This window comes from Beta vulgaris, chromosome 9 (genome assembly GCF_026745355.1).
Source record: "Beta vulgaris subsp. vulgaris cultivar EL10 chromosome 9, EL10.2, whole genome shotgun sequence".
In the NCBI taxonomy this organism is placed as follows: Eukaryota; Viridiplantae; Streptophyta; class Magnoliopsida; order Caryophyllales; family Amaranthaceae; genus Beta; species Beta vulgaris.
Window position 1 is genome coordinate 49,656,530 of NC_079210.1, and position 144,179 is coordinate 49,800,708.

Consider the following 144,179-nt stretch of genomic DNA (forward strand, 5'->3'; position numbering starts at 1 on the left):
ATAGCTAGATTTTACAAAATCCTGGAGAGGCTATTATCCTTTACATCGATAAACTTGAACACCACCACGAACAATATATAGGTTGACACAAAACCAATCCGACCGACCCCAACATACAGCCATCATCAATCCTCAACAAGTATCAATTTAACCTTTTTCCATTTAAACGGCGCAAACACCACCTTAAGAACCACCAAGAATGTCTCATCAACCACAAATATCCCCACAATCACCTAAACCAAAACTCTCAAAATCGAGACCCTTACACCACCTATTAAATTTGATTCATTCAAAACTAACACCATACACCACCACCGGACCATCGCATGACAAATTAAACCCAAAAAGGATAAACTTGTATTACCGTAAAGACCAAACATTATAGCATATTGAAGATCAAGAGGATTAGACTATTATAGAGAGGTGCAAATGACATGAGACAACAACGAAGGAATACCCTTAGCAAAATATCGGCCAAAACCAACGCAATCAACGTTCGAATACTGTTTTCATGACAAGGCACATGAACCCCACCAACCCTCAACATGCATCGTTTGACCTTTCTAACGCACCACTCTACTAGCCACCAATATTACAAGCCCAACCGCCAACAACCCAACAATTACCTAAATGTTCAAACAAGACTTTGAAAACTCAGACCACCTATTACACTTGGACTAAAAGTTATGATCACTCACAACAAGTACCAAAAACCACCAACATCACATGATAGACAGGGGTAAAAGTAATGCTCACCCTATAATACATCAAAGACCAATAAATATAGCATATTAGAGCAAAAGAGAATTTGACTATTACAAAGAGACAGATAATTTGAGATCATAAGTCCATAACTAAGGAGTACCCTAAGTAAAAGAAAATAGCCAAAATGAATGCAATCAATGATCAAATTTCATGTTCATGTCTCATTTCAGCCATCAACACGACACCAAAGATTTTAACTTCAAATCAATCTAAATGAAAGTTTATACGTAGTAAACAACAATTCAGATAATTGGCAAAAAAAAAAAAAAAACAACAATTCAGATAACCCTAATGGGAATATAATAATAAAATTTTCAAATTAGGACAAGAATTGGAAATTATCCATTGCTATCACAATTTTGGAAGGCAGTAAAACGTGGTGACCTATAGAGCCACAAGAAACACAAAGCAGGCAATCAACAACACTCTATTTCATTTCAGTTGTTGTAACTTGCAACACAATCTCTCCATTGAAGAACACTCCATAACTTCTAATGGAGAATCAATAGCTACTATCATTTCACTCTCCCAAAAAAAAAGTACTTGCAGAAAGCTTAAAACCGCGTAAAAATGGAGAGAGCAATGTTACTTCGCTCAATCTCCTCTTCAACTTCCTTAGTCTCAACTCGTCTTCTTCCTCGCTCAATTCGCAGTCGCAGATTCTCTCTCCTCCATCGCCAAAACTTCAGAAACCCTAATTTTTCACTTCTTCGACAACATTCGATATTGCGACCTATCTCCACCTTATCTCTTCCTCTTTCGAATTCTCCTCTTCCTTTTAATGGCCGACGTTCTTTCTCCTCTATCTCTCCACAAGCTATTTCTAGCTCTGCTTCAGGTTTCGTACTATTTTAGTTAAATTTGTTCATTGTGTTTTTGTTTGTGTTGTGAACTTGTGATTAATTTGAGTGATTAATGAGTTTTTGATTTTGTTGCGGTTGTAGAAGTTGGAAAGCATGATAGTGATGTTGCGGAGAAGCTTGGATTTGAGAAAGTATCGGAACAGTTTATCGATGAGTGTAAATCGAAAGCTGTGCTTTATAAGCATAAGAAAACTGGTGCTCAAGTTATGTCTGTTTCTAATGATGATGAGAATAAGGTGTTTGGTATTGTTCTTCGTACTCCGCCGTAAGTTTTACAACACTCTTATATTCATCTTAGCTTGTACGTTAGTTGTTAACTTGATTTATTAGTTTACTTCAATGCTTGTTTCGTGTTTCGTTCTATTGTATGCTGCTGATGTATTATATTGTGAACCTGTGGTGGGGCGGGGCGGGGCGGGGGGTTGGGGTGCAGGTTGTGTAACTCGTGTTCATGGTTCGTCGTGTTTGTGTCTGGTTGAAGGCTATGCTGTTTGCTCATAATTATAGGCTATTAGGCGTTTTGAAGGGCGTTATTTCATTGTTTGTTGACACCTACATTTAACACTACACAGTACACGGCAAGCGTTTGAATTTTACTGACAAATTATAATTAGCATAGAACTTGTATACTAGGGTTTAGGAACGGCGTCAAGCATTTGAAGTTTGAGTCGTGCTTTTCCAGTTCAGCTTGACTGATATTAATTGAAACTCATAGTCCAGAGCTATGACAAGAGACGTACCTTTGGGAGGTTGTGAATTTCAGGCTCCAAACTTGATTGGAAATTCTAGCAAAAAATTAGAAAGTGTTATTTGGGAAATTTGGAGACTTGAAGCTTCGAATTGTATCCCTTTTGGCTTAGTGGCATTTCGTTGACAAGTGACAACTGTAATAAAATTAACTTCAACAACTTGATGCCTAATTCTGATGTACAGTCAGCTGGTGAGTAATAGTTCAGCATGTTCGGGATTTTGCATTGTAATTTCGTGGTCTTCAGCTTACACCTGTTGTCCAGTGTCTCTTTCTGTTAAAATCCCTCCATCTCATCAGAAACGGAGTGAACCCTAAACTTTTGATTTAGCAGATAACAAATTCATTGATTCGAATTTCTACACCTTTGATGTGGGTGCCATTATTGCCGTCACCTTATTCCGATTTCTTTAATATCATTGATCGTTATTGCAGGAATGATTCCACTGGGATTCCACACATTTTAGAACATAGTGTGCTGTGTGGCTCCAGAAAGTACCCTCTGAAGGAACCTTTTGTTGAACTTTTGAAAGGAAGTTTACATACCTTTCTGAATGCTTTTACATATCCTGATAGGACCTGCTATCCTGTTGCATCTACTAATACTAAGGTATGTGCTCTCTTTGGACTTATTTGCTTCGTCATTTGTTATATATATTTGTTTCATTCATATTTGAATTGTGTGTCACACAGGACTTCTATAATTTGGTGGATGTTTACTTGGATGCGGTGTTCTTTCCCAAGTGTGTGGAGGACAAATGGACTTTCCAACAAGAAGGATGGCATTATGAGCTTAATGATCCTTCAGAACCGATTTCTTATAAAGGTTCTTAGTTTATTCATTTAACATCTTAAAGCAGTAACCTTTTTTAGATTATTTTGCTGTCATGGTGAACTATGTATCATGGACCCTATATCTCTGTAACTGCAGGAACATACTGCTATATGATTTATAATTCTCTTCATGTTGATTAATTTTGATTGTGGTTTTCAGGTGTTGTCTTTAATGAGATGAAGGGTGTCTATTCCCAGCCAGATAATGTTTTAGGTCGCGCTGCTCAGCAGGCATGTCTTTACTAATCTCCCCCCCCCCCCAAAAAAAAAAATTTTTTTTTTTAGTAACTTTCTTATTTTCAATGAAAATGTTGTTTCCCCTAATTTTTTTGAGTAAATTTTGGACTTAAAAGAGTATATTAAAACTTATTCATAGTAATTGGTGTCACCTAAGTCATCTAATGTCCGTTCAATTGTAAACAAATGGTTTCTGATGTACAAGTTATCTGGGACATTGTTTTTTGGGAGATGTGGATAGAAAGAATGTAGTGATACTTTCAAGAAGTAGTTCAAAATTTTTGCTTACCTTCATTTGCTAAAATTTCCTATAGAAGTTAAACTTAAGTGTGTTCGCTGGCATATTTTTGTTTGAAAACTCAACACTAACTTGAACCATTCGAGTAAATATGATTTTTTGTTGGCTTGGTTAACTGAACGGGTTGAAAAATCGGAACACTAACCCACTTATTTAGTGCTCAGTTTGTGTTGTCTTATTTGTTGGCTTTAATTTTGCTAGATTGAGATTTACGACTACCACTTTATGTTATGGTTATCCCTTTTAATATGATATTGTTCAAGTACTTTTTGGCGAATTTGTTTGTGGGGAGGTGTTCAGGAGAGTTGGTGTTGAATAGCAATGCTTAAGCATCTTGTAATTGCTTTTCTAAGATTTGTTTATTGAACCATGCTTAATGGGTGTCTATGATTTTTAGGCACTCTTTCCGGACAACACCTATGGTGTAGATAGTGGTGGAGACCCAAATGTGATCCCCAAGCTTACTTTTGAGCAATTCAAGGTATGTGACATTTATAAACGATTTATTGAGCCTCAATACTCCCATTTCTGATGGTTCTGCATTGCTGTTACTGTTCAGTCGTGATCTTGATCTGATGTATTTGCTTGTTTGTGCTCTCTTGGTCTAAAAGACCGTTTGTCAAAGGCATTTATTTAAAACCTAGAAGCTAGAGCGCATCCACTGTTTGTTTATCTGATATAGTATTCAGCATTTCATATGGTGTGGAGATTTTACACTCTATTAATAGAACTAATAGGTCATAATTCATAAGATGCACAGTACTCTAGATTTGAGAAGCCAAGGAGATCCTTGCTAGATTAATTGTAAAGACATCGTAGGCGCACATGAATTTCGTATGAAAGATAAAAACAATTGTTATTACTTTTCCTTGCCTAAGTGTTGGAAATATTTAATCCTGCATTTCAGATGGTTGTGAGTGGGACTTCCATCAACCTTGTGCTTCAAACCACCAGAAATAAAGTTCATAAGGACATAGATGTAGTGGTATTCAGGATCCGTCCTTCTTTATAGAGAAATCACGTAATCTTCCCAACAGTTTATATCTTCAGTAAACATCAAGTGGTATACAATAACATTAGTCATTATCATCTGGACCAGTTTTTCAGGGAAGCCAAAAACTAATAACACCCTCACTGAGATTATTTAAGGGACAGATTCATGTGCTTTTTAAATTTTAATTTAGAAATATGGTCTCTTATTTACTTTTACTAGCTCATGTGTCCAAAAGTTGTCCTATATTATTCTTTCAGCTGTGATGGGTGGCTATCTGATTGATGAGAACATACTGGCTCAGTACTTTGACACCTGTTCAAAATCAGTGTAGGGATAGCTTTATTTTAAGTTGGTAGAGGCTTTATATTAGATAGTGGGTAAAAGTGAAATGCAAAAATTTATTACTGCTATATTTTTGTCTGCTGTTATCACACTGTCAAACTACGCTTCTCCCTCTCTACATTAGATAATTTGCTAATGTGATGTATATAACAGGACTTTCACCGAAAATTTTACCACCCTAGCAATGCTAGGATATGGTTTTATGGAGATGATGATCCGAATGAGCGTCTTCGCCTCTTGAGTGGTATGCTTTGCTGGACTTGGCTCTCAAAATATCATAGACTCCAGAATAATTTGTCATTTAGGGAATTTCAATTGGTGATTTTGTCATCTACTACCTTTTGAAAAAGAAGTGGTAAATTAAGACCCAAAAGGAAACTTGTAGACCTTTTGTACTTTATTGAATATTGATGACTTTTTTGGCTTAACTCATTTACTTAATGAAAAGAATGGGAACAAGTGGTGTAAGTTGATTTACTGGCTACAATTGATGGCTGAGTCCATCGGAAATCGAGAAAAGGTATAAAAAATTAAATATGATTTATTTGTGGGTCTTCATGACAACCTTCTTGTTCAAAAGGCTGTAATGGACAAAGTCACATACTGAAAGGCTGTGGGACAGATTTTCATAGATATTAACACTCAATCCAAAGCGTTATATCTGATGGATCTCTCTTCCCATCCATTTTACTTGATATGACATTCACTGTATAAAATTTTATTGCAGAATACCTAGACATGTTTGAGGCGAGCTCAGCTCCTAATGAATCAAAGATTCAACCTCAAAGATTATTCTCAAAACCTGTCAGGATTGTAGAAAAGTATCCTGCTGGTGATGGTGATGACTTAAAGAAAAAGCATATGGTTTGTCTTAATTGGTTACTGTCTGAGAAGCCTCTGGATTTGGAGACTGAGCTTGCAATCGCGTTTATGGATCACCTTTTGTTGGGAACCCCAGCTTCTCCTTTAAGGAAAATCTTGCTGGAGAGTGGCCTAGGAGAAGCGATAATTGGAGGTGGCGTCGACGATGACCTTTTGCAGCCTCAATTTAGCATTGGATTGAAGGGTGTTCTTGAGGATGACATTCAAAAAGTAGAAGAAGTAGTGATAGCAACACTTAAGAAACTGATGGAAGAAGGTTTTGATTCAGACGCTATAGAGGCATCCATGAATACTATTGAGTTCTCTCTAAGGGAAAATAACACTGGCTCCTTTCCACGTGGCCTGTCCTTAATGCTTCGGTCTATGGTAAAAAAATATGACTTTTCTGAGTGTTTATGAACTGTAACCACCCTTGACCCCCATGACTCACTCTTGTTACCTTTTGTTTCTTTATTCGTGGTGCAGGGTAAATGGATTTATGATATGGATCCCTTCCAGCCATTAAGGTGGGAGAAGCCACTGATGAAGCTTAAGGAAAGAATAGCAGAGGAAGGCTCCAAGGCTGTGTTCTCTCCTTTAATGGAAAAGTATATCCTTAACAATTCACATTGTGTAACAGTTGAAATGCAGGTGAGGATTTCAAGTCCTTTCTCTCTGTCTTTATGGTAAGTACATTGTTCTGTCAGATGTTCATATGACTTTGACATTGTTGCTATCCAGCCTGATCCGGAGAAGGCTGCTCGTGATGAGGCTGCTGAAATAGAATCTTTGGAGAAGCTCAAGGCAAGCATGACAGAGGAAGATTTGGCAGAGCTGGTTCGTGCTACTCAAGAATTGCGCTTAAAGCAGGAAACTCCAGATCCACCTGAAGCTTTACGGAGCGTTCCAAGTCTTTCTTTGCATGACATCCCGAAAAAGCCTATTCAAATTCCCACTGAGGTTGCAACACCCTTCTTTCTCTTTCTTTGTTTTTTTTAGGGGAGTGGGGGCTGGGTGGGGTAATTGAAAGTTTGATGAGTCTACAGAGTGGAGGGAGGGAATTTATAAGATGTCTCTACTTGACTCAATTTTTGCTCCTTTATTTTTTCCCTTTTACTTTTCTTCTTGTGTTCTGCAAACTTTTCTCCCTAAAACAGTTTTTTATTTATTCTGCCTTTAAGGTTATTCTCAATCCTTCCCATTTGTTTTTCTTGAATTTCTCTCTGTCTCTCTCAACCTTCTTTTGTAAAGAACTTTCTCAGATTTTGCTTTTATCCTCATATTTTGGTTTTCTCCTGTCTTACTTCCATCACTTTTGCCTTTTCATTTTCTTTGTTTACCCTCCCTAACTTATTTCTTCACTTTTATTGTTCATTTGTCATGGACCAGATTTCTTATGACAATTCATGTTAGCCTACCCCAAATCATTTTCGGGATAAGGTTTTGTTGTTGTTGGGGTGGGCGGTTTGTCATATTTTTGTATGGGGAAAACATATCTAATTTTTTTTTTTTTTTGCAGATTGGGGATATCAACGGTGTCACTGTTCTACAGCATGACTTATTCACAAATGATGTCATTTACGCTGAAGTTGTTTTTGATATGAGTTTCCTAAGACAAGAGCTTCTTCCCTTGGTACCTTTATTCTGGTAAGATCTATTTATGTGGTGATAAATTGGCAATCTTGCTGGAATTTTCTGCCGCCTCTTGTCAAATTCTTTGTTCAATTGTCAGTTTTTTTTTATCCACTGCTTGTGCACAAGGTTGTTGGTTCAGCAGTCCTGATTCTTAATTCTTTCCATACTCTCTGCAGTCAATCATTATTGGAGATGGGTACCAAAGATATGGATTTTGTGCAACTCAATCAATTAATAGGGAGGAGAACAGGAGGAATATCTGTTTATCCTTTTACATCATCTTTGAGGGACAGTCAGGACCCGTGTGCTCGGCTAATTGTCCGAGGCAAAGCAATGGCTGAACGTGTTGAAGACCTTTTCAATCTGGTATGATATCCTTTAGAGACTGTGTCACCCATAATCTCTATTCTATAAGGGAACACCTAAGAATTTTGGTGCCCCCTGAAATGCCTAAAATACCCCTATCTAATTAATATCTTAATTGTTAAAAGAATGTCATTGTTTGGTGATGAAATAAATTTTGGAAGCTATTTTTTCTACCAATTATGTTTGTTCCAGTACATTAATGCACGCAATGCGTGCGTATATGACTAGTTTAGAAATGTATGGCAAGATTTATATACTGCCCAACTTGTGAAATTCTGTAACTCTATTTTTTATTATGTTGACTAGGATCAGTTCTTCACTTTGTACTATTTTTTTGTTATTATTTGGGCAGAGTAGGAGCTTGTAATCTTTAAATTTCACCATCAAGCTTATATTTATGAAGTTTTTTTTCTTTTTCGAAAATTTTACTAACTTGGTTACATGTATTTTCTAGATGAATTGTGTTCTGCAGGAGGTGCAATTCACTGATCAACAGCGGTTCAAGCAATTTGTTTCTCAGAGTAAAGCAAGAATGGAGGTATCTGCTACAAATCTTTTGATTATTTGCTTACATAGTGGTCAGTTGATCTTTATAAAAGGTTTAATGATTTTACTCTTTATCATTGCCAAATATTTGTTTTCTAGAATCGATTGAGGGGTAGTGGTCACGGAATTGCAGCTGCAAGGATGGATGCAAAGTTGAATACTGCTGGTTGGATTTCTGAGCAAATGGGTGGTATCAGGTAAAATTGTGTCTTCTTTCACCTCTTGTTGCATTAATTTTTTCTTTACTGTAGATTCATTTCCTCTTATACACATTTAAGTTCTGCTGTTGGGTTGCTGCTTGCCATAAATTTCCTTCTACGCTTTGACATGAAAGTAATAATAATTGAATTCTTGTGGTGTACCTCTAGCTACCTCGAGTTCCTGAGAGATCTGGAGGCGAAAGTTGACCAGGACTGGGAAGGAATCTCTTCCTCTCTGGAGGAAATTCGCAAATCCGTATTTTCAAGGAAACATTGCTTGGTAAATTTGACTGCTGACGGGAAAAATATCACGAACTCAGGAAAGCATATTGGCAAATTTCTTGACTCGCTTCCGGAAGTCTCTTCTACTCCAATTATGTGGAATACTCAACTCTCTTCGCAAAATGAAGCCATTGTGATACCGACTCAGGTAATTTGCATATCTTTCTTCTTCTTCTCCTGTCTTTTGTCTGTGCAACTTATTTTGTAGGTTTTATGTTTTCTCTTCTAGAGCTTTTGATGAACAAATCCTTTGGTCTTCCTTAGGTCAACTATGTTGGAAAAGCAGCTAATGTATATGGAGGTGGTTATAAGCTTAATGGAAGTGCTTATGTCATTTCGAAATATATCAGTAATACATGGTTGTGGGATCGTGTAAGAGTGAGTGGTGGTGCTTATGGAGGCTTTTGTGATTTCGATACTCATTCAGGTGACTAGATATTTTGTAAATATGATACCATTTGTAAGTTGTTGCTTCTTACATTTTTCCCTTATCATGGTGTCATGCTTTTCAGGGGTTTTCACATTTTTGTCTTACCGAGATCCGAATTTGTTAAAAACGCTTGATGTTTATGATGGAACGGGTGAGTTCCTCCGCGGGCTGGAATTGGATAATGATGCTCTTGCCAAAGCAATCATTGGGACCATTGGGGATGTTGACTCATACCAACTGCCTGATGCCAAAGGTTATAGTAGGTAATGGCCAATTCCTGTTCTCTTTTTTTTTTTTTTTTTTTTGCGGGGGGGGGGGGGGGGTGCTTCCTCATTAATTGAGATGAGTGCATGCAGATTCAGCTTGAAGTACATATATAAATGTAAGAGGAATCTTGTATTTTGGTTACGTTCCCATAAGCAGTCAGGATAACAGTTTAAAGTTTCTCGTCAAAATAAAAATAGAAAAGTTTAAATTTGAATATCACATTAAAGCTCCCTGCCCCGCAAAAATTATCTTGAGCATGCTGCTTAGTTGCAACTCTTGTTTTGAACATGAAAAGGAGGGAAAGAAAAAGAATACGATTCATCTATAGAAATGTATTACGAGGAATGCGGCAATAGTTCAAGCTGCTGAAATCTCCATATTATCTTTTTATTTTGATCTCCTTTTCTTTGGTTTTCCTGATTTCTTAAAGAGGTTTGTTATTTGTGGTATTTATGCCGTTTATTGATCAGTCTTGGGATACGCTATACATGCTCTGTCACTATTAAAGACAAGTTGTCTTTGGGTCTGACGTTTCTTTTGAGATGTTTCATCTTATTAATCGTAGCCAGTAATGATCAATTGCGGTGTATTGTTTCAGTTTGTTGCGTTACTTGTTGGGAGTCACAGATGAAGAACGAGCAATTAGACGCGAGCAGATATTATCAACAAGGTAATTTTGGTAATATAGTCAGTAGGTTTTATATCTGATTTGTTTCTATTCAAATTATTAAGTAGTAGAAGACCACAATGACCTAGTGCGGATTGCATATGGGAAGAGGTCTGGATGTATATGGCTTTACCCTTGAGTATTATTAGGATCAGCAGGGGAACTTATCTCAATTGTTTTGCAGTTAAAGTTACTGTTGATTCATTTTCTTTGCAGTTGTGCTAGATTCTTTTTGTTGCAGTTGATTAACTTTTGGGCAATGTAGTCATATACTTCCTCTTTTTTTTCAGTTGAACACCTCTCTTATTTTAGATGTTTTGAGTTGGTTGCAACATCCCTTATACCATCACTCTTTCTCACACTCCCTCTCCTCGTGACATTAGTCTCCTAAACTCTGTGCTTCCCACCTCCCTTTTTGCAACTAAATTAGACAGAGGAAGTTTATATTGTTGAGGTTGATGTTGGTATATAGTTTCCGCCTATTGCTCTTGATCTCTCTCTCAATTGCCTCCTCCCCTTTGTGTGTGTGTTTGCACTTTTTTTTTTGGGTGGGTGGTTGGGGGGAGTCACAGATCTGCAAGTTGCAACAATTTGATAAAGGGGGAATCTTATGAAAGCTCTTAACTTGTGCAGTTTCAAGGACTTCAAAGAATTTGCAGAGGCAGTTGATGTAGTCAAAGATAGAGGAATTGTGGTTGCTGTGGCATCTCCAGAAGATGTTGATGCTGCAAAGAAGATAATTCCAGACTTTTTCCAAGTGAAGAAATTGTTGTAGGGTATGGCTGGTGTTCAGGGAGAAATAGATCAAAAGCAGTAGGCAAACTCGCAACAGAGTTCTTATGCCCTGATTTTTCTTGTGGTATGAGATCATTATAACAATGAAGAAGTTGATCATAGAAGAGCATTTATATTGACTAGTCTATATGAACACTGGTGATAATATTTTTGATGCTGATGTGTAAGATTCTATTGTTGTACAGTTACTCAGTTCTTGGCATCGCTGTTATACGTGCTGATTGAAAAAATAATAATGAAAATGCATTTTTTTTATCATGATAATTTGCATCTCCCTTTTGATAACTTGGTGATATGTGTAGCTCGCTCTTTTGGTGTCCAAATTGTGCAAATTTATAAATTCACTTTAAGATGCCTTTTGGTGGAGAATGACTCCTTCAAGTTCAGGATAGAATGTGGTTACTTACAGATCCTTCACTGAAAGGTCACGGCTGAGGAGATCGCAAACTCCATTGCAGTCGTCTGGCTTGCTTCAGACAAGTTGCAGAGCCTGCCAGGTAACGGCATGGTGCTGGCCAACATGATTCCTATGAACAGCAAGACATCTGAATGTAAGTACAGTACTTGAGTTATCTAAATGGTTACCTTGGCTTGCCTTTCCATGGTTAATTCTACTTGCATAGTTGCAGCTACAGCATTTACAGCTTTGTTTGGGTAGAAAGTTGAGGTAGCGGAGGGGAGGGAAGAAGAAAAAGTATTCTGCTGTTTGGATAACCCAGAGGAGGAGGGAATGGAAGGGTGTGTGTCGTGGAGAAAGTGTCCAATGAGTTGAAGGGATCAAGTTGATGTATTGCTTAACAGAGTTTGTAGATGGAGGATATATATCCTGTTCATCTGATAATGGCTACCCTGTGGCCTCTACTCTCAGCCGAGTTCAAAGCCCAAAGGCCGTGGAACAAATGGCTTTTATATAAGAGCAAGGGCAATCCTCTTTTTCTGTAACCCGGATTTCTTTGAGGAACTGTAATGCAGAATAGAAGTTATATTGGTGAGGTCCGAGGTCAAGCATTTTACAGGTGCAAGGGGAATACTATTTGAAAACTGTTAGTGTTATACCTATTTTACTAGGATTTCTTTACTTACAACTCGGACGTGGATAGTGTTTGAGCTACTAAACGAGCTACTACACGAGTTATTCATCATGAAATCTTTTCCAGGCACTTGATGAATTGTCCTAAACGATACGTGGATAACCTGATCGACTCGGCGATAGAGCTTGGTAAAATCTTTATTACTAGTTACATGATTTTGCAGGAGTAGCTAAATGTCATCCTAATTTTATACTAGTTATAACCTAGTTCATGATTTTGCAGGAGTAGCTAAATGTCATCCTAATTTTATACTAGTTATAACTAGGTCATGATTTTGCAGGAGTAGCTAAATGTCATCCTAATTTTATACTAGTTACTAAATGTCATCCTAATTTTATACTAGTTATTTTTCCTTTAAAATTCAAAAAATGCACTTAGTACTAAAGGCAGGAGTAGCTATACAAAGATTTTCTCCTCCACCTAAGCACCAGTTGTGCTTGCGAACAACTCTCTTCCACATAGCCACCAACAAGGAAGTTAAAACACCACTATAATCGATCGACCTTCACCATCATTACGACCGGTCTACCTCAAGCCACAATCACAAACAAGCAACATTAGACCATAGCCATATGATGGTTGTGTTTGTTTTTAAAGAAAGGAATACATGAATAGATCGGTAGTGAGGAGAATAGTTAGATGTGCGAGCACTTTATATTTTCTGGCAGATTGGTTGTGTTAACGACAACGGACAATCATGAACGTGAAAGAGGACTAAGGGTATTATTGACGATTTTTGATGCATTTACTAATTCATATCATATTAAGGGTCTGTTTTTTTCGGCATAAAACAATTGAACCGAATTGCACTGAATTTAAATGAATTAACTAAGCTTGTGTATAAGAGAGGTTGTACTTGTGTAAAAGGGGACTCATTGTACCAGAAAAAGTCATTGCTTTGTTGACTTGCTTTATACCGTTATTAGTGAACTGACAAAGTAAGCTAAAAAGGGGCCTTTTCGTCTTTCTAGGAAAATTTAACCAATAGAGCTAGTTTCAGTCTCACGTAGCTCACTTAACAGTGTGTTTGGTTCATTTTTAGTAAAGGAAAGAAAGGGAAGAGAAAGGAAGGGAAGAGAAAGGAAAAGAATGGAAGAGAAAGGAAAAAAACCTTAATTTTCTATGTTTGGTATAAATTTTCTCTTTCCTTCCGAATTCCCCCGCTTTTGGGAGGAAATGAAAGTGAAATTTTATTAAAGAGTCTTTCCTTCCAATTCCTCCCATTTCCTTTCACTTAATTTTTTTTTAATGAACCAAACATTGGAAAGTAATAAATTTCCTTCCATTTCCTTTCCTTTCCTTCCAAATTCCTTCTACCAAACAAACTGTAAAACATGTAGGACTTGTCGAGTACGGATTGGCGGAGGGGAGTTCATAATGTACTTGGGTACAAATCAACTAATAAAAAAAACAATTTGAAGCCAATGAATGAGGAGTAGGCAGGGTAAATAGTTCCGATATGATACATAAATGAGGACAGATCACATGCTTTTGTACCAGCCAGCTTTAAACAGCCAAATAACTAGTGCTCTATCTCTTAAAAAAAAGGCTTTTAAAACCTGTCCTATCATATTTGAAAACAAGTATTATCTGACCTACACTCTATAATTGCCTCCTACATCCTTACTTTAGTTAAAAACTCCCTAAAAAAACATACAGAGTAAATAAACACATCAGTAAAAAAAAAGAAAAAAAAGAAAGAAAAGAAAAGGAAGATTCAAATTCAAAAACGTAGAAAGTGGCCGCTCAAAAAGCCACAAACATTCTAGGAAGTCAATTAGTGGATTAGTACTGAACTCAGCAACACCCAAAACAAAACAAAAATCCCCAATTTTCTTTGTCTTTCCATCTTCATCTTCTCTCTCCTACCAACAATGGTGACAACCGCAGCAAATTATGAAGAAAAAAGAAAGCAAAGATTGGAAGAAAACAAAAAAAGGATGGAACAACTCAACCTCCATAAACTTTCTCAAGCTCTCAAACCTTCCCCTACCAAAAACATCAAACAATCTCCTGTATGAATTTGATCAGTTACTAAATTTTCTTCATTTTCTAAGTGTTATATTTTCAACTAACATATCTACATTCTTCAGGCAAAGAAGATAAAATGCAGATTAGATGATCTGGGTGTTCATTTTCCGATTCGAAGATCGTCTCGAATGGCTGATAAACCTCCTCCTAACTACAAAGAGGTCTTTTTATTTTCATTATAATACCCATTTGATTGATTTGTTTCCATGAATCTCAAATTCCCAAATTTTAATTTGGTTCAATTTTTTTCGCCTATTGTATAGAATGCAGTGGAGCCTTTTAGAGAAGGTCGAAGGTTAGTTGGTTAAATTTTTTTCTCCATTTTTTACAATGTGTATTTTTTGGGTTTTTGCTGGATTTGATGTTTGTCTGTTTAACTTGAATTTGAGATGTTACTAGGGTTTTCAGCTACAAAAGAAGGGATCTTTTGAATCGAGTTTATGCCTCAGATGAGCACAGGTTATACGCTATTGATAGAGCTGAAAAGTTGGAATCAAGCTTAGGTTCTGAATTTCCTGCCTTTGTTAAGCCAATGCTTCAATCTCATGTTACTGGAGGGTTTTGGTTGGTTAGTTCTTAAACCCTTTGTTACTTGTTTAAATATGTTATGTTTCTTTGCTTGTTTTAGTAATGTTAATGACTAAAGTGCCTGTTCGGATTAAGTACCAGTATCATACCCGTGCCTGGTATAGGTACGACTGCCAAAATGAAGTACCCATGCTTTATAAAAAGTTTTCACTTGCATACTAAGCGCAAATAAGTACATGCATCCAAGTGTATATAAATGGTGTGTTCTTTTTTAAAGTAGAAAATTTGTCAAAAAAGTTTGTGTTCTTTTATATAAATGGTATATTTTTTTTGGGTGAACAATGAGCATTGTGCACCCTAGTGTATAATCCACACTTTGCAATTTGCATACTAAGGCCAAAGTTCTTTAGGTAATTTTTTAAGAGAAGCTTTTTAGAAAAGCAAGCTTTGGTTTTTTCTGAACTACTAGAAGTTACTAAATAGAGAAGTCAAGTTTGCCATATGCCTTTGAACAACTAACTTTTTCAGCTCAAGAAGAAGATAATTTTGGGAAAAATTAATGTACTTATTTTCTTGCACCTTGCTATGGTTTCTCCTACAGAGTTTTCCTCTCCCATTTTGCAAGACTTACCTTCCAGACGAAGATGAAATGTTCACTCTTATTGATGAAAGTGGAGATGAATGGCAGAGCAAGTATCTTGCTAGAAAGAATGGACTTAGTGGTGGGTGGAGAGGATTCTCCATTGATCATGAATTAGTTGATGGGGATGCCCTTGTTTTCCAGCTCATTGAACCAAGTATCTTTAAGGTAACCTTTTTTTTCACTTTGATTCTTGTGACTATTATAGTTTGTATATCATTGTCTAACATAATACCTGAATCATGAGCACACCATACACGGATATGCACACGCACATGCGCCTACACACATACTCGATGTGTATATCCTAGTTTTCCTGCCATCCTGGTGCCAAGAGCTTAAGATAGTTTGAGATTGCACCTTAATAGAAGAACCTCCTTATAGATTTGGTAATTTAAGAAAAACTATTTTGCCATCCTCTTTGATTTGTTTTTCATGATAGTAAGTTTTTAGTAATTGGGAGTCATTTACTATAATCCTTACCAGGATCTCTCATCTTTTCTTCCATCCGATCTCTGCAATTTTGAACAAGCTATTTGGTAGGACGTAATAAATGGTGGTAATGGTGATAAGCTTGTACCATGGACATGATCATGAGAGATCCACTGCAAAATTACATATAAACTCATTCCGTTACCTAATGTATACCAAATGGCTTGATCATTAGCTAATTTTTACATCAGGGAGGCACACTCACCTACTATAAGCTTTGCAATCTGATTTGCTCACTTGATAAAAGTAAGACAGCTTACAAAGGGTAAGTCTCGGACCTTCTCATACAGTTAATGAGGCTTCGTATTTTTTGTCCAATAACTTCCATTCAATCCTGCTTCTGCACAATGCAGTCTATTTAACAAGCTTGATCAGATTAGCTGATTGTTAAGGACTTTTCGCTCTTGTTTGTCCTACAGCTGATGGAGATTGATCAGTTCATCTGTCCTGAGAATAACATTCTTTGTAACACATTTAACTTTACATCATTTCTTAGGTCTACATTATTCGCGTAAATTCCTTGGAAGAAGATGAAGAGGAGAGTAGTGATGAGAATGTTAAAGCTGCTGTAAGTGAGGGAAAGAAAGACAGCAGAAAAAAATAGTAGCAGGTAATTCTTACATTGATCATAGATAATTATTGCTTTATGAAAAATTTGTATGTCCAAAAGTTGTTTCTGAAGTTCGAGTGTTGTTGACAGGCAAAAGATTGCTGATGATGCTGTGGCTACTTCAAATTCTTTTTGTTGAGTGCATGAGGTCATGGGTATATAAGGCTGTGAAGAGTATTTATCTTCCATTTTGAGTTTAGAAAGTCTGTAACTCATGTTGTAGCTGAGCGTAAGACTGATAATTTTGACTTGTGAATATGACACCATTTAACCTACATATATTCTACTTACTATTGTTGCAAAACTGTGGGATAGAATAGAATAACTCAAGATAAAAAAGAAAAGGTAGCGAAATTTGTTAAAATCATTTAAACGGTTCTCCAAACATAAACAATAGCGAAATTTATTAAAAAACATCTTTTGGATGTAGTTTTTATGAGGAATCATCTTATAAATTATTTTTTGGCATGAAATCACTTTTTATGAACTATCTTTTTGCCAGATGAAACTTTTTTCAGAAATTGATCATTAACTTGCATATTTTAGGCAATGAACTGACACTATACATTACACGATCCACTTAACCTCCCTAATTTGTTTCCTTTCCTCTCATAATTCTCCTAATTTCATTCTCTCATCTCTTTTGTATCTTTGAACCTCTTCCTCAAGAAAAATAGGGTGAGAGATGAAAGAAATCGAAGACTTAAGTGATCGCATGAGGTATATATGCGAATCAACGCTTGAAAATAGAAGGTAATAGTCGAAATCTAATGACAAGTTTTATCTCGCAAAAAAAGCAATAATTCATAAAAGGTGGTTTCCCACCAAGTTTTTTATAAGGTGATTTCTCACAAATTTTTTTGACGATTTTCCTAAAAAATACCTTTCGGAGTATTGAAAAGTGATTTTGTAACTCATTTCCAATAAATTAATTTTAAAGGACTGAAATCATTTTAAAGGACTGACAACTATGAGATCTTAGCTGAACTAGGTACTTCTCGCATTTCCAATAAATTAATTTGCTTTTACACAATTTTCAACATAATCTCAGTACAATGAAATCATGAAAGTATACATTGATCTAGAATCAACAAGATCTCATGTGATTATGATTGATAATTAAATACATAAAACTTGACCTTCAAAAAGCAAATGTTGCTACTATAAAAACATGGAAAAAGTTGCACGAATTGTCGAACAAACTGATTGATTAGTTAAAAGATAGAAGAAATGAGAAGCTAGTAGGTGAGTACCATGTGTTCTTTGGAAAACACCGACCACTATATATTGTCAATTCACAAAAGCTATCTTCAATTTTGGAATATTACAAATTAATAACATTGTGGTATTACCTTTGTCTCCAATTGTTTATTTCATTGTATTATTTTGGGTCACATTATCATGTGATATCTTAGATTCATCTCGATATACCATTATATTAACTTTCAATGATTTAGTAACACATTAGTTAAGGATATTAGGAAAAAATGTTCTCAAAATTTATCAAAAACCAACGGAAACAAACAGTTTGAAGATGAAGGAATACTACTCTAATTTCACATTTGAAAATGTAGTTTGGGGAGGACAGATATGGTGACAGTCAATGTAAAGAGAAATTTATAGCTAAAGACTAGGAAGAAGTAATGCTAACTGATTCCTTTGGGACGATAGTTTAACTACTGTAAAATCAAGGAATGCTCTAATAGCTAAAAGTTGTCGTCAAGGTGAATGTTAGGACTCTTATTCCTATTATATTATGGATAGATATTATTATGCCTAGTTTGCATAGTATCATGACTCCGTCGTCTAGATTGTATAAAACTTTTGATGATGAATGAGACCAGAACACAACTTGACCAAATCTTAACAGTGAACAACTCTTGGACAGCTTTTGCGCGGTTGCACCTACCTTATGAACCAAAGGGGAAGTTTAAAACCATAGTAATAGTATAGAGATTCAGTTTTAAATATCTGCCATAAGTCATTCATGTACCCTGTAAGTCTTTACAAAAGGATAGTAGTTACAAAACAACAATAAAACTAATACATTAGTAGTTCTTTTTTTTTTTCTATAAAGGCCAACAAGAAATTGAGGACCATGTACACCACCTTTACATTGATCCGGATACAAGCGATGAAAAACAGCAGGAAGATAAAGAAGCAATATACATGCACAATGATGTAGAAGAAGCAGAGGAAATTCCAATCCCCTAGCTCTTATTATCTTTTCGGGTAACATTTCCCGTTAAACAGTCAGATTTCACACATATGCGGTCCAATATGAGACGCAAAGGGTAGGCATTATGCACTAGCAGTATGCATTGCAAGAAAATCGCCCTGCTATACACCATCTTCTTCCCTTCAACTACTACCATGAGGATTCTAACCAGGAATCTTTTTTATAATTTCAGTTCTGTGAATGAGCATGATTGCATAAGACCAAAAAATTCATATACCAGTATTCAGGTGCATTATACAACAATCTCATACGTCAGTCAACGAGCCCAGAGTATGTGTATCGTGTATGTGGCTACCAAGTCTCACATTTTTGAAATAGCTTGACTGAAGGTTGGATCAATGCAAACCACCACCTAAAGCATCATTTGAGCAACAGATAAGATTTTAGCATCGGGGCTTTAAGAAGGAAATTTTGTTATATTCTGAGGAAGTGGTGCCAAAGAAGGCACGTACTAAGAGTTCATGCTTTCTCTCCCAGTAAAAAAACATACAAGGGAATCAACATTACAACATGCCAAAAATTCACTATTTAGTATGAGGTATCCTAACAATAAAGCTATATACAGCAGAATACCTACAGCTGGCAGTCTGGCACCTATTAATTAATGATATACACAACACCAACTCTTCAGCCACACTTTTCACAAAATTAGGCCCACATGACCAAGTGGGCAGTCATTTGTTTGTATGATTTAGGATACCTCGTTATAGAAAGAGACACCTGAGGGTATTTCAGCAATAACCCAAACACAAGGTACCTCAAAGTAAAGTCCCAAAAGCATAAGAAACAAGAGATAGAAAAGGTTCACACCTTGCCAATACTTTTACCAGAATGTAAATATTCAACGGCATCAGAGACAGAACGAAGCCCCACAAACCTTCTTGGGTCCATGTTCACCTGCATCACAATAACAATCCAAGAAGTATCTTATGCTTTCTGGATAGGGAGACGGATTAAGAAACTGGAGGCTTCAGTTATGTATCGTGGGATGTGCATGATGGGAAACACAAGAGTTCTCTGAAAATCTAATTTACTTGCTTAGGTTTTCTAATCTGAGAACAGTAACAGGAGAAAACACCTGGAAAGGATCCTAATTGCTTGAAGACAGCCTAAAATTCAAAATCTTCCACTATGCTGAGAAATCAGATACTAAAATTAAATGTAAATTATTCTGAAAGAATATTCGATCTACTATATTTCAGAAAAGAAACAATAGCAGGACAGAACCTGGGAAGAAAACTGAAATAAACAGAGCACATTTGTTGCAAATTTTGAGACAGATTATTTTGATACCTTAAGTTTCCCTGAGGAGTAGAAGTCAAACAGCTTGTCCAGGTGTTGTTGCCATAGATGACTATATTGTACAAGGAAGAAACCAGCCTGAAAAGCATGGTAAAGTACATCAATGCATTGAACTCCGTAAACCTAGGTGTCATGTAACCAAACCAGTTAAATTATAAATGCAAAGTAATCATACATGTATATTGGCAATCTCTTAATGAATAAGATCACTGTTGCAAGAACATGCAAGATATCATGATCTGGAGTATAAAGAATGAGTATGGCAAGACATGGAACATAAATACAACTAGCACTTGCAAAAATGCTTGAGGTTAAGCAACTCAAAAAACCGGTAGCTTAATAGTTCCTCTGATTTTTTTATAGATGCTACATTTTCCTTAAATGGAAATGTCATAATAGATGCTACATACCATAAATGGATTACTTTTCACCATAAAGATTTTAAAATACTATTAAAAAGTTGGTGGTCCCCCACTTTCTCCTTTAAAGTACCCATACTTTTTCCTCAACAAATGTTTTTTCATTCAAAAAGTGGTGGTCTTTCACTTTCTCTCTCTACCTTTCTTAAAAACTCCCCACTTTCTCTATGTAGCATGTACAAAAAAAACGGAGGAAGTACATCTTAAAAATCAAGGTTCGAAGGAAGAGAAAATTAATTTCCTTGGAGAGAATGTTAGTTAAGGACTAAGGAGTTAAGGTCCTTGATTTTTGAATTAAATACAACTAACACCCTAAGCTTGGGGTAGTACTGGGTATGGAGACTGCTTGGGAACTGTTAATAAGTTCTGAAGGAACTATAACCTTTTTGACATTGTTTGTCGCTGGTTTCCAGGTGGGAGCTGATGGGTCTCCATATTCTCTTTAGCATGTGATAGAACTTTATCTCCAAATTCAATAGGAAGAGTTCCCTCTTCTTTTTCTTCTTTTTTTTCCGATAAGTAATATTTGGAAATCCCTATTATGATTGGAGTACATCAAGGTTCCGCACTAAGATAAATGTGGCGGAGATGCGTATGCTACGTCGTGGCCATACAAGAAAAAATCAGTTAACTATAGAAATAATGACGGAAGTAGGGGTTACACTTGCACCTATTGAGAATAAGATGAGGGAGAATTCCCTAAGGTCGTTTGGACATGTAAGACACCAATTAAGACTTAAGAGGCTTGAAGAGTAGCAAAGTGATGAAATTGTGAGTGGTAGCGAAGACCTAAGAAAAATTGGATGATGGTAATTGAGAGTGATATGAGTCTACTTGGGTTTGGAGAAAATATTGCAAAAGATAGGGCAAAGGGTGGGGAGTAAATATATATGTTGTTGAGATGACATGGCTTTATAATTGGTTCTTTTTACTTTACTCCTTGTGTTTTGCAAACTCCTCTCCCTTTAAGCATTCCGTTACTTATTCTCTTTACATCTTTTTTCAAAGTTATTTTGAAAGACTATCTCAAATAATATTTTAATATCCTCACATTATTGATTTTATGCTACACCTCTTTTGTTTTCTTGTTCCTTATGTTTTCATTTCCTTATTTTGTTCACTTTCACAATCTCATTTTTCTTTGTTTAAACTCTTTAATTTCTGCCTTTACTTTTCTTGTTCCATTTGTCATGGATACGATTCCTCATGATCGTTCATATTAGACGACTCCAAATCATTTGAGAATAAGGCTTTGCTTGAGTTCATTAAAGGGCTTCGGATGAGTTTGTACCACTCTGGTGTCATCAGGGATTTGGGAGTTCTACTTGTAAGTTGTCGTAATAATTAAATGGTTCGGAGGCCATCTCCAGATAGCAATCTAGAAGCCTCCAGAATTCAATTAACTCTCTTGGAGCTGTCCATCACCCATCAGGATGTTATGGAGAGTCTTTCAGATTAGCACTCTTGGCTTTGGGTTAAAGAGCAGGCAACTCTGCTGCTTTATACTATGTTGCTGCTTTTGGTGGTCATTAGGAAGCAGCAAATGAATTCTTGAATATGGTAATTATAGTAGACATCATCGATAATTTCCCTTGAAAAGTATGCCAATTTACACGAGATTTTTTGGGCTTAAAGAGAAAATTTCTGTAATTAGTCACCTACCAGCAGAAAAAGGAAAAGAATAAAGATAATATTCCAAGCGTAATAATAATGAAGCATACATACCACAGTTTGACTTTTTGCTAAGAGCTTCTCACAGAGTCCAGGATAATTTGAAGGCTCCCATCCATGTTCTCCTTGATACTAAACAAATCATGAGCGATCTTTCAGTATCTTCTGTATTTATGACGTCAAATTCAATAGTAATTCTAGGATAGCAAGCACATGCAACTAGTGAGGCATAAAAGCAAAAGTTCTGTTATAAACTGCGTATATTCAAAACTTATTGCTGTAGTTAGGTCCAGGCAGCTCCACACTTATTTATCTGCCATCTATGCAGATTATAGGATAATCACTCATGAAGTCATGATCAGAAGTTCATAGCCTTATAAAAATCTTCTTGGCTCTTCTACTAGTAGTGTCGGACTCTATGATGTTAACTGGGTTCGGGGCCTATTTTACAAGATCATGACTATGTGCCTGACTCTATAACTCCAGATGATTTTTTTTTCTGATTTATATATATCAGCCTAGGATATTGATGATATGGAAGTTTTTAATATTAGAACAAGTCTATGGTAACTGGGATAACAATTTAATGCTATAATTGTCTTTTTGATCCCAAAATAAAGGAAAGCCCATAAGGAAGAATAGAGACCAATCTCTTGAACAAGGTTATTTCCAAACAGCTGCTTTAAAAGATAAAAGAGCTACTTGGCTCCATTGAGTTCTTTATGAAGTATGCTATTGTCTTAGAGAGGTTATTCAGAACAATATTCTGTTGGATCTTTTGCCAAAATTCAGTGTGACTAGGAAAAAAAAAAGCAGTCCATAAGTTGTATTCCATCTAAAAAGATCTACCTCTTAATGGTTTTCTCTTAAAACCATATTATTGTAGAATGACGATAATACGATGATGAATTGTTTATCTTATGCTAATGCCCCGAAATTACCCTAATCAATATCTTAATTAAATCCCTAAGTACAGTTACTTTATCAGTTTAAAATTCAACACAACAATATTTGTCTGTTTCAGAAACCTACGCAATTGTGCATAACCTTAAAATCCACTTATCTTGGGATGAAGGGAGTATACTATTGAAATTTCAAATACATCACCAACATAGAATATAAAGTAACATGGGGAGCGCACACACAACACACACACACACACATGCACGCACACACGCACACACGCACCCACACGCACGTACTCCCGTGCGGCGCACGCACACACCCACACACACATACCCAACCCCCCCCCCCCAAAAAAAAAAAAACACAAACACACACACGCGCGTGCACACACACATTCACAGGCCATTTACGAGAAAGCATACCTGAGATATCATTCCAATCACCACAAGCCGACCATAAACTGCCAGGGCATTCAGGCACATATTGAACATTTCACCACCAACGGACTCATAGATAATATCAATTCCTTTTGGAAATTCCTTCTTCAAAACCTGCAATAAGAATATGATTAATGCAGCAGAACAGACAAATTGTATGATTTGGAAGTCCTGTACAGAGCACCATATCTTCACTGATGGGCACAAGGCTACAGCCATAATGCAGATTATGTAAGGTAAAGGATCTTATGCGTAATTACGTTGTAGAACTACACTTTATGTTATGTTTAATAAAAAATAGTCAAATTGACACCAAAACCATGCAACACTTAATTAATGTAGTTTAACTCATAGAAACCCTCACCTAATGCAAGGTAAAAACTGAGCTAGCTTATTACATAAGCAATAAAGATAATTCAAGAGACAGGTGACATTGATTTCACATCAGACACTCAAACACAGCTAACTACATGGGTGTCTGGCCTGTTTCACAGCTATGTTTCAAGTAACACGTGACACACAAAACTATATTTCTCATATTGGAATCCAATAGTATTGATACACATAAAGCAGTAAAAATGGCATATCAATGCTGATGCAGTAAAATAACAGTCTATAACAGATATCACTTCATGCCACTAGTGTAATTTTTGTATGTGTGTTATGAAACATTTACAGAATGGCAACTTTATAATCCAACAGACCTGCCAGAAAACGTCATCCCAATCCATTAGCATACACTTAAATCCATATGCGAACATTTAATCATCAAATCCATGGGGTTGGAACTGAAGCTTAAAATAAGCTGATGAACATATATCAGGAATTAACCCATTCAAAAATGCCAGATATTATGCATATGTTCAAAGCAAAAAAGAAAGAAAAGAAGGACCAGAGCTTACTGTTTTTACGTCTTCTTCCTTGTAATTTATTACTCGGTCGACTCCCAGTTTTTTCAAAAGCATGGCTTTATCAGAACCTCCGCAAGTCGCTACAACTTTGTTTCCAGCCAATTTCGCCAACTGCAGATTACATAATAGATAATAAGCAAATATTAAAGTACAAAGAACATAGAGAAAAAACAGTATTTTCTTAACTTAAACTTTGTTTGAAACTGAAGAATCGCTGTTATAAGATTGTAGAATTAGCAAAAAGAACCTACAAGAGGGGGTCCTATTCTTACAAACAGCTCAAAGTGAAGAACTTACCAACAATACCCTTGACTCTGATTTTATGTTAAATTTGTTACCCAATTCCATCTAGCTTACGCATCATTTATGAGTGATTCATCTATTATAAACTCATACAAGACTTTAAAATATAATATGAACTATAAATCTGCAAATAATTTTTTTTGGTAGTATGAAACTGCACAGTAGTAAACAGCAATCTAGATGATCCTAGGAGATCCTGGAATTCACAATAAGTGGAAGCAATATTACTCATTACAGTAGTAGTCCTTAAAAACAAACGGGAATGTATCAATGTACTGTATGGCATTATAGAGACATTTGTCTGTGTCCAGAAACCTCAAAAAGTTTGAAAATATGCCATACTTGAAGGGGGAATTACTTTCTGAAGTTAAATGGTGCAAACATTTCAGGATACCCCAAAACAAGGGACAATGAAGCGAGATCCAGGCAGTTAAATACTAAGATCTATCCATATGAAGAAACAAAATGCAAACATGTATTGTAAATAAGTTTGAACACACTCAAAGGCTTTAAAGCTTCTATTTCATGATTTCCGGCTCTCGATATATTCATGCAGCATCAAAAGAAGTGATTGTATATTTGGAATGTCCATGAGCAGCATGGATTAGGAAGTAAATGAAGAAAAGGGAACACTCTCCACCCAACAAAAAGAAAGAGGGAAAATACATCATTAACTTCTGAGAGTTCAGGCTGATGTGCTTGAATATGATGCTCAACGAAAATATAATCATGAATTTAACGAAGCAGAAAAGTTGGACACTAAAAAGTTTAACCAATACTAGAGCTATGGGGGCCAGAAAGGAAAGAAAGAAACCTGTACAGCAAACTGTCCTGTCCCCCCTGCAGCGGCAGTGACCAGAACTGTTTTTCCTGAACTCATTTGTGCTGCCTACAATTTTCACAAAGGGAATTACAAAAGGTTATATGCAGTGCAAAATCCAAAGTCATAGGATGTAAAGCTTTAAAAAAGACAACTAAGTATGATTATTGAATGATTGAACCTTTTCAAGAGCTATTGAAGCTGTAAGTCCAGATGTAAGCATAGCTACAACTTCTGGATCAGGTCTAGCCACAGGAAGAATATATTTGGAAGGAACCTAAAGAGAAGAATCAACAGAAAAGAGATCATAGCAACAAACATAAGAAACAGTCTACAGACAAGTACTAAAACAAAGTAAAAATTAGAAAACTAATGAAGAATACTGCATACAGTCATGAATTCAGCATAACTTCCAAAAGTCATCACTGCAACAGGGGTGCCAATTTTCAAGGAGTCCACAGAATCACCAACTGCAGCAATTATACCAACAGCCTGCATAAAAATAATTCAGTCAAGTTATATCCCAAAAGAATACCCAATTCTAGATAGATATGCAACAGAAAGCACTCCTGTAACACGTAAGCTACTTCCTCCACTTTTCTATACTTGCATCATCTAGCTTGCACTATATTTTAGGAGTCCATGTGAAAAGGAGAGAGATGAGAGTGATAAAAAGTGAAAACCATGTGATAGGAGAGAGATATAAAGTGGAAACAATGCGATAGGAGAGAGATACAAAAGTGGAAACAATGTGATAGGAAGTACATAAACATGTGCTAATCACATGTAATTGCTTTTAATCACTCTTATGATGTGTTTGGATGAGGGAATTCGGAGGGAAGGGGAGGGAAACCGAGAAATCTACTTTACCTTTTTGGGATACAGGAAAGGGAAGGGATCTACACAGGAGAGATTGATTTCCTTCCTCTTTCAATAAACCAAATCCTTTTTCACTGGAAGTATTTAATAGGAAATGCAAGTTCATCAGCATTCATGTTCATTGTACATTAGAAATCAGAGTTTGGGAAGCTTCTCTATATGCAACTCTCAATATTCTCTTTTCTAAATAGCTAGAAACTATTACAGAGAAAAATCATGACAAACTATTTGAAAGAGCTGATTCGACTATCAGAACTGCTAGTATTATAACCATTTTTCTTAAAAGAAAAAACACTTAAATTCTTTGTCAAAATCGACAATTGAACAAAATGAAAAATTGAATCTGAAGTCGAACACAGATTGCAATTTAGTTCTAAACAATATTAGAATCCAGATTTGAAAGTCACCTCATACGAAATTTAGGTAGCAAAAGACCAAGGTGACAACCTGTAATGAAGGTCAGCAATGGAGGAGATGGTGATGTGAGAGGAAAATATACAAGAGGAGAAGATTTAGGCACAAGAAGAAACAAGACACGATCGATCATGTTCTGGCCCATTTAGAGCTCACTAATGACCTAAACATGGACAGAAAATTGTGTACGGACACCCACTTGATGTTTTTTCAGCAAAAAGAGCCAACTTCGCACCAAATTGAGCTAGAAATCATATTGCATAACTTGTTTAAGCATAACAGGGAGGAGGGAGCAATCAAGCAAGGGGCAGAAATACAAGGATTCATCAAATTTTCAATTCATTGTCCAGCCATACAACAGTATATCTGATTAGCTATTTAAACTTCAGTAAATGAGAAAGTATTGCAACTAAATTCAGCATTCTTCCACACCTCAAAACCAGCATCGAAGGGGAGGTTTGCAGCAAGGTCGCCACTTTTGGAACTAAAATAACGGCCAGAACTGAAATTTACCTATTCAAAAAAAGTTAGCATAAGTAACACAGCCAAGTAGGAGCAAATGCATAATTTATTTAAGGAAGCATATTGATAACAAAATGCCAATGATTATACTCATAGCAAATATTCAGTCACATAGGTGATTTTTAATTAGAACTAGATTCAGTTAACCTAAAGCTAGCAATTAACTAGAAAGCAACACGAGCTACATGTTATAAAGCGGTAATTCAGGATTTTCCTCCTCAAATTCCCTTTAAGCAAATTCTTTATACTACTTGTGTTTTCTTTAAGTTGTAACATTTTGACTTTTAAACTATTCATATTCTTATGTTGATCGTTTACTAATACTTCCTTGTTATATAATAAATGCAACATGGAGGAGATGCACAATTTTTTGGGAGTCCATGTTATGAGGAGAGAGATAAAAGAGATGAAAAGAAGGAACCCTGTAATAAAGAGAGATAAATAAAGACCTTTACCAAATGTAAAAGTGCTGCATTTAGTTTGCAACTTCCAATTAGAAAAAAGTACTGCATTTATTGTAGAACAAAGGTACTATATAATAACAAAATTCAGTATATAAGATGTTGTTGGGTTCATCTCAATGTATATTTTCACAATAGTAACTTTCTAAATTTTGTATTAATAGATAATTAAAGATATGAATGGTCAAAATTTTGTGTGTTGGCAAGCACAAAAGTCAATTTTGCAACTTCAATAACAGAGGAAGTATATGTCCATACGCTGGTCACCAAAGTGTACGATTGGTCAAATCTCTAACATAACGTCTACATTGGAAAAGTGTTTGTAGTTTATCAATGCCTAACTTTTCATTAGGTTTTCAATACATCCTCAACCAACAACCAGAAGCATCCATCAACACCCACGAGTGACCGATCTTCCAACCCACAAGCCGCCTATCTTCGAAATTCGCCACCAATTCCAACCACCTCCACCAACAACCAACCACCCATCTTCGGCTTCACCTTCACCAAGCACCGCCTTCGCCTTTGCCTTGGACTTCAACCTTCGTCTTCGTCTCATTTTCTTCTTCTTCGCCCGATCTTCTTCTCCTTTTGTGGTTGGTGTTTGGTGGTGATTAAGGAGTGGGTTTGGGTGTGCCACCACCTTCACCCTCGCATTTGTAATCCCCACCAACCTCCGCCAACCTCGAGACTCACCACCAACACCATCATCTCTTTCTTTTTTATTCGTCTTCGCCACCACCTTCACCATTGTGCACAGTGCACCACCTCCAACAAATCGCCAAGTCGATTTTAAAGGTTAGGGGTTTCAAAGCTGGTGATTCAAAGGTTAGGTTTAGAGTTTCGAAGGGGGTGAGTTCGGCTGGGAAAGAGGATGGTGTTGGTTCGGGAAAGGGGGTTTTGTGGTGGTTGGGCTAAGGAAGGGAGGGTGCTGGATTCGGGTGTTAGTTTTCGGAAGGGTGTTGGTTTCGGGGAAGGGGAGGTTGTGCTGGGGAAAGGGAAGGTGTTAGGTTAGAGGCTAGTGGGTCTTCCGGTGGTTGCGCTAGGGAGGGGAGGGTGTTGGATTCGGGAGTTAGTTTCGGGGAAGGGGAGGTTGTTGTGCTGGGGAAAGGGAAGGTGTTAGGTTCGAGGCCAGTGAGGGGGTCTTCCGGTGGTTGTGCTAGGGAGGGGAGGGTATAGTTTCGGGGGCGGGGGAGGTCGGAGGGAAAGGGGGTGGTTATACGGGTGGGCTGGGGTAGGGAAAGGGGGTGGTTTCTAGTGGGTAGGGGTTGGGGATGGGGGGTTTTCAGATAGGCAGGATTGGGGGAGGGGGAAAAGGTTTTTCGTGGTGGTGGCGGTGGTCGGTGGTGGCTCTGTTGTGGTGGACGGCAGGTGGAAAGTGTTGGGGTTATATAATTTTTGGTTAAGTGGTGTAGCTGTTCTAGTTAATTAAGTTTCCTAATTTCTCTTGAAGTGTTGTCCCAACTTTATTTCTTTAAGTGCCTTGGTTTGTGTGTCACTTCTCTAGGATAGTATTTTGTTAAGGCAGAAGTATTCATAATCTTAATAAAGACAGAAATAGATCCACCTCCTCCCACCCCCCTCCACTCAACGAAAATAACAATTTATTTTGTTTCACCTTGCTCCAAAACTTCTTATAAAGACAAAAACAATACCACCTTAAAAGAAGAAACGTCCAGCTTAAAGCTGTTACATACACTACGAGAATCAGAAATAAGTTGATAGGCAAGGAACACTATTCCATAAGACCATGTTCACTGCAACTTAAAAAAAAAAAATCAGTAAAATCAGTTTTAATCAGACAAATCCATTTCAATCAACAAAAATCTGTTTTAATCAGTGAATATCAAAGACCTGCATAAGAGAAAAACAGTATAGAATCATTAAAAATCAGTTTTAATCAGTAAATTTAGTTTTAATCAACAACTACCAGTTGTAATCAGTAAAAAATTAAATTTTAGTCAGTAAAAATCAGTCAAAGTAGTAAAAGTAATTTCATTCTAGTAAAAATCAGGTGAAGTAGACAGGGCCTACCTTATAAATTAAACAAATCCATTATTTCACCTAGGGCAGAACAATTTTGATACAAAGATTCCTTGCAGAGATAGTCTTCAACCATAATGAATGACATTTACCCTGAACTCAAATAACTTGGAGGCATAGATAAACTAAAAGTGTACGTGAGTCGCATTCCAATGTGCCCAAAACAACTTACTGCAGCAGGGAATTTGTATTGAAGATGATATCTATAAGCTGTGAAAAACAAAAGCCAAAAATTAAATCAAAAGAATGTCAAGCTTACATCACTAGCATTAACACCAGCATGCAATATTTTCACGAGAACGTGATTTCGCTTGATAGGCAGGCCCAAAGTGGTGCGCAGTATCCTCGTAGCAGCACGGAAATTGTGATTCAAGGTGTGAACAACTCTGAAATAACGAAACGTTAATCAGGTATTAGAGGAGTATATGTATTCTAGCCAAGGAGTAAATGTATTTCATCAGACAAAAATTCCAAAGCAAGGCCAACACTCTACTGCTCAACCATGCAATCCGTAAGTTACCATCCACATGTTCCTAGTAGACCTAGATGCAATGCCTTTGCAGCTTACACATCTAGTCAGGGTTTTAAAGCCTCGGGGAAGGAGGAGACACTATCAGCGTTACATGGCATGAGGTACAACCTTGAGCTTGCCATAAGAGCTATGGTGACCCTATTTCAGCTACACGGAGGCATGCTGCTAACTCAACAGAAAATTTTGGAACTTCGTGATAAAGATATTAAAGATTGGGAGAAATGCAGTACAGAGTACAAAACGAAATAGAGGATAAGACATCCTCCTTAAAAGTTACAAGAATGTGAGCCAATCACCTCGGCATGACGGCATCAACAACAGTATCAGAGCCTTAGTTGCAATTCTTCCAAAACAACCCGATGCTAAGCATGCATTTACAAAGTGAATCTCCAAAACCTCATAATGTGGAGATGGAAAATCGGAGCTCAATGTCACTTAAAACCGAGTTTGCTCAATTGAAGGAAGCTTCCACTTGCTTCATAGAGAGTTGGAAAAAGAAAGTCTATTATTGAGAGGAACATCTTCTCCACTTTCTCACCTCATTACGAAAGAGCCACCTCAACATCTCTATATCAAGACACAATGACTGAACTCGCAGCATTTATAGCGCCAATCAAGCATGTCTTCCAAATTCTAATACGTAACTAGCCAATACAAATTTTTCTAGGGCAAAAGAAAATTCACAGATGATGATGGTAGAGGCATGGAGCAACATATTAACATCAAAGGGACATTTAGTGGGAGTACTTTATGCCATATCATTGAAGTACGATGTAATGCAATAGAATCTTGTAGAAGATGATGAAGAAATGGATACGGTGATTTTGTACTTGTAATGCTGAAATTATTACAAAAAAGGATAAATATCAAGTTTACGAGTGACTTAGACACAATCCCAAAGTTAACAACTAATATAACTCTCCGACATTTTCATGACGCCTCGTCCTTTTCACTAATCTCCTATATCTATAGAGCTAACCCACTTGCTTTCTCTCCAAGCTAGACTAATTCTATGGTAATTCTAGTATAACCCCTTCGTATATCCAATGCATAACATAAGAGAAGATGGAAGAAAAAGATAATTAATTGTATGATTTGCTAGAAATTGTTATAATGTCCAAAAACTAACATTCATTGTTGATAAAGATATGCATAAATCATAGGCCATCAGAGTTCAGATCATCCAGCAACTTTATAGTTTTAGTTTGTCTCATAAGAGAAATGTGTATGTAATTCTACCAATATGGCAATACATACTATGGCTCCTCTCATCTAGCAAAACCATACCACGCTTAACAATGTATGAACAACTATCTCTGGAGCAAAGGTTTGGGTCCAACTTCAACCTCAATAAATATGGAGCACATACATGGTATTCGACTACTTTATTTTTAGCAGGTAAGCATCTTGCATACCCATTCTGTTCATGACATCATTGGTACCATGTAATATTGCTGACAACCTATGCACGCAACACATATTGTAGCTAGAAGTCACATATTCAATTATCCTAGAAGATTTCACATATTCATTTTGTGTTTGTAGAGTAAAGCTTCACAGAGTACAATAAGTTCCATTTGTGCCACATGTACCATCTTTTAATCTCATCCCCCACAATCTGTCAGCACGGAAACCACCATGGGATCAAACGCCCCATATTGTACACCCTAACTCACTTCTTACCATTTGTTACATCCAAATTTTGCATGTAACCCTAGATCAGAAGGATCTACAAGTGATCATCATGCAAGGCAGTGAAGTGGTGTGCTCGTGGGTGTCTGATAACAGCGAGAAAGTTCAATTGCAGCAAGGATAAATCAAACGCATAGGGTGTGGTTTTTGCAGCATCAATATGGTGTTTAAAACATCTCAGGTCTGCACAAATGGCACCTGTCAAGCATTCTTGGTACTAAAGCATTATATTTTCGAAATGTACCAAAACCCTGGGTAGTAAAAAAAAAAAAGGGATGCTGTATTCCAGGATCCGATTTCGTTAAAGCTGCAGTGCAATTACCTGCACCATTATAAAAAAGGAGCATAAAGGGAAAAGGAGAGATTTGGTGAGCTCACATTTTCTCAAAGCTCTGAGGTAATTTCGGATCCAACGGATAGGTAAGCATTGATCTTTTCTCCAATTTTGGAGAACGAATTCGATATTTTGATTCTTCGACGGGAGTTGGCCAATACTCAAGCCCTCTACGATTTGTTATCCACAAGCAAGATCCAGCTTTTGTCTCATCTGCTATAAGCTCCATAGCACCTAACAGGTATTTAGTGAAATGCATGTCAGCATGCATAAACACATTTAGGACACGTGGCTAAAAAAGAAATCTCAAGATCATTTCTCACACAAAAATTGTTTAACTTTACCTTTAATCACCATTTCCATAGGTATGAAGCCCCCGATCGAGGTTAGAAACTTAAGATCAATATTTGAGTAATTTGACACTAAATCAGTTTCAACAAACTGCACATATATAAGACATTAACACCTGCAATCTCAAAGTTCGGCTGACTGCTTGCATCAAAAACGAAATTCTTTCCGTGTAACAATAAAAGAAAAAGAAAGACTTTCCAAGAATTATATACCTTCATGAGGATGGAATTTCTAGTGATTCATTGTTCCTTTTAAACCACAACATTTCTAGTGATTTATCATTCCTTTTAAACCACAACACCCTCCCCTCATTAAGCATCAGAAATGGATATTTAGTTCTTGTAGTCCAAACGAGGCGACACACACACACAGAGAAAAAGGGTCCCCAATCAAAACCGAAATGTATTGGCATCAAGACCCAATGAACAAAATTCAAACCAGTAACCGACAATTTCCAGAAAAAGAATATAGACTAATCCACATAATATTTATTATTATATAATATGAAGCATTGAAGATAGGCATCTTACTTCGGGGCAGAGTACATTCACACGAATTCCTTGACGTTTGTATGGAAGAAGAGATCTAGTAAAAAGAACTACACCACCTATAAGGATTTTGAAAGGAAAAAGGAAAGAATCAGTCCTCTAGGTTTGACTCAAACATGCAAAGCTACAACGTAAACAAATAATTAACAAGATCAATCACCCATGTCCACTGATAGCACAAATCACCACAATAAAGTAAGAGCCAAAGAATTCAATTATTATTTCCTCTATGTCTATAAGGTAATCCCAGATTCAATTGTTTATAAACTTAAAGACGGCAGCAATCTTCTGCTATGTTTTAGAATAGCTTGGACAGAATAGTGAAAATACCTAAGAAATGAGGATAAGATTTGATGATAAACTAGAAAATTGCATAAGATAAATGGATAAACACAAGCTTTCAAGAGGCTTGCTCTACCAAATACCAAAGAAAACTAAGTGGAACCCCATTCAATATTCAGCATGATCTTCTGTCACCCTATTTCCCTTATTTACAGAATTCTGATTCACTTTTTCCTCTCTCTCCCCTATAACTAACTCACCTTCCTCTTCCTTATGACAAGCTAATAATGCAATACATACAGTACCCCTCCCCAATAGGCCAGTCCATTGCATCTTATACATGAAAACCAAACCTTTGGAGGCAGAGTATGATGGATCTGCAAATAAAGGATACAGCCCAGCAGATGATCCCATATTGATGATTACACCTGATCCTTTGGAAGCTTTCATAACTTGGATCTGAACAGAACAAGAATGCATACAAGAATTCAACATACAGTATAATCAGCAAAGAATAAAGATTTCCAAAAAGAACGACATGAAATCACATCCAGAAATCACGGCAATAAGCTAGGAGCCTAGGAATGCCATGCAAGCCCAGATCATCTATTTGCTTAGAAGCTAGATCACAAGCAGAACATCTGTAGAAGATGCACTCATTTTACTTTCACAATTCCAGAACTCATCCAATATGCCAAGTGGACAAGTTAATTGTCCATAGATAAACACAAAGTGTAACAATAATGATACATAGCCTATAAAAGACATCTGGTCAGACACTATGCATCCTAGGCATTACATTGAATTGACGTAGCACATGACGGATGCCTAAACCAAAAAAAAGGGGGTAGCTAAGCAGAACAGAGTAATAATGTACTGCAATAATCATCAAAGTGAAAAAAAATTCATCAATTGAAAACAAAAAATTAGTTTTGGACGCAAGATGAAAAGCATACCGCTAAAAGAGTGCATTCAATGACAGCAACTAGGTTCACGTTAACAGTACGTCTCCATTGAGCAGAGCCACCAGTTTGGTCCTTGTGCAACGGAATTGGAGTACCAATTCCAGCATTGTTGATGCAGATATCTAGCCCACCATAAGTTGCTAGATGCTTTGCAAAAGCAGAAGACACCTCTCCTTACCAACAACAAGAATTTTTTTAACAATTGTATATAAAAGACAAGAATGACAGAGAATACATCAGTAAATTAGCACCACCTCTATGTCAAACAAATTGTCAAGAAGGGATTATACAATGAATAGACTATAAGAAAGTGCAACAATCAGACATGCATCCCTTTTGAGGCAACAGTAGCCCTTGAGAAGAGGCACAAAATAGCATGCATGTAACACACACCCCCCCCCCGACATGCAAATGTATCCTATTAAAACATCCACGTAAATAAGTACATAACTATATGACAAGTTGACAATATAAGAATCATTAGAATTTCGGAGAATTAAAGTAAAGAACCTTTGACTGTGTACGAAAGTACTAACCCATCCACCAGGGTTAATGCTAAATTTTATAATGGTTGAAGATATCCAACTAAAGATGCCCACATATTCCATAACTAGTAATCCCTCCATCCCAAACTAAAGTTCCTCCTTGACTTTGGTGCGAGTTTCAAGAGTACTAGCTAAATGTAAATAAAATAGAGAGAAAAGGGGCAGATATAATTGAGAGGAAAAAAGAGGGAACGATATTTGGATCATATATTTCATTTCAATAAAAAGGGTTTCTTTTTGGGACGAGTGACAGTAGCAAGAAGGAACTTTATATTGAGACGGGGAGTAATTGAAAGTTACCTGAGTTGGTGACATCACATCTAATGAACGTAGCACAAGGAAATTTCAGATTATTATGAAACTTAGCAATTTGTTTCTCGGCGAGAGCTGCCACCTGCTTCCCCTTTTCCTCGGAGTAGTCAACCACAGTAATAAATATACCTCTCTCCGCCAAAGCTAAGCACAGAGCCTTACCTAGATGACAACAACCCAGATTACTATTAAGAAACCTGTTCAGACTCCACCAACTCAACAGAAGAAAGGAATAATACATAAATCAAGTTCACATCTAACGATTGGAAAGATAAGAATACACCAAATTCATAAGAGAGAAACAAGGGTATAAGTAAGAGCATATTAGTTGAGGGACTCTCCAATTGTTGCCTTTGAACATGAAAAAAAGACTCTCCCTCCGATTAATATTTGTCTTCTAGACTCTAGCCTAAATCCCATTCCATGTTTGAATCTCAAAGATGAGTCCACAACTTCCTTTCTTTTATATAAGAAGCTTCATTAACGAACAGGAAAAAAGGAGACACAAGGCAGGCGGGGAGGAGGGGGAATTCAATGACAAGTTACACCAGAAAACCTCATGAGCATGAGCCACTAGACAATCTTATAATAACAAATCAACTTTCCCAGTTGTCCTACTAAACTGGATCAATTCTCCCTACAATATCCTTGGTTTTATCACCTCCGTTTTTGCATTAAAATCTGTGTGATCAGGGCAAAGCATGGATTATGCACTAGGATGCACAATGCTCATTGTGCATCCCAAAGAACATACCATTCATACAAAAAAAAAACTTTTTCAACAACTTTTCAAGATAAAGAGAACACACAGTTTAAAATTAAAGAACATGTAAATCTCCAATTATAAAGCATGGATTATGCACTAGGATGCACAATGCTCATTGTGCATCCCAAAGAACATACCATTCATACAAAAAAAAAAAAACTTTTTCAACAACTTTTCAAGATAAAGAGAACACACAGTTTAAAATTAAAGAACATGTAAATCTCCAATTATAAAAGAATATATGTCGTAATGAAAAGAACATATCTTAAATGAAGATCTAGTTTAAATTAATAGAACATACCTTTAAAATTCAAATTTGAAAAAGGAATCTCGCCAACAACCTTTTTTTAAAAAAAAAAAAGTAAAACAAATTGCAAGATTTAAGGAAACAAATAACAACATTTTTCTTATAACCATGGACTCTTAAAATATTAAAATTTTAAACTACGTCGTTTAATAGAAAGTGCACCATCCTCGACATGTACTCGGGTGCACGTTCCAATTTGCGATCTATAGGGCGCCCCATGCTAACCAATGTTACTTCAACACCTTCATTTACCGCAAAAATGAGGTGTTGTGTCGTGTCGTGTCCGACACGACACTTTACTTGGATACTTTGTTTTAGACTAAAAACTTGACTTTTTTCTACAAAATAGCCGAGTCGGACACCTGGACACTCGTATCCAAGTAGACACTCAATCCGTGTCTGAGTAACATAGATGCTAACTAACAGATTAAGTTCATAATAACTTATACTTAACTTATTGAAAAACATAAATAACTTACTATCTTTTTGTAATCTCAAGGCATGCTTTTCAGGACGAAGGGGGCGTGAAACTAAAGCATTACTAAAAATTACTTGCTTAACTTTTCACGACTACTTTTAAAGATAGCCTTCTAGTAATCTTGGGAAAAGAGCATCCTTTACCGATTAAGACTGGCCAAGCATAACGTTGCAGTTAAGTAAACCACCCCATACCTCACCATAGTGGGACTAAAGTGTCCTCGCAATAGTTATGTAGTATAAATACATAACAGAGTTGAACCCTCTTTGTACAAGGATTGACACCCTTTATGTGTATTTAGATTAAATTTATATTATCTATCGAGCTTATATAGTAGCATATAAGAAGTTGACAAAATTTTCAAGTTGGTTGTGTTTTACATAGACGGCCAAGGAAAAAGGTACAGTCAGCAAAGAAAAAATGCCTATAAATGTGAACACAAGCTTAATACAAACACACAACTCTCCCAAGCAATTGTGTTCATTTTCACTTATAGGTACTCCAGTAACAGTCACAAATAGCAAAGTTTTACCACAAAACTCAAATGTGTTCTATAATTATAGAACTCGCGGAATATCACACAAAATTAACACATAATGCAAACCTTGTTTCAACTTTCAATAATCACACAGGTCTCAATTCTAACACCAAGCTCTCATCTCAGCGCTTTCGACTTGTACATTGTCCCCAATAGCTCAAATTCTCAAAATCTAATTTCTCAACAACGGCATAAAAAGGAACCATTTCAAAAATTCATAAACAATACAACTCTCATCCTTACAATTTTCTAACTAAAACCCTATCCCATATTCCCATTATCCATGAAATTTAACGAGTACTACCTCCATACGAATTTAATTATCACATTATAATCTCAAATTACAGCAATAATTCAAATATTGAGAGAGTAATTTAATTAACCGAAGATACATGAAAACTATATACTATAAAAAAATGCAGATAACAACGTTTTTTTCTTATATTTATAGTAGCAGTTGATGAATATGGATAAAGTAGATGAGTACCAATTCCAGAAGCTCCGCCGGTGATTAGCGCTGAGAGGCCGGGTTTCAGTTCCATATTTTGTCCGCGGAATTGTTTTTCTCTCTCCTACACCAAGCTTTCCACCGTCGACGAGTTTTCGGCACAATCTGTCAGAGTTGCGGATGGACAAACACCACGTGTTGGAGCATTAATAACATGGATAAACATGGATTGATCTAACAATAATAAGTGTGTCGAAAGCAAAACAATCATTAATTTATCAATAATTAGTATTTTCAATATACAAATAAGGGTTCTTATAGGTAACTAATACTCCCTCCGTCCCAAAATATAGTTCCCATTTCCCTTTTTTCACGGTAATTTATGCAAGTTGGGATAGTAAAGATTTTTTGTTTTGTTTAAATAAATGTTGTATGGGAAAAGATGATTTTAGGAGAGATAATGGAGATAATTGGTGGAAGAACATTAATTGTAACATTTTGGTTGCATAAACAAAGGAAAAAACAAAATTCAAGAAGCAAATAAATGATGGGACACGATTTTTCTAGGCAAAATACGGAAAAATGTAGAACTAAATATGGAAATGGGAACTATAATTTGGGACACCCAAAATGGAAATGGGAACTATATTTTGGGACGGAGGGATTAGTACTTTGGGGACAAGAGTTGAATGAAACACGTAAATCGATGCAAATTTTTTACTTTTTGGCAGAGATCACATGTTTAAGAGGGATAATATGGTCATTTCAACATATCTACATATACAAACAGGGGTTAGTTTAATAATAGCAAATGTATTAAACACATAAATAATGGTTGGTTTATCAATGATCAGTGTTTTGAACACACAAACACAGGTTTTTATATATAAGCAAGTGTACCTTTTTGGGACAAAAGTCGAACAAGAGTACGAGACACACAAATCTATACAACTTTTTACTTTTTGGCATAGATCACATGTTTACTTTTTGACAAAAAGTTGTCATGTTTATTTTTATTTAATTATAAATTTTTTTTTACATAAAGGTAACTTTTTGGGAAAAAAATCATGGGCACTGTTGGCCGCTCGCAATGAGCGTTTTATCATTCTTCCATTGCACAACAATTTAAGTAACGTCGCTTCTAAACTTTTTTTTTAGGGTACTTTTTCACTCTTTCGATATAAAATAATGGATAGCGTGAAAAAGTACTACTTTTTGGTAGAAAAAGAAAAAACAAAAATATATAATAGTATTACTTTATGGTGGGTCAAGTACCCCAAATAAGAAAAGTTTAAACAATGTAGAACATACAAAGAAACAAATAAATAATCACGTACGGGAAATGTAGCAATTTTAAAAAACAAATAAATAGTCATGTACGGGAAATGTAGCAATTTTAAAAAACAAATGGAGTATTGAGGGAAGAGGGAGAACTTGGTGTCCACAACACAAAATTGCAAAAAAAAGAACCTTTAATATGCCATGAAATTTGCAGAATTTATGGAATTGTTTGGAAAATTAAATTTTAGTTCAAAAGGGTTTTGGCATAAACTTTCAATACAATAAGTGGGGGGAATGAAAATGGAAAATGACGTAAACCTTCAAGCTTCAATACAACAAATGGAAGAAGAACAATGTGAGATGAGGAGGGAGAAAAGATAGAGCAAAAGGGGGAAGGGGGTTAAGAAACTAAATACAACCTCCTTAGAGCATCTACAATGGGGTGGGTTTAGCTTGGTCTAGCAAATAGTAAAACTAGTTTTATTTGATTTTGTTGTTGGAACTTGACTCTTTGGCTTAGTTGGTCTGGAAATCCAGACCATATGAGCATGGGATGGTGTGCACAAAAAACATCTATTTTATATAAATAATCTATTTTATATAAAAAAAAATAAACATTGTATATGGTGGGTTTGGTAAAAGTATGAGAGAGAGTATATGGTGGGGTTTGGTAAAAGTAAGAGAGAGAAATAGAAAAACCAAGTAAGACCAACCGCACCATTGTGACAAAAAAAAAATGAGTTGGTGGGAGTTTTAGTGGGATGTGAGATGTAAGAAGGAGGAAAGGAGAGAGAAAAAAAAAACTCCAAGACCAAGTAAGACCAACTCACCCCATTGTAAGATGCTCTTAGCTCCTACACAGTACACACCCAAAGTACCCTTATTTTTTCATGTACCCCTTTTTCTCTTTTTTCCTCTTCCTCTCTTTTATATCCCTCCTCATCTTCCATCTTGGTTCTCCATTTGTTGTACTTCTTTCGTTTCTTTTTACTCACTACACTTTGACTTTTATGTTAGCCGATATACTACTTTGATTATCAATGTCTTTAACTGTGTATTAAAGTAATATAAAAGTTTGATTTTATGAAAAAGTACATTGAGATGAATCTAACAACATATTGCATTATAACATTTCATTTTATCTAATAGTGAATAATGCATGGTCAAACCTCAAAGATGAATATGGAATTTTAAAAGTATAGTGAGTAATTTAAAACGGAGGAAATACTTAAATATTGCAAGAACTTCTTAATTTTTAAGTTTTATATATTTTGTACAATTTTAAGAAGGCAACAACTAAGAAGCACCCATGGGACGACGTTAGATAAGTTAACTAAAAGTGAAAATACTAAACGAATCTAAGTTCCTTTTCAATATAAGTTGATGAAAACTCATAAGATATGAAAGTTGAATTAAAGTTATTTTTCAAGATCAAAAGATTATATCAAAACAAACTTTTAATTTACTAGTTGATCAACATACTACTCAGCTTGTGAAGTCGTGTGCGCCTATATACGAAGTAGCGATATAAAGATAAATTTGTCAAAAACAATCTTTTAAAAGGAAGATTTTGTCAGAAACAACCTTTTAATTTTTTTTTTGCCAAAAACAACCTTAAATAATTTTTTTTTTGTCAAAAGCAACCACATGATGTCATTCCGGTGTTGACTCATGTTTTCCGGCATTGACTTCTTACTTAACCCAATTTACTCTCATTTCCCTCCAATTTTATTCACTTGGAAACCCTTTTCCCTCCCTCATCTTCTACTAGCCTTCATATGCACGCGATGCGTGCGTTAATTTCAAAATTTGTTATTCTATTAGATACTCCATTCGTACTTTATTTATGATTAAACTTAAATGTGAAAAACTCAACAGTTAGATGAATTTAGATATATTAATTTGCTAATGTAAAAAAATAAAAAGGTTGTGAGTGATTGTTAACATTAATTTTTTGTGAATGAATATTGAACAGAAAGAACAAAAATAATGAGTTTGTTTAACTGAATTAAAGAGTATCAAAGGTAGTGAATGTTCAGACTTTTCATCTGCACGTTATGTATGCCATCGTTTTTTTATAAGGTATAAATATTTTGTCCATTTAATTTTCGATTGAAGTATTTGATGCATATACCATTTTTTTTTTTTGAGGGGGATGCATATACCATTTTAAACTTGTTTTAAATGGCAAGTTGGAATGAGAATTTTTAAATGATTTGTTTTTGTAATTTTTTTTTATTCCATTAATTAGATCAATTTTAAACTTGTTTTAAATGGCAAGTTGAAATGAGAATTTTTAAATGATTTGCTTTTGTAATTTTTTTTATTCCATTAATTAGATCATTAAGGTTATTTTGGTCAGTTCAAAAGAGGACACCACACCTCCTCTCTTGGCTTATATAATAGAGATAAACTGATTCCCTCATAAACTTTTTTCTCTCTCTATATATTCACTCAGAAATTCTTATAAATTCGAGAAATTTTGCAAAGATCTGGTTCTTCAAGGTTTGATTCCAGCTATTTTATTTCTCTGTCAATTGTACAATTCATATGTGTAAGTTAGGGTTTCTTTAATCTCTCGCAATTGTGCAATTTTTTTTACCTCTCCAATAATGCATGAATGTTGCAGCAACAATGGTGAATTGTGGGTGCGGAATACTGGTTGCGAGAAGGACTTCATGGACACATGAAAATCATGGAAGAAAGTTCATTGCTTGCAAGTTCTATAACCACGAAATTGGACAAAAGGGCTGCAATACCTTTGAGGGGGTGTTTGGTTCACTAGTTTTAGGTATGAGGTATGGGTTTGGAATGAACAAAACCCATACCTAGTGTTTGTTTAACTTATTTCTAAATTTTAAACCCATACCTCAAACCCATAAGGTATGGGTTTGGAAACCCATGGAGGGAGGTGGGTATGGCTCATACCTTACCTTTAGGTATCAAATAAAAGAAGATTTTTCATTCCTAAATGAAACCAAACACAAGGTATTAAGTATCAAGTTCCAAACCCATACCACCTTGGTTTCATTTCTGATTCCAAACCCACACCAATATATGAACCAAACACCCCTAAATGGGTTGACGAGGAGATACTGGATTGGCAAAAAGATGTCATTAATATTCTTATAGCTGAAAAACACAGGCTTGCTACTGACAATCACATCCTGACAATGAAGCTGAATTATGTTGCACATGAGAAGTGCATGTTAGCTAAGGAGGTGCATAAATTGAAGAAAAAATTAGTTTATGAATTAGAGAGAGAGAAAAAAAATGAGTTTATGAGGTAATCAATTTATAGAAGACGAGGGAGGGAAAAGGGTTTTCAAGTGAATAAAATTGGAGGGAAATGGGAGTAAATTGGGTTAAGTAAGAAGTCAACGTCGGAAAACATGAGTCAACACCGGAATGACATCATGTGGTTGTTTTTGACAAAAAAAATTGTTTTAGGTTGTTCTCGGCAAAAAAATAAAAATAAAAGGTTGTTTTTGACAAAATCTTCCTTTTAAGAGGTTGTTTCTGACAAATTTCTCCGATATAAATAAGAAGTATGAAAAAAATTATTCGATCCACAAGAATGACAATTTTAGTTGCAGAGAAATATAATGGAATTGTATTTGTTAGATTTAATTATTACTGTAGATATTATATGATCTTCAATCAATGAAATATTTTTATAAGTTTAAAACTATACATCAGTTTTATATTGGAAAATATAACAATTTTAACTTTTGTATTATTTACATACGTTACTTTGGTGAAATTTTCAATCAATATTGAATAAATGCTAATAATGCTACATATCATTAGATTTGGTCACTACATATTTTCTTAATATGAAAATCTTAAAAATGAATAGCGAATGAAGAATGTTAAACACTCTTTCAACGACCCTTTAAAAGGTTTTTTTTTAAAAAAAAAAGAAAGTTGGTGTGCCGTGCACGCTATGTATAGTTTTTTAAAAGAAACCTCATAAGTTAAAAACTATACATCAGTTTAACCTTGTACACAACCTTTTGAGTTGGTGTGCCTTACAAGCTAGTAGCCTAGCAAGGGATTCATCTTCAGACCAATTATCTTTCATAATAATAAAAAAATCGAAACCCCAACAACAATGTCCAGAATAGTGTCCATCCAACATCTATAACCAAACTCCTCATGTTGGAGATGGGCAAGCAAGTGAGCCACATTATTACCGGAACGTTTGACAAACGATCGAACTACTATATCAAAATAATTAATAAAATCAAGAATACCCTCAATAATCAGATAAAACTCACCAGAACCAAATAAAAGATGTTATTAGTCTAAGAGCATTAATAACTCGGAGATAATCACTTTCAACAAGAAGCTTTCGAACACCCAATTGCTTTCAACAACTCTTATCTCCCACTTTGACAATAACATTAACCTCAATTGATAAAGTATACTCCATCTGTTTTTTTTTAATCTTTTCTCAATTGAAATTTCAATAGTATTCATCCTTGGAGAGAATCTTCTTGATTTTTCTCAACTTATAAGAAAAAATATAGTCATACGGGATCTTGTTTGATTCGACTCAATTAGCAATTTTTTTTTGAGGAGACTCAATTAGTAATTTATTAATATATAATGAAATATATTTAAATTCAAAGAGATGCATTGAAAGATGCGCATATAAAAATAAGGATGACAAAAAAAAAGAGAGACAGAGTATTATCTATTTCAAAATTATATATTCCCTTCGTCCCAATTTAGTTGCTACATTTGCTTTTTCACAGTTTACTAGATGCAACTTCAAACACCAATATCTTGAGTTACATATATGAAAAAATTATATATTTGGAAAACACAAATTAAGACGAATCAAACAAAATCCAACATGACTATGTTTTTTCTTATGTATATGGAGTAAAAGATAGTCAAAGTTATGACGTGAATAGTGCTTACGGTAAAAATGTAGCAACTAAATTGAGACGGATAGAGTATACAACACATATTTTTTTGTTTTGGATAAAAGTACTTTTTTTTTTTTAATAAACAAAAGAAGGGAAATTCACCCTAACAATCCGAAAAAAGTGGAGAGAGAAATTCCTCCTACAAAGCATACGAAACCGCCAAAAAAAAAAGTCATCTCCTTAACAGTCTGCAGTTTCTACTTTCTATCCTCTGACCTCTAGTAGTAGCCAAAACCCAAAAGAAACAAAAAAGAAAAAAACAGGAAAAATAATAAAGCCGAAAAACAATATTTATATTCGAAATTATCGAGAATCGTGATAAAATTTGGTTTACCTCATTTTCTCTCTCATCGGAGGAGTTGTGGCGGCGTGGCTGTGACCTTGATGGATAATCAAGCTTCCACCAACAATAATCACAATTAACTCCGATTCAAAACCCTAATTTCACTGTAAATACAAAATTTCCCAATGTTTTCGTGGAATTTCGCGAAATCGGCGGAGGCAATTTTGTCTCGTTTCGCCATTAAAAGATTGTGTAAGTTCTTGCTGAAGAAGAAATTAGGACAATTTATACTCGGAGAAATCGATCTTGATCAACTCGATGTTCAACTTTCTGCTGGTATAATTCAGCTTACTGATGTCGCTCTTAATGTTGATTTTCTTAATCAAAAGGTATTCCTTTTATTTCCTACTTTTTTACGTTTTTTTCGGATTTTTTGTAGTGTTTTTGGCCGTTTTTTTGTTGAATTTTTGTTTTGATTGTTTCGTAGCATAAACTATGGTGAAGCTCGGTATTGATTATTAACAATTAGTATAGTTTCTGTTATATTTTTAAGTGTGTCATAATCATAATTGCATAGTTTCATTTGTCTATTTCGTTATAGAATTTATTCTCATACTTTGATTTTCAGATGTTTGAAGTGAAGTTATGGTAGAATATAATTTGGTTTCCGTTTTTGTTAAGCAAATGCATTATTGTAGGGGATGCTTACCCTGTGCCTTCTCTCGCAATTGATAATTTTTTTTTCCCGGATTTTATTGAAGGAATTCACAGTTTTTTTTTGCTAATTCTGTTGAATTATGTTTAGAGTATTTCATAACATAACCTACAGTAAAGCTTGGTACTAGATGATGTTAACAGTTGCAATAGTGTATATTACTTTTTTTTTTGAAGCCCAAATGATTATAATTGTAGAGTTTCTTTCGTCTATTCTGTGATGGAACTTATACTTTGGCTTTCAGATGTTGAATTGAAGTGATGGCTTATGCGAAATTTGGTTTATGGGAAATTTGGTTAAGCATATGCATTATTATAAGAGATGCTTATTCGCTGCATCATCCATGTTTAGTAGAAAAATTTATGGTGAATAATTTGTTATATTATACTTTCTCCGTTTCAAAATAGTCGCACCATTTGGCATTTGGTCACTATTCATGAACCAACTTTGACAAACCTTCCCTTACCATTATATAAGAAAAAACATACTCCCTCTGTCTTTTTTTATTTGCTACAAGCACTTTTTCACAAAGACCAAGGAGGGAGTGGGGACCATTGACATAAATGGAATTAACAAAAAAGCAAATAGGTAAATTGTGGGACCTATGTATTATATATGGAAACATTTACAAAATCAAGAAGGGAGTGATGGCAAATTTGTAAATAAAGTGTGGGACCTATGTACTATATATGGAAATATTTGCAAATGTAGCAAATAAATTGAAACACCCCTAAATGGCAAAATGTAGCAAATAAAAAAAGACGGAGGGAGTAGTCAAGTGGGATCTTTTTAAATTCTTCTCAATACGAGGATTTTAAATATCTAACTTTTTATAATTTTTACTTATATGCAATTAGAGATATTAACGTTCAAAAAGGCGTATTGACAAACGTGAAAAAGCAAACGGTGCAATTATTTTGAAACGGAGGAAGTATATACCACCTTTATAGGCCGTCCTAATCATGAGGCAGGCCTTGGGCTAATTATTAAAATCATTCCTAAAAATCTAAAATTATTATGCACGATTTAAAATTACAAGAACATACTTCATCCATTTCTCAATAAGTGAAACATAGAGAAAGTGGTGAGTTACCAAGGATGTAGAGAGAAAAAGTAGGGACCACAATAAAGTAGAGTGATGAAACAAAAAAGTTGTGGTCCCCTCTTGCTTTTTGGTGGCATATTTGTAATAAGAGTGAACTTCTTTTACCATTTAGAGCTTGTTTGCACTTATTGTGACTATTCAAAATAAGGGAAGTGTTTCACTTATTGAGAAACTGTGGTAGTATCTTAAAATTTTCATATTAATATTAATTTTAACAAATAAAAGTACCTAAATAAGGAAGGTTAGGATAATGTGACTAAAAAAAATAATGAATATTAAAATTTGGGGTCCTCTTAGAATGAGAAGCCCTGTATTATACGTCGCTTTGCACGTGACTCTTTTCGATGAACCTGCCCCTTTATAGAAACTATCTAATGAAGTACCTTTTATTTTCAAACAACTATTACTTTTTTTTAGCAACTCTATTGATTAATGAATCTCTAACTTTCATTATTTTGGGGTGGGCTGTGGACCCAACTCTGCCTTTGCGGCATGAAGTACCACCAATTCGATCACTTCATTACTCTGCTTCTTTGTTTGGTTAAAATAGTACACTGAGTTGATCAAGAACTTTGATTTTACATAGTGCTTTAGATTGAAAATCAGATTTAATCCAGTGATCAAAATATATCATTTATTGCTGAGACCGAAAACACCACAATCACTGCTAATTCCGTTGCCAGCATCCACTTGTTGCATTATTTATAACCCGAGGCAGTGACGGGGCAAAAAGGTGGTGGAGAGAAAGTGGGAAGTGAGAGAATGTGAGGGTGGTGGTGCTGGTAAATTTGCTGGTGGGGCAGTGATGTGAGGGGTTTTACTAGGAGTAGGGAAGGGGCAGAATTTTAGCATTTGTGGGTCGCTTTACTGGTGGAGCCGTGGAGTTTCCATTACTTTTGTTTCATGTGTAGTGTTTTCACACCAAACGATAACAAATAATAGTTGTCTAAAATTATTCATATGTGTCTTTGTACTTACAACCAATTAAGGAGGGGGATGGAGAGTTGTGACTTGTGAGGAGGGAGAATATATTGGTACACTGGTAATTTTCTGCAGAAATTACTTCATATGGCTTGATTGCAAGTATTATGACATTTTCATTTAAGGGAAGTGTTGCAAGTATTCTGAAACGGATGAAGTATTAGGTTATATGGTAGTTTTATCGAAGAATCTGGTATATAATACACTGCTCCATGAAAATTTTCTTTCTATTATGTAAAACTTGGTATATCCTGCTTCTTATCACATGCTATTACATATTTTTTTAGTTATGCAAAAGCTTCTCTGTTCATTTCAGTTGGCGCAAGCATCGATATTTAGATTGAAAGAAGGATCAATCCGCTCGCTGTTAGTAAAAATGCCTTGGAACGGTAAAGGATGTGAAGTTGAGGTGGATGAGCTTGAGCTTGTGATTTTCCCATGCTCCAATGACAGTTCATGCGAGGGCTCTAAAACTCATGACTCGAGTGAAGAGTGCTGTGTAAGTCATGACTCGGGAAAGGGTGAACATGATTTTGTCCACAAGTCCTCTACTGCTTCTGTCAATGTACATGAAGGAGTCAAGATAGTTGCTACAATGGTGAAGTGGTTATTGACAAGCTTCTGTATCAAAATAAAGAGTGTGATTGTTGCATTGGATGTTGGGTTAGAAGGAGATATGGAGAAAGAAAGGCCTCATGACGCATTGGTATTGCGAGTTGCTGAAATTGAATGTGGAGCTTGCATTTCTGAAGAGAGGAACTTAACTGATTGTTCAAATGCTGAAAATTTTCTGGGGATAAGCCACCTGACAAATTTTCTGAAATTCCAAGGAGCTACTGTTGAACTTCTTAACATGAATAGAGGTGACAGTCAAACATATCCTGCTCCTCAAGCTGCAGCCATCGACTCCTGTCTGCCTAATGCTTCAAAACATCTGTTGACTGGGGAAAGAGATGGTTTTGGTGGCTCTATGAAGCTGTCTATTCCTTGGGAGAACGGCTCTTTAGATACTCGCAAAATGGATGCAGATGTTAATTTGGATGCTTTAATATTAAAATTACAACCCGACACCCTAAAGTGGATACTGGGTACCTGGGAATTGCTTGAGAACTATGAGAATAACAAGTTTGATAATATTATTAACGAGCCTTTGGATCCAGCTCTCTCTGATTCAACATCTCAGTGCAATCTACCAGCTTTACCTTCTTCCGCACAGTCTATTGAAAATAGTACACCAGGTTTTATGAGTTCAGTTAATGTCAACATTCCACCGAGAGAAGAAATCGTTACAGATGTTCTTTTGAAAGAATCATGTTTCATTTTGGATTGGGTGCCCTTTTCTACTGGAAACTGTGAGAACAAGGGAATTGAAGAGGCAGATTTAGGAGCCAGGTTCTCTTACTTAACTTTATGCTGATGACATGTATAATGAGTTCTAACATCTAATCAAGGCAAAATCGATATGTTGATGAAACTTATACGTATTTGTTTGTGTCTTTGACTCGTAATTTGAAGATATTTTGCCATCATAAATTAAAGCAGCTCATCTGCTCATCTCATCTTGTCAAGTATATTGGGTAGTTGAATCACAATTTCTTTTACTTGGTTCTCAATCAGTTTGTCCTTTTTTTCCTGTCTGCAGTGTAGATCAATTTTTCGAATGTTTCGATGAGATGAGGAGTTCCCAGTTCGCCTTGGGGAGCAGTGGAATGTGGAATTGGACATGCTCTGTTTTCAGCGCGATATCTGCTGCATCAAATCTTGCTTCTGGATCTTTCTATGTTTCTACTGGTATGTTCAATTTCTTAACCTGGTGATAACTCGTAAGTTGTTTGCCTTGACATACTTTGCATCTATAAAAGTCTATCACACTCTTTCCACCTTTATGCACACAGCTGTAGCCTGTAATAAGCATGTGAATGAACCTGGCATAGACTAGTAAAGTAGAAGGTACTTCCTCTTGTTTGTGCAGAATTCAATGATTACCTGAAACTTTTGAAATAGAGTTCTGTATATCACCTCGGAAAAATTAGCTTTATTCTTTTAAATTTTTTTGACGATGTTGTTTGTACTACGCAGACCTTGTATCCTTATCCTTTTTGTGTAGTGTTTATTTTTTCAGTAAGATCAATAACACCAAATGGATAATTAGAGGTGCGTGAGCCCTATGATGAAATTCATTGGAGAAAAAATTAGCTTGACAGATCATCGTTCCAATCGTTGAATGAGGACTGTGGGGGATATTACAGAAATTTTTTTGCTATTAGAATTTGTGCACTCTAACAATTGTGCTCTTTGTCAGTGATGAAGCTATGAATTTGTTCTGTAAGTTATTATGTGGTGTATAAATATTTTTAGTTGAGTAGAAGAATGAGAACAGAAGAAGCATGCTTTTTTAATGAATGTCCTGTAATGGAATTGACTTTGAAGATCTTTTGCACTATTATGTTGTGTGTTATAATTTATATTTTAAATTACTCATAATTATATGACTAGGGTTTACCATTTCTTGATCTTGAGGTCATTCTGATTTTCTGACTGCACTTCTCAATGGTCTTTTTGAGCTGCTGATTGCCTTTTCTGCTAGGAACTTGAATTTCAGTAGTGATTTTACTGGAAATGTCTCTCTTTCTCAAGTGTTCTGCTAGCAAATTTGCATGCTTTAGTGCTGTAATTTTTTTTTTCCTTCTCTCTGCACAGAGCAGCAGCATGTGGAAACAAATCTCAAGATAAATCTTGTTGGACTGTCAACAAATTTTTCCTTTTCTGATGAAGATCAGTTGGCTCAGCACAAGCCAGCTGATGAGCAAGTTGATACATATTTTGATGTCCATTATCTGGGTTTGAGATGTGAAGACATTCTCATAGGCGTCCTGGTAAATACTTGTGCTTGAAGTTTTAGTGTCTCTTGTTTCTGGTTCCAGGTTTCATGGTCACTAAACTTTGATCATCTGGTAAAGTAAACAGGTACATCCTCAAGAGTGGAAATTGGAAGCTACTGTCAAGCACATCGTGTTAGATGAGTACTTTAGTCGAAATGCAAATTCTGTAGATTTCAATCTGCGTGGTAATGAGGAAAGATTTAGTGGTCAAAATGGTATGATCCGAGCGTTGCAAGATGAGGTTCTAGGTGTTCTTCCTTCAAGGTGCTTCTTTTCTGGGTCATCATTTGATGCATCCAAGATTGGGAATGGTCCCTCTAGTTTATCAAGTACACAAAACTGTGCTTGCGGCAGCAATACAGTGAAGGCTACCCTGTTTGAAACTTCTGGTGTAAATAGTTTTCTTTTTGCTGCAAGTTCAAAATCCTCTGATGATCGGCTTACTAGGCGTGTTTCCTTTTCATTAAAGCTTCCACCTTTCATCTTGTGGTTGAATTTTGACTTAGTGAAAATGGCATTGGATATTTCAAGGGAAGTTGTAAATTGTGACAGACTGGACACATCTGGGGCTGAGTTTTCTTCTGCAGCCTTTGAAGAGAAGCATAGATGTTATCCTCCTCCTAATGTCCCGGTTGCATCTTGGAAGGGAAGCGTGGGAGGAAGCATATTTCTTCCTCAAGCTAGAATTATTTTATGCTTTCCGTTCAAAAATACTGGAGGTTATAGAAGCTACATCTCCTGTAATCAATTTATTGCTGTTGATTTCTCTTCCCCATCTAATTTCGGAGATTTGAAAGGTGAAGAGTCTGTTCTTGTTCGAGAAAGTATATCTTGGAAGAATTATTCTCCATCACCATCTCACTCAGTGCATCTAAATGTTGTTAATTTGGACGTTTACCATATTACTTGTTCTGTGGTTGACCATATAGTTAGGTCTACTGAGTCGGAGAGTAGGCAATTTTATTCGTACAAAATTCTGTCCCTTGGGAATGGGACACATTGGGTTGGCTTGATCAGTATGCTTTGGCGCGAAGATGCAAAAACTGGTGCTTGGATCATGAAGAGTGCAAAGAGTTTAGTAACATCCGATGGGCCAGCAAGTAAAGTGTCATCTGCAACAAGTGATTACGATTTTGCTTCTGTATCAACCAGGGAACATAAGGGGGATTCATCTTCCCAAAAACAGAAGGAGCTGATACTGAGCTCCAAATTCTGTATACATATTTGTGTACCTGCCGTGGTGGTTACTCTCTGCAGGTCTGAGTATTTATCTGTTTTTCACCTTTTGAATCATGCCATGGATGCATTGTCCAGTGCAGGTGGTGACACAGCTTATGACATTAGAGGAACAAGTGTAAACCAATCATCAGTCGTTCTTGAATGTGGTCTGGTGGAAGTTTATATTGAACTGGAGCAAGGGGATGGGCCTAAAAGCTCATTGGAGAGGGAACTTCCTGGGTCATGGCACAAGTTAAGGCTGGAAATCCAGTATTTTCAATTGCTTTCTGTTGCTGATGTTGGGGCTGTCAATGATGCTACCTTTCTCTGGGTATCCCACAGGGAAGGGAAGCTGTGGGGTTCTGTTACTTCGATGGCAGATCAGGATATTCTTCTAATCTCTTGTTTCAATAGTTCAAATGGGCGTGGAGATGGAGAAGGTTCAAATGTTTTATCCTGCAACCATGCTGGCACTGATTTTATGCACTTGTCCGACCCCGAGAGTTTCCATAACTTTATGTCAATTGTTTTGAAATGTGGAACTATTGTTGCGCCAGGAGGACGCTTAGATTGGCTGGATAAGATAATTTGTTTTGTTAGCTTGCCATCTCCTGAAATAGGTGAAACAGCAGACTGCAATGGGAAGAAAGTGGAGCCTCAGAATGTTTCGTTACTTTTGAAATTTACCGATGGGGCATTGAGCTATGAGCCGTACTTTTCGGAGTTAGGAGTCAATGGAGAATGTCTCAATCCTAAGTCTCGTATTTCTATTGGCCTTGATGATAACCGATGTGATCCATATGTTGCTTGTCTACTGGCTGCATCATCTTTAACACTTTCAAGTACAATGGTAGCAGGTAGTCTAGAAAATGATTATCATATCAGACTGCGAGATGTGGGTCTTCTTCTTCATGAAGCCTCAAAGCAGGAAAAGGTCGTTGGTGAATATGGTGTTGGTCATCTACATGAACTTGGCTACGTCAAAATTGCCGGGGAGGCTGTAGTTGACGCAATCTTGAGAATCAATTGTGAAAATGACGTTTACTGGGATTTAACATGTTCTGAATCTCATGTTGTTTTCAGTACCTGTCATGATACAACACTTGGTCTAATACGTTTGGCTTCTCAAATTCAGCAGCTTTTTGCTCCAGACATCGAGGAGTCTCTTGTGCACTTGCAGAACAGGTGGAATTCTTCAAAACAAGTGCAGGGAGAGGAGGATGATATTACAATATCAGAAACCAGCAGCAATTCTTCCCCAAGGATATTGCAGGCGCAGCAACTTGCTCCAGATTCAAAGGTTGAATCTCGGCTGGCTAACTTGATGGGAGAAATATCTGAAGATGCCTTTTTGTTTTGTCAAAAAACCATGAACTCCCTTGACAGGTCAGAATTCGGTGCAGTTGAGGGAATCGATGGAGGTATATGTCATGAGAGGCATAGCGTCACTTATCCGTATCATGAAAATTATATGGAAGATGGTCATTCGCCAATTCTGCAGAAATCGAAGATTATGGAAGGCTATAGCCTGTCAGGTTTAAGATCATTGTCAGAACTAACAGTTAACAGCCATTTTACAGAAGGTAATATTCGGTCAAATTCGGACAGGGGAAATGTTGATGTTCAAAGAGGAAAAAGTGGATGGTATGGGAGTAACTCTTTGAGAATTTTCGAAAATTATGTTCCAGATAGAACAAGTCAATCTCGTTCGAAACAGCTGTTGGAAGGCCATCTTAAGGAAGATAATGTTTGCCAAAGATTTAAAGGACGCTTATCTCTGAGAAATGTTGATATTAAATGGCGTATGTACGCGGGTTCTGACTGGCATGACTTGGGGAAAACCGTCCGGCATTCTGAAGATATCTATGGAAGGGACGGATCTGTATGTCTGGAGCTTGCACTATCTAACATGAATATCCATTGTGACATCTTTCCAGATGGGGACTTGTGTGTATCTAAACTTTGTCTTTCTATCCAAGATCTTCACCTTTATGACAAAAGCAGAAATGCTCCTTGGAAACTGGTATGACCTTTGGCCTCTTTTTAGGTTTTTGTTGTGTGATTCTTTTGAAGAGCATAACTATTGACATTTTTTTTCCTATCCTACAAGATGCTCGGGTATTATAATTCTAAGGAACGGCCTAGACAATCGTTTTCGAAGGCATTCAAACTTGACTTGGAAGCTGTCAGACCAGATCCCATGACTCCTCTTGAGGAATACCGGTATGCAACTCTTTTGTGGTCTATGGGACTCTTCTATGCTTTCAGTAGAGCAGCGACACTTTTCATCTAACATTATCTTTTTTGTTTTTTTGTTGATTCTTGTACTTTATTATTTTTAAAGAATTTGTGGAAGTGAATGGTGGGACTATGTCCTTCAAGTGCTAGCCAAAAGGGAAAGGGATCCGATAGAAATTTGCATTTCTGACAGTCAATCTGCTTGGTATTGGTTCCATTTTTGGTAGTTGTTATTTTAAGGTTAAATAAAGGATGATCATTAGAACTTTTGGTACTGCGGGTCTGGTTTACATTTACCCCTTTCTAATCTACTGCCTTTCTAGGTTACGCACACGGATTAAAGACTTGTTATTTATTACGTTGGTATGAAAATTGACATATAATGTGGGACACAAGAAGTTAGGAAGTGGTCGGATGATATGGAATGGAGGAAATGATCATCAAAACAAGCAAAAGATGATTGACTAATTTTTTTTTTTGGAGAGAAAGTTATTATTGCACTTTCTGTAATGTGCAGTATGTACTGTCTCTGCTTCTGCCAAATGTTACTGAAAATCATGACACCTATCTGAATTCTGAGAAGCCTTATCTTTTTTTTCTTTATGCTGCATTCATATTTTGGTTTCTCTTGTTAGGTTTATACATTCTTCCGCATATATTTTTCAATCCATATAGGCAGTTTCTGTTCCTTTTATACTCACATAGTCAAATTCTTTTTATCTACTAGATTGTTTGCTGCTAGTTAGTTATCCACTCATAACCTCTTCTGTTCTGATTGACTGCTGGCTGTTCCTCTTTCACTTTTTCTTTCTTTGTAATTGTAATAACAATTAGTTGGATCTGCAGGTTACGTGTAGCTGTCCTTCCAATATTATTGCATCTTCACCAAAGCCAGCTTGATTTTCTTATCTCCTTCTTTGGAGGTCAGTGCCCGCCAGATGATCCCTCTCAGAGCGATACACAAGATTCGAATTCATTAGATATAACCTTAGCTAAAGATAACAAGTTGAAAGGTGTTGGCCTCGCTGATGAGGCATTGCTTCCATTTTTTCAGGCAAGTAATTACCTTTTTCTTCATTGTTCCCAAGCTTCTGATTGCTTTTCTGCTATTTGTTTAAGATAATATTCTTAAACAGGTTACATACCAATCCTAGTTGTATTATATAGGGATCACGGCGATCACCAAATTCGAGGAGACTTGCAGAAGTTAAATACTTCCTCCATTTCTTCTTAATTTCAATGTTTTGACTTTTGCACTTTCATGCACTTACTTTGACCGGAAATTTGTGAATTATGTACAATACAAATTTCAGCATGTAAGTTGTTGTTGGATTTATCTGAATATATATTTACAAGATTTCAATATGTTATAATTTTCACATATTATATATAATTAGAGATATCAATGGTCAAAGTTGTATATCGGCAAGTGTGAAAGTCAAAAGGTTGCAACTAAAAAAATGGAAGAAGTATATAAGTGTGTCACGCTTGTCTGTGAATTGAGAAGACCTAAGGCAATGTAGAGAAGAGTAGTGGAGAAATCAAATGTCGACCAGGCTTTCCAGGGTTAGCAAGCGTAAAAGGTAGGGTGTGGATAAGGAGCTTGTAGTTAGTTTATTAGGCTTTAGAAGCCTAGTCTGTTTAGTGCTGGAACTGAATGTTGTTTTTGAACTTGTAGCAATTACTGCTCTTTGTTAAGGGTTGGCGTTGTTATGAGAGAAGTGCTACCCTTGCCTAGGCCTGTATGGACATCTGACACGTATGGTTTTTCTTCTTAGAGATAAGGAAGTATTATCCTCTCAAGTCTTCAGTGCAGGGTGATTGATTTTAGTCACATAGGTTTTTTTACCTTTACCCTCCCCTTCCCTTCCCAAATAAAAAATGGGAAGTGCTGAGAAATTAAGTTATATATTTTAGTCAGACCTTGCATCTAAACTGTAAAAATAAATGATAGTAGTCTTTATCTCTTACTAAGAGATTGAACTAAACATGCGAAAGGAGTTGTCCGTTTGGATAGCAAGATTTAAAAATTGTGGATCTGACCGTCGGTGATTTTGTGGAACATCTGTCGGACTTTATTGTGGATTTTCTCTGTATTCAAGCAATATCTTGGTGGAGGAACAAGGCCAGATTCATTTGAGTGCACACCAAGGAATAGGATACACAAGGATGACCAAAAAAATCGTTAATTTGGTGCGCTACTGTTTTACATGCAGCGGTTTTCAATGAAATCAATTTAAGATGTGCGTAAATAGCTCATCATGGGAAGCCATATGACTACTGAGTAAAAATGTATATTTTTAGTTACAAGGGTGAAAGGGTCTGAATGGATCACGTGCTGTATTGTGGGAAATTTGGATGAGTGTTGTTTGCCTTTCATAAACTCACCTTTTCTTGTAGCTCTCATCAATGAGTCAGTTAAGCATCTAATATCCCTTGTTCCTTCTGTTTGTCGTACTAACATTTGAAGCTTCTCTTGCTCTTTTTGTGGGATGTTCATTGTGGGCGTTCAGATTGTAGTAGGTAGTCCCATCAGCTTTTTCCAGACCCTGTACTAGCCTGGCTGTCTTAAATCTTTGATCTTGTTGCTGGCATTAAATCATTTTGCAATTTGAAGAGGCTTTTTCTTATTTGGTCCAAGTGTATGAATATGCAATGTTGTCTTCAGTCTTCACTTCTACGTTCGATATATATTCCGGTGAATTAATATCGTTTAATTTTCTGCAGAAGTTTGACATATGGCCTATTATACTTCGAGTTGACTACTGTCCTAGCCGTGTTGACCTCGCGGCGTTAAGTGGAGGGAAATATGTGGAACTTGTAAACCTTGTGCCGTGGAAGGTAATATTTTGCTATGTTTATTGTGTTGATAACTTGATACTTGTAGATGGTATCTAGTGGTTAAGTTGATGCAGTGATTTGAGTTTGTTGCAGAAAACCTTGAAACATGTAGAAGATGTATGGATGTAGACTGGAGATAGGAAGGAAATGTGGGAGAAGTTGTAATTTATACGAGGGATTTAAGTTTGTTATATCTGGTTATAATACTAATTTTATGGAAGTGATTCTTTTACATTTTAATATGATCTATTCTCAAGTTCTATACCTGCTATGCAAAATAGTTATTCTTTTTTGGCAATTTGATTGAGGGTAAGAGGAACTTTTGTAAATTCTTGACGCAGGGAGTTGAGCTACATCTTAAGCATGTTCAAGCTGCTGGTGTTTATGGCTGGGGTAATGTATGTGAAACAGCAATCGGGGAATGGCTGGAAGATATTTCTCAAAATCAGGTTTTTCAGAATTCATTTTATTCACATGACAATTCTGATGAATTCTGCCATTCTGATTTGTGTCTTTGAGTCTTCATTTAAAGAAGTTATTCTTCTTAAATTGTAGATCCATAAGCTATTGCAAGGCCTTCCTACTGTTCGATCAATTGTTTCTGTAAGCTCTGGTGCTGCAAAGTTCGTTTCATTGCCGGTGAAGAATTATAGAAAGGATCATAGATTAGTGAAGGGTTTACAAAGAGGTAGGTAGCTTATAGAACTTGCCTTATCTGCTTCCTATCATGTCAATAACGGATAACCTGCTTTGGATTTTATAAACTTGTGACCTAATTGTAGTTCTTGTGGTTTATTTGTCATTGTCTTCAAAAAATCGATGTAAATTTGCCTCTTCTTAATATATATACTCTGAATCGTTGATGACTGAAATGTGGATAAGATTGCTGGTTGTGTGAAATAACATTAAAGTGTGTGGTGTGTCTACTAAACTAGATGTTAGATCTATTTGATTTTGTAATGGATCCATTTGCGTGTAGGGTATTGCTAATTCCTCTCATACCTTGATATCCTTCTTATAGCTGATCTTCAAACAGATTCCAAGAGGATAGATAGAATATTAAGATACCTCACTTTTGAAATTGTCGATCATGTTGTCCTTTAGTAGTGAATTAGTACTCTTTTCCAACGAGCATATTGGTATCTTGGGATCATTGTGGAAAAATAAGGGCATATGTATCTTTCAAATTTATTATTGGATAACGTGCTGTGTAACAATGCAGGGGCTTTAGATAATTACTATGTGATGAATTCTAACAGAGCAATACTAAAGTAATACTTCCTCCATTCTTTTCCTATTGCAACATATGATTTTTATACCATTCATTCACTATCCTTTCACCATCAATTGTGATTTTGACATAAGGAAATCTGGAGTCTTGTTAGATTCATCTCAATATATACTTTCAATATGAAGTATGAATTTTATAGTTTTTACTAAAAGTAATTAAAAATATTAATGGTTAAGGTTGTGCATTGGCAAGTGTGAAAACTCATATGTTGCAAAAGAAAAAACGGAGGAAATATATTTCAAGGCTCTTTTTTAGCTGGAGCTCCGGTATCAGGCTGATCTGATTTTTGGAATCATCCAAATTTATACTTAAGTTTGAGTTAAGAATATAAAGATTTGATGCCTGTGAGGCACCCCTAGAAATTTCCAAGTTGAGTTCCTAGTGAGGAGGGGTGGTTTTCCTGCGACATTATGACACGTCAATTAGAAAAATAGAAAATTTCCCATCAACGCACTTGGCACTATTCTACCATCACCATAAAAGTCACTACTGCCTGCCTCCCATTGCTCACTCGGCGCCTTATTCTTGCCTTCTCAAGTTCTCACAACCTCCTCGCCTTTTTCCTCCTTGACCCACATCGCCTCAGCCTCAGGCAGCCACCCATTATAACACAAGCACCCCACATCTTTCTTTCTCCTCTAGTCATCCCTCTTTTTCCATCACCGTAACCACCACCAACTTTGAACTACGAGTCATACTTTATGGAGGCCATTAGTGCATTCTTTTTTGGCTACCTAAGTTCCACATCTGGAATTTTGGTTTTATTTTAAAAATCAGTCATCAATTCTATCTTTGCCTCAATGTTGAATATTTGAGAGGAAGACGAGTAAGAGGGTAGTCGAGAGGTGGATTTGTACTGAAATTCCATGCCGAAGAGAACAGAGAAGTGGGTTGACTTGATTAACGATAGCTTCCCAGATCTCTGCTGGCGCTGCAGTGTGCTTATTGGAGAACAGTGTTGGGTTAGATGACAAGTGGCGTGGGTTTGGGCTAAAGTGTCTTGTGGAGTCTGCCGTGGTGCTGGAAACTTTTATTATTGGCAGAGGTGAGTAGCTGGTTTTAATGGAGGGCTGCACATTGAGGAGTCAAGGAGGACATGGGAGGGAGGAAAGAGAGGCACTGGAGGAAGTAGCAGACAAAAGACAAAGTTAGGGTGATTGAGGCTTTTCTATTTCCCAATATAGATATCAGGTGTAGTTTCTGGGCATCAACTATGGGTTTAATTCAATTCATTCCTATACTGATACCTGAACATGAACCAAATGCAGTCTGATATCAATAGGATGGACGCACAGATTAGTAGAAAATAATCTGCCATGATTGTGAAGTAAACACTGAAAATTGTGTATTAAATCTTTGAGAAGTTCTATATCCTTCTTTATAATCCGTTCTTTCAGCATAAGCATATTATATTACTTGAATTGTTTTAGGTTTCACTAGGTTTGAAGATTTTCACATTGCCTGCTTGGTTTGGTGGCTATTTATTCTGTCTACATGTAAGACCTATTTCAATATTATGCTGAGGGGCCATTGGTTTTTGTTGTCTTCAACAAAGGAAAACAGATTGTGTTCCTCCTTTTCCTCTTTCAGTGTTTGGCTATTTTCTTAGTTGTTTTCCTTTCACCAGTAGCTCCATTTCTCGCGATTTGCTTTCGCCCAACTTTGGTTTTAGCTCACATAATATTGTAAACTTACATCGCCTTCTCCCTAAGAAACTAACCGATCACTGCTGCTGGCTACACAAACCCCACCCCTCTGGCACCACTCTGTTGCCTTTGTTTTATATTTCCTCCGTTTATCTTTTACTCGCAACGTTTCCCATTTTAGTAAGTTGTATGTTACTTGCAACGTTGACATTTTTGGCAATATATTCTCTCTCCTAGCACAGGGGTGTTTTTGATCTCTTTCTATCTCTCTCCTGCCCATTCTTGTGCCAAACTTCAATGTTGCAAGTAAAAGAAGAACGAGGAAGTATATTTTAGAACCGTCGCTTAAATACGAGATTTTCTGTATGTGTGTATACAACTATGCAAGTGCAATGGCAAATAATTTTGTTTCTTAACATGAACTATCTTGCTTCTCATGTATCAGGGACTGCGGCATTCCTCAAGAGCATTTCACTTGAAGCTCTTGGACTTGGTGTGAATTTGGCAGCAGGGGCTCATGAGATTTTGCTTCACGCGGAATGTATTCTCACGAAAATTCAGCCATCTTTACCCCATCCTATTAGAAGCAATCTCAAGGCTAACCTGGGATCTGTAGGGTCTGATCAGCCAGAAGATGCTCAACATGGACTTAAGCAGGTGAACATTATACCCTGCTGCACTCATCTGTTTTTACATCTCGTATTCATTTATTGCATTGACTTTTCTCTCATAAATATCTTAATTTGTGTAATTCCTATGCGATTTCAACTACATTTGAGAATTCTCAACTATACTTTTGCCTTGTGGGATGACCAAAATTGATAAAATTTTGTGAAGGTTTTGTTCTTCTGATCTCAGTGGGTTAACACTCAGCTGGATTCTGCTTAAGTGCTTATTATTCTTTGGAGTCTTATATATTCTGTTTGAAATCTATTGTATTTTGGATCAAAGATAAATCAGAATAAGACCTGAGTTGTTGATATCATTAGTGAGCTTGTACGTTCATATTTGTTTGAACGTCCATGGACGACAAGTCGACCATCACTACCCTACCTGCCCTTTTGGACATCACTGTTTCCTCTGTGATTTCAGTATGACCCTCCCTTTCTTGCACCCGTTCTCCTCCCCTTTTCCTTCTCAAGCTCCTCTTCCCTTCTCTTTTGGCACTGGGTCACTTCCTATTCCCCCTTGAAGTAGATTGAAGAAGAGATCTGCTTGATGGAGTATTGAAGCAGGAGATGATTTGGTTGATGAAGTAGATGGAAGAAGGGGTTGACAGCGGTGGGAGACAAAGTCGGAGGTTGTCTTTGCCAGTGGTGATATTGAGAGGTTGGGTTGTGATGGTGGTTGGCTATGGTGGTAGGGGAAAAAGAAGAAGGATGGAGATATGTTGGTGGGGATGGGGGTTGGTCAGGGTGGGATCTCTTCTCGGTTAAGAAGAAATAACAGGGCGGGAATCGGGCTTCCCCTTCCGAGGTGGGATGTCTTCCCTGGTGATGACCATGGTAGCACTGGGTTGAGGAAGAAGTGGATGGAAGGTCAGATGGGTAATTGGGTAGGAGGAGAGAGAGTGGGAGGCCAGGCACAGGAATGCGGGACTGTGGGTTTAAAGAAGTGATGTGGTTAGGCAATTTCCAATTGGAATTAACTGTACCACAATGGCTTGCATTAGAAAGCGTCAGATAGATAGGGACAAAGGAGGTATTCATTGGTAAAAACTTTAGGTGGGTTTTCAATTGGGATTTTCCTTGCTTCTTTTCAAATTAACAAGTGACTGGAACTTGTGCGTTTTAATTGCCACCTTGTGTATCAATTGAAGGTTTATATACGGTGATTGGCCTGCTCTATTGAAGGTTTATATACTTGATTCGCCTGCTTTGAATGAGAAAATAGGACTCTATTGGTTATATTTGTGCTTCTATATTTTGAAACATGTTTCTACTAAGAAGCTACATTTGACTGTTAGTAGAATCTAGTAAAAGATTAACTATACAAGTGCAAAGACGCTCTTTTAGGCTTCAAAATTCATTCCAAAGATCGGAAGTCTGCGTCTGCTAGACCCTTAATCGAAAAGGAAATTGCAAGTGATAGACGAAAAACTCAGGTGTTTCTATTTACGTTACAATATAATATTTTGTACGTGTAGCATATCTCCGTATATCATCTTGTATCCTTTGCAACTGCTTAATGGTAGATGGTCTTGTCACTTGTGGTTTAAGAGATCTGAGAATTTTTGTAATTTGGTTGATGTTTGTGATTTTTATCAGGCTTATGAAAGTCTTAGTGACGGCCTTGGAAAGACTGCCTCGGCATTAATTCATACTCCCATGAAAACATATCAGCGAGGTGGTGGTGCTGGTTCTGCTTTTGTGAGTGCAGTCAGGGGAGCTCCTGCTGCTGCCATAGCTCCTGCTTCCGCTGCTGCACAAGCTCTGCGCTGTGCCCTTCTTGGTGTCAGAAACAGGTCTCTATACCAATCATAGTTTCCTGAACTTTCCCTGGGCCATTGTCCAATTCACCTGTACTCATCCCTGCTTGATTTGCTTGCAGCCTTGATCCCGAACATAAGGAAGAATCTCTGAACAAGTATTTGGGGTCATCTCGATCCTGGAAGAAAAGTTGAATGTACTGACGCATTCTCAATGTTAATTGCGGACTTTATTTTCAGCAGGAATTGAAGGTTTCCTAAAGTGATAATTGAGCTTATATGAGTTTCCTCAAAGCTTTGGAGTCAGTTGGGCAGAGTCAACATTTGCTTCTTCCGATCCTTGTGCACTTCCTATATCATGTGAGTTCAGAAAATCAGCTTCATTGTTTTTGAGTTATTTTCTTTTGGCCGTCAATTTTTTTTTTTTGGTATTTATTGTACAAATTATCTGTGTTCATCAACTTGCCGAGCATATTATAATGTATGATTTAAGATTTCCACTCCGCATATTTCATGTGCATGTCAATGTCATCTTGGCTAGTTTTGTTAAACGCAGCATGGCTTTTAAGTACTCGAATACTCATGGGCCAATTTGGAATGCTTTGTCTTCAGGTGTAAATTTGGCCTGATCAAACAAATTCTTCACCAGTGGAGTGAATAGCTAGAGATAGTCGCTGTACATGTTGTAAATAGTCATTTATTGGTGGTTAAATTATTAGCAGCACATAAGAGCCTTGTATTTTACCTTTTGTGCATAGTGAGAGCATAGAGCATAGAGATGTGTTTCTTCTTTATTCCTTAATTCTTTAGAAGCTGCATTCGTCAAGTCGTAATGTGGTTTCTATTTGATGTACATAGTTTGCTTTAGTTAAGCATGAGTACGATAATTTGTTTAAATGCGTTACTAAGTTTGGTGAGAATTGTGTACCAAATATCAATGTTATCATGATGAGAATCTGACAATTGGTACTCCATCCCGATTCATTTGCGCGTCTCCTTCCCGAGTTGTGCCAATCAAAATGCCAGAATTTACATTTTGGTTTGTCCCAATTTATTTGCCAAAATTCTCATTTTGTTTGTTGCAATTTATTTGCCATGTACCCTAATTTGGGTATATGATGTTACAAATTGATAACCAAATTGACCTTATTTAACCTGTTCCAAACATTATATACCCTAATTTAACCTGAAACTGAATAAACCGGATAGAACTTAATTAGAAAACCATAGATAATGTCAGTTAAACTCAGAAGTATGCATGTTTGGCTACTAGTGAAAACTATCCAGGTATAATTTATAGTATTAACAGTTTTTGCATTGTACAGGATTACACTTGTGAAAAAACTAACAATTTAATATACATTCTAAAAAATGAGAAGAAAATGAGTAAGAATGAGGGAGATAAAAATTAATTCAATGCCATCAGACGTCAACTGATTGATTTTTTTACGCACAACAATACTCAAGACATCATCCTTTCAACTTAATGACGCCCGCCCTTACTAGATGTCCAAACTGCCAACAGGTCCACTGTACACTAGCACAGACTTACGCCCAGTCATGACTCAAGAGTGAGGTAAGCACGTTCTTGGTGTTGTGTTGTTTGATACTCGCAGGACGGCAGGAGCCAGCTGAGCAAGGGTTTCTTGTTTACTATCTGTTGATATTCTGTTCTGTCAGCTCAGCTTTGACGAGCCTTGGGCAAAGTGTAAGCTTTGAGGCCAGTATCTCCAGAAGCGGCAAGACTTCATGAATCTTGGCAGATCACACCATTAAATTATGTCAAACTCTAGAGCTTTGACGAGCCTTTGGGTAAAGTGAATAAGATTTGAGGCAAGTATCTCCAGAAGAGGCAAGATTTCATGGATCGTGACAGATCACATCTTCTGATAGAACCCGCGCTTACATAACAACAGCATGTACAGAACCTCTTTACCCTGTTGGTTTAATACCACCACAAAGATAATTATCACCAACATCCACTATCACATTGAACTGTGCAACCCAGTCAAAATTATCATTAGTCCACAACAATATAGCCTTCTCTAGTATGACATGATCTTTTCAGAGGTAGCTGCTTGCTGAGAGGCAGCTTTGTCCTCCATGATAGATTTGTCACATCTTTCAAAGAACTCCTAATTGATTTCAGGGGTCTGATTTGCACAGGCTTGGCTGAAACCACTGGCAATTTCTGCTTCATATATTCCTCTGAATCGGACCGTTTAAAATTGTTTGACGTCCTACTCTCCTCCACTGCTTGCATCTTAGGGCGGCGCATGGATTCTACAGGGACAAGCTTCCCCTCTATTTGGTTTGTAAACACAAAACTGACCTGCATAACCAGATAGCACAAACAACTTCGGAACTTCCTTCTTGTAAATTATACTCTGCTATCTTCTTAAAGTCCTCTACCCTCAAATGGTATTCCTTGTAAAGCGATATGCAAGTGTGACAACTGACAAGTACTTTGGACTTTTAGCATTAAAACCTTTATTAGTTTGTTCAGCAAAAGAACTCTAAAAAGTTTTAGGGCTTTAATTCAGTTATTCTATGTACAATCGGTGAAGTAAAGATAGAAAAACTGACTTTTTACAGATTCAGAAAACCCCACTGAAGAAATTGCAAACGAAAAGCAGTTAAATTTATGACAATTTTCAATTTTGACACTTTCAGACAACATCATAGGATCAAGAAACTTAATAAGCTACAAGGAAAAATTCCCTAAAGTTCACTAACCTCATCACCAGCTGCGGCTTGGAATAAAACATCGGGAACTGAAGTGGGAGATGAGTGATGAGCCCAGTTGAGCAAATCCTCTTCAGTAGGAGACCCCACCTACAAACAAGCCTCCCAAAGTATATAAGCAATCAAGTCTAAAAATTGTCACATTCTTCTGATAGATCATGGAAAGTACCTGTTTCTGCGAGCTTTTTAACATATGCAAGCATCCAGAAATTTCTGCAAACCCACCGATATCAGCAACATTTGGTTCAGATAGGTAATCTTCAGTGGAAGTTTCAATTCCATTGACCTTTACTGTGCTCTCATGCATGCCACTTTGTGTGGAGTCGATATTTCCACATCGAACACAATTCATCTTCTCATGAATCTCAGACCTGTAAAAAGAGTTAATAGAACTGAAATATATGGCACCTAATCTATAATAACTTAACATGTCATGGTTACAGGCAAAGAAGCAGGTGAACAAAAATAATTTAGCATTTTTTTCCGACCTAGTGCCGGTATGATTTAGATAAAGCAATTTTAGGTGTTGTTTGAGGGAAATTCAAGACATAAAATCTACCCAATTATTAGCTATCTTGCTTCACTTGCTCCCAGCACTTGCAAAAACAGCTTTAAACAATACAAAAGCAAATACCTCACATTCACATGGTACGTAAACAAATCACGTAGATCTTCCGTTGAAAAACAGTTCCCCTGAATTCAAAGTAATTAGTGAACCCATCTAGAGCAAATGCAATAAAATGGATATAGCAGTTCAACCAACTTTACCTTGTCACCATCACCTTGCTCCTGCTGAATAACTTTCTGAAGCCCTTCCTTTGACATCTGACGCTGGTACACCTTTCCACATGATTAACATACCTCTTATATAAGATGGTGATGGAGTAACAGTCCTCTTATAATTAATAGGGGAGGATCAAATCAACAGAAAAGTACTTATAACTAATCTACCTTTAGACAAATACCATACGAACTAATTAAGATCTCAATTTCGTAAAACAAAAGAATTAGCTGAGCGATGTGTCCACTCCTACCTTCTCTTCGATGGTTCCAGTGCTCAGAAACCTGTAGATGTACACTCTCTTCTTTTGCCCATCCCTCCAAACTCTTGCAGCAGCCTACAAGCAAAACATGAGCTGGCACAATGCTCTAAAAGTCTGGACCAAAAATCTTAACAGAGAATTTATCTATAAAAAAGATATTCAAAGTTTACTTGTTTATCATTGGCAGGGTTCCAATCCGGATCAAACAAGACCAGTCGATTTCCTCCGATCAAGTTCAGCCCACAACCACCAGCTTTACTGCTTAAGAGAAAAGCAAATTCATCCTGCAACAATTTTCCTGCACTTGAGTACAACGAAGTTCTTTGCAAAAGTTCTTGAAAAATTTTCATTGGGGATTTGGGGTATATAGAGACCTTTGCAAGATCATTAAAACTGTTGACCAACTTCTGGCGTTTGCTAATTGATGTTGCTCCATCAAGTCTCAGGTAAGGGTATCTTCTCTCACGGCACAGTTGAGCAAAAAGGTCAAGTGTCTGAAATCACTTCAAATCAGCTACCAGTGAATACATATATGAAACAGAAGACGGCAGCAATATAAGGGATGTAAGGGACCCTCAAGGGAGAGAAATTTTTTAGCAGGAAGCCATCCCTTACAGAAGTCCAATAAGGATCATATAGATGCAGTTATACCACATTAAAAGCATAAAGTACATAGTCTCATTAGATCCATGTACATCCTTACTCTGCTTTGCACTTCAGTATATATGGTACGCAAATGATGATAGGGAAAAGGAAAAGGCAACAACCTGGGTATAGTTTGAAACTAGGACTATCCTGTCATCTGTTTTTTGACGCAACTGAGACAATAAACGTGCTAGTACATTCATTTTCCCAGATAGCTCAATCCAAAGGCCATTACCACCAGACCATGCTCCAGATCTGGAAGCACAATGCAGGGATCTTCAAAATCTGAGTTTAAAATGCCAAAGAGAACCATGGTGTATGAAAGACAGACCTTCCGGAAAAAACTTCTGGAGGAAAAAAGCTCAAGCAGTTTTCAAAGTCTGATATTCCTGAATGTCCAGCTTTTATTGTATCGTATATGAGCTGCAGAGAGATCGGAATCTAGGATGAGAAAGTGATTCTAAAATAAAAGAAAAGAAGCAGAACAATATTATGTCTCTTTATATTTGAGAGATGAGAACCTGATGAATTCTATGAGATATAAAGATTTTAGTATAGCAATATAATTTCTGGTAATTAATAGACATCCTCCAAAACTATTCTAGACAAGGCAGATGTCTGCATGAACACATGAGTAAACAAATCCTTACTAGAAATTGTGCGAGAAAAGGAGACTAGCATATTAGGTTCAGATAGAAAGATGACATAAAAAATTTATGTTACAGAATATAATAACATATACTCATTATTTGGCATATTTGATCATTAGTGACAGTTAAAGATATGATCCTTTGAGATTGTCAATCGGCACCAAAACAACAATGATCATTCATATGAGAAAGCTAGTCTAGACAATTAACCACACACTCAATCTCATACTCTTCCACACAACAGCATAACTGCAGAAGCAAGTGAAATTACAGAAATCAGACATGCCCTCAACACTTCTTGAAAGTTTTCCAGTGCTCCAGATGCGTGCCAACCATTTAAAAAAACTAAGAAAATATGGATAGTTCAATGTGGTAACCTTTCAGCAATTTTGCAATTGTTCTAGAAAAGCAACTTGTGGAAATAGGTGGCTATGGTCCAATATAGTTATATAAGTAATAACATAATGAATGCATTTCATGGAAATCGTATAAAAGACCAAAATGCAGATCTGTCCTACATTTTAAGAACTTACTTACAAGAGGGATGCAAACTACCATATCTTACAATTTTTTTTTTTCACGAACTAACATTACCTTCGGATGATTGCAAAGCTTCTTGAGGGCTGTAATATATGCTAATACTTTCGATCGCTTTGTTACATCACTAATAACCCTTTTCACCTGATGATAAGAAAGAAAATAGTAGTTATTCTTTTGCACCATGGCTGAGAGAAGTTGTGACAATAATTGACTATGACAGAGAAGGCTTACATTTTTAGATTGTATAAAATGGTTGTACAGATCCGACTGCAAAGGAGTTAGTTTGCAACAAACAACTTGAACTATCTGCAATATCCAAATACCAAAAATGAATGATGTACTTTGCTAACAATTGCACAAAGAACTATGTATTAATTACCCAAGAAATTTCATTACACCTTTGACCTCTTTACATAGCAAGAATATTTCTGGCATATAATGATGCACAGGATCTGTCTATATGATATATAGTGCTATTGATTTAGATGTTGCTCAGAATCTATAAGAAAATTTATCAAATCCTAAAAGGAGAGCTTGACAGTCACCTAGTGGCTGCAAAATCAGTCTCAGCACCCTCTTTGGTCCTAACTCAATACTTTGCTTCTCAAATGATTTTTATAATAATCTTCACTATTCAAGTTATGTTCACAACAGAATCTTCAAAACTAAGTGCCACCTAGCCTCCACTTGATGATTGATCTCAAGAGAGTCACCATTAAGTTAGGATAACTTCTCTTAATAAGAATTGTCTAAAATAAGATGTAGGTATTGGGGGGGGGGAAGGTGGAGCATTTTTGGCTACCAGGTACCCCTTTCTCTGGTGCAATTATATGACAAAAGTTTTGGTAGATTTTGGGCACTAGATCCAATGTTTCTTGCTTCAAGTTCGTGTATGTTTGGTGCGCTCGAAATTGTCTCATCTGATTTCATCTATTTGAGCTTATGCAAACTTTTCTGGACTAATTGGATCTGATTTACCGTTCTGAAATATAGAGATTCTTATTAATTTGGTTGTCTTGTTCTTACTAGAAGTGCTACTACTGCTGCTATATATTTATCATTTTCTAGAGCAAGACAGGAAAACAAATCTTCATTGCTCACGTAAAAAGTATTTAACATATTCACATAAACCTAACCAGGGATAAGAACATCAAATTACGAAAAAACTAACTTTCACTTTTTGGTTAGCCAGTATATAATTTTATATTTAGGATACCCATTGATTACATAATATCCCCAGTTATTTTAAACTAGTTTTTGAGATTCAGGATCTAGTAACCGATATAGAGTTTAGGAAGTCTGTTTTTTTAGTTGCAACATTACTAAATTTGGTAACGTTTGAGTGGTAAAATGCTGTTTATACCTTAAATTAATTCCCCAACCACCAGCAACAACTACAACAATGTGGGGGCCTTAATTTCATAAAACCGGGGTTGGTTGCATGAGTCAAAATTTTATCTCCGGTGGTTATCTACTTTTCACATGGATCCTCCGCCTCCATTCTCTTCTAACAAGTGCTGCGAACCTAATCTCTCCATGTTGTTTCTAACGCCCTACATCCAAGCCATCAGCAGCCTCCCTTAACCTCTCATGAGATCTCCAGTATCCCAATTACTACTGCAACCATTGCACCTTCTAGACGATTTCTGACATGCTCAAACTAGCACAATCGGTCTCTCTTTTACCTTAAACTCAACGTCTGCAACTCCAATCCTCATTCAAATATATCCATTTTAAATTCTATCTCTTAAATTGTTTTCACCCATCCATCTCAATATGCGCATATCTGCTACAACCATCCTCCTAGTATGATCCTTCCTAACATTCAACATTAAAACCCATAAAATATCGTTGGTCTAATAGTAGTTGTCCCATATGATTTTCCTTTTAATCTTAGAGGTACACTACGTTCTCTTGAAAATCCCAGCTGAACCTCTCCGTTTAGTTCCCCAACCATTTGATTTAACTATCCACCCGGCACCCCCTACCTAATCACTTCCCTTCTCTCTTCTTACCCCCTCCTTTCCCCTTCGCCAACTAATCCCAACCACCACAAGCCCCATCATCAAACCTGAATTACCCCGTAGCCCCAACCACAACCACAAGTCCCATCCTCAAACTTAGAATCCACTACAGAGCCAAGAGATATGTTTCAAGTCTAGAATCTCACAAGCTGGAATGAGCACAATCTTCTATAATAGAAAGATCCATCAAAATAAGTGAAGAGGCAAGAGAATTGCCTTGGCATAATCCGTGACAGTTTGAAAAGAAACCTACTGCCTGTTGACTGATCGCTGCCCTATTTAATGGGACATATGTGGTGGCAATGAAAAGGCAAGTTTGTTGGCCGAGTTGGGGATGAATTGATTGTGTTGGAGGGGGGTTTGGGTTGAATGGAAGAACAATTATTTTTTGTGGGAAATACAGGTGAGCTAAGGAATAGATTTGGTGATGTTGGTATTGGATATAAAAAAAAAAAAAAAAGAAGAAGTGTTTAAGTTTTAGAAAATTTGGATATATATTTTAATTAAAATTGCAAAAAAGGGTTCTAACAACTAATGATCGGCATCTTTAGTCACACTTGGTGTAAGACTGTGAGCATCAAACTCATGTTCACTTTGGAGATTGGAGAACCCACATTGACAACCAAAACCAAGAGAGTTAAAATAACATTGAACACTGAGAGATGAAATCGGAGAGATGACCGGTTCTAAGTGATGACCAAACTGTAATTTGTAGCGTGGAAACACAATGCTAGAATTAACCTTTTGTAAAGTCGACACTAAGTTGACAATTATTGAAAATTAAATTTGCTACTTAAAAATATATACACCAAACTTTCATTAATTTAAATTCTCTACCTAGAGGCGTCCATTTTGATTTACTTTTGTGATCTTATGGTATGGTATGGTATGGTATGGGAAGATCAAAAGCTTGTTAATCATGAATATGGTCATGTGTAATGCGGAATAGAGAGAATATCAAATAGGGACAACTAGACGAGGTCTTCCTTGATTACAAATGTGCATCCTTTTAACTAGAAACCTTGTCAGAGTCATGGGGTAGATTAGTAGGATTTGTGAACTAATAGAAAAATCTGCAGACAAGCACCTCATAACAAATCAGGAAAAACTGTATTCCTTAAAAGAGAACCTATGCAAGTGCAGCATAATAGAAACTGGGAGAAATAATTGAATTGAACAGATTTTAAACATGTTATAGCTATAACTGTTATACCTTTGGTGGTAGATGATTGGACAACAATGCATTAGTTCTCCTCAATATAAACTGCAAAAACGAAAGAAAAAATATCAGTCAGCACTTCAAAAAAAGAGTTAAATGAATGGTGCCAGAAAAAGTATAGTGATTAAAATAACTTTGTTAGTAACCAAAGCATTTAGTGCAAAGCATAGTAGCAGGGTACCAGCCAAGCTATGTCCTCTATATGCATCAATTGGTGCCATTTCATCCTAAAATTTGCCACCCTTTTTTTAGTTTGTCTCATCTTTTCACCAAATAAATCATGTGATTAGGTAAAATTTGCACATATCATGAGTGAAACAGAAAGTATAGCTTTCTAATCCATAAATTATAATCTGATACAAGGAAATACTTTTTAGCAGGAAATGCATACCTGATTTACTATGGCACTCAATTCCTCTGAACGTGAAAAACCAATCTTCTTTTCCTCATCAGTGGCTATGGGTTCTCTTCCACTCAGAATGGGTGCCTTAAATTGCAGATCACAACTCATATTACAATCAATGGGAGAGATCAAAGTACGACAGAAACTAACATCTCAGACAACATGCATATGTAAGGAAGCTTGAGATAGATCCCTTCAGTAGCGAAAGCGACTATAAGCATCATAATAGAAGCAACAACTTTGCATAAGGATGTAATATCTGGTGTCTTTTACATGTTTAACAATACAACAAGTAACATAAGGTATACTAGCTGATGTATATTAAAAACACAGCATAAAACTTAGGTCTGGGTCCATCTTAAGTGTGACTTTGACATTATCAATTTGTTATGGCACGGAAAAGCTTAACAAAATTATTTGAGATGGTCAGCAGCAACTAGATAATGTATGACATACTTTGCATGTAATTCAGGCACCACAAAGATATGCAGATGAACACAAAATCCCAGATATCAGAGATTATGAATTTATCACAGTGCAAATTGATGCTGTGCATAATATCAATCAGTATAGAAGATAGTAAGAAAAGAAGCACACCTGATAATACCTCCGAAAATGTGCAGTGTCGCCTAAGATTTCAGGATTAGTGAAATTGACCATGGCATAAAACTCTTCAAGGTCATTCTGCAAGTGAAAATGCAATACTCTATAAAGAGGAGAGAGAAAAATTGAAGATATAATATCCCAAAAAAGATAAGACGATTGCTCACCTGCATTGGTGTACCGGACAACAAAATGCGGCGCTTGCATATAAGAGAAGCCAATGCCTAGCACACAAGACACACATGGATGATTCGAAGTACCAAAAGACACCATACGACAAGTTAAAGTATGAGAAAAGATAAACAACAAAGGCCAAACTTACGCATGTCCTCTTACCTTGTTTGTGATAGTCTGGTCATTTTTTAGCCTGTGAGCCTCATCACAAATGAGGAGGTCACATGATCCAGGATGGCTAAATTTTGGAGCATGCATTCTAAAAGTCTCGTACGAAACAATCAAAACCTGTAACGATACCAAGTAAATCGGTGCATGGTTTTCTCAAACTGACCAAATAATCATGATTCATGATAATTTCACCTGTGTTGTACTGCGTGGATCTGTGAAGTTGGCTATTCCGGATATAACGTCCTCTCGGCTGCTTTCACATAAGGCAATAAGCTGAACTCTTTCTTGAACCCACTTTTTAATTTCTGCCTCCCAGTTGCTCACAAGACTTGTTGGAGTAACTATAATTGCCTTTTTAACCATAGGTTTTCCATCAAAGCCTTGGCGAAGAAGAGTATAAAGCAATGTGATAGATTGCAGAGTTTTCCCCAAACTGCACAAGAAATTCTTACAACTATGACAACACCCTAAATGGATTCTCACAAGGAATAGTCTCTACATAACAAGAAAAGATGATTACCCCATATCATCAGCCAAAATGCATCCAAAGATATTTGCAGCGGAATGTAATCCAGAGACACATCTGAACATAAACTGTACACCTTCTCTGCTTACAATGGCTTTGAACAATCAGACTGCAGGCAGACTAAAGGTATCCATCTCACCAATTTTATTAAGCAACAAAGAGAGTAGATTTCAATGCTTATACTGCAACCAGGAGATTCTCTTATGCGAAAAGGAAAGTAAGATTAAACATGTAGATGATAAAGCAGAACGAGTTTATTCTTGAGCTACTGTCTAAATTGACAAGCAATCTCAACCACATTTGTATACAATATCATTCCATCTATGCCAAGTGAGCCCGAGTTAACGGATTATCTTTCTTGCACATATGAAGAGTAACATACAATTGAGGGAAATAGATACCTTTGATGGGGTCGAAGGAACCGAACAAGCAAAGGATCGACAACTATCGGTGTCAAATCATTCTTAAATTCTTCAGGTTGCCATAAAACCAATGGCTCAATTTCAGGAGGCAAAATCATGACTTCCTCATTATCATCTTTCTCATCAACTTGTGGAAGTTTATAATTCACTAATGGCGACACAGGAACGCCTGTGGCACGCCACGGAACAAATCGTTTTCGAGCCAGAAGCCGCCGAATTAGGTCGTCATGGGAATTACTCAACCCCTTGGAAAATGGTGGTTTAAAAGGTTTTCTTGCCACAGCTGGCCCATCCGATACCGACAAAACTTGCGGAAGCAACGACTGTCGTCTCACAATGAAGTTTCCTCTATTATTCATTCATACACCACAACAAAGAAAAAAGCAAGCAAAACGAATTCTTCAGATATACACATTTAATTAAAAACGCAAGCAATCCGAAAAACTAATTACAATTTTCTGGATTCTCAACTCATAACATCAATCAAATCGCTATAAATAAAGTTAGGTTAGTAAGAAAACAGACGCTGAAAATAGGCGATTATAATTGCGAAGCAGGAATTGAAACCTTTGAAACAATCAAACAAAATTGAGCTTAAAATTGATACATACCTAACTAGGGCAGCAACATTTTGCGACTTGAGATCATCATCATCGGAAATGTTACAATCGACATGATTTTCACCATTTTCATCGGTTGAGTGTTGCTCGTTATCGTCGTCATCAAGAAATTCTACATCGGAGTCTGAGGCGTCGGAAATTGAATGAATACTAAGTTGTTCTTCTTCGTCTTCCATTGATTTAAGGAGATTATGCAGTTGCAGGGAGAAAGTAGAGAGCGCGGGGAAGAAGTATGCGAGAGTTCGAGTGTTAAGCTAGTATTATTCGTACAAGGCACGCTACTGCTCGTTTCCTGAAACTGGCGGCAAAAAGAGAGTTAAAATCAAAACATTTGTAAATGCCAATTGCCATCCGAAAACGAGAGAGCAATTGGCAATTGCCTAGTGTTTTATAAACGTGTCGGATTTGTGTTCGGGTCATTAATACTCCAACTTTCTCATAATATCGTGTTCACTTTTCACGTAAATTAAGGAAATTGAAGGAGTAGTATAATTTCTAAAAAATATATATTTGAGGAAGTGTTTTTTTTTATATACTTTTATCTTGAAACTAGCTTTTTATCTTATTTTTCCTTTAAAATAAAATTAATAAAAAACAATAAATTTCCCTTTGAATGGTGTAAAATAAAAAAATATGGGCACATAATTTGAAAGAAAAATAGGGGTATTTTGGAAAGATTATATAGAAATGAAGGATAATTTTGTTTAAATAAATTAATAAAAATGAAAATAGGCATAATATTTTGGGACACCCAAAAAAATAATATAAACATTATATTATGGGACGGATGAAGGCTATGTTTAGTTCACCTGAAATTTTCTGATCTGAACTTATCTGATCTGATCTGATCTGAACTTATTTTTTTTTATCTGATCTGATCTTAACTTATTTTTTCTGATCTGATCTGATCTGAACTGATCTGATTTACAAGATCTTATCTTTTATAAAATATATTATTACTATTATATTATAACTTTGTAAATCATTATTATGCAATACATTATAAGATCTTCTTTATAGTATTACTATTATTATCATTTTATTTCTATTACAAAGTTTACGCAACTTTTATTATTAATAATAATTATTATTATCATTATTATAAGAACAACAATAATTATTATAATCATAATAATTATTATTATTACTAAAAATTATTATATAACTCAAGTCACTAATTTATAAGAGCACTTATACAATGTTTCACACTTTCCCTTTAAAAAAATGTTTCACACTTGAGAAGTCGGCAAACTCAACTCTTTTTTTCCATATAAAATAAAATAAGATATACAAACAACTATGACTTGAGCAAAAAAGAAATAAATATCGTGTAACTTCAAATAGCTAGAGAGATTTGGAATTCGGTAGGAAGAGGTATACCGAATCTAAATTTATAATTTGTATCTCACACTTAGCTTATTTTGAAATGTAATCTGAACTTAGTAGTTTCGTTGTCATGAATTTGAGATATCATATTTTATATATTTCTTATTTTTGCGTCAATCTTATGTTCTTAACACGTGGCTTTTAATTTTTTTATTATTTAATAACAACAAAATAACTTAATATAATGATAACAATGACATTTATAATGGTAACAACAAGATTAATAATAATTACCAATATTAATAAGTACAACAACAACAATAATAATTCTTTTGAACAAATGTACTAGTAAATAATAATACTCCCTTTGTATTTTTTTATCTTTCTCACATAGAATCTTGACACTATACTATTCACAATTAGATAGAATCTTTTAGATTTTTCTCAATATATAAGAAAAAATATAGTCATGTGGGGTCTTGTTTGATTCGTCTCAATGAATACTTTATTAATATTCAATTATTATAATTTTTTACTAATATGTTATGAAAGATATTTAATAATAATAATGAGTTTTTAAATATAAGCATGATCTGAACTGATCTGAACTTATTTTTTCTAATCTGATATGATCTGAACTTATTTTTTCCGATCTGATCTGATCTGATCTGATCTGATCTGAAATAAGCAAAAATAAGGTGAACTGCACATAGCCGAAGTAATTGTTTTTTATTAATAATATAATTATGAATTTATGACCTACCTAATTAAGGAAAGTTTTCAATAAAAACCCTAGCTATTATATTTAGTTTTCAAGCTTTTAATAGAAAAATAATTTAGGACAAAAAAGTCCATCAATATATATTTTATCACGTGAATCAATGTTGAATTTGTTCAAACTTTCTGTTAATTATACTTTTTTTAGGTTAAACAAGGTTAACAAATTTTATTATTAGATAAAATGATACAAAAAAAAAGTTGTATAAAAATATCGAAAATCAAAGAAGTTTAGTAGTAGTATTTACTCCCTCCGACTCATAATATAGTGCTTGTTTCTTTGTTACACAGTCTCCAAGACGTAACTTTGACATTTAATATCTTCAATTCCGTATTAATAAAAAAATATAAAAAGTTGATATTATGAAACTACACATTGAGACGAATCTAACAAGATCCCACATGAATATTTTTTTTATATATACAAATGAGAATATTTGGTCAAAGATTTTAAAGTTTGACCCACCAAAAATGAAGTAGACATTATATTATGGGACGGAAGGAGTAATCAGTGGCGGATTTACCTCATACCACGCTGGTGCACGTGCACCAGCAATAAAAAAAAATTAAAAAAATTTCAAAAAAATCACGCACGCAGACTTCTTTTCTCTCACTCACAAATTCACAATCGCAGACTTCTTTCTCTCTCATAAAACCTCAAACCTTCTCGTTGCCTCGTTGGTGGCTTGACTGGCTTCGTCCGGCGACCTCACCGGCGGCGCCTTCGTGGTCGATTCGTGCGGCTTCGTCACTGCTGGTGGCTTCGTCGATGTTTTTATTTATTAGTATCATGTATAGGACCTTGTTGTTCATATATATGATTTACTGAAGTTGCTTTACATGTTACTTGCCTGTGTGCTACATGTAAACTAAGAATATGTATAAGTATGACTGTTTGTATGGAAGTTTGATGCAAGCAGATAAGTTTAGTTCATGTATCAATTCGTGAGTGAATTAATGTAAGTAAGTTGAATCATGTGTTACATAGATTCTTTGAGATTATCTATTTATCTTATAAGAACCGTGGATCTTATTTGGTAAATATGAGTTATACCTATATAAAGGTACAGTTTACTGTTGGCTAGGTTCAACAGGCAAGTTAGTAAAGAATAAAAGAAGTAAAAGAGTCTTGAATGATAAGTTGTGAACACTTGTTGATTCTAAGATTAAAAAGGAGTTTTGTGATGTTTATGTGATTGTTAGTTGTGAGTGTTATGTGCTTGGTTGGTGTCAACACAAGTATAAAAATGAATGCAACGTAAAGTGAAACGAGATAGGTTATAGACTTTAGACTGGTGCACGTCTAGAGTTGGACACTAAGGGTTGGAGTACATGGTGGTAGCCCATGGCTTTCCTGGGATTGGATTGATCACCTTTCCTCTTTAGCTCAAAGTTCCTCGATATCGCAGGTCAATTGGAATATTGGTAGCTCCCATATCTCCTATTCAGTATAGACAACTCGTCCCATAACTATTCCATTTAAAGAAGAAAAAAAGTTTAGAGTCTATTCAGTAAGAGTCATCTGCAGTTTGTTATATGCTTATATTATTTATTCTACAAGTTGTGTTGTAGTATCATGTTAGGATTATTTATGTCTGATATGTAGTACTCAGCTTTGCTGATTACGTGCTTGTTGTGTTGTGATCATGGCTTTGCCTATTGATCTTGTGATGATCCTTCTGGTGAGCAGAGTCAGTATTGCATTGACATTACAGGTTTGCAGATGCATCACATTGGGAATCTGGAATGGAGAGGCTTATACTTAGCATAGTTTAAGTTGTTTTCGTAGGGACATCTTACTTAAGTTTGGTTTTTAGTTGGTGTGCTTTAGTTTCCAAACAGTTGTCTTTATTTCATAAGTTTAATAAAGTTGATTTTGATTTTAGTAATTGTTTTCCGCTGAAAATTCTGAGTAAGCCGAAACGTTATCACACGGGCGATAATGCGTGGGTAATTCTCTAGATTTGTTATAAAAGTATTTTCCAGAAAGAGAGAATTATCGGGGTGTTACAACGGGTGGCGTTACCGCCGCAATTATCTCCTTGGAAATTATTGCAAGGCTAAGTTACAACACACCAAACTCAATTTCACTAATCATTACAACTAAGTAAATCGTTCATTAAGCATTACTAATTAACTAAATATTTCAGAGTTCCAGCGGAAGCTAATCATATGCTAAGTGGATGACACTCTAAATGATCTTCCTTTTGTTCCCCCATTCGATCACCCACCTGCACAAATACATTGAAAAGAGACAAAGCTCCCAAAAATCAGAAAAACTGAGTAATTCCAACTCCATCCCATAAAATACTTATAGGCGCCTAACTAACTAGCTCATAAGTGACTTTAGTTTTTTTAAGTTACCTAGCTTATTGGCTTTTTGAAGGAAACCTTAGTATTGCTCCTACGTTTCATTTCGAAAAGTGAGACAAAATATTTTGAGGATCAAATTTTTTTTTTAGAACCGAAATTTTTTTCGGAATGAGGGTGAAGCAAAGAGAGTATAAAAGTGAAAAGAGATAGAGATGATGATGAAGAAGAGTGTGAGTGTGATTTTGGTTGTCATGTTTGCCATTGTTGTGCAGTTATCTGCAACTGAAACAGTCTCGGCTGCTCGGCAACTTGATCCCCTTTCACGTGCACAAATTCTTCTTGCTCAAGAGTTTGTTAGCGAAGCTCAGCGTCCACTCACTTGTGGTAACGCAGGGGCTTTTTGCAGTCCCTTCAACCCTTGTTGCACAAATTATAATTGCTATGGAGTATGTGTACCCAAATGCTTTCCAAACTGCTACAACTAAACTAATATGGAGTCTTCATAATTATATACTCCAACCATAATTATAAATAAAGGTTGGAGCATTTCGCTTTTCCTTCATCTAGTTGTTGTTTTGAATTAACATGGAAATGTCATTTTGGATGATATATTCCTTGTTATTGTTGTATGGTTCCAACTTTCAGTGCATGTACTGTTAATATTCAATCAAATAAATGGTTTGTGTTATGATTTACGAAAAAAGTTGTATCTTGCTAATACATAGATTGCCGGGACTCCTTCCTGTATTTGAAATATACATAAAACACAACTTCTTGGGTTTAACTGTTACACCATAATTTATAGTATAACAACTCACAAATAACCGCTTCTTTTGGTAAAAATACTCAAATGACATAATAACATGAGTTTCATCTCATTATTTGTATAGTCTATGTCATTCTTGTTGAAGTCTATATCATTCTTGTTGAAGTCTATATCATTCTTGTTGAAGTCTATATCATTATGCATGTTACACAATAAGTTATGATGTAACATGTTATATCCAAGGTGCATTCTCCATAAATCATACCTTTAAATTCTTGGAAGTAGTTATTATTTGTGCAAAAAATCGCCCAAAGGACAACCTTTGTTGGAACATCCATAACTAGATGTAAAAAAGAAGAAAAAAAAGGATGGTAATTTAATTAAGTGACGAAAATAAAGAAAAAGAAGACAAGACTAGTGAAGCGAAAAACACAAAGAAAAGTGTAAAAACTGCGGGTGGCTAATTAGATATGAGTCTACCAAGCCACTATAATGCGGGCTAAAATAAGTTAGTTGTATAATTGATAATAAGATAAGAAAAATTATGTAGATATCATAAATAATGTTACCAAGGGAGTTCAGACCGTGGTGACTACCAGGGGCGGCTATTGGCCTTTGCAAACAGACCAATAACACAGGGCCTGTGAATATTGAGGGCCCAAAATTTTGGGAGTCCAAACTTTTTTTTAAATTACACTCAGACCTTAGTCGTGAACTTTATATGAAAACTGTAATTTCTCACGCATTCTTCCCAAAGCAAGGATTACCTTTCCAAAAAATTCATATTTGCTCCCCCCTTTAATGCTTCCTCTAATTTCTTTGACTTTCTCGAAATCTTGCAAATTTTCCATAATTATATTGCAACAGTTAATTTTCATACTTTAATCTCTCATTAGATTTCATCTTTTTCATGAAGTTTTCGAGAAATACTCTGTTATGCTTCTCTACAAATAACAGTGGAAGTGAATATTTTAAAATCACCACCTAATATCAAACCTTCTCTTCGAACAATCTCAATTTTCGACATTTTTCAGAAAAAAAAAAATCAGATCTTTACATCTGATTATCTTGTATTTTCTTTCTCAAAAGGAGAACAAATCATAGGTATTTATGATATATTGAGACTTCATTCTCATCTTGTCAAATTCTTTGGAGTGTCCAAGAAATACTCTATTATGCTTCTCTATATTGAGACTCCATGTTCCACTCCTTGTTTATTCTTTTCTCCCTTTTCATGATGCAAGTCTAAACCACCAAGGATTTATCCCAAATCTCCAAAAAGATCCCGGATAAAATTTACTGCCATGTTATGAATATTATTCCTAAGATTGTAATAAGATTGTATAAGCTCTTTAGTCTTTTACTGTTTACTATTAGCTTCATTGTATGTTAGTTTGTTGTAACTCACTACACTATAAATACATGCTTGTAATGATAGAATAGGCTATTCATACTATTCTTCAATAACAGAATTCTAAAAAGAGAGCTTCATTGTATGTTAATTTATTTGAACTGCGAATTGATCTAAATCGCTCTATTTGAGCTGATTAAACTTCGAATTTCGTTTTAATCGTTGTTCTTCCTCAAAAATTTCTTCTTCTTCTTCTTCAAAAATTTCTTCTTCTTCTTCTTCTTCTTCTTCTTCTTCTTCTTCTTCTTCTTCTTCTTCTTCGTCTTCTTCTTCTTCTTCGTCTTCTTCTTCTTCTTCAACGATTTTTAGTCTTGTATCTTCATTTCTCATTACAAAAGCTTCTGAAATTATTCAACAATAGCGGATGTAACTGGATATCAAAACTCGAACTTTGGAGGTGATAGCAATGTGAGTATTGCTTATAATGATCCTTATCACATTTTGAATTCTGATCAAACTATGAATAAATTAGTTGCGATAAATTTGAATGCGACTAATTTTGTTAGCTGGAAGAGAAATGTTATTCATGCATTAGTTGCGAAGAACAAATTAGGTTTTTTTGATGGTTCGATTACTAAACTTAATTCAATTAGTAAAGATTGTAATCGATGGCTGCGGTGTGATTACTTGATTACTTGCTGGTTGGTTAATTAATTCTATGCTTATATAGAGCAAGAAATCGGTGAGAATTTCACATTTGTTGAAAGTTCTGATCAATTATGGCATGAAGTATTTGAGCGTTGGTCTATCAAATGGACCAATATATCAACTAATGAAAGATCTGGAGAAATTGAAGCAAGAAAATATGTCAATTGTTGCATACTTTTTGAAAGATGAAGCGTTTTTGGATGAACTGCAAAACCTAAGAAATTTTCTGTTGTGGAGTTTTGTCTAGGTGTACTAAAATGTATTGAAATAATTACAGATTTTCAGGCAGAAGAGAAACTCATAATTTTGGGGCTTGTTCTCAATGAGTGGCCCTGTGCGAGGGCAGACCAGAGGAAATTGATCTTATCACGGATCCCCGAAAGGGAGCCATATATATATATATATATATATATATATATATATATATATATATATACACACACACACACACACCTTTTTAGTGGTTTAGTTTGGAATTTTTTTAGAGCTATTTAAGTAGTTTGCTGCCAATCAACATTTTATCATAGCGCGTCCTATTATGCACTTATCAGATTTCGTTTAGTTAATTAAAAGGTTAGACTACCCTCAAATGTCAAAAGAGTTACTAGTGAGTAATTTTCATATGTATATTCAACTTTAAGATAAAAAGAACTCTAGTTGATTGCAAATGGGTACCATACATACTTTTACTTCTTGATGATGCTATACCACATTATCATGCATAATCCAAATATAACCGAATGAAATTTCCCTAGCTCGCTGGCTCTTAATACTAGAGATATTTTGTCTTCATGGATCACTGAATGCATTTTGATATATGGTTGCTCAAATAGTACATTGATCAGGGGTGCCTAAATACCAAATGGATTCTCTTGACCAATTTGTGTCATTTTTTAGATTCAAATAAAATATGCAAAACAAGTAATTTTAACGCAATATTAAGGATCCCAACCACCCGAAAGTCATTCTAAGATATCCCAAATATCTGAAAAGTCCCCGGTTGTTGTTGAACCCGAAAAGTCCAAACATTCCCGAAAATAGCTAAATTTGGGGGTTGAGGGAATGACGTTCAATATTTTGATCTTTCTTTCCTTAAAAAAAAAGGAAAATATTTGGACCAAGGAGAGAGGACTTTGGTGGTGGTATGATAGACTCGAAAGGGAGAAGTGCCTGAGAAAAGTAGAATATATGAAGAGCTGAATTTTGTTCCTCCCAGAATTGGGTGCAGAAGGAGCTGGGATTATGGGTTGAGTTTCTCGTATAATCTAGATGCGGGTCAGCAGCCATGGATATTGAACTAATTCCAAAATCCATTTTTTGGGGGCTTGAAAGATTGAACATATCATGTACTAATGTGGACAAGTTTTGCAGATCTGGATGAATTTCTCTTTTTGGAAAGTGCCTTTTTCGGAAACGTTCTAAAAAACTTTTGTTCAGAATATGTACAATGCTAATTGCTAAATGTTGCTTATCGAACAACAAATGTGATTAGTTTTTCCACTTCTTTGGACGTAGAGTTTTAGGAGAGATAAATATGTAATTTAGAAAAGAAAAGAGAAAATATTATTTATTAGACATATTGTATTGAAATTAATGTTGTGGGAGAGAAAGAAAAGTGGAATGAGAAGGTAAAAATGATAATAAACACTTGGTGGGAACATTTTAAAATTAGAAAAAGAAGTGGGTAAGCTAGCGAGAGCATGTACAATGGTACATGGTTCTCCAACGAGCTCTCCACCCTCTCTCATCTATTCTCTCTCTTCAAGCTATCCTCAAGAGTTATATCTAAAAAGTAAAAACACTCAACAACAATAATCTCAGTAAAAACTTTTTATTGTTTAATGGTCTCCATATCAATAAATGAATATCATTTCATATTATAATTAGTTATATAAATAAAGTTATTCATTTAATTTAAATATAATTACAAAAAAAAATTATCTCTTTCATAATTTATGTAATGAGGATTTTTTTTTTCAAAAAATAATAATTTTGAATGCTAATGTTTAATTTCATAAATCATATCATCGTTAAACACTAATGATATATATACTTCCTCTGTTTCTAAATAAGTGCACATTTGCATAGTATTTACTATTTACAGTTTAAACTTTAATTAGCTTTGGTGATTTACATTTTAGGAAAAATATAGTCATGTGGGATCTTGTTAGATTCGTCTGAATGTGAAATTTTTTAATATCAACTTTTTATAATTTTTACTTATTGATAATTGAAGATATTAATGGTTAAAATAATGAATTGACAAACGTGAAAACAAGAAGTGTTGCACTTATATAGAAACGATGGAAGTATCAATTATCATATGTAATTATGGAATAATTATATATGTAATTTGAAATTAGTGTTATGGATGATATATCATTAGTGTTAAGATGTTATTATTGCACATCCTCAACCGATTATATGCATACTGAAGTATACCAAAAATCGTGCCCAGCTCCACTAGTCCCATGATTGTAGTATAATATGTGATCAATATTGAGATTGCTATTGGTTGGCAAATAGAAATTTGACATGGTATCAAGTGCCTAAGGAGATTTACATGAGAGTTCATGAGAGACCATTCAGACCAAGAACCCTTGGGTTCAATGGTATGGCTTCTTATCTCCCACATGGGAGACCAAGGTTATAATCTTGGTGGAAGTCAATTTCAATATTGTTAGGGGAGGGGGGGGGGGGGAGTGTTGGGGATTGTTGGGCCTCTGGGTGAGTGGCCCTGTACGAGGGCAGCCAGATGTAATTCATCTTACCACGGGTCTCCGAAAGGGAGCTCAAAAAAATAAAAAAAAAGTAAAAAATTGAGAGTTCATGAGAGGGGAGATTGAACCAAAATCTCAATACAAAATCCAATATTTTGATTATAGCTTGCGAGTTGCGACAAGGAAGATGTATTTGACTACAAAACCAAGAAATTCGACTATATTTTTTTTTTTTTTTTTTTTTTTGTAATGTTATTACCTTGGTTCTACTGCAATGCATAGAAGCCTTATCACACATTCTATTCAAACAAAAAAACAGAAAAAGAAAAGAAGACCTTATCACACACAATCCATACAATCATCTCCTTAACAGGTATTCTTGGCCATATGATCCGGTTGCGCACTGCGCAGTATTTTGGCCGGGCTTATTGATGGTTCCGTGGCATTTACTCATTTAGGGCACGTTGATTTAAATAAAGATTGAGAAAGATGAATGCAATAATGCAGCCTTTAGCCTCTGCCATATCAATGGACCATCTAGCAGCCCATCTCTTTGCACTTGCTGCCAACACATTGTCACGCCAATCACGCACAACCACACCACAACAATTATCACTGCCAAGTGCCAGCATCAAGATGGGCATCAAGTTTAATCTTCACGAACTGATGGGTGAAAAGTAATGGCATTTATTAATATTCAAACTTTTATATGGACGTATGAACACTAAGAAGAAACACTTGGCTTCTCATCATAAGAGGCCAAAATGGCCTCTCATAGATACTTAGTATACCAAATGAGATATTAGTGAAGTTGATATCAAATTAATGTACCAAAAAAGGTATTAGTGTTACCGTATAATTGCTGTCAAAGTAAATATAATTGGTATTAAAACTTAAAGTTGATACTAAAGTTCACTTACACTAGGTACTAAAGTAAGAGTTATTTAGGTATTGGTATCAATTATACTGAATTTTGTTATAAGTTGGTATCAAAATTAATTGTCAGTTTTTTGTCTTTTTGCACAAAATGTCAAGCATTCCCCTGTGAAAGGCCATGAGAGGCCTAGACAAGCTCGAAAAGTACAAGTGTAAGGGTCTCTGTAACTGAACTTTTAAACGTTGCCCAGAAATTACTTAAAATTGCCCAAAAAAAAGTTGAAATTACATATCTATTATTTTCTTTCTTTTTTCCTAAACCACCACCGACCATCTCCTGCCACCTCACTCCACAACCATCTATCTCCTGCCACCGCACTCCACCACGATCCAGTACACCCACCACCCTGGAGAGAAGTTTTTTTAAAAAAATTGGGCGATGGAAGGGGAACGTGTGGACGATCCTCCCAGCATGGCCCTAAGACGTTAGGGCCTTGAGAGAAACGTCCTGGTCAGACGTTCCCTTTCAGCACCCAATTTTAAAAAATAACCTCACTCAACCACCATCCACCTCCTGCCACCACCACCCCCATTGATTCTTCAACCCCTTGAATGTCAAAGGAAGGAAATCGCATTATTACAGAGATATCAAATCAATTGCAGAGGATTCTTAATGTATTGATCGAGATTTTTTGATTGACGTTCCTCCCATGCCCTAGCATTTGGCCTGGAAGTTAGGGCCATGGGAGGAACGTCCTGACGTTCCTCCCATCCTACAATAAAAAAAAAATTTGCGGTCAAGCTGTTAGAGGAGGTGGCTGTTGGTGGTGGGAGGTAGAGATGATGGGTGGTAGTTGGTGGTGCAAGTGGTGGCAGGTGGTGTAGGGGGTGGTGGAAACACGAGAAGGGTACGGTAAAATAGTCTATTAAAAGTGGAGTTGGGCCGCTTTTTAAGTAATTTTGGGGGGACGTTTAACAATCCCCTCTTTGTAAAATGGAGGGAGTACATTTTGTACTTCAATATTTGAGATAAAACCTAATCATGATAGAATATTATTATAGTGTTTAAATTTCCAACATCGTTGGAATCATATTCAACCAAACAAAGTAGTTCCACAATTACCCTAAGTGTTGTTGTCGATAGAGTAGCGAGAAAAGAAGAGAGAAACGATAAGGAAGGAAAGAATAGCAATTTATGATGACTCAATTATTAAGGATTAAATTCCATTTATGGTAAAATGGTAGTTTATTGAAACAAATTTGCTATATAAGGTAGTTTTGTGAAAGAAAATTTTCAAAAGCTAGTTTTTTGAAAAAATTGATTATAAAAGTAATTTTATAAAAAAAAAATTCCTGAAAATTATGTCATGGTATATCTATAAATTAGTAATTAAAGATGGTCAAATCTATACAAATATATAAAAAGCGTGCGTGATAATGTATACATGCCATGTGGCACCTCTGTTACTCCACTTAGGGCCTGTTCTCCCCAACTTATTTTCAGTTCAGTTCAGATCAGTTCAATTCAGCTCTTGACAATACTTTTACTCTCACATATCGTCACTATTCATTTCATTTCAGTTCAATTCAATTTAGTTCAGTTGTTTTAATTTATGCCGAAGAGAACATGCCCTTAGTATTGCCCAATGTGTACATAAGTCATGTCAATCAACTAAAGTAAAATTAGCTTGCAATAAGATTTGAACTCGTGACCTCTCGCTATTATACATGACATAATTACCATCTCAACCAACATTTAATCATGCTTTAAGTGTCCATGTTATTATATTTGTACCTTTTAAATGTTGAATTTTCTATAATACATTTGAGAATGGAAAAAAAATGCATATTAAGTTACTAAGCAAGGAACTACACCACATGGAGATATCCCTTAGAATGTTTATTTATGAAAACACACATACAATAAAAAAAGAAATAGATTATGAATCTTACAAGATTTGATCCATGACCACAAGCTTATCCACAAAAGTCTTAACCACCAAATGAAGTAATGTTTGGTGTTATATTTACAAAGTAAAATGTTAACAAATGAATATTATAATTACCCGGGCATAGTCCAGATCTAAAAACTAATTTTATATTCAAATAGTGAAAATAACGGATATGATGGGTGAAAAACGATCCCGAAACGAGGAACAGGTAAGTAAACCACATGCACCGTAAATTGAGCAGCAAACAATCATTTCTCTGATATCAAAGGGACTCGACCATAGTTATCGTGATTTACTATCAACATTGGTCATTGACTCATTAAAGGGGAAAGTTGAGCAGCAAAATAAGATCTGATAAATTTTGATACTCAAGTTCATGATCAAAATTTAATTTACCAATTTATGACATTTAATCCAAAATTATGATTACCAAATACTCGTAAAATTTTTGAGAGGATCAGAGATCTGCTGTAAACTTTTTTTTTGTTGAATGCTGTGATTTAACTTAATGTCAAAGAATTAAAGAGAAATTTACAAGAAGGGGTCCAATTATTACCCGTTTTCTTTTATAAGTTCCAACTAAGGATTATTCCCAACAGGTCTCAAGTTTACCATCTTCTGATTTTTATAAGTCTTAAGTTAATTATAAACGGTTTAAAAGGTAAGATTTTTAAACGTTGGCCCATTTTATAAGTCTTTGTCACTTGTTGAAAGAATTAGAAGATGGTAAATATTTAAAAATCTTACCTTTTAAATCGATTATAAGTAACTCATGACTTATAAAAATCACAAGATAGTAAATTTGAGACCTATAAAGAATAATCCATAGTTAGGACTTATAAAAAAAATGGATAATAGTTGAGCTTCCCTGGTGAATTTTTCGGGATAGATTTACAAGATTGTTGCCAGCGTAGGTATTTGCTAGCTTATTCACTCTATCAAGTCTCAACCAAACTTTTGGCTAGTTACCTCATTAATTCACGCCAGCCACTTAAAATCAGCCATGTAGAATTTTCATCAAGTACTTCACTAATATTTTCCCCAAGCTCCCTTTTCACGACTATATAAAGAGGCCAAGTACTTCACTAATATTTCTAGACTAAAAAAATTTAGCGAAGCTTATTAACACTTGTGGAGTATAAAAATCAATCATGAGATTTCAACCAACCAAGCTAGCTTGGTAAAAATAGTGGGGAACTCACTTTGTAATCTCGACAAACTCCAGTATCTACTTGTGGTTGGGAGTAGGAATTGACTTATTGTTCTTCCCAGGAGGTTACTAGTGAAGGTATCCCAAAACAAATCATGAGATTTCAACCATTAGCTCATGTTTTAGGAGTCTCCATGGAACATGGGTCGTATGGGTCAGGTGCATCCCCAAATTAAAGAAAAATTAAGGTTTTTTCTATAAAAAAAACATATTATACTTATACTGGCTGAGATGCTGAGACATAGAGGCAAATCTTGAACCAAAAGGCAAAAACTTAAGAGGGTCAAGTTTTGAGCGCCTAAATATTATATCAAAAGTTGAATCCTTAACCATTATGCTACAAGATTTTTTAAAGATTTATACAACATAGGTATTACTATATCCAATATGCCAAAACAATATCGGGGGCGAGGTTCCTACTGGCCCCTCCTAAGATCTTTCTTTGCGCTGAGTAGTGCACTGGAGTCTTGAAGAGCAAAACGTCTTGCGTGGATCGGGTTCACAATGATTTATTGTGCATCAAACTAACGTTATCATGATATATATTTGACAGTTAGAGTTTTGGAGCAAAAAAGAGTTTTGGACCACTTCTAGAGTTTTGACTAGTCAAAAACTCTAAAAGGGGAGTTTGGTAAAATAGAGTTTTAGAGAGAGTTTTTGGAATGAAAACTCTCAAAATGAAAAAGCTTCTAATAGGAGCTTTTTCTTTAGAGGTTTAAATACAAATATGTTCAACGATTTTTTTGCCTCTAATAATACTACTACACATTGTATTAAAATGTCTATAAATGTCATTTTCCTCAAACAAATGGCAATAAGCTTTTAGCAATCAGTTAATTGTTACCAACCACATCTATAAAAAAAGTTGTCAAATTTGCCGAACAAAAAGTTAAAACTCTAAACTCTAACCGCTAAACGTTAAACTCTATTTGTCAAATAAGGCCAAATAATGACTATATTAAGAAAAAAACGGATTACATCATACAAAATCTAACTATATCAGAAATTGACTATGTCAGACAAAAACTAACTATATAAAAGGTGATTATATCATAAAAAAATGACTATATAAAATGTGATTATATCATGAAAAAACTGACTATATAAAAGGTGATTATATCATATAAAAACTGACAATCAAAAGAAAACTGATGACTACAACAAATGAGAAATGACTATCAAAGTTTCCTATAAACAATAAGTTATTGTAAAACGGGTTTATTCAAAAGAATTTTGCTTGGAGGGTGGTTCACGAAGCAGTGATATTCACATACCCGATATTGGGCAGACTGCCCAATTCCAAGGCATTTCAGTAATTTTTATGAAAAAATTAATATTAAAAAATTATAACTTTTAAAAAACTAATTTTTTTCATATATTTTTATTTATTTGGGGATTGTTAGTTGAAATCTAATTGATGTATTAAATGACTAGTATATCATATCATAATACCATTTTATCATATCAGTTAGCTATTATATTATATTCTGGTTGTATCTAATTATATCAAGTGAATGTTATATACTACTATATTGTATTGTATCAAGTTCCTAGTAAAATTACGAAAATACCATGATATGAGACAAGTCATCCAATATCGACCTTATCGGATGTGAGAGAATACCCTCTCCGTCTCTCTTGGATCACATGGGGGAATGACTCAGATGAGGTTTTGTCCCTGTTAGACGTCTTTAACTTGGACTGGCCCCTCCCATAAAAAACAAAATCAGAAAATTAATCACCTCGCTCATTTACGCCTGTAATTTAACTTGTCACAAGAAAAAATATTTTTTTTTTTTGTTCAAGTAGCTATTATTTGCACCAAGCTCCCTTTTCACGGCTATATAAAGAGGCCAAATACTCCACTTATATATTCACCAAGCTCAACAAAAATAAAGGAGAAGTGAAGCAAAGAGAGTATAAAAGTGAAAAGAGATAGAGATGATGATGAAGAAGAGTGTGAGTGTGATTTTGGTTGTCATGTTTGCCATTGTTGTGCAGTTATCTGCAACTGAAACAGTCTCGGCTGCTCGGCAACTTGATCCCCTTTCACGTGCACAAATTCTTCTTGCTCAAGAGTTTGTTAGCGAAGCTCAGCGTCCACTCACTTGTGGTAACGCAGGGGCTTTTTGCAGTCCTTCAACCCTTGTTGCACAAATTATAATTGCTATGGAGTATGTGTACCCAAATGCTTTCCAAACTGCTACAACTAAACTAATATGGAGTCTTCATAATTAATACTATACTAATTATAAATAAAGGTTGGAGCATTTCGCTTTTCCTTCATCTAGTTGTTGTTTTGAATTAACATGGAAATGTCATTTTGGATGATATATTCCTTGTTATTGTTGTTGTTGTTGTTGTTGTTGTTGTTGTTGTATGGTTCCAACTTTCAGTGCATGTACTGTTAATCTTCAATCAAATAAATGGTTTGTGTTATGATTTACGAAAAATGTTGTATCTTGCTAATACATAGATTGCCGGGACTCCTTCCTGTATTTGAAATATACATAAAACACAACTTCTTGGGTATAACTGTTACACCATAATATAACAACTCACAAATAACCGCTTCTTTTGGTAAAAATACTCAAATGCAGGACCGTCTCATAAAATTAGGGGCCCTGTGCTAAAATAAATTATAAAGATTAATTTTTTTTGGTGAATTGAAAGATGGAAGAATTATAAATGGGGCTTTTTGGAGAATAAGAGAAGAAGAAAAACACCAAATAAAAATTAATCTCTTTATATTTGTAATTAGATTTAGATTTTTTTTTTGGTGAACAACTAATAGAATTGGGCCCCTTTTATCTCGGAGGCCCTGTGCAGTTGCTCATCCTGCACATGGCCTTAGCCGCCTCTGCTCAAATGACATAATAACATGAGTTTCATCTCATTATTTGTATAGTCTATGTCATATTTGTTGAAGTCTATATCATTATTGTTGAAGTCTATATCATTCTTGATGAAGTCTATGTCATTATACATGTTACACAATAAGTTATGATGTAACATGTTATATCCAAGATGCACTCTCCATAAATCATACCTTTTAAAATCACCCTAGGGACAACCTTTGTTGGAACATCCATAACTAGATGTAAAAAATAAAAAAAGGACAGTAATTTAATTAAGTGACGAAAATAAAGAAAAAGAAGACAAGACTGGTGAAGCGGAAAACACAAAGAAAGGTGTAAAAACTGTGGGTGGCTAATAAGATATGAGTCTACCAATCCACTATAATACGAGCTTAAAAAAGTTAGTTGTATAATTGATACTAAGATAAAAAAAAATTATGCAGATATTATAAATAATGTTACCAAGGGAGTTCAGACCGTGGTGACTACCAGGGGCGGTTACTGCCCTTTGCAAACAGACCAATAGCACAGGGCCTCTGAATATTGAGGGCCCAAAATATTGGGAGCCCAAACATTTTTTTAAAATTACACTCAGACCTTAGTCGTGAACTTTATATGGAAACTGTAATTTCTCACGCATTCTTCCCAAAGCAAGGATTACCTTTCCAAAAAATTCATATTTACTCCCCCTTTTAATGCTTCCTCTAATTTCTTTGACTTTCCCGAAATCTTGCAAATTTTCCATAATTATATTGCAACAGTTAATTTCCATACTTTATCTCTCATTAGATTTCCTCTTATTCATAAAATTTCCAAGAAATACTCTGTTATGCTTCTCTACAAATAACAATGGAAGTGAATATTTTAAAATCACCACCTAATATCAAACCTTCTCTTCGATAACGAATAATCTCAATTTGCAAAAATTTTCTGAAAGAAAAAGAATCAGATTTGTACATCTGATTCTCTAGTATTTTGTTTCTCAAAAGGAGAACAAATTATAGGTATTTATGATATATTGAGACTCCATTCTCATCTTGTCAAATTCTTTGGAATGTCCAAGAAATACTCTATTATGCTTCTCTATATTGAGACTCCATGTTCCACTCCTTGTTTATTCTTTTCTCCCTTTTAATGATGCAAGTCTAAACCACCAAGGATTTATCTCAAATTTCTAAAAGGATCCCGGATAAAATTTACTGTCAGGTTATGAATATTATTCCTAAGATTGTAATACGCTTGTATAAGCTCTTTAGTCTTTCTACTGTTTACCATTGTTAGCTTCATTGTATGTTAGTTTGTTGTAACTAACTACACTATAAATACATGCTTGTAATGATAGAATAGACTATTCATTCTATTCTTCGATAACAAAATTTTAAGAGAGAGTTTCTCTCTACTGATTCTCATGGTATCAGAGCAGGTTTAATTTATTATTTGTAGTGCGAATTGATCTAATTAAATCGCTCTATTTGAGCTGATTAAACTTCGAATTTTGTTTTAATCGTTTTTCTTCCTCAAAAATTTCTTCTTATTCTTCTTCTGCGATTTTTAGTCTTGTATCTTCATTTCTCATTACAAAAGCTTCTAAAATTATTCATCAATAGTGGATGTAACTGGAGATCAAAACTCGAACTTTGGAGGTGATAGCAATGTGAGTAATGGTGATAATGATCCTTATTGCATTTTGAATTATGATCAAACAATGAACAAATTAGTACAGTTGCGATAAATTTGAATGGGACTAATTTTGTTAGCTGGAAGAGAAATGTTATTCATACATTAGTTGCGAAGAACAAATTAGGTTTTTTTGATGGTTCGATTGCTAAACCTAATTCAATTAGTAAAGATATTAATCGATGGATGAGGTGGCATTATTTGATTACTTGCTGGTTAGTTAATTCTATGCTTCAATGGAACAAGAAATCGGTGAGAATTTCACATTTGTTGAAAGTTCTGATCAATTATGCATGAAGTATTTGAGCGTTATGGTCAATCAAGTGGACCATAGATATATCAACTAATGAAAGATCTGGAGAAATTGACGCAAGAAAATATGTCAATTGTTGCATACTTTTTGAAAGATGAAGCGTTTTTTGGGATGAATTGCAAAACCTAAGAAATTTTCAGATGTGGAATTTTGTCTAGGTGTACTAAAATTTATTGAAGAAAATTACAGATTTTCAGGCAGAAGAGAAACTCATAATTTTGGGGCTTGTTGAGCCTCTTAATTAGTGGCCCTGTGCAAGGGCAGCCAAGAGGAAATTGATCTTACCACGAATCCCCGAAAGGGTATATATATATATATTCACCTTTCTAGTGGTTTAGTTTGGAAATTTTTTAAAGCTATTTAAGTAGTTTGCTGCCAATCAGCATTTTATCATAGCACGCCCTATTATGCACTTATCAGATTTCGTTTAGTTAATTTAAAGGCTAGACTATCCTCAGATGTCTAAAGAGTTACTAGTGAGTCATTTTCATATGTATATTCAACTTTAAGATAAAAAGAACTCTAGTTGATTGGAAATGCGTAACATACTTTTACTTCTTGATGATGCTATACCACATTATCATGCATTTTTATTTTGCATTAGAAGCCTATAGGAGTATTTACTTTAAGTATCGATTATCCTAATTACTGGTAATAGTCATGACAACCTTTTATTTTGATTACATGATATCTTAGTCATGTACAAATGAGATTGTCTATCAACAGTTTCATGCAAAAAATTACCAAAAAGAGGCATTTTGTGCATATATGCTAGACAAAATTGAATAACTCAAGGTAGATGGAACTTGTAAAACGCATAATCCAAATAGAAACCGAGTAAAGGAATGACATTTTCCTAGCTCGCTGGCTCTTAATACTATAGATATTTTGTCTTCACGGATTACTGCATGCATTTTGATATATGCATGGTTGCTCAAATAGTACGTTGATCAGGGATGCCTAAATACCAAATGGATTCTCCTGATCAATTTGTGTCATTTTTTAGATTCAAATAAAATATGCAAAACAAGTAATTTTAACATAATATTAAGGATCCCAACCACCCGAAAGTCATTCTAAGATATCCCAAATATCTGAAAAGTCCTCGGTTGTTGTTGAACCCGAAAAGTCCAAACATACCCCAAAAATAGCTAAATTTGGGGGTTGAGGGAGTGACGTTCAATATTTTGATCTTTCTTTCCTTAAAAAAAGGAAAATATTTGGACCAAGGAGATAGGACTTTGGTGGCGGTATGATAGACTCGAAAGGGAAAAGTGCCTTAGAAAAGTAATATGAAGAGCTGAATTGTGTAGAAGGAGCTGGGATTATATGGGTTGAGTTTTTCGTATAATCTTGATGCGGGTCAGCAGCCATGGATGCTGCAGGCCTGCAGCAGTGGAGGAGAACGAGTTTTCACCGACTGATATTGAACTAATTTCAAAATCCATTTTGGGGCTTGAAAATTGAAATATTGAACTTCTCATGTACTCATGTTTTTAGAGATTGGTGGTGGACAAGTTTTGCAGATTTGGATGAATTTCTCTTCGGCTCCGTTTGATAAGGCATAAAACATTTTCAGTGTAAAATGATTTTCATGGAAAACAATTTACAATTGAAAACACAATTTCAAATTTAGTTTTCTGTTGTTTGGTTTCATGTAAGGAAAATGATGAAATAAAAGAAAAATGAAAGGGAAACTAAGGAGGTAGTGAGAAAAGTGTATAAGAGAGATACGAAAAACAGTTTTTCCTTCATTTTCAAAGGAAAATGGTTTTCCATTATTGGGAGAGTAATTTTACCCCGAGAGAAAATGGTCTTATACTCTTTTGCCAACCAAACAATGTAAAACTGAAAATAGAAGAAAATAATTTTCCAGGAAAATGTTTTACGCCCTAACAAACGGAGCCTTCGTGGAAAGTGTCTTTTTCTGAAACGTTCTAAAAAACTTTTGTTCAGAATATGTACAATGCAAAATGTTGCTTATCGAACAACAAATGTGATTAGTTTTTCCATTTCTTTGGGCCTAGAGTTTTAGGAGAGATAAATATTTGATTTAGAAAAGAAAAGAGAAAATATTATTTGTCGGACATATTATATTGAAATTAGGGTAATGTTATATGTAGCCCTAAGGGCTACCTATAAACATTAAATACATGTCTTAAAATGAAAACAGTTTATGAATTCATGACAAAATTTCACATCATTTGAGGTAATAAATGCTTGATTCAAATTTTTATTTCGATTTTAAGCTTCTTATACATAACCCTAAGGGTTGTGTATATCATTTTCCTTAAAATTAATGATGTGGGGCAATAAAAAAAAAGTGGAATGAGAAGGTAAAAATGATAATGAACACTTGGTAGGACTATCTTTGAATTAGAAAAAAAAAATGGGTAAACTAATGAGAGCATGTACAATGGTACATGAACATCATTTTCATATTATGATAAGCTATATAAATAAAGTTCTTCATGTAATTTAAATATAATTACAAAAAAAATTATCTTTTTCGTGATTTATGTAATATGTAATTTTTTTAAAAAAAAATATTAATTTTGAATGCTAATCATTAATTTCATAAAGTAAAAAAAGATAAGATTTTGTGTACGAAACATATTTGATATTAGGCACATTTTATAGATAAAAAAAATCATTTTATAGATAATATGATGCCTGATCTTCATTTACAACTTTTTTGATTATGTATACAGTTTTTTGTAGTTCAATACATAATGTTTATGGTAAAATAGAAATCTAATTCAGAAAAGTTTGAAATTAGGAATTTTTGTTCGTGAGTCGTGGCATACAAAAGATACAGTAAACAAGTAATGATTTAGAAGATACAATAAATAATAACATCGTTAACACTAATTTTTTTTTTTTTTTTTTTTTTTTGATAAGGAAAAGAAAACTTAGGTGGGCCTATTAGTCCGGAGGCCAACCTAAAACATCCTTGCGGATGAGGAGGGAAAAATCAAAATCATAAGGAGGATAGAAGATGACGAGCGAAGAACAACCATGGCCTCGAGAAGCCATAAAGTCAGCCGCCCGGTTAGCCTCCCTAAGAACATGAGCAACAGAAGCTTCAGAGAATAATGCAATATCACAAACTGAGTCAGAGATGATGTTGGAAATTTCCCAAGGGATACGCCAAGACTTCTTGACTGAGTTGATGACCGCTAGATTATCCCCTTCAATCAAGACCTTAGAGACACCAGCAGCTAAAGCAGCCTTGACCCCTTCACGAAGACCCCAAGCCTCAGCTTGGAGGATGGAAACTGAGGACCCAAGAGCCTTGGCACCCGCAAGGACCACCTCCCCACAATCATTTCGAATAACAAACCCACAGGAAGCTTTACCATCCTTCAACTTGGAGCCATCAAAGTTAACCTTATGAAACCCAGCAGGAGGAAGAGCCCAAGAGGCGGAAGCACCCCGACGACTCCTCTTAGGAGCAAAATCAGCACAATGAGAGAGGGAAGACGCCTGAGCCCAGTTCAGAGCAAACTTATTAATGGCCGCTGCCGCTGAGATAGGCGAGGAGCCCGACTCATGAAAAATCACCTGATTGCGAAAAAACCAGATAAACCACCACCCAATAGCAAAGAGATTGAAATCTTTAACTGGGATGGAGGAGAAAAGGGAGGTAATGACATGAGAGAAGGGATGATGAAGGCGAGAGTGCAAGTCCGGAAACAAAGGCCAGTTATAGGACTGATGGAGGACTAAGAAAGTATCAACCGCAAAAGGGCACACAAAGCATAAATGATTAGCAGTTTCAGAGTGGAAATCACAGAAGGGACATTCCTGGGGAAGAAAGATGTGACTGCGCTCAAGACGGGCTTTAGATGGAAGCCCATCATTACACGCTTTCCAAAGGAAGTTCTTCACTTTGGGAGGAAGAGAGAGTTTCCAGATCCAGGAGTACTCAACCTTAGCAGCAGACGAGGCAACCAGGCCTTGAGCAAGTAGAGCACCTGACTTTACAGAAAATTCCCCATCCGCCGTTAGCCCCCAAACAAGGGAGTCCTTTTGAGGGTGCAACGGGATAAACAAGGAGAGGACTAACTCAACCAGGTGAAGAGGGAGGAGAGACTCCAGCTTTTGCCTATTCCAAGTTTTGTTAGGCAGAATAAAATCACTCACCTTGAGCGACAGAAACTCTACAGGAGGAGATACAAGCGCAACCAGCGGACCCTGGAGAACCCAATTATCGTGCCAAAAGCTAATATCTAAGCCATCACCAAGCTGCCACCGGAGACCTTGACAGAACTTCTCCCTTAGACGCATCAAATTCTTCCACTGCCAGGAGGCTACACTCGAGACTTTATGAACCATAAGATGGTCATTCTTAAGATATTTTTGTTTAACTAATTTAACCCAGAGGCTATTCGGATCAGAAAGAATTTTCCACAAAAGTTTAAACTGCATGGCAATGTTATTTATTTCAGCCTTCCTAAACCCCAGGCCTCCAAAACACTTAGGCTGGCAGATCCTGTCCCAACCAATAAGATTAGCCGAGGCACTAGAAGCATCCTTATTCCAGAAAAAATTTCGATACGACTTATCAAGAGAGGAAAGGATTGATTTGGGCAGAAGAAAACTTTGCATTTGATAATTAGCCTTAGAGGCCAAATTGGACTGGATTAGGACTTGGCGACCAGCTTGCGAAAGAGAATTCGCCTTCCACTTAGGAAGCTGGTTATTAACTTTCACAGCAACCTTAGCAAAAGTTTCCTTAGTGACTCGGGATTGAATGATTGGACAGCCAAGATATTCCCCGAGATCCTGAGTCTCAACCATGCCTAGAATGTTGGCGAAATTAGCCTTCTGAGACTCAGAAATATTAGCGGTGACTTGGAAGGAGGACTTATGATAATTAACCAATTGGCCAGACTGCGAGCAATACTTATCAAGAATGTCACGAATCAGCTGACAACTAGCATCAGAAGCTTTAGCAAAAATCATCGTATCATCCGCAAACGTTAGAAAGGGGATACGGACTCGGGAGTGGCCAACCGGCACACCAATTAGCTTTCCCGGGTAAGAACTGGCAAGAGCCAGATTCCGGGCAAGGAGCTCAGCACAGAGGATAAAGAGATACGGGGAAAGAGGATCACCTTGTCGGATCCCCCTAGAGGGGAAAAAAGAAGGGCCAGGGATTCCATTAACTAACACCGAGAACGATGCAGTGGAGATACATTCCCTAATCCAACCAATCCATCTGGCATCAAAACCTAGCTGGGCAAGCATCTCAAAAATAAAGGGCCACTCGAGTCTATCATAAGCCTTTTCCATATCAAGCTTAATGGCTATCCACCCCGAAGAGCCCCCTTTCTTCCGAAAGGAGTGGAAGACCTCATGAGCTAAAAGAATATTGTCTTGAATGAGGCGTTCAGGCACAAAAGCCCCTTGCAAGGGGTGGATCAGCTTACCCATAACAGATTTGAGACGACTTGTGATGATTTTCGAAATAATTTTATAGATAGTAGAGCAGAGACTTATAGGACGGAAATGGTTAGCCGACGACGGATTATCAATTTTAGGAATAAGGGCTAGAAAAGTATGATTAATTTCTTTCAAAAGTCTACCTGAATGAAAAAAGGCTTTCACTGCCCTAATAACAGAATTCCCAATCAGCGTCCAGTATTTTTGGAAAAAATACGGGGGGTAACCATCTGGGCCCGGAGACTTATCAGGAGCTAGGTCAAAAGTAGCGCATTTAATCTCTTCACCAGAAACTTCACTTAACAAGTAAGCATTATCTTCATCGGTAATGATGGGGGAGAGGGATTGGAAATCCAGATTTGTATCAAAACAGCACAATGGATTTGAAACAAAACGAGAGTGGAATTCATCCGAGATAGCTTTAGAAATTTCATGAGGAATAGAGATCCTGCTGTTATCGGCCGAAACAAATTCTTTGATTTGATTACGACTCCGACGAATAGAAGCATGAGCATGATAGTAGCTTGTGTTAAGATCTCCTTGAGAAAGATAAAGAGTTTTGCTTTTCTGTTTCCAATAATCATGGGAGAAAGAGAGAAGCTTATCGCGCTTAAGGAGCAGAAGCTCCTGTTTTTTTTGCAGCAAAACATCAGCTTGATTTTCGAGAAGAGAAGCTTGGATTGAGAGAAGTTTTTGGTCCGTTTTCCGGAGTTGTCGAAACACATTACCAAACTGGGATTGATTCCAAATTTTAGTCTTAGCTTTCAAAAGTCTACATTTTTGAACGAGACAATACATGTATGATCCATAAAATTTAGTGCACCAAGTTTTCTTAACAAGAGTATCATAGTCTTTGCGGGAACACCACATTTTTTCAAACCGAAAAGGCGGAGCTTTGGTAGACTTAATAGGGAGGTAGTCAAGCGAAATAATACAATGATCCGATGATGTGAAGGGGTGGAGATTATTTTGGACTGTGGAAATTGGGCGAGCCAAGAGATACTAGCAACACCTCTATCCAACCTCTCAAAAATGTTGTTGTCACCCCCTTTTTTCTTTCGCCAGGTGAAACGGGAGCCAGAAAAGGGAATATCAGTACAAGCAACCTGACTAAAAAAATTTTCCATAAAATGGAGGCGATTACTATTAAAATCAGCACCCCCCATTTTATCTAAAACAGAACCAATCTCATTGAAATCACCAATAATAATAAAAGGGAGATCTAAAGAGTTAGCATACATAGACAATTCAGCCCAAAACTCTTGTTTAGAATCAGATCTAGCGGGGGCATAAATAAAAATACTAATGAAAGAGATACTAGAATTAAGGATAGATATAGAACAAGCAATAAACCTACTAGCTTTATAAATAACAGATAAATTAAAAGGGTTAAAGTTGCATGATTTCCAAAAAAGCCAAATTCCCCCTGAAAAACCGACAGTGGGAATAAAATCATGAAACTCAAACCCAGCTTGATGCGCAACTGAGCTAGAGGGAGGGGATTGGGACTTGACTTCACATAACATCATAATGTTTATATTACAACTTTTACAAAAATCTTTAACTTCATTAAGAGCATTCCTTCTAACTATCCCACGAACATTCCATGCAGCAATCGACATTAATTAGGAGTTCAGATCACGATCATTTTGGCAAAAAAAGGAGGAGCTGACCAGCTTAGTTTCTCTTCCTCTTCAGGGCAGAAGAGGCATCATCACTCACCATATCTTCATCTCGCCTCCTCACTGAGCCTGACTGGGAAGAGAGAGCTATTGGGAAGGCAGGATCCACCCCCAAAAGCTCAATGTGTCTAACAATAGAGCTGTCAGAGTGAAGCGAGTGGAAAGAGTGCTCAGCCAGAGAGTTGAACTCCCCAGGACTACCAGACTCACCATTATCAACCAAGAGAGTAGAATCAACATTCTCACCAGCATGAATATCCTGAAGACAATGATTAGCAAAAGCAGTGGGGCTGAGAATCTGGACCCCACTCATATCAGTAGCAGCTAATGGGCTCAAGGGGGCAACACTGTCCCCAGCATGCTCAATCCCTAAACCAGCAGGCTTAGGTGGGTGGCGAGGAACCAGGGGTGCTGTTACAGTGGCCTCATCATCAGAGGAGTCATCCGAAACAACTGGGTTAACAAAAATCATCTTACCTTTTCCTTTCCCATGAATGGGAGGAGGAGGGAGCTTACCATAGACAGGAGTCACAGAAACAGCAGCTTTGTCATGAATCACAATACCAGAAGGCTTAGGAGTAGGCAGAAGGCCTGCAGCTTCATTTGACTTATTAACCAATGATTTATCAGCTTTAGGACCAGGGAAGTGTTTTTTAAAGTGTTTAGTTTTAGCATGAACCACTTGTGCTTGCTCAGCAGTGGATTCATGGAGCTCTTGACCAGAAGCTTTGGCCATAGAATAGAACAAGTCTTTCTGTTTAGGGTTTTTAAGAAGTTGGACCATTATTTCTTTTTTAGGAGGATTAAGGAGAGGGCATACATCAATTTCATGAGAGATTTCACCACAAAATGAACAACCAGAAGAAAAATCTTCATACCAGATAATATAGCCATGCACAAGATCACCAACACGACATACTTCAGCAAATTCAAGGAGGGGACCCTGAATATTCACACGCACACAAGCACGAGCAAACCTAATTTTGTGTCTCAACAGTGAGCTCTGATCCAACTTGATCAAAGCACCAATATCATTAGCAGCAAGAAGATTAGCAACAGAGTCATAGTTAAGCAGCTCAGTGGGTAATCTTGGAATACGAACCCAGAGATCAACCCACTTGATCTCTTCCAGATAGGGGTCAAAAAAGGGTTTCCAGGGCTGGAGGATAAGAAGGTCCCCTTGCACATGCCAGGGTCTCTCACTCCACACAAGGGAAGCATCGGCTGGATTAGAAAATCTAAGCAGCAGCCAATTGTTACCCATTTCAAGGTATTCCACCTCTCCATGGAGAAACTTCCAATCAGCCTTAGTACGAGCACGAATAGTTCGAACATCCAAAGGGGCAGAGAGCATTTTAGCAAAGAGACAGGTTTGAGAGAGAGCCTCAATATCAAGCTTGACTTGGGGTAAGTCATCTAATACAATAGACTCAGGGAAATGAGGAGGAGGAGGGGGGTCTTGAATGGGGGGGGATTGCCAACAGGAACAGGACCACTAGCATTAGAGGGATCAACAGGGGGGAAACACTAGAGCTAGGGATAGGGTTGTTAAGCACAACTTCTTTAAAAGACTTGGGATTATCCATATTAATGACTATCAGACCAGCAGAGAATGAGAGACAGCAGAAGAATAATATAAGGAAATGAAATAAACTGAAAAGAAGAGATGAAGAACAAAATCTTACCAACCGTTGCCTTTTATAGTGAAAATAATCTACCTGAGGGGAGAGAAACTCCCAAATTTGGACTACACTCAGCCAGCTGATGAATTCCATCACCATAAATGCACTTGAACCATTCAACTTCTCCTCGGAACTCAACAAAAAACCTAGGCCTGAATGATGAACTACACCTGGCACCAAGGAAACCTCCAACCAGAAAAGATTAAACCCACTGTAACACTTGAAAGAAGGAATTGAAAGAGACCAGACCAATGCATTAAATGCCTGACCCAGAGAAACCCTAAAGCCCCAAATTGATTTAAATTTAAATTGGAGGAAAGAGAAACCCCAGATCCAATCAAAGGACTTTTGCGGGGCTCGAAAAGGAAGATTAACTGAAAAATCTCTGAGAAAAATAGATAAAAACCACCGGAACACGCGTAATGATGGATTAGTAGCCTTAAAGCTACGAAGGCGAAATGGGGGAAAACCCAAAAACGGGCTAATTACGCAACTTAGACGGAAAACAGAACTCATCCATAGGAAGAAACTCTTACGCTTCCACACACAAAATACAGAGAAGGCAATGATGAGAGAAATTGCAGAGGTAATCAAACAGAGAAGGATAGAGAAGACGAAATGGAAAAGGGGCTTTTTTCTAGGGTTCTGGGAACACATCGTTAACACTAATGATATATCAATTATCATCTGTAATTATAGAAAAATTATATATGTAATTTGGAATTAGTGTTATGGAAGATATATCATTAGTGTTAAGGTGAGAGTTGTTACTGCACATCCTCAACCGCTTATATGAAGACTGAAGTATATGGAAAAATAATAACATCGTTAACACTAATGATATATCAATTATCATCTGTAATTATGGAAAAATTATATATGTAATTTGGAATTAGTGTTATGGATGATATATCATTAGTGTTAAGGTGAGAGTTGTTACTGCACATCCTCAACCGCTTATATGAAGACTGAAGTATACCAAAACAAAACATGCCCGGCTCCACTAGCCCCATGATTGTAGTATAATATGTGATAAATTAACGAGAAAAGGAGTAATTAATATTGAAATTGGTATTGGTTGGCGGAGAGAAATTTGACATGATAGTAAATGCCTAAGGAGATTCTCATGAGAGGGGAAATTGAACCAAAATCTCAATACAAAACACAATATTTTGATTATAGCTTTGCGACAAGGAAGGTGTATTTGACTACAAAAGCAAGAAATTCGACTTTATTATATTTTTAATTTTTTTTGGGTAATGTTATTACCTTGGCTCTATTGATATGCAATAGAAACCTTATCACACAATCTATTCAAACAAAAAAAAAAAAGAGAAAAAGAAAAAGAAAAGAAGACCTTATCACACAATCTATACAATCATCTCCTTAACATGTATTCTTGGCCATATGATCCGGTGCGCAGTATTTTGGCCGGGCTTATTGATGGTTCAGTGGCATTTAGGGCACGTTGATTTAAATAAGATTGAGAAAGATGAATGCAATAATGCAGCAGTATTTAGCCTCTGCCATTTCAATGGTGAAAGGACCATCTAGCAGCCCATCTCTTTGCACTTACTGCCAACACATTTTCACGCCAATCACGCACAACCACACCATCACAAATATCACTGCCAGTCCCAGCATCAAGATGGGCAACAAAATTAATCTTCACGAACTGATGGGTGAAAAGTAATGGCGTTTATTAATATTCAAACTTTTATATGGACATGCATGTATGAACAACACGAGAAACACTTGGGCTGAATGGGCTCTTAGCCTCTTATAGATACTTACTATATTCAAAAATTATATGAGATATTAATGATACCAAAATTTTAAAGTTGATATCAAATTACTGTGCCACAAAGATATCAGTGATACCAAAGTTCAAAGTTTTTTTTTTTTTGTTTTTTTTATCCGTATGAGCCATGAAGGCAGTACCAAAGTTCAAAGTTGATACTAAAGTAAGTATAATTGGTACTAAACCTTAAAGTTGATACCAAAGTTCACTTACACTAGGTACCACAATAAAAGTTATTTAGTATTGGTACCAATTTTACTGAACTTTGGTATAAGTTGGTACCAAAGTTAGGCGTCTGTTTTTTGTCTTTTTTGCGCGAAATGTCAAGTGTGCCCCTGTGAGAGACCATGAGAGGCCTAGAAAAGTTCGAAAAGTACAAGTGTAAGGACCGTTGTAAAATGGATCGAGGAAGTACATTTTGTACTTTAATATTTGATATTATACTTGTGAGATAAAACCTAATCATGATAGAATATTATTATAGTGTTTAAATTTCCGACACCGCTGGAATCATATTCAACCAAACAAAGTAGTTCCACAATCGCCTTAGGTGTTGTTGTCGATAGAGTAGCGAGAAAAGAAGAGAGAAACGATAAGGGAGGAAAGAATAGCAATTTATGATGAATCAATTATTAGTGATTAAAATTCATTTATGGTAAAATGGTAGTTTATTGAAACAAAATTGTTGTATAAGGTAGTTTTTTGACAGAAAATTTTCAAAAGCTAGTTTTTTGAAAAAAAATGATTATAAAAGGTAATTTTATGAAATTTTTCTGTAAAATTATGTCATGGTATATCTATATATTAGTAATTAAAGATGGTCAAATCTATACTAATATATTAAAAGGCGTGCATGAACCAGGAATGGTGCCACGTGGCGCTCTCCCTTAGGAGTTTTAGTTCATGTAATCTATGTACAGTAAAAAAAATTAGAAATTGCATAATATAGGTTTTGATCCCATGACCTCAAGTTCATGTACTAAAGTTTTAACCACTAGACCAAGTTGTATTTAGTGTCATCATATCAAAGTACAATATTAATAAATGAAATTTTTGCTTACCCGCGGCATAGCCCGGGCCTAATAACTAGTTTGATATTCAAATAGTGAAAATAACGAATATGATGTATCTATTAATAAATAAAATTATTCTAATATCAAATAGAATGGGCGAAAAAAGGGCCTAAAACGAGAAAACAATCATTTCTCTAGCAGTCGCAGAAGGTGTTAAGGGCCTTGACCATGGCTATCGTGATTTACTATCAACATTGGTCATTGAAGGGGAAAGTTGAGCAGCAAAACAAGGTCTGAAAATAATTTTGATACTCAATTCATGATCAAAATTTAATTTACCAATATATGACATTTAACCCAAAATTATTATTACCAAATACTCGTAGAAATTTTGAGAGGACCGGAGATTTGCTGTAAAACTTTTTTTTTTTATGAATGCTGTAATTTAACTCAATGTCAAATAATCAATGAAAGATAGATGTCTCCAGTCAGGGACAGATTTACAAGATTGTTAGCCAGCATAGGTATTTGTCACCAGTGGCGGATCCAGGATTTTTCAAATCGGGGTTACTGTGATTACTCAAATAAACATTGGTCTCGATATTTAAAGTCGTAATATTATAATCCGAAACATGAACGTCGTAAATTTTAAAATATGAAAATAATTAAGTAAAATTACACAATTTGTCGAAGATCTAATTATTACCAAATATATGACATTTAATTTACCAATATATGACATTTAACCCAAAATTATTATTACCAAATACTCGTAGAAATTTTGAGAGGATCGGAGATTTGCTGTAAAACTTTTTTTTTTATGAATGTTGTAATTTAACTCAATGTCAAATAATCAATGAAAGATAGATGTCTCCGGTCAGGGACAGATTTACAAGATTGTTAGCCAGCATAGGTATTTGTCACCAATGGCGGATCTAGGATTTTTCAAATCGGGCCGGGGGTACTGTGATTACTCAAATAAACCTTGGTCTCGATATTTAAAGTCATAATATTATAATCCGAAACATTAACGTCGTAAATTTTAAAATATGAAAATAATTAAGTAAAATTACAGAAGTTGTCGAAGATCTAACCGGAAAATAACGCCACTAATCATTATCTAATAAATAGTAAATTAATAACCAATATTCAATAGCCAAGAAGTATTAAGGATTTGATGAGCTAGTTGCATTGTGATTCTATCCTTTTGCTTTTGTTGGCGATGATGAGCTAAGACATCATTAAACAAGATAAATTTGTTGGCTTTACCTATATTTACGTGGCTTGCAATTACCTATACCTATGTGGCTTACCATTCCAGTGAAAAACTCCAATTCTTCTCTCTCTTCTTTCTCCAAGTTACAGCTTGCAATTCCTTTAGCATATCTAAAACGACAATATTCTAAACGACAGAAAAACAGGAAATTTTTTAAAAACCAAATTCACAAGGAAGCTTCCGTTTTTACAAATGTCCAAACCCAACACTTATCTGCGGTTTTACTCTTTTCAACTCCCCCCTCCTCTCCGCTTTCTTTTATACTCAAATTCTCTCTCCTACTCCAATGCTTTTTCCGGCGAATTATCTCAGAATCTATGGTTTTTCTCTCTCCTGTTCCGACGAAAATGGTGGCATCAAAATGCCAGTTAAAAGCGATGCTTCACCAAGATGAGCAGATCTTCTTTAATTTCTCTCTGTTCTTTCTCCCAGTTCCAGCTTCATCTTTTTTTAAGTATTGTTAATTAGGTTTCAAATTTCACAAAAAGAAAGTCACTTCGAGCGTACTGCAATACCCCCGACGACCCCTCTGCATCCGCCAGTGTTGCCACCTTATTCACTCTCAAGTCTCAACCAAACTTTTGGCTAGTTACCTCATAAATTCACGCCAGCCACCTAAAATCAGCCATGTAGAATTTTCATCAAGTACTTCACTAATATTGGCCCCAAGATACGATAAATAATAACATCAATAACACCCTAATGATATATCAATTATCATCTGTAATTATGGAAAAAATTATATATGTAATTTGGAATTCGTGTTATGGATGATATATCATTAGTGTTAAGATGACAGTTGTTACTGCACATCTTCAACCGATTATATGAAGACTGAAATATATTAAAAAATGTGCCCAACTCCACTAATCCCATGATTGTAGTATAATATGTGATAAATTCACGAGAAAAGGACGAGTAACCAATATTGAAATTGGTACTGGTTGGCGGAGAGAAATTTGACATGGTATTAAGTGCCTAGGAGATTCACATGAGAGTTCATGAAAGGGGAGATTGAACCAAAATCTCAATACGAAATCCAATATTTTGATTATAGCTTGCGACAAACAAGATGTATCTGACTACAAAAGCAAGAAATTCGACTATATTACCTTGGCTCTTGTTTTTTTTTTTTTTTTTTTTTTTTTTTTGGTAATGTTATTACCTTGGCTCTATTGATATCCATAGAAACCTTATCACACAATCTATTGAAACAAAAAAAAAAGAAAAAAAAAAGAAGACCTTATCATACAATCTATACAATCATCTCCTCAACATGTATTTTTGGGCCCTTGGCCATATGATCCGGTGCGCAGTATTTTGGCCGGGCTTATTGATGCCTGATGGTTTAGTGGCATTTAGGGCACGTCGATTTAAATAAGATTGAGAAAGATGAATGCGATAATGCAGCATTTAGCCTCTGCCATTTCAATGGACCATCTAGCAGCCCATCTCTTTGCACTTGCTGCCAACACATTGTCACGCCAATCACGCACAACCACACCACAACAAATATCATTGCCAAGTGCTAGCATCAAGATGGGCATCAAAATTAAACTGATGGGTGAAAAGTAATGGCGTTTATTAATATTCAAACTTTTATATGGACATGTATGAACAGTACGAAGAAAAACTTGCTCAGAGGCCAAAATGGCCTCTCATATATAAATGAGATATTTGTGATATCAAAATTTAAAGTTGATATCAAATTACTATATCAAAAAAAGTATTAGTGATACCAAAGTTTAAAGTTGATACCAAATTAAGTATAATTGATGCCAAAGTAAGTATAATAGGTGCCAATGTAAGTATAATTGGTACTAAAACTCACATTTGATACCAAAGTTCACTTACACTAGGTACCAAAATAAGAGTTATTTAGGTATTGGTATCAATTTTACTGAAATTTGGTATTAGTACCAAAATTAAGCGTTTGTTTTTTTGTCTTTTTGCGCGAAATATCAACCGTACCCCTGTGAGAGGCCATGGGAAGCCTAGACAAGTTCGAAAAGTACAAGGGTAAGGATCTTTGTAATATGAAGCGAGTACATTTTGTACTTTAATATTTGACATTATACTTGTGAGATGATACCAAATCAGAATATATAAAATATTCTTATAGTGTTTAAATTTTCGATACAGTTGGAATCATATTCAACCAAACAAAGTAGTTCCAAAATCGCCTTAGGTGTTGTTGTTGATAGAATAGCGAGAAAAGAAGAGAGAAAAAATAGGGGAGGAAAGAATAATAATTTACAGTGACTCAATTATTAGTGATTAAACCCATTTATGGAAAAATGATACTCCGGCCCTTCATTTCAAAATATAAGGCATTCACACTTTACGAAAATTTTCTTTGATCACAAATATCTCTCATAATATGAGAAACAAAAATTATAAAAATTATACCTTTGGATTCGTCTTGAAAAATACTATGATAACTTTAATTTCAAAAAAAAAATTATCAACATAAATTAAGAGTAATTAATGGTCAAAATTCGACCTCGAACATTGTGTGTGTCTTATATATTGAAACAGAAGGAGTAGTATATTGAAACAAATTTGTTATATAAGGTGGTTTTTTGAAAGAAAATTTTCAAAAGATAATTTTTTTGAAAAAAATTGATTATAAAAGGTAATTTTGTAAAATTTTTCCTTAAAATTGTGTCTTGGTATATCTATAAATTAGTAATTAAAGATGGTTAAATTTAATATTCAAATAGTAAAAATTGGTTTACAAAATCATGCTATGCACAATCGCCTCTTCTCGCGGAACTCCAAAGTATTCGGGAGGCCTTAAGACTAGCCACCATGGGAAACATATTCCCGGTGGTGTTCTACTCCGACTGCCTTCAAGCAATTGAACTGCTTCACTCTGATTCTGGTCATCTTAATGCTTACACTGACATAATATATGTGTGCAGGGAGTTGAGTAGAGGAGTGTCAAATGCTCGGTTCCACTATGTTCCTCGGAGCAGCAACCGGGCCGCAGATACTATGGCAAAAGAAGCTCGTCGTATGGCAGATGTAACTAACATAGTAAGGACTTTTCCCCATCCCCCAACTAATGTTTGGACTCTTTCTTTTCGGATTGTAATACGATTGTATTTGACAATATTTAAGATATATTAATTCCTAAGTTTACCAAAAAAAAAAGGGCCTCGACCATGGCTATCGTGATTTACTATCAACATTGGTCATTGAAGGGGAAAGTTGGGCAGAAAAACAAGATCTGATAAATTCTTGATAATTCGTGATCAAAATTTAATTTACCACTTTACTACATTTGATCCAAAATTATTATTACCAAATACTCGTAGAAATTTTGATAGGATAGGAGATTTGTTGTAAGCCTGTAAACTTTTTTTTTTTTGGTGAATGTTGTAATTCAACTTAATGTCAAAGAATCAATGAAAGATAGATGTCTCCGATTAGGGACAGATTTACAAGATTGTTGGCCAGCGTAGGTATTTGCCACCTTATTCACTCTCAAGTCTCAACCAAACTTTTGGCTAGTTACCTCATTAATTCACGTCCGCCACTTAAAATCAGCCATGTAGAATTTTCATCAAATACTTCACTAATATTTTCCCCACACTTCTTTTTTCACGGCTATATAAAGAGGCCAAGTAATTCACTAATATTTCTAGACTGTAAAAAAATTTAGCGAAGCTTATTAACACTTGTGAAGTATAAAAATCAATCATGAGATTTCAACCTGCCAAGCTTCCTTGGTGGAAATAGTGGGGAACTCACCTTGTGACCTCGACGAACTCCAGTATCTACTTGTGGTTGGGAGTAGGGATTGATCAGTTATTCTTATTGTTCTTCCCAGGAGGTTACTAGTGAGGTATCCCAAAACAAATCATGAGATTTCAACCATTAGCTCATGTTTTTGGAGTTTCCATGGAGCATGGGCCATATGGGTCAGGTGCATCCCCATATTAAAGAAAAATTAAGGTTTTTCTATAAAAACATATTTTATACTTATATTGGCTGAGATGCTGAGATATAGAGGCAGATCTTGAATCAAAAGGCAAAAACTTAAGAGGGTCAAGTTTTGAGTGCCTAAATATTATATAAAAAATTGAAACCTTAACCATTATGCTACAAGATTTTTTAAATATTTATACAACATAGGTATTACTATATCCAATATGCCCAAAAAATATCGAGGGTAATGTTCCTACTAGTCCCTCCTAAGATCTTTCTTTGCATTGAGTAGTGCATTTGGAGTCTTGAAGAGCAAAACGTCTTGCGTGGATTGAATTCACAATGACTTATTATGCATCAAACTGACGTTATCACACAAAGGGGGTATTTGACAATTAGAATTTTGGAGCAAAAAGAGAGTTGGACCATTTTTAGGATTTTGACTAGTAAAAAAAACTCTAAAAGGGGTGTTTGGTTAAATAGAGCTTTAGAGAGAGTTTTGGAATGAAAGCTCTCAAAATGAAGAAGCTCCTAATAGGAGCTTTTTCTTTAGAGGATTAACTACAAATATGTTCAACAACTTTTTTGTCTGTAGTAATACTACTACACATTGTATTAAAATGTCTATAAATGTCATTTTGCTCAAACAAATGACAATAAACTTTTAGCAATCAGTTAATTGTTACCAAACACATTTATAAAAAAAAGTTGTGAAATTTGCCGAACAAAAAGATAAAACTCTAACCGCTAAACTCTAATTGCCAAACAAGGCCAAATAATGATTATATTAGGAAAAAAAATCGGACTACATCATTCAAAAACTAACTATATATATCAAAAAATTGACTGTCAGATAAAAACTAACTATATAAAAGGTGATTATATCATACAAAAATGACTATATAAAATGTGATTATATTATACAAAAACTGACTATATAAAAGGTGATTATATCATATAAAAACTGGTTATCAAAAGAAAACTGATGACTACATCAAATGAGAAATGACTATCAATATTTCCGATAAATAATAAGTTATTGTAAACCGAGCTTGTTCAAAAGAAATTAGCTTGGAGGGTGGTTCACATAGCAGTGATATTCCTATACCCGTTATTAGGCAGACTGCCCAATACCAAGGCATTTTAGTAATTTTTATGACAAAAATTAATATTAAAAATTATAAATTTAAAAACCTAATTCATTTCATATTTTTTTATTTAGGGATTGTTAGTAGAAATCTAGTTGATGTATTGAATGACTAGTATATCATATCATAGTAGCATTTTATCATATTAGTTAGCTATCATATCATATTCTGGTTGTATCTAATCATGTCAAGTGAATATTATATATTACTATATTGTATTGTATTAGTTGCTAGTAAAATTACGAAAATACTATGATAAGACAAGTCATACAATATCGGCCTTATCGGATATGAGAGAATACTCTCTCCGTCTCCCGTCTTTCACATGGGGAATGACTCATATGAGGATTTTGTCCTTGTTAGTCGTCTTTAACTTGGACTGGCCCCTCGCCCCCTCCCATAAAAAACAAAATCAGAAAATTATTACCTCACTCATTTACGCCAGTAATTTAACTTGTAACAAGAAAATAAATATAAATCAACTTTCAACCAAACTTTTATCTAATTACCTCACTTGAGGCCAGCCACTTAAAATCAGCCATGTAGAAATTTAAATTTTTTTTATCAAGGGAGTACTATTATTATTTTGCACCCAGCTCCCTTTTCATGGCTATATAAAGAGGCCAAATACTCCATTTATATATTCACCAAGCTCAACAAAAATAAAGGAGAAGTGAAGCAAAGAGAGTATAAAAGTGAAAAGAGATAGAGATGATGATGAAGAAGAGTGTGAGTGTGATTTTGGTTGTCATGTTTGCCATTGTTGTGCAGTTATCTGCAACTGAAACAGTCTCGGCTGCTCGGCAACTTGATCCCCTTTCACGTGCACAAATTCTTCTTGCTCAAGAGTTTGTTAGCGAAGCTCAGCGTCCACTCACTTGTGGTAACGCAGGGCTTTTTGCAGTCCCTTCAACCCTTGTTGCACAAATTATAATTGCTATGGAGTATGTGTACCCAAATGCTTTCCAAACTGCTACAACTAAACTAATATGGAGTCTTCATAATTATATACTCCAACCATAATTATAAATAAAGGTTGGAGCATTTCGCTTTTCCTTCATCTAGTTGTTGTTTTGAATTAACATGGAAATGTCATTTTGGATGATATATTCCTTGTTATTGTTGTTGTTGTTGTTGTTGTTGTATGGTTCCAACTTTCAGTGCATGTACTGTTAATCTTCAATCAAATAAATGGTTTGTGTTATGATTTACGAAAAGTGTTGTATCTTGCTAATACATAGATTGCCGGGACTCCTTCCTGTATTTGAAAGAAATTAGAGGAAGCATTAAACATGGGAGTAAATATGAATTTTTCTGAAAGGTAATCCTTGCTTTGGGAAGAATGCGTGAGAAATTACAGTTTCCATATAAAGTTCACGACTAAGGTCTGAGTGTAATTTAAAAAAAATGTTTGGGCTCCCAATATTTTGAGTCCTCAATATTCAGAGGCCATGTGCTAATGGCCTGTTTGCAAAGGCCAATAGCCTCCCCTGGTAGTCACCACGGTCTGAACTCCCTTGGTAACATTATTTATAATATCTGCATAATTTTTTTATCGTATTATCAATTATACAACTAACTTATTTAAGCTCGTATTATAATGGATTAGTAGACTCATTGTAATACTCCGTATTTTTAGTAAGTTATTATTTATATTTTTAGAAAAGTTTTAGTTTTTAAAAATATTTTATTTACTAAAAAGGCTTATTATTTATTAAAAAGGCTTTTATAAAAGATTTTGAGTATTTATAAATAAATTGTAGCCCAAATAAATATTGGGTCTAAGTTTACTATTTTTAAAACCCAAGTACTTTGGTAACAAAATATTTAAAATGTTTTAAAAACAATTCCAAAAAAGGTTTGCAAAAAGAAAAGAAAACAAAAGATTTAAAGAAATTGCAAAAAAAGAAAAAGATTTAAAGAAAAAGGATTTAAAAAAAAAAAAGAAAAAGAAAAAGAAATTCCGCGGCAACTCACGCCACGAGTGAGTTGGAATGTAGTTTTTTAACAAACTTTTGTAACTTTTTCTTTTAACTTATCTTTTAGTTATTTTACCTTCTATAACTACGTATTATCGGGCAATTTCTACCTTTTCCTAATTTTAGTTGGATAATCATAAATATTAAATATATCTTAGCTAGATTAGTTTATCTTTTTCCCTAAACTTATCTTTTAGTTTCCTATTCCTATTCCGATTCTACTTTTCCAACTAGTATAAATAGGGGTCTCCACCCATCATATTTTTCACACCAAATTTGAGAAATAAATCTCTTTTCTCAAGTTTAAACTTTCTCTCTCTTTTAGCCTACCTTTCTCTTTCTCCATAGTCCTTATTAATTTTCAAGGTGCGTGTATTTGTAGATCTTTAATAATTGTTTTGCAAGTGTAGTATCATGTTTTTAGTAAAATACTTTGGATTGAAATATATGTTTTTATGAGTTTTATTATGAACTGCATCTATTTTATATGAACATGTTTGAATGTTTATAAATTTTATTTATGAACTTTGAATTATGTCTTTCATTTAATATATTTATAAAGTGTTATCTTTGAATTTATATTCAAATATTTTAGAAGGAGTTTGATCTTTAGGTTCATGTTTATATATTTAAAAAATAGTGTTTTTGAACTACTATTATTTTTCAAAGGTTAACCCTTGAGCAAGTTATTTTATTTATGCCTTTATATGGCTAAGTTTTAAGAAATATTATTCTTTTTTTTAAAGGAGGATTATTTCCAAAGGATTTTTATTAGATATATGATCTTTTATGATCACAATTTATAAAGAGGTCACGGCTTGTTATTTATTAGCAAGAACGGTAGCTATTATATTATTTACCCATGTACTTTTTGTATAAGTCATGTGGACAAGGTAGTTCCCCTCGTAATAGACTCAGTAAGGAATACTAAACTTGGGGGTGTGCACACTTTAGGCAAGGTACCTAGGCAAGTAAAAAGGATTTTTATCAAGGTTATATATTTTATATTATATAAGTATTATCAAGTATTCAAGAAAGGTTTTTTGAAATTAAATATTTCAAAAGTTTAATTAAATAAAGTGTTTAATATTCCGCAGATACATGTACTCAGTATTTTTACTGACACGCTTTTGTTTTGTTTTGTTTTATGGCTTTGTCCCTGTGATGACCCTTTTGGTGAGCAGAATTTACAGGTTGATATGATGCATACTTCATATAGGGGAGCTAGTGAGGAATCATAATTAGTCAAGGAGTTGTTATTTTATTTTATTTGTATTGTTATATAGTTATTGTACAATAAAGTTTATGTTAATAAAGAGAAGTTATTTAAGTTACTTCCGCCGCATTAGTTTAAAGTTCAGTTAGTAGTTAGTATTAAAGCCTTTAACGTTATCACGTGGCAGTAATACTCTCAAGTTTCTCAAGGAGTTTTATATTAAAATAAGTTTTCAAAAGAGAGAAATTTGAGGGTGTTACACTCATATCTAGCCACCCGCAGTTTTTACACCTTTCTTTGTGTTTTTCGCTTCACCAGTCTTGTCTTCTTTTTCTTTATTTTCGTCACTTAATTAAATTACCGTCCTTTTTTTTTCTTTTTTACATCTAGTTATGGATGTTCCAACAAAGGTTGTCCCTTGGGCGATTTTTTGCACAAATAATAACTACTTCCAAGAATTTATGATTTTAAAAGGTATGATTTATGGAGAGTGCATCTTGGATATAACATGTTACATCATAACTTATTGTGTAACATGCATAATGACATAGACTTCATCAAGAATGATATAGACTTCAACAAGAATGATATAAACTTCAAGAAGAATGACATAGACTATACAAATAATGAGATGAAACTCATGTTATTATGTCATTTGAGTATTTTTACCAAAAGAAGCGGTTATTTGTGAGTTGTTATACTATAAATTATGGTGTAACAGTTAAACGCAAGAAGTTGTGTTTTATGTATACGTGGGCGATTCGTGGCTTCATTGGTGGGCGATTCGTGGCTTCAAGTGGTCGGAATTCGTGGCTTCAAGTGGTCGGAAATCGGAATTCGTTCCTTGGTGGACGACGGTGGTCGGAAAACTTCCAAGAATCGTGAATCTACTCAATTTGCTTGATTTCTTCTTTTACTTTATAGATTAGGGTTTATCAATTTCATGAGAATTGAAAAATAAATTGCAATTTCAGTTGTTATAGGTGTTTATATATCAGACAATGTAATGTAGAATTGTTATAAATGTTGATTTTGTTGTTGTATTTTGATTTGTGTGTTATAGGTGTTTGATTATTGAAATTACATTATATTTAAATTGAGTGTTATCACTTTATTGTTGATTTTGTTGATGATAGTTTATGGCTTATGAGTTATGAGAAATTGACATATGTTTCATTTGATGAGATACATCAAATTTAGTCCAATTGTTACTTGATTTTCAGATTTGATAATTAAGAGAAAACGTACTCCAAACAAAATGCAAAACATTGCTAGTTTCTTCACTAAGAAAAATCCAACTCCAAATTCTCCTCCACATCCAACACAAAGTGAACAAATTTTGTCTCCTCAACTAGCAAGCGAACAACATTCCTCTCCATCACACAATTCAATTGGAGTATTTTTTATTAAAAACTATTTTGATTTAGTGAACGGTAATTAATAGTGAACCACCATTAAAAAATTCCTGGATTCGCCACTGGAAGTAATATATAATATCTATGACTTGAGATTTTTAAGATCAGATGCACTTTTACTTCAGAATGTCCTAATTAATTATGTAATTACTAGTACTTCACCTCACTATGTTAACCATTTTTCTGTACTCAAGTCAAGTCGTTGACCTTTGATGAGATCAATAAAAGTAGGGTTGTATTATATGTAGCTTTTAGGGCTGCATATAAGACATAAATACATTGCTTAAAATGGAATTTAGTAGTAAATTTATGACAAAAAGTTTGCATTAATATATGTAATAAATGATCAGTTAATGCTTGTTTTTTTCCATTTTTAAATTCTTATATGCAGCCCTTAGGGCTGCATTTAGCTTTTTCCATAAAAGTAAGGCAACTTAATACCCGACAACTTAAATTTGGATCAGAACGATGAGATATTCCAAAACATAATTATTGTTACAATTTTTTTTTTTTGAGGGGAAGTTATTGTTACAATGCTAAAGTGCAAAGCAACATTTTAGTTTTATTTACAATAATTTACTCTCTAGCAATTCCAAAAAATCGTCAAAATCTCCAATTCTTGCTAGAAGTCCTTTGTCCTTTGCGATCATAATTTATCTTCATTGATCAAATCCTACACCAAGGTCCAACATACATTTCTTTTATATACATTAAAATAACATATAAAAAAAACTAATATGCACTCTCTTTATTCTTTGTTTGGTTCTTGTACTCATTATCTCATAATTAACTTGGTGATATAGGTTTGATAACAGGCAACAGCCCAAATAGGATGAATTACTATCCAAACATCGATAATGTGATAAATAATACTAGTAGTACTCCCCTATCTTTTATTTTTTATCTTCAACTAATTAAAACAAACATAGGTAATTATATGTTGTATTATATAAATTTGTGTTTCTCTTTTCCAAGAAAAAGGATAAATTTGTGCTACTTTAGCTTTTTCTACTAGTGAAAATTCACTTTTGATATACTAGCTAGACTACAAAGTTTGTCATGTAAAAAACCGCCTACTACTTTTAAATTGAAATTAGGCAGTAGTAAGTCCAATATTAAAAAGATAATTAGTCTAATAGTGACTAAGTTAATTTTTTCGGTGACTAGTTTAATTCATTTAGTGACTAGATCTACTTTAATATTAAATTGGACCGTCTCTTTTAATAATTTTTGATATTTCAAATAAAGTCATCTTATAAAAAAAGTATTAAATTGAACTTTACTGTATCGTAACACTTCGTCGATTCTTCAAACCATTAGGAATACCACCCTTAAACTTGTTGTTTTGAAGATATCTGTCATCAAAAGTAATTGTAATTTAGTTAACAAAATTAAAGGTAGGAAAAAAATGGGAACTCAAGTTAAAGCTATAGTTTTTTTTTATATAAGCCACGAAGACAGTACAAAGTACAAGTTAAAGTTATAATGGTGCTATACATCTCACGAATATTTGGAAGGTTGGATAATGATTCAGGTATTGATCCTTCAAATTGATTGTTCTCCAAATGCCTGAGAATCAATATTTATATTTGAGCACAATGTATTGATATTAATTACGTACTAAAGTATAACTAAAGAAGATAAATGACATGCATGCATGCAATAGAGCAAATTAAACTTACAAGGTTTGTAGCATCTTCATGGAGCTCAAATCAGGAAGCGAACCTGATAGTTTGTTATGTCCAAGCCACCTATGGCAAAAGGTCAATTGCAAGGCTATTAGATATCTTCCTAAATGACTAACACGGAAAACAATATTATGTCATGATGGTATATCTAATTAGAGTAAAAGATGGTAAAACTGTGTTTCATGGTGGTATATTAGTAATCACCACGATCGTACCACTGTTATAACTTGTACCGTTTTAATAGTTTTTGAAGTAGCGTTAGTGTTTGGAATAAGTTAAAATTCTAATGATGATGAAAAATAGTGTTTGGTGAAGTAGTGTTTGCAGATTAAATAAAGTTTATTTTTGTTATATTTCTAAACTAACAACTAGTTTTATCAAACACTAATTTTCATAAAAAGTTACTTTTAACGTTAAACTCCAACAACTAACAATTAATACATGACAGCTAACATCTACTATAATGACTGACAACTACTACTACAACAACTACTTTTACCAAACAAACCCTTAATTCGTAAGAGGAGATAAACTAATGTCCCTAAAATGCACAAGTTTTGTATATGAGATCGCGAGCAATTTCTTTATCATGCCCTGAATCATAATGAACACTTGAGAGGGTAAGGGAAATACTCAAATGAATCCCATGAAGTTGGATCTCTAGACCTCAGTGATATGAGATGGAAAACGATGCCACTACTTCACCACCTCAACCTCAAAATTGGATGAACATATCTAAGTGATATTTGTATAATTACTTACAAATGGACTATTGCAGATAGATTTCCCATACTCGTCGATAATGAACCTGTGAGCCCCAATCCTGTCAAGTTCCTACAACATCATCCAGAAAAAAATGAACAAATGTTCTTTATTAGCCTGTAACTGTAACTAACTCGCCACGTAAATTGTATACCACCTCCTAAAAATACATGTTTTTTTTCTTCAGGCCACCTTTCGGAAAATCGTGATAAGATGAATTTTTTCTAAACTGCCCTCGCTCAGGGCCACTCACCCAAAGGCCCAGCAAACCCCAAACCTCCCCTCCCTCAGCAATATTGAAATTTTGCTTCCACCAATATTCTTTCATGTGGGAGATAGAAAGCCATATGATGGAAGGAAATACAAGTGCAAAACCCTACAATATTTCCATTCTTACACCTGCAATATGTATGGGGTGGTATATATATGTATCATTTGCATATAATCTAGTACAAGATAAATCTTCCCTGATCATAATTCGACGAAAAAATTAGAGAAACAAATTAACATAATGATTATAGTAAGAATTGAACTGACATGGAAGCAACTTGAGCAAGATCTTTTGTTTGGGAACATGTAACTCCAGACCATGAATTTTGTCGAGGTAAGCAAGGATCTCCACTCCAATCACTCGGTGGGTTGTTCAGGCTTCGAGCTAACTCTGCCATAGCTATCACTGCCACATTATTCGAGATAAGATTAATATTTTACTTGAAGGGAGTAAGAGTGTAAGACTAAAATCTAGTATAATTGCATTTTTGTTCTAGACAATACAGTTATGTTTTATCTATAGTCATGGCAAAACATATAGCTTCATAATCCTTGTACATAGAATCTTTCCAGCAATAATAAGGAGCTTAAGATTTGATTGCAAGACCTTGTTTATCAAATTAGTACTTAAGGCAGCTATTAGAGTAGGCGCTAAACTTTTGAAAAGCGAATTAGAAAAATGTAATTTTTAGGATACGTTATGATATTGACTTTACTTTTTCTGAATCCGGACTTTGACTTTCATCTGCTGATGATTTTGATTGATTTTGACTTACATTGACTTTATCTAATGGGGTTTATACTATAATTGGACCTTCATACTAAGGTGAGATTAAACCTTTTGAGGTATAATACAGTGTACCATAATAAATGCTATCATACATGTAAAAATGGTGGTAATAATTAAACATGAGCAACCCTATTTCATATTCTCATTTCCCACTTCAAATAGTCTTAATAATCTAAGGGTGAGTAGATGAACTTATTAGATACTACCAAAGTCGAGGGTATCTAATAAGTTTTACCTACTATTGAATTTGAACTAGAGGTGATCAAATAATCTTTCACTAGTCCCTACAGCATGAATCATATTCCTGTCAAAAACAGGCCGGGCCGGACCAAAATGATCACCTCTAATTTGAACAAATGACTCTCGCCGTATGAAAGCAATACTCTACAACAATAACAGTAGAATCAAGAAAAGTTGGTACCAAGTAATTACCATCCCTGGAAGTTGTCTTCCCACCAAGGGGAATGAGTTGAAACATCTCAGCAGCATTAATGACAGGACCAACAGGAGTACCATTGTCAGGAACAAGTTTGATCTGAGTTTGACCATTGAAAGGCCATTGATTTGAATAAACATTTACACCAGTAGTAGTAACATTAAGCTTGGAATAAAAAGTATCTCCATTTATCAACACATTAAACACTCTCCAACTATAAGGGCTTGGAGTTCGATTGTCTTGAAAGTAAAGAGAAATGTGGTAGTTGTTCCCATACAATGGCATTGGTGGCCATTGAATTTGTAGGCTTCTCCCACGACTTGCTGTGATTGCTGAGTTTAATGCTTTGCTTGGTGGCATATTCCAAAAATCTGAAGGTGTTACATTAGATTGACATTTCACTATTGGGTTTGAATCTTTGAATTGTTGCCACATCCGGTGAAATTCGTCATCTGGATAACTAGTCTTCAAATGATCAATTAGGTAAATGATGCTAAAAAATAATTTATGAAGTACTTGTAAACTATATGTTCGAATCATTGTTACATGGAAAACAAAACGTTCCAGAACGTGGTACAGAAACGGGAACACGGAACACAGTCTCTAGAGTAAATCAGATGGACTCCTAGACTACGTTCCATGTTTCGGGATGCGTTCCAGGGGACGTGGAACGTGGCCAGGTACCACGTTCCCAGTATCAATGGTTTCAATATTTCAGATATATGTATGCATATGAGGATAGTGCTTTTGTGAGAAAGTATATAAGTCGACTTTCATCAAATGTTATGTTTAAAGATTCTCCAAGTTTATGTTTTATTTACCCTATATGAAACAACACTAGAGATGAGAACATATAAGTAAGAAATGAAAAGCCAAATTCGATCGAATTTTCAAGTACTAATCCTTTATTTACACAGAGAATATATGAAAATGAGAATAGATGTGAGGTTGGATTTTGGTAAACAAATAGCAAGGACATTGAAAGAACAAGAAACAAGGAATACCAACTTCAAATATTTATGCATATTGTGTATACTAAATGCATACTTATGCATATTGTGGATACTAAATGCAATATCACAAAACATTACTATATAATTGTAAATTTCCTTTACTAATAAGTGAAACACTGATATATTCTTACCAATTAGAGAGACTGTAAACAATCTTGATCTAAAAGGTCGTTTGGTTCGCCTCAAATTCAACTAGAATTTGAAATTTCCTAGGAAGTACAAAATAGGATAGTTCTTTGGTATGCAGGAGATAAAAAATTCATCGAAAATAGAATTTCCAAGGAAATGGAAATTCCTATGAAGTGTAGGAAATTAATCATCAACTCCCCGTTTGTGAATAGAAATTTCTGTGTCAATTACAAATTCTTATGCTTAACCAAACACCAAAAGCCATAAGGAAATTTACTTCCGTGAAATAAGACTTCCCATAAGAATTAAATTCCAACAACAACCAAACGAGCAATAGTTTAAACACGCTCTATACAGTAAATCAACTAATCTACTAGAACTAGTAAATGAAATGAGATATCAACATGTTTGATTAATTACCTGATAAAATTCGCCTCACCATTATCACCATCACCATAGCCAAAAATATGACGAGCAACTGTGCCAAGTGCATACTTTTGAAGATCTACAGCCTTATAAAGAGAATCACCCAAGTTCATAACTTCTAAGGCAGATATAAAGGGGCTAGAAACACCAGCAGTATACTCATTTCGTGCAAGACAAATAGAAAGAACTTTACTTTGAGCTACCATTACAATCTCATAATAAGAAGCACGACCTTTGACATAATCTTCAGTAGTATTAACAATACTCCATCTAGTTCCATCAACAATTTGATGGAAAACTGGTGGGTTATTTCTCCCATCAAAATTTCCATAATAGTAACTAGTTCTAATAAGGTATTTGGCTCCTTTAGTTACAAGGAATAAGTAGCAACTTTTGCGAGCTGATTTATCTGGGAAGAATCTTAATTCTGACAAGATTGGAAATACTTGATTTGTGTTGTTTTTTACGTTTGTTACGTTACCAACTGAGATGAAACTTTGGTCTGGTATGTATTTTAAACCATTAATGTCTATACTCTTCGTCGATCCACAACTTACCAAAAATCCTGCAAGAGAAAAGTTCAACGTTTTTACACGATCACAAAATATGTAGGCATCTAATTAGTAGGGATTGAGGAATTGGGGTGTGCTCAAGTGGTGAACTTTCCCATCTTATCTTCTCTAGCAAGGTCTAAGGTTCAATTTCTACTCCAAGCTTTTGCTTAGGATTTAGGGGGAGGAGGGTTGGGGGTGTCTGGCTTGTAATGGGCCTCTGGGTGGAGTTCCTGCGCGAGGGCAGCTGAGAGTATTAATTCTACTTACCAATTATTTTTTTAAAAAAAAATGAGTAAGGATGACAGTGGAGCGTGTCAAGTAGGAGACCTGCCCCTATTTCCGCCCAAGTGGAGAGGGGATGGGTCTTGAATTTTTCCCTGTAATGGATGGTGGGGTAGGGATGGGGATGAGAATTTTATGCGGGTACGGGTATGGAGGTACCATCCTCCGTACCGTCCTGCTCAATTGTCAATCCTACTAATTAGAGTAGTTAGATGGGTGCACAACATACGCGTAAATGTAAGGGCATGGGTCGCTAATACGACGAATAAGTGCCCCATCATGTTTGTGTAGGTTATGCAAAGGTTTTTATGGGAACATTAAACTAGGAATTCTCGCAGTTTGATCACCATATATTTGCATTAATATGAAAACAACATTTACCTTCTAAGAATATATTGAATAAAATTTGTTCTTAATTTGATGTATAAAGATGATGATCAAGATTTATTACCTCTAGGGGCTGGAAAATCATCTGCATGGATTAACGATAATGGGATGCTAACTACCCATAAGATGAAGATAGGGATTGACATTATTAGTTTTTTTGTGCCTAAAAAGAAAATTCAAGGAAGAAAGAGGAGATATTTGGAGAAAACAACTATCACTAAAATAGGGGAGTAAATGGTGGATATGAAATGACGAGTTAAGAAAGGACATGGTTTTGGTGAAAAGTACAACACGTATGAAATTGTCATTAAAGAAGATTTGATCATATATTCATATTAGACCACAATAATATTAATTGAACTCGAAATATAAGGAGTTATTAATGAGATGGGATCATTGATTTGGTATCATAATTAACCCTTCATTTTAATAAATCCTTGATATTACTGATAGAGTAACATCTTCTTATATGTATATTTACCAACTCATGTTGCTTTTGATTATTTTTTTTTGATTCAAGGGAGGCAAAGCCAAATTAAAGAAAACAAAGCAAAGGAAAACAAACCAAAAAACCATAAACTACAACAACGCTAAAAACCTAGGGAGGTACTAATCGTGGGAACGCCACGCCTTGAACATCCTCAGATAAGATTCTAAACAACAAGGGGGGGGGGGGGTCATGTAATAGGTGGAGGCTACAGTGTTGTACTACGCCATGATTTACAAGCCAATCAGCTGCCCGTTTTCCTTCCCGATAAACATGTTTAATGCAGACCTTCCATGTTGCTTTTGATTATGATATTCTTATACTTTTCATTCTAGTTTGTTTTATAAAGTTCTTCCATCTTTATATGACTAGTTTTTTTATTTCTAAAAATGTACTATTATTTTTTTAAAAATAGTGCTTGTTGGTAATTGTTTTTGGAAACCAAATAAAAAATTATTATAAAATTGTTAATTTAGGCATGAATAACATATAATACATTTTTAACTGATATCTCGTGACTTAATAAATCTTAGAAATCAAATACTGAAAATGTACAATAATACTAAACAAGTCATTAATAGTCAAGAAATATTTTATTTTATGAAAGTGAAAGATGGAAAACATAATGACGCATAAACGGAGTTTCGCCCAATTCGAAACCGTTTTATACATCTGTCGTCCAAAAACAAATCAAAGAAAGTCCTAGATGTTAAAAAAAAGTTACTTTAGAGCGTGTTCGGCAACAATAGTTGTGGTGGTAGCTTTTAGCTGTGAGAGTAGCTGTTAGCTGTGCTAGTTAGTGGTTGGTGGGTAGCTGTTAGCTGTTAGCTGTCCAAGTAGCGGTGTAAAACATTGATGTTCAGTAAAAGAAGCTGTCAAAGTAGTTGTTTAAGAATAACTAGTTCAAAACTCAAATAAATCTTTAACATATAATTTATACACCACTAAAAGCTACCCAAAAGCTACAAATTGTAGTTTTTGACAAACACTATTAAAACACTACTAAAACACTACTTGACCAAGTCAATACACTAAAAGTTACTTGAAAAGCTTGTGCCAAACACACCCTAGTACATTTAATTAATAAAGCCATATATTGAAACCAAAAATATCACTGTGATAATAACTCATGCGTTATTTTCTAATTTTAACATTTGCTTTTTTTAAATTTTCGAGACATAATTCTGACCATTATTAATTTTAGAAATTATTAAAAGAGACAGTAAATTTTAATATAAAAGTAGACTTAATCACTAAATGGATTAAACTAGTCACCGAGAAAAATTGACCTAGTCACTATTGAACTTATTCTCTTTTTAATATTGGACTTATAATTGCCTAATTTTAATTTAAAAGTAGTCGGTCTATTACAAGACAATGTATTTGCAAAAATTACGCAAATGAGATATTTAAAAACTATACATTGAGACAAATTAAATAAGATATCATAGGACGATATCTATCCGTGTGTATACTGTATAGTGCACATAAATTTTTAGAGTGATAATTTACAAATAGTACAAAAATCAAAATATTGTAATTAAAAAAGAACGGAGAAAACATATCTATAAATTATAATCGATTTATATGTTAGATTTGAAGAACTTTCTTTTCTTGATAAATCTAGTGTCAATTTTTTTTGGGAAAATTTCATAAAACTACCTTTTATAATCAAAAATTTTCAAAAAACTACCTTTTAAAAATTTTCTTTCAAAAAACTACCTTATATGACAAATTTGTTTCAATATACTACCATTTTATCATAAATGTGGTTTAATCACTAATAAATTGAGTCACTGTAAATTGCTTTTCTTTTTTCTCCTCTCGTTTCTCTCTTCTTTTCTCGCTACCCCATCAGCAGCAACACCTATGACGATCATCACTTATTAATCTCTATTCTATATGGGAAGAGGGGTAGAACACCAAAATATTAGAAACCCCATTTTACTCTCATAACATCTCTATTCTAACTACTTACTTTAATGAAAAAATAAAAAAGAAAACTACCTAATTAATTTAAAAAATAAAAAAAGATATTACAAAAAGAAAACCATCAACAATTCAAATATTCCTAATTTATTAAAAATAATTAATAATTAATTTAATTTTCTTTATCTCCTAAAAAAAATTAATTTTCTACTTATCTTCGCACGCATCGCGTGCATATAAAAACTAGTTAGTTTAAATATAAACGTAAAATGGTAGTATATTGAAAGAAATTTGTTATATAAGGTAGTTTTTTGAAAGAAAATTTTTATAAGATAGTTTTTTGAAAAAAGTTGATTATAAAAGGTAGTTTTTTGAAATTTTCCTTTTTTTGTTTTACAACGGTTCCACTTGTTAAAATCGTACTCCTAATTCCTGAAGACTTCTACCAACCCAAAAAACACGACTACCAAATATCAATCCTATGATCTAAGAAATTGACCAACCAAAAAATTAGGTATCAATTAAAACTCACCAAATCTAAACTAACCCAGTAAAACTCACCATCTTCCATGCTTCTTCTCTGCTAAATCCTTCAACTGGGTCAAAATCCTTCAATGGGTCCTGGATTTTCTGGGTCTAGGGCTTCAAAACCACAATTTGATAACGAAAATCAAACCAACAACTCAAGAAAAAAATGGACAAATTTAATGCCTTTTTTCATAGCCCTTGTTGTAATTGCAGAGATTTCTTTCTTGGGTCGTCTTGATATGGCTAAAAATGCTGCCATGGTTAACTCATGGGCTGACTTATTACTGCACCAATCATCATCTTCGGCAAATTATCTGGGCTCTGAGGTTGAATCTGTGCGCAATGATTTAGTATCTACTGTGCATGAAGATGGTGATTGTGAGAGTTGGTTGATGAAAGAAGATGCTGTGATTTATTCTAGAGATTTTGAGAAAGATCCTGTCTTGGTATCTGGTGGTGATCAGGTTGGTTAAAGTTTCTATTTTTATGTTGTATTAGTTATATTTTAGATGTTTGTTGTTTGAATTGTTTAGTTTGAACTTATATTGGATTGTGGGAATTTCTGTATTGGAGAATTTTTTCTGAAATTTTGCTGAATTATGGTTAGTTGAAGTGATGGTATATTGGTGTGTCTGACTGTTAACTTGAAATTGATGATGAATTTTGAGTTGTGAAGTTTGGGAGAATTGGGTTTTTTAAGTTTACTTTGTTTTATGGGAAACATGGAAAGTTAAACTTGGAAAATTATGCAAAGTTTTTGTTTGTATAGATGGTTTAGTTTTATGACTGATGGAGATATGGTGAGGACTACATCTGGAAGTATATGTTTGGGTTCTTTTATGATTTACAAACTAAAGTAGTGAAAGATTGTTTAGTCTTCTTGTTGAGTTTCTAATTAAATAACCAAATCACTTAATGTAAATAATTTGTAAGTTTTACATTTTTATAACTTTCAATAGTTCTTGTAGATTTTCTCATCAAGATGGTTTGTGAAGAGAATTTGTAACATGTTTTGATTTGGGGGTTTTTAGAGAGATGAGCTATAAAGATCCTAGTCAGAATAAACATTAGAAAAACCTTGGGTATCCCTTTTCAATTTTTGAAATTATTCACCTATTTGAAAAGTTTATTCATTTTAGAGAGGTAGTTGTTTCTATGGAAACCTTCTACTTGGATCAAAGAGTTTCCTGCAGTTCTTAATTTGGGTAGTAAATCTAGTTTCTAGGCTCTAGCTACTGGATCAGGGTTGAATAGTTGATGCCTTGTTGCTTTTATGAGTATATATTTCAAAGTGGCATAAACCTGCTGCTCAGCTGCCGGCCACAACCACAAGCTGCATAGTATGATTTTTAGTCACGAGCTATGTTCCTTGGACTTGGGTTCCCATGTCGGACATGGGCACGTGTCTTAACTCTCTTAAGTACCGGAGTCTTCTATTCTATGAAAAATTTTCATGACTTTAGCTCAAAATGAAGTATCAAATAATCAAAGTATCCTTATGCATGTCCGAGTGTCGATGATCTAATGTGGGTCGTGGGTACTTGAGGTGAAATGAAGAGTCCAAGCAACCTAGGTCACGAGTTTGGTGCCTTCTTGGTTAGGGGTCTTTTCAGTTGGATTTCTGCTTTAGCTTCAAGTTGTGGTTGTTTATTGCTATTTTATGGTCATGTAGTTGCCCAGCTTTGATTTCATGTATCAATTTAGTAGCTCTATCATACATGGGATAGTTGTTTACCCTTCTGCTAGATAAGGGATTTTGAAGGACCTGGGCTATGTGTTGTGCCGGATTTCCTCTCTTATTTAATCTTCGGGAAGTTGTACTCTTTCACTTGAGTGTTACTTCCTCATTATTTTAGGGCTAAAGAGAACTAAGGCTCCGTTTGGTTTGGAGGAAAACGTTTTTCTCCATTTTCTGTTATTTGGTTGGAATTTGGAAAAGGGATTAAAAAAGGAAAACTAAGACGGAAAATGGTTTTCCATCCCTTTGTAAACATTTTCCTCCAAAATTTGAAGGAAAACTATTTTCATTCACTATCTCATTCCCAACATCTCCACTTTCCCCTTCTTAGCATAATAGTTTTCTATCAAACCAAACAATAGTTTTCCATGGAAAAGGTTTTCCATTAAACCAAATGGACTGTAAATGAAAATTGCGTTCCCTAAGGAATCTTTTTCTTGAACTAAAACTGTGTTTCCTTGAATGAATGTTGCGTTTTCTTGAATTTATGTATTGTAGGTTATTTTGTTAGTTCATGTTTCCTTCAGGCATTGTGTTGTTCCTCCTGCTGAGCGTTGCTTTTGTTTCTCCTGCATCTTTTTATGCATTGGAAATGCACATATCATCAAAGTTCACTCTTTAGTTTAAGATGGGATGCCTACATAAGCTACAACTATGCTGAGAGGCTTTTGTGCACACATTGTTTTCTTGTTCCTTCTAATTTATATAGTCTACATAGGAGTGGAATACATGCTCTGTGGGATGCAAGTTTGGACATGATCCTGGTAGGAAATCGGATGCCGCTTTTGGTTGGCCTCAAGCGCATGGAACAGCTAGTGTGCTCCGGTCAATGGAATCATCTCAATATTATGCGGAGAACAATATCGCTAATGCACGACGGTAGGTAAGAACAACTTATTTACTCATACAATAAAGCCGGGGGGAAGGGGAAAGCTAACCTTGTTCAGATTCATACTTCTCGTGAATCTAGTTCTCCTTTTTTTTATCGATGTTTGGCTGCTGTGTCTTGTTAGGTGCTTCTCAGCTGAGCTCTAAATTGCCACCTCTGTGAAACCTTTATGCATGATTATTATATCATTAGCATTATAGACATTTATATTTTATGCTAAATTGGTAATGCATGTCGTATTCTCATTTTGTGAAACAATTAAACCAATGCAGTAATTGACTTGGATACCTCTTGATCCCTTATGTTTGGGTGGCCCTGTGCAGGAAGGGTTATGACATCATTATGACAACTAGTCTGTCATCTGATGTTCCGGTAGGATATTTTTCCTGGGCAGAGTATGACATCATGGCACCTGTGCAACCAAAAACCGAGAGGGCTTTGGCTGCAGCTTTCATCTCTAATTGTGGTGCTCGCAACTTTCGTCTGCAAGCACTTGAAGGTCTTGAGAAGAGTGGGATGAAGATAGATTCTTATGGTGGCTGTCACCGTAACCGAGACGGAAGAGGTTTTTAAAGTCAAACAAATTTCTCTTGTTTCATGTCATCTGCATGCTTATTATATCTTCTTCTTTTTTCTATTTATAAAGCTGCAAACATTGTTCCTGCACTCTTGTTATCTATTCAATAGCAGTCCACAGCTTGCTGGCAAGCACTCTTGTTATCACCTCTAGGAGACCCTGACCCTTGAGGCACTTCTCGTGCTATAGGTACTTCTATTGGCAGCTGTTTATAACAACAAGAAAGCCTTAGTCCTATAATGATTTCGGGTTTAGCTAACATGAATCGTAGAAATCATGTCCATGACACATGAAATAAAATTATACAGATAATGTCGGTAGCTGTTTGAATTTTAAATTTATATTGGAAAAAGAAGATGCTGAAAAATGATAATAGATATTTGATGCATTTATGAATTATCCAGTGATTTGTGTAATTTTCTGTATTTACAAGTGAAATTATATGTGTTATTTTATTCTGTTAGCAGCATCTACTAATTCAAAATTTTAATTTGAAAGCCATAATTGACTCAGGCTTGTAAAAATATTCTTCGTATGTATTTGTATAATATCGCACCTTGTGCTAGAGTCCAGATTTATATCGCCTCTGCATCTTACCTATTATAATGTCGCTTGTAATTTTAAAATTTGTTTCTTTCATGGAAGTATGCTTGATTAGCCCATGTCTTCTCTCTGTGCCAGTTAGATGCCTGTTCTGATGAATATTAATGGTGGTTAATGTGCATATTCTGCTGGCATTGTCATCGCAAATTAATTCATAGACACTTGAGAATGTTCCGTGCTAGTCTGCTAGATGACTAAAATTCTCATATTTAATGGCCTTTTATACTATTCATGTAGATTTTATACATATCACGTTCATCATCATGTTCCTTTATTTGTATTACCATCTGATTGCTCAACTGTTTGTTTTAATCATATTGTTTATTCTCATTTCAGTTGACAAGGTAGAAGCGTTGAAGCGCTACAAATTCAGCTTGGCTTTTGAAAACTCAAATGAGGAGGACTACGTCACTGAAAAGTTCTTCCAGTCGCTTGTTGCTGGTATGAACACTGAGCTTCTATAAGTAGCATAGTTTTGATGCGTTTATTAATGGATTTTGATACCTGGTTTATGGCCACTGCTACTGTTGTCCTGAAATTGCTCCAATCTCTGTTATTGATCCGTTTCCCTTCCAAACTAAGGACGCCAACCACCAATTCAACTTTTGGCTCATTTAGTGGGGTTAGTAACTTAGTACAATGGAGAATGTAGATAGCACTGTATGCTACTGCCTCCGGTTTTTATTAGTTTACCCACTTTCCTTTATGGGTTGTAAGTAATAAGACAATTAGGTTACCCACATTACCACATATCCTAAAACTTTCTGCCCAAAGAAGTGGCTAAACTAATAGAAACAAGAGGGAGTAGTACTTGATAAGACTTATATTTTGGTCTCAGCTATCTAACATCCTCTCCTCCGAGCGAAGGAAACCTCACTTCCATATTCTCAAGTCTCAAACAGATTGGCACCCAAGACTGTAATCCGCTCCTTTATACCCTTGTTAGAGAAGATGGCACCCTTAACATCTTTTTGGGTGTTTTCCGGGGGGGTGGGGGTGCGGTTCTCACCCCTGATTTTGTCTACTTGTAAAAGATTAATAGTGTTCACTTTTCTTTGCTACTATTGGACATTTGGTGATACACTTATTAATGGATCAGGGCTTTGGTGGTAGCTTCTGAGAATTATCTGATCCTTTATTTGATCTTTAAAAAAAGTGAAAGAGGATATATAATATGTGGTGAGTGTAAGAAAATTTCTAGGTTGTCATAATGTAACTGGAAACTGCTGTTGTTGTAGGGACAATACCTGTTGTTGTTGGTCCTCCAAATATTCAGGACTTTGCTCCTTGCCCTGGATCAGTGCTGCATATAAAGGAGCCAGAGGATATTGTTACAGTTGCCAAGACTATGAAGTATCTTGCTGGGAATCCTGATGCATACAACCAGTCATTGAGGTATGATTGGGTACCTTTCTTATCTATTGTTCTCACAGTCCCTGAATCATAGTTGCAGAAAAACATCTTTGTGTTTTAAGGAATTTGTAAACAAATTGCTTTTGTTGGTAGGTGGAAATATGATGGTCCAGACGATTCTTTCAAGGCCCTAGTTGATATGGCTGCAGTTCATTCATCATGCCGCCTTTGCATTCACCTAGCGACTAAACTCCGTGAGGATGAAGAGAAGAGTTCAGGATTCAAGAAACGTCCTTGCAAGTGCTCTCGAGGCTCAGAAACTATTTATCATTTATATGTAAGGGAAAGAGGGAGATTTGAGATGGAGTCTGTTTTCCTAAGGTAAGCAGTTCTTTTATTTTTTGTTTTTATCTTTGGTCTCACTCTTGCCATTACACGGGAAGCAGTTTTCTGTTTTCATCTCTCATTGCTTCCAAATGCTGCCCTGCGTAGGGAAAATATATCTTTGTCACTCAGCCAATTTAGAGCTCTTATCATTATTAGATATAACATGAGTAAAGCAAATCCAATCTTCTAAGAACTGGTATCTGTAGAGTGCTGGACTGTGATGCTGCTAACGGGGAGATCAAAAGGCCCGATATGGCTACACAAATGATCTCAAACTTTAAGCAATCTCTGTACCTCCGCCATCTCTTCTTCTTCCCAGTTCTCATTATAATTTAAAATTTTTGACTTATTTGGGCCATAGAAGATAAAGGGAGAGACTAGAGAGAGATGGTCATGAATACATAATCATGTGACAGCTGATTCTTTAGTAAACGGCGGTGATTTGCTATTGCAAAATTACATAGGCAGTTGCCAGAGTTAGTTTAACCATTTGATGATCAGAAATCCTCTCATTACAGAAAAAGGAAAACCAAACATATGTTAACTGGATTTAACCTATGACAGTTTAAGAAGGCCTTGGAGATTTTCACTTTTATCAAGAGAAAAGCATATAACCTATGTACATATAAATGAAAATGAGGCGTGTATATGTTTCCTCTGCTACAAATAATTAATTTTATTGTTATTCTCATTTGCAAATTTGCTGAATAGGTCTAGCAATTTGACGATGGAGGCCTTGGAGTCTGTGGTGCTGAAGAAGTTTAGTTTACTGCGACATGTGCCTATATGGAAACCTGAAAGACCTGAAAGTATTAGAGGAGGAGACGAGCTTAGGATTCACAGAATATATCCTCTTGGCATGACGCAGAGACAAGCTTTGTACACCTTTAAATTTCAAGGAGAGAGTGATTTTAGAAGTCATATAGAAAATAATCTATGCTCTAAGTTTGAGGTCATTTTTGTTTAAGCGGAAATGTATCTTTGGTTTGCATCGTTTTACAGCGTGGAAATGTCCATGATACTTGATAGGATGCAGGTAGATTCTCGATACTCATAGGATCTTGTTCTTTCATGGCAATTGACAGCGAGCATTCCACGCTTAGGTGCGTGACCATGTCAGTGCACATGCATTGATTGTAAAAATTAGAAATATCACTGTATTGATTCAGTGCCCTAGTGGTTAATCTATACATTTCGGTTACATTTTTGAGGAAAATTTCGTCTTCGTTTGATCACACAATCTGCTAATTTTCGTTTGCTGAAGAATTCTGCCTGTAAATCAGTTTCAGTTAAGTGTTCCTCTTCTATTTCTATTTTTATTATCATAATCTTTTAAGATGGATCACATCATCTCATGCTAAAGTAGTAAAGTTAGAGCAATGGCCTGTAGGAAAAGATCAACTACTGCTTTTATTTATTAGTTAAAAGAAAAATAGTAGCTTTCCATTTTTACAATTTTCTCTACTGTGTTTTGCACTTTTGGTTATTTTCTATCCTTCTTTTACTCGTAGGCGAAATAGTCCCTTAATATTCTGCTGATGTAGTGGAAAAGAAGCGAAAAACATTAGGTATGCAATGCAACTACTTTGTTGGTTGCCACAAGCTTGTGTCCAGGTTCAGGAGTTCGAAGAAAAGAGATTTATGCGCCATTACTGACCATGCCTGAGAACGACCACGGCCGAACAGGGGCCTTGGCTCCTCCTTATGTGGGACTTGGAGAGGTTAAGAACTCACTTCTAGAAAGTAAGGAAAGTAGAAGTTTATGGAAATTGAAAAACACTAGCTTGTTTGGTTGACAAAAACACATTGAGTGCAATGTGCAATGCAAAAACTTTTGACAGTTTTCCCTGTGATCAACCAAATAACTTCTTTGACTTCGTAGGAAAAGTAAACTTGTCTGAAGCAATTTCATAGGAAGTACTACTTATATTCAAATAAACGACCTATAATACATTTTATCAGTTAACACAATTTCAGACTATAACTTAGTAGTTAGTACCAGTATTCTTCAGGTTCATAGTATACACCCTTAGTGACAAAACAACCTTGCTGCAAGAATTGTTTCTGCTTTTCTTCATCTGGATATGTATGAGATGGTGAGACTAGTTTTCTCAAGGATTTACTATTATTCACTATCCATGCTATTATGCCAATATCTAGATTTGCACATGAACTTAGGCTTAAATATCTTAGTCTTTTACACAATCTCACCACCTCCTTTACCCCTTCTTCTGTCAAGTTGTCACACCTCTCCAGATCAAAATGTACCAGTCCTGGGCACATCCTTCCAATAATCACTAACATTGCACCGTTTATCCCTGATGTTCTTGCGCCTAACATCTCTAACTTTGAGATATTCTGGTCTATTCTAGAAACTTTCAGACGATGGCATCCTTGTAGCACCAAATTCTTCACAAGCCCCCCGTTGCACATTAGAATATCAGTCACGTCCAGTTGTTCGTTGCGTTGAAAACAACAATTTAGCTTGATTTTCTCCACTTTGGGACAAATGTTAAGAAGCTTTCTGAGAGATGAAGTGCTCAAGCTAGAATTTGAAGATAACTTCAAGTACTTTATTGCAAAGTTCTTTGCTATGCCATCATGGTTGTATTCTTCTCTTCCGAGGCTTGTTTCACTCATTTCAAGATCACATAGAAGAGGGCAACTTTGTGTGAGCGTAACAAAAGCTGAATCGGATAGCTGAGGACAATAGTAGAGCTCTATCGATGTCAGGTTATAGAGAAAAGAGGACAAGGACTCTATATGCTCGTTTGTAAGAAACTGTGCTGCTCTTAAAACTAAAGATTTCAAAGATTGATGACAAGAGTGTAGGAGCCTCGAGATCCCATTAAACGTGTAGCTTATGCAAGATGAGAGTGAAATCTCAGTTAAAGGAATTTGTGCTCCTGCAATAGAATACAGAAACTCATTTGAGATGCTCAGATTTGTGAATCTCAGAATCTGTAACTTTGGTAGGAAAGTAGTGAATCTGAATGGTTCAATCTTACAATGCTCACATAGGTCCAAGAACTTCAAGTGATGGCTATTATTTATGAGGAATGAAATACCATAAATGGTCACATTGCGACAATATGATACTGTAATATGCTCAAGAAACGCACAATTCGATGATAAGGAGATAAGGGACTTATCTGAAATGTAAAGATTATGTAATAGATCTATCTTTCGTAATCTCTTGAGCTTGGATGATAAATAATCTATCCCTTCATCAGTTACAGCAATGCTACTTGTATCACCATTATAATAAGGTTGCCCGATCTGCAGCTCCTCTAGGTGGGTGAATGAATTTGCTATTCTTGCAAGATCAGCATCTTCTAGGCAATCTGAACAATCTAGTACTTTCAGATTTTTCATCTTTGAGCCTAGTTCATCAAAAGAAACTGTTTTTAAACTTCCATTATAGGAAAGATCCAACTCTTCCAAGTCCAACCCAGATCGCGCAACTGCATGAACGGCTTTATTAAGGTCCCCTCGGAAACTACTGAGCTGTATCTTTTTAAGGTTGGTGAATCTTTGCAGCATATGAGAGAGGACTTTGATTGATGGACTTGAAACTATTATGTTGACTTTTAAGAAATTGGTGATTGACAGAAATCTCTTGCAAACTAAAGAGAATGAATCTTGGTCGCTTTCATGATTGAGATGTTTAAAGATCATTGCCCAGCATTCTTTAGGCAATTCTTTGTTTGTTTCTTCTGCCATTTTTCATCTGCATAAAGGTTCAGATTACTTGCAGCGTATTGTATATTGGAGTAGCAATGAGGAAGAGCATCTTATTGACTTGGTTTACTATATAATATCATCTTAAATTCCTATTGCTTGGTTGCATATTAATGTCAAGCCTGGCCATTTCAATACTTCTACAATGTAACTATACCATGCTGTGATGGTTTCAGCCTTTCAGGTCCACAGATTGCGAACCCAGATCTCGGAAACATAGTTTCTTTGTTACTATTGGGAAAAAAATATTACCCAGGAGATAGTCGCATGTTACTCATTAATAGACGATCAAAAAATAATTGTTAATGCTGAGTTGGATCCCACCATCTGTTAATCTCTATTAGTAGGACTCTCTACTTAGGATGTATAAATATATTATGATGTTCAATGAGAAAGGTGATTGAAATTGAATCTAATTTAACACGTTACTACCCACATCAGCACATGGTAACTTACTCAACACAAAGTAGAGAATAAACAAATTATTTCTTTTGCTGAATGTATCCCGCTTATTTTATCATAATCTTATCTTATCTTGTGTCTCATTTTCTCTTATTCTACCACATAATTTACATACAAAAGTACAACACTGTACCCTTTACAAACTCAAATTTCTTAATTGTTATTAAGGTGAATACAGTGCACAAGAAGATACAAGAAGGGAGCCTCATACAAACCAAAGAGAAGGAGAAAAACATCAGGCCAAGATGTAGGCAGCAAGAATTAAACACACTTTAACTTTTAAGACTACTTAATAGTCTTCATATTTCATAATGTGCACCTTTAGTAACAAGGCAACCTTGCTGCAAGAAGTGTTTCTGCTCTTCTTCGTCGGGGTATGAGCAAGATGGTGAGACCACACGTCTCAAAGACGGTCTATTAGTGACAATCCATGCTATAATGTTAGTATCCACATTCTCACATGCACTCAGGCTTAAAAATCTGAGTCTTCTACACGATTTCACCACCTCCTTTACCCCTTCTTCTGTCAAGTTTTCGCACTCCATCAGATCCAAATGAACTAGTCTAGGGCTGATCCTCCCTAACATTGCTAGAACTTCATTGTTAATTTCTGAATACTGTGCATTCAATGTCTCTAACATAGAGATTTCCGCGTCTTTTCTGGACAATTTCAGTTGACAACTACTTATAACCAAGTTAACAACTCCCTTGTTGCACTCCAATATATCAGCCACATCGAGTTGGTTATAACGTTGAAAACAAGCATATAGTCTGATCTTCTCCAATTTGGGACAGAAATGAAGGAGTCTTTTTAGACCTGAAGTGTTCAAGTAAGAATTTGATGATAAATCCAAGTGCTTCAATGCAAAATGCTTCTTTATTAGGCTATCATGATTGTATTCTTCTCTTCCCAGGCTTGTTCTTACCATTTCAAGATGACATAGTAGAGGACATCTTTGTATGAGCATAACAAAAGCTGAATCCGATAGCTCTGGACTGTCAGAGAGCGAGATTGATGTCAAGCTATGGAGAAATGAGGACAAGTTCTCTATATGCTCATTTGTAAGAAACTCTGCTCCTCGAAGAACTAAAGTTTTTAACGATTGATACGAGTATAGTAGCTTCAATAATCCATTAAACGTGTAGCTTTTGCAGTATAAGAGAGAAAGATCAGTTAGAGGAATTTGTGCCTCTGCTATAGCTTCTAAAAACTTGTCGGAAATTCCTACTTTTATGAATGACACAGACTGTAATTTTGAGGCGAAACTAGTTGAACTTTTGAGTCTAAATGATTCTATCTGAAAATGTGCTGATAGAAGCAAGGTTCTCAAGTGACGGCTATTGTTTACAAGGAACGAAAATCCATGTTCTGTCACACCACAAAAGAATACATTAACTTGCTCAAGAAACTCACAGTTTGATGACAGGGAAACAAGGGACTTATCTGAAATGTACTTATTATGTGAAAGTTTTATCTTGCGCAATCTCTTGAGCTTAGATGACAGATAATCTATCCCGTCATCAGTCACAACAACGCGCTTACCATTATATTCATAATCGGAGTCCCCGATCACTAGCTCCTCCAGCCGGGGAAATGAGTTTGCTATTCTGACAAGATCAGCATCTCCCAGACAACTTGAACAATCAAGTATCTTGAGATTCTTCAGTTTTAAGCTCAGCTGCTCGAAACAAATTGTTTCGAGACTTCTATTATAGGAAAGATCTAGCTCTTCCAGGTGCAATTCAGATTGTGTAATTGCAAGAACAGCTTTACTAAGGTCTCCTAAGAAGCCACTAAGCTGTAGTTTCTTAATGCTGCAGAATCTTTGCAGCAGCTTATAGAGGACTTGGATTGATGGATTGAATACTTTCATGCTAACTCGGATCGAATTGGTGATTGACAGAAATCTCTTACAGACTAAAGAGATTGATTCATGATCACTTTCATGATTGAGATGGTTGAAGATCATCACCCAACATTCGTCAGGTAATTCTTTAGTGGTTTCTGCTGCCATTTTCGTTTGTATGAACTATGAAGATTTAGAATTTTTTGCAGTATGAGACATATAGGAGATTAAGAGTACAAAGAGGGAGAAATTTTCAAAATTCTAAGGTCTATCTTTTTGACTCAGTTTTCTTTATTAGACAACCTTTATTTCCTTGACTGGTTAATATGATATCAAGCCTGACCATTTCAACCTTTACTTTCTAATTCTGTAGTTGGTTTAAACTGAAAATCTGCACTAAAACATTGTAACTTTTCAAGAAAATCTAAATTAACTTGAGAATAAATTGATGGTATGATGAACTAAACCAATATAATGCTTGTTATGGAATAAAAATCCATTTACACATGGCAATCAATCATTGGTGGCAATGTTGTTATTCTGCGTTGCCACTTGGCACCAGGCAATTGGTTTGAAGATGGAGCATAGATTGCCAACGTGATAGGTTGTTGTGGCAGTTCCTAAAAGAGTGGCAAGGGGAGAAAGGGGCAAACAACAACTCAATGGTTAAATCAATTGGCACAAGTTGTTGAGAAGATCAAGGGGGATCCCTAAAAAGTTGGAATTAACAAGTTGGAGCAAGTTCATAGATTTTGCTTAAATAGTTATTCTCTCTACTATAAATACATATATTGTAAACCATATAAAACAAGGAACTCTATCTCACTCGCTCATAACCCTAAGAAGTTTATTACGTCTCTCTCTCCATCATTTTCTATAATGATTAAATAATTATTTCTTCATTAATTTATTATTGTTTTAGCAATAATCTATACTAATATATTTGAAAGCATTACTAAGAAAATCTATATGCTATACTAATTTATTATTGTTCTGCTTACACTATATAACTGAAGCATACTTGTTCACCATTTGCTCACACCAAACCTGAACACATTGGCAAATTTGTAGAATGAGCTCCTTCAAGTTAAAATATATCCCTTCAACTTCTTCTAGTTCCTCTAGTTATGATGAAAGAAGATCATCCCGAGCAAGATGTGATCATGAAATAGATGATTTCTTGATCAATTTTGTTCAACAACTTGCTCCAACTCTTATATCAAATGTTACTCCAACACCAAGGAATAGAAGAGAAAAAGTGACTGATGAGAATGAGGATCATTGGCGGCCTATTCGAGGCAGGGAGGAAGGCTATAGACGATTGTACAATTATTACTTTGCTGATCGACCAGTCAATCTAGCTTGTTTATTTCGTGAAAGATTTCGAATGATGTGACATGTCTTTATTTGGATTATGGAAAATGTCTGCAAATGATGTATGGTTCACTAAAAAAAGACATTGTACGAGACGGTTAGGTTTATCACCCCTACAAAAGTGTACAATTGTTATTCGAATGCTTGCGTACGGGGTAGTGGCGGACTAGCTTGACGAGTATGTGCGGATTAGTGAAAGTGCGACTCGAATAGCATTAACGAAATTCATAAAGGGGGTTATCAACCAATTTGGTGCCGAATACTTGAGACGGCCAACTCTAGATGATTTGGCTAGACTACTCAGATTCGGTGAAGAACTTGGATTTTCGAGCATGATCGGCAGCATAGATTGTATGCATTGGAAATGAAAAAATTGTCCGTCAGCATGGCAAGGGCAATATAAGAAGAGCTAGTGTTGCATTCTAGTTTCTTGAAACTGTTGCTGATCGTAACTTATGGATACGACATTAATTACTTCTGTATACCAGGTTCGTGCAATGACCTGAATGTTTTTCACCGATCTCCTGTGTTTAGGGATGTTTTAGAAGGTCGAGCACCATTCGTGCAGTTTACGGTGAATGTTAACCAATATGATAAGGGTTATTATCTCGCTGATGATATATATCCGAATTGGGCAAAATTCATTCAATCGGTTACATGTCCTCAAAGTCGCAAGGACACGTTATTTGCTCAACACCAAGAATGAGCTCCAAAAGATGTTTAGAGAGCATTTGCGGTGCTGCAATTTCGGTTTGCTATAGTTCGTAGACCATCCCTCGCCCGAGGAAATTCTCAATGATATCATGCTGTCTTACATTATCATGCACAACATGATCGTGGAAGATGAACAAGATATATATGCACATTATGCAGATATTATTGAATTCACTACAAACACAAGTAATAACAACAACGAATTTGAATATTATCATGATTGTATCGTAGATATCAACTGTTACCTGGCGAATAGAGATGCAATTGAAGATCAACATGTGCATCAATCCTTGAAACGTGATTTGTGGTTACCAACATATGGCAGAAGTTTGAAAGTAATGCTAATTAAGAGCATTTTATGTATTTCGTTCTTAATTAAGTTTTATGTATTTCATTCCTTACTTAAGTTTATAATTGTCGCACCGCTGTAGCATTTTATGTATTTTGTTCCTAATTAAGTTAATAATTCGTTCTTCTATTTCATTATATGTCTCTAAATTAAAAATATATTTAAAATGCTAATTGTGTTTCATAAATTAATTAGTAGATCGTTAATTATGTCATATGATAGTGGTAGCTAATTTGATATTCAATTAATTAATAAAAACTCTAATTATGTATGCTACATATTAACAAAAGCTAATTATGTAGATAACTTACTTATTAAAATAATAATTATAATTTTAAAATTATTAATTAAATTAATTAATAATAAAATATATTAGTAATGAATCTTTCATATCATTATAGTTGGGTATCCGTATGGTCAAAAAGTAAGAAAGATAGAGTGAAAAGTAATTAGGATGATTTTTTTTTGGTTCATTATTTAAAAAATAAGTGAGAAAATATTTGAGATGTTATTTTTTTACAAAAAGAAAGTTAAAAATAGGATAAAATGATCTTATTTCCCAATCATCAACAATAATTATTTTTACGAGTTACGAGTTACGACCCATGTATAACACATGGTGAAAGAATATCAATAACTTTTAAATAATAGTGGATTTGGTTGATATTTAACTTTGCTCACTCATACAGTCCAACCGTCCAAACTCCAAAGTCCAACCCATAGGATGTTCCAGTAGATATATTTGGTCCAGCAACATTAATTTCTCATTACTACTCTCTGACAACTAGCACAAAAGTTACATTCACATGAGTGCCATAGGCCCATAAGGATCACGGATGAGAGATTGGACCAGTAATCTACGTCCACACACCTTGCTACGATTGTATTGATTGAACTGTAACAATCCGCAGTTTTAACCGTTTTCTCACGATTTGGTTTGCAGTACAGCAGTAGATTGGATAGTCGTGGCCTCGTGGGCCTCGTGGCTTGCTTTGAGATTTTGACCAAAACACGATTTCTGATCTAGGTTCAGTTTGAAATTTGTTCAAACCAACTTGCCGTTTCATTTTAATTGTTATACTTTGATATTTTATACTATTTACAAATTTCACTTTGATCCTCGTTTCTGATTTATACGTGAAAAAATATAATCATGTCGGATCTTGTTAGATTCGTCTTAGTATGTATTTTATTAATATGTACTTTTTATAATTTTTACAAATACAAAACTAGAGATATATATCGTCAAAGTTTTGTATTGGCATGCGTGAAAAGTGTAAGTGTAACAATTAAAATGAAACGGAGGGCTATCAGTTATTACAATTCACAATATCAATGTGATTCATGATTTTAACCCTAAAAATTAATCGAACAATAGATAATTTTAGGATGAATAAACAATTTTCAATACAACGTTAAACATTTATTAGGCATGGGCCGGCCCGGCCCGGCACGAGCCCACTCGAGGCCCACCCCGTTGTCCGCTACGTGGGCCGCGGGCCTGTCACGGTCAAGAAATTTAATTTCCGGCCCACACTGGCACGAGCTCGCGGGCCGAACGCTCATTTCCTTTGTTTTTTTACCCTAAAACTGTCAAAAATACAAAAATACAACATAAAACATGGGCCGGCCCGCGGGAAGTATGACCCCGGCCCGGCACGACCCGCCACTCATGGGCCTGGGCACGTCCCGTTCCGCCATTTACTCAAGCTCGCAGGGCGAGCCCGTGAACAGGCCCAGCCCATGCCCACCTCTACATCTATAGCTGGTTTTCTGTCTGGAGAATAAGTAAATCTGGAAAGATACTGGTATATATGGAAGCTATGAATTAGAACACTGAAGCAAAAGGAAAGAAACAAATGGAAGATAGATACCAAGCAATCAAGATAAATTTGAGATGATGGAAGTCAGTGTAATAAGAAGTCAGAAAATACTCATGCACGCAAGATGTACTAGAATCAAAGAAAGAGAAATGTCATCGACATATTGCAACTCTCTCTTATGATTTGTACTTAAAGAAAAATATTGTCACGTGAGATCTTGCACTGTTAAATTCGTCTCAATATATATTATCCAAATATCAACTTTTAGTAATTTTTGCTTATTGATAATTGGAGATATATCAAGGTTTAAATAAGTGGATCGACAAGTCTGTCTAAAGGAAATGGGTCAACTAATAAAAACAACAGAATAACTACGTAACTCCCCTACATGTTCATGATATTTTTGCTTTTTCCCTTAGTTTTGTAATATCATTTCTTACTAATATGTAGGAACCTAATATTATAAGGTAAATTATTGTTGGATTATTAATATATAATGCTAATAATATATAATTGAAATTATCGATGATTAAGGTTGTGCGCATTGACAAATTTGAAAGTGAAAGTATTGCAAGTTTTTTGAAAAATTCTAGCAATTGATCAGCCACAAAAAAAATGACAGAGTCATAACAAATATGATCATGCGAAATTTAGTTGCGAAAACAAGAAATTGTGCCACGTGGCGCTCTCCATAAGAAGTTTTAGTTCATGTAATCCATGTACAATAAAAAATTAAGAAATTGCATAGTATAGGATTTGAACTTGAGACCTCAAGTACATATACTAAAGTTCTAACCACTAGGCTAAGTTTTATTTAGTGCTATTATCATAAAGTATTACATTAATAAATGAAATTTTTTGTTACCCGGGGCATAACCCAGGCCTATTAACTAGTTTGACATTTAAAAAGTGGCCAGAAACATGCTATACATCACAATGGTTGTTTTTGCGGAATCACCATGTTATATAAAATACTCTAATTTTTTTAGGAGCATGATAGGGGAAAGTGTTGGTAATAATTTGTTAGAGTTGTCTCCAAATCCTCCAACAAATAAGGGTAAACTCGTAATTTCACGAGCTAAAGAGGAAAGCTGGTACTAAAATATAGCCAAATTGTTACCACATAACATTGAATTAAATTGGTACCAATCAATTTACAATTTTGGTACCGACTTGACTCGATTTGGTATTAAACTTTAACTTGATACCAACTTAAAAACTTGGTACCAAATTATAACTTGATATCAACTTAATTCTATTTATGAAGTGAAGTAGTGAAGTGAAGTGAGTAATAAGAAATTATGAAAAATGAAAACCATATGCCATAACCGACTATAGGTTATAAACAAAAGAAATATACACCCTTTTACTGTTCTTTTCTAAGTCTGGTAACTTGTTCACTCTACAGTATCCTACAACCTATAACTTGTCGGCTACAGCCTACATATCCTATAAATAAGAATGCTTGTATGAGGAAGTAACATAGCAAATAAAGCAATAAAAGCATAGACTACAATCTGATCATCAAAGTTGAAGGAAATGAAGAGCGGCTCAGTAAATCTCCTTTGTCCTGCTGTCGTAGCCATATTAATCTTGCTCAGTACTACGACAGGTTATATTCTTTGGTTTTGCATATTGTTTTAGAAATTTGGTCATAAATTAACTTAATTGTTACAATTATATGAGAAAAAAAAATTACACTCCCTGTAATTTTTGAAAAATGTTTTTCATTATTTACAAATTACTCTACTATTTTTATATAGTAGTATGCATAAAATTAAATGTTAATACTCCATACAAGATGGTGCACTGTCTCGACATACATTTTTATATATCTAATTTTTCATAATATTTTTTATGGATAGTTAGTGATATTATTAATTAATGTATGAAGGTTGTGCGTCGATAAGTGTGCAAATCAAAATAAAACATCTATTTAAAAAGAATTGGAATATATATATGATTTGTTTTTTGAGGGAACACTTTGACGCCTTAATCAAATTAGGCACCTTGCATGCATGACGTTGGTTAAACTTTGATTAGTAACCCTCCCTTACGTACCATACTACCATATGCTGATATATAGCTCCCATTATTCTTGTTTGAGGATAAAAACTTGTGATATGATAAAATAAACACTAATAGTTAGATTATGATAAACTCCGTAAATTTAAAGTGACTCCATTGATCAATATTTATAGAGGTTACAAAATACGAATCCTACCTATGTTGATTGTTGGGTATCCAAAAGATATAACAATAATAATCTATACACATATCCTAATTCGGTGAGAAAATATTATCCTAAATATTATCTCTATCGCTAACATACATATATACTCCATATGCATTATACAGCTCCGGTGAATGGAAGGATGGTTACTACAAATTCTGAAGAAGTGCAAGCTGTGTCACAAGGATATAAAGAGGTAATTGAAGAATTGGCAGCTAGAGTTCAACAAAATAATCACATATATCAATCTGGAAATGAGAAAACAAAGATGACAATTACGTCGCGACCAAAAAATACTATTGATGTATTTGAAGAGGCTGTAAAAATGCATAAAATTGCTACAGCAGAAAGTTTGGAGTGCGTGGATGCAGGCCGTTATTGTAACATTGTGTTTGGACCACGATGTTGTACTAATGATTTTGCATGTGTACCACCAGGCCTTGCTGGTGGTGTATGTGTGGCTTAAACTTAAGAATAACGAAGCTTAGCTAGGTGCCTCAGTGCCTAGCCTTCTTTAATTTAATTTCATCGTTTTGTTTTATGAATAATGTCGCTTCTCTGTTGGTGCCTAGCTAGACAACTAAGAATTAACACAAGTAAGCAAATTTGGAGTAAGCTATGTACTAATAAAAGCGTGTGTGTGGTTGGTTGATTTATAAATGGAAGATGTATCTTGTTGGTCGAATGTATTATCATGTGTAGCCAAAAAAGAATATAATGTACGTGTAACACTAATTTGGTCAATGGAGTTGTATTCAGATTTATTATTCGACTCAAACTAATGTGATCCGTAACATAAACTAAAATTGATTTATTTCTATACTAAAGTAATTGACGATGTATACGAAGATCAGATATGAAAAAACCTCAAAAGAAAAAACAATCCAAGAATGGTATTAATAAGAGCAAAAAATATAGGTCGTATACTATTATTTCATGAGTGGTCTCAAGATTTCAACGAGTGAATATGCCTATATCAAGGTTTGTGGAACGATATTTAGCATTAGTTTTTCTAAAAAGTCGAAGGCGTATGTTAAGCAATTAGAAGTTTATAAACATAATTATAAGAAGTTCATCCTCCAGACCTCCACTATGTTCAATCTTGGTGAAGTATATAAATGTTTGTCAAGTATTAGTAATTTAGTACAAACTGGGGGAGGGGTAGGCAAAAAAATACATGTGACTTTAGCGTCGTAGCTTTCTTCCCTTCCATGTTCCATCTTAGCTATTGCATTTGCGTCTTTGTTTGCTTCTCGTCCTACATGTAGTAGCTCAATATACATGTATTTTGATGGAGCAATTCCCCGCATTATTCAACTGTCATTGCCAGTTCGTGTTTAACCTTGGGAGTATTTTTCATTTCATTCAGTTTTGCTCTTAGGGCTTACAA

The 144,179-nt window shown here is 35.3% G+C and overlaps 10 protein-coding genes and 1 long non-coding RNA gene across 18 annotated transcripts in view; 6 read left to right on the forward strand and 5 right to left on the reverse strand.

The window, feature by feature from the left end:
- Positions 1-1,160: 1,160 nt before the first annotated feature.
- LOC104904476 (presequence protease 2, chloroplastic/mitochondrial) lies at positions 1,161-11,388 on the forward strand. Of its 2 annotated transcripts, none has more exons than XM_010692731.4 (19): positions 1,161-1,603; positions 1,713-1,893; positions 2,812-2,986; positions 3,070-3,202; positions 3,371-3,441; positions 4,143-4,226; positions 5,235-5,325; positions 5,809-6,329; positions 6,429-6,593; positions 6,684-6,902; positions 7,462-7,589; positions 7,754-7,943; positions 8,398-8,481; positions 8,589-8,686; positions 8,858-9,119; positions 9,236-9,398; positions 9,484-9,664; positions 10,267-10,338; positions 10,969-11,388. In XM_010692731.4, exons 1-19 carry the CDS (start codon positions 1,336-1,338, stop codon positions 11,108-11,110), a joined length of 3,228 nt encoding a protein of 1,075 aa, XP_010691033.1. In that variant the 5' UTR covers positions 1,161-1,335; the 3' UTR covers positions 11,111-11,388. The 2 variants fall into 2 exon arrangements, with proteins under 2 accessions (XP_010691033.1, XP_010691032.1); XM_010692730.4 differs by having other exon boundaries at positions 1,162-1,603; positions 1,710-1,893.
- A 1,967-nt stretch (positions 11,389-13,355) lies between these two features.
- Positions 13,356-16,826, forward strand: LOC104904477 (B3 domain-containing protein At3g19184). Its single transcript, XM_010692733.4, has 7 exons — positions 13,356-14,236; positions 14,315-14,413; positions 14,516-14,547; positions 14,652-14,820; positions 15,382-15,588; positions 16,409-16,522; positions 16,613-16,826. Exons 1-6 carry the CDS (start codon positions 14,096-14,098, stop codon positions 16,514-16,516), a joined length of 756 nt encoding a protein of 251 aa, XP_010691035.1. The 5' UTR covers positions 13,356-14,095; the 3' UTR covers positions 16,517-16,522; positions 16,613-16,826.
- Positions 16,827-18,464: 1,638 nt separating this feature from the next.
- Positions 18,465-38,197, reverse strand: LOC104904478 (uncharacterized). 5 transcript variants are annotated; one of them, XM_048636727.2, is made up of 18 exons: positions 37,987-38,193; positions 35,399-35,572; positions 34,545-34,723; positions 33,942-34,047; positions 33,289-33,365; positions 32,752-32,848; positions 32,452-32,641; positions 30,109-30,235; positions 27,256-27,336; positions 25,921-26,022; positions 25,712-25,807; positions 25,525-25,599; positions 24,399-24,518; positions 23,482-23,610; positions 22,208-22,285; positions 20,055-20,141; positions 19,572-19,658; positions 18,465-19,113 (listed from the first exon to the last, which is right to left on the reverse strand). In XM_048636727.2, exons 1-18 carry the CDS (start codon positions 38,039-38,041, stop codon positions 19,063-19,065), a joined length of 1,911 nt encoding a protein of 636 aa, XP_048492684.1. In that variant the 5' UTR covers positions 38,042-38,193; the 3' UTR covers positions 18,465-19,062. The 5 variants fall into 5 exon arrangements, 4 of the variants coding, with proteins under 4 accessions (XP_048492684.1, XP_048492685.1, XP_010691036.1 ...); XM_048636728.2 differs by having other exon boundaries at positions 32,752-32,800; positions 34,545-34,726; positions 37,987-38,192; XM_010692734.4 differs by having other exon boundaries at positions 34,545-34,726; positions 37,987-38,192.
- Positions 38,198-44,205: 6,008 nt separating this feature from the next.
- On the forward strand, positions 44,206-62,771 carry LOC104904479 (autophagy-related protein 2). Of its 2 annotated transcripts, XM_010692735.4 has the most exons (14): positions 44,340-44,837; positions 47,566-48,641; positions 48,892-49,040; positions 49,950-50,125; positions 50,217-53,372; positions 53,460-53,572; positions 54,434-54,641; positions 56,315-56,428; positions 56,770-56,877; positions 56,984-57,116; positions 59,811-60,022; positions 61,633-61,829; positions 61,916-62,153; positions 62,406-62,771. In XM_010692735.4, the coding sequence occupies exons 1-13, from the start codon at positions 44,634-44,636 to the stop codon at positions 61,986-61,988; spliced, it is 5,919 nt and encodes a 1,972-aa protein (XP_010691037.1). In that variant the 5' UTR covers positions 44,340-44,633; the 3' UTR covers positions 61,989-62,153; positions 62,406-62,771. The 2 variants fall into 2 exon arrangements, with proteins under 2 accessions (XP_048492687.1, XP_010691037.1); XM_048636730.2 differs by lacking the exons at positions 56,984-57,116; positions 59,811-60,022; positions 61,633-61,829; positions 61,916-62,153; positions 62,406-62,771 and adding an exon at positions 54,724-55,170 and having other exon boundaries at positions 44,206-44,837; positions 56,770-56,874.
- A 289-nt stretch (positions 62,772-63,060) lies between these two features.
- On the reverse strand, positions 63,061-73,928 carry LOC104904480 (protein CHROMATIN REMODELING 25). Its single transcript, XM_010692736.4, has 21 exons — positions 73,570-73,928; positions 72,938-73,306; positions 72,531-72,617; positions 72,203-72,443; positions 72,002-72,127; positions 71,833-71,889; positions 71,660-71,746; positions 71,051-71,146; positions 70,654-70,704; positions 67,648-67,722; positions 67,471-67,557; positions 66,558-66,649; positions 66,349-66,481; positions 65,956-66,075; positions 65,752-65,865; positions 65,573-65,656; positions 65,307-65,378; positions 65,173-65,231; positions 64,708-64,909; positions 64,530-64,628; positions 63,061-64,125 (listed from the first exon to the last, which is right to left on the reverse strand). The coding sequence occupies exons 1-21, from the start codon at positions 73,752-73,754 to the stop codon at positions 63,814-63,816; spliced, it is 2,748 nt and encodes a 915-aa protein (XP_010691038.1). The 5' UTR covers positions 73,755-73,928; the 3' UTR covers positions 63,061-63,813.
- Positions 73,929-110,829: 36,901 nt separating this feature from the next.
- LOC130590100 (uncharacterized) lies at positions 110,830-113,721 on the forward strand. Its single transcript, XR_008967719.1, has 2 exons — positions 110,830-111,729; positions 113,572-113,721. It is a non-coding gene; the product is annotated as an uncharacterized LOC130590100 (long non-coding RNA).
- Positions 113,722-116,433: 2,712 nt separating this feature from the next.
- Positions 116,434-121,901, reverse strand: LOC104904481 (probable LRR receptor-like serine/threonine-protein kinase PAM74). The gene is made up of 7 exons (XM_010692737.2): positions 121,820-121,901; positions 120,527-121,097; positions 118,961-119,424; positions 118,006-118,144; positions 117,469-117,540; positions 116,701-116,769; positions 116,434-116,587 (listed from the first exon to the last, which is right to left on the reverse strand). The coding sequence occupies exons 1-7, from the start codon at positions 121,899-121,901 to the stop codon at positions 116,446-116,448; spliced, it is 1,539 nt and encodes a 512-aa protein (XP_010691039.2). The 3' UTR covers positions 116,434-116,445.
- A 2,668-nt stretch (positions 121,902-124,569) lies between these two features.
- On the forward strand, positions 124,570-131,462 carry LOC104904482 (putative fucosyltransferase-like protein). The gene is made up of 7 exons (XM_010692739.4): positions 124,570-125,163; positions 127,156-127,316; positions 127,650-127,891; positions 128,843-128,947; positions 129,745-129,901; positions 130,013-130,240; positions 130,958-131,462. Exons 1-7 carry the CDS (start codon positions 124,786-124,788, stop codon positions 131,211-131,213), a joined length of 1,527 nt encoding a protein of 508 aa, XP_010691041.1. The 5' UTR covers positions 124,570-124,785; the 3' UTR covers positions 131,214-131,462.
- Positions 131,463-132,238: 776 nt separating this feature from the next.
- Positions 132,239-133,969, reverse strand: LOC104905019 (uncharacterized). Its single transcript, XM_010693460.1, has one exon. The coding sequence runs from the start codon at positions 133,967-133,969 to the stop codon at positions 132,239-132,241; it is 1,731 nt and encodes a 576-aa protein (XP_010691762.1).
- A 615-nt stretch (positions 133,970-134,584) lies between these two features.
- Positions 134,585-136,728, reverse strand: LOC104904483 (F-box/LRR-repeat protein 14). The gene has a single exon (XM_010692741.3). It carries the CDS (start codon positions 136,462-136,464, stop codon positions 134,749-134,751), a length of 1,716 nt encoding a protein of 571 aa, XP_010691043.1. The 5' UTR covers positions 136,465-136,728; the 3' UTR covers positions 134,585-134,748.
- Positions 136,729-142,019: 5,291 nt separating this feature from the next.
- Positions 142,020-144,179, forward strand: part of LOC104904484 (hypothetical protein) — a 26,307-nt gene continuing 24,147 nt past the window's right edge. The window contains exons 1-2 of one of the 2 annotated variants that reach the window (XM_010692742.4): positions 142,028-142,168; positions 142,915-143,553. In XM_010692742.4, coding sequence (XP_010691044.1) covers positions 142,096-142,168; positions 142,915-143,255 — 414 coding nt within the window. In that variant the 5' untranslated portion in view covers positions 142,028-142,095 and the 3' untranslated portion in view covers positions 143,256-143,553. Of the gene's footprint in view, positions 142,169-142,914; positions 143,554-144,179 lie in introns of those variants that run through there. The other variant, XM_010692744.4, reaches the window with a different exon arrangement.

What these genes read in the sequence shown, in the direction of transcription:
- LOC104904476 (XM_010692730.4), top strand. Translation starts at nt 1,336, where the DNA reads ATGGAGAGAGCAATGTTACTTCGCTCAATCTCCTCTTCAACTTCCTTA. An exon ending in TGATTTCGATACTCATTCAG is followed by an intron (nt 9,399 to 9,483) that starts GTGACTAGATAT and finishes CATGCTTTTCAG; the next exon opens with GGGTTTTCACATTTTTGTCT. An exon ending in GATGCCAAAGGTTATAGTAG is followed by an intron (nt 9,665 to 10,266) that starts GTAATGGCCAAT and finishes GTATTGTTTCAG; the next exon opens with TTTGTTGCGTTACTTGTTGG.
- LOC104904477 (XM_010692733.4), top strand. Translation starts at nt 14,096, where the DNA reads ATGGTGACAACCGCAGCAAATTATGAAGAAAAAAGAAAGCAAAGATTG. An exon ending in CCTTTTAGAGAAGGTCGAAG is followed by an intron (nt 14,548 to 14,651) that starts GTTAGTTGGTTA and finishes AGATGTTACTAG; the next exon opens with GGTTTTCAGCTACAAAAGAA. An exon ending in TTACTGGAGGGTTTTGGTTG is followed by an intron (nt 14,821 to 15,381) that starts GTTAGTTCTTAA and finishes TTTCTCCTACAG; the next exon opens with AGTTTTCCTCTCCCATTTTG.
- LOC104904478 (XM_010692734.4), bottom strand. Translation starts at nt 38,041, where the DNA reads ATGGAACTGAAACCCGGCCTCTCAGCGCTAATCACCGGCGGAGCTTCT. An exon ending in CTTCAATAGCTCTTGAAAAG is followed by an intron (nt 25,600 to 25,711) that starts GTTCAATCATTC and finishes TGAAAATTGTAG; the next exon opens with GCAGCACAAATGAGTTCAGG. An exon ending in CTGGTAAAAGTATTGGCAAG is followed by an intron (nt 19,114 to 19,571) that starts GTGTGAACCTTT and finishes ATGATGCTTTAG; the next exon opens with GTGGTGGTTTGCATTGATCC.
- LOC104904479 (XM_010692735.4), top strand. Translation starts at nt 44,634, where the DNA reads ATGTTTTCGTGGAATTTCGCGAAATCGGCGGAGGCAATTTTGTCTCGT. An exon ending in ATCTTTCTATGTTTCTACTG is followed by an intron (nt 49,041 to 49,949) that starts GTATGTTCAATT and finishes CTCTCTGCACAG; the next exon opens with AGCAGCAGCATGTGGAAACA. An exon ending in GAAATGCTCCTTGGAAACTG is followed by an intron (nt 53,373 to 53,459) that starts GTATGACCTTTG and finishes CTATCCTACAAG; the next exon opens with ATGCTCGGGTATTATAATTC.
- LOC104904480 (XM_010692736.4), bottom strand. Translation starts at nt 73,754, where the DNA reads ATGGAAGACGAAGAAGAACAACTTAGTATTCATTCAATTTCCGACGCC. An exon ending in TTCCTTCGACCCCATCAAAG is followed by an intron (nt 72,618 to 72,937) that starts GTATCTATTTCC and finishes CATTGTAAGCAG; the next exon opens with AGAAGGTGTACAGTTTATGT. An exon ending in ATTTTCGGAGGTATTATCAG is followed by an intron (nt 71,147 to 71,659) that starts GTGTGCTTCTTT and finishes CTGCAATTTAAG; the next exon opens with GCACCCATTCTGAGTGGAAG.
- LOC104904481 (XM_010692737.2), bottom strand. Translation starts at nt 121,901, where the DNA reads ATGTCAATCCCTATCTTCATCTTATGGGTAGTTAGCATCCCATTATCG. An exon ending in GGTGAGGCGAATTTTATCAG is followed by an intron (nt 119,425 to 120,526) that starts GTAATTAATCAA and finishes TTTGAAGACTAG; the next exon opens with TTATCCAGATGACGAATTTC. An exon ending in GAAGACAACTTCCAGGGATG is followed by an intron (nt 118,145 to 118,960) that starts GTAATTACTTGG and finishes ATAATGTGGCAG; the next exon opens with TGATAGCTATGGCAGAGTTA.
- LOC104904482 (XM_010692739.4), top strand. Translation starts at nt 124,786, where the DNA reads ATGGGTCCTGGATTTTCTGGGTCTAGGGCTTCAAAACCACAATTTGAT. An exon ending in AATATCGCTAATGCACGACG is followed by an intron (nt 127,317 to 127,649) that starts GTAGGTAAGAAC and finishes GGCCCTGTGCAG; the next exon opens with GAAGGGTTATGACATCATTA. An exon ending in CTTCCAGTCGCTTGTTGCTG is followed by an intron (nt 128,948 to 129,744) that starts GTATGAACACTG and finishes CTGTTGTTGTAG; the next exon opens with GGACAATACCTGTTGTTGTT.
- LOC104905019 (XM_010693460.1), bottom strand. Translation starts at nt 133,969, where the DNA reads ATGGCAGAAGAAACAAACAAAGAATTGCCTAAAGAATGCTGGGCAATG.
- LOC104904483 (XM_010692741.3), bottom strand. Translation starts at nt 136,464, where the DNA reads ATGGCAGCAGAAACCACTAAAGAATTACCTGACGAATGTTGGGTGATG.